At 43.8% G+C, this 113,094-nt stretch overlaps 3 protein-coding genes across 6 annotated transcripts; all 3 read right to left on the bottom strand.

Annotated features, from left to right (window-relative positions):
* Positions 1-303: 303 nt before the first annotated feature.
* On the bottom strand, positions 304-69,140 carry LOC115482084 (glucuronokinase 1-like). 3 transcript variants are annotated; one of them, XM_030221648.1, is made up of 23 exons: positions 69,058-69,140; positions 66,954-67,060; positions 63,854-63,898; positions 63,274-63,427; positions 62,995-63,066; positions 61,892-61,980; positions 51,865-52,021; positions 49,388-49,465; positions 46,943-47,034; positions 41,620-41,725; positions 36,261-36,340; positions 35,492-35,560; positions 34,516-34,576; positions 29,920-29,936; positions 26,671-26,728; positions 25,076-25,168; positions 19,783-19,843; positions 16,163-16,276; positions 15,153-15,210; positions 8,634-8,702; positions 5,024-5,087; positions 2,657-2,728; positions 304-2,569 (listed from the first exon to the last, which is right to left on the bottom strand). In XM_030221648.1, the coding sequence occupies exons 1-23, from the start codon at positions 69,112-69,114 to the stop codon at positions 2,465-2,467; spliced, it is 1,878 nt and encodes a 625-aa protein (XP_030077508.1). In that variant the 5' UTR covers positions 69,115-69,140; the 3' UTR covers positions 304-2,464. The 3 variants fall into 3 exon arrangements, with proteins under 3 accessions (XP_030077508.1, XP_030077509.1, XP_030077510.1); XM_030221649.1 differs by lacking the exon at positions 69,058-69,140 and adding an exon at positions 68,956-69,047; XM_030221650.1 differs by lacking the exons at positions 26,671-26,728; positions 29,920-29,936.
* Positions 69,141-75,899: 6,759 nt separating this feature from the next.
* Positions 75,900-88,056, bottom strand: LOC115481697. The gene is made up of 3 exons (XM_030221022.1): positions 88,004-88,056; positions 81,077-81,221; positions 75,900-76,958 (listed from the first exon to the last, which is right to left on the bottom strand). Exon 3 carries the CDS (start codon positions 76,934-76,936, stop codon positions 76,313-76,315), a length of 624 nt encoding a protein of 207 aa, XP_030076882.1. The 5' UTR covers positions 76,937-76,958; positions 81,077-81,221; positions 88,004-88,056; the 3' UTR covers positions 75,900-76,312.
* Positions 88,057-97,748: 9,692 nt separating this feature from the next.
* On the bottom strand, positions 97,749-103,542 carry LOC115481696. Of its 2 annotated transcripts, none has more exons than XM_030221021.1 (2): positions 103,412-103,542; positions 97,749-98,706 (listed from the first exon to the last, which is right to left on the bottom strand). In XM_030221021.1, the coding sequence occupies exon 2, from the start codon at positions 98,693-98,695 to the stop codon at positions 98,057-98,059; it is 639 nt and encodes a 212-aa protein (XP_030076881.1). In that variant the 5' UTR covers positions 98,696-98,706; positions 103,412-103,542; the 3' UTR covers positions 97,749-98,056. The 2 variants fall into 2 exon arrangements, with proteins under 2 accessions (XP_030076881.1, XP_030076880.1); XM_030221020.1 differs by having other exon boundaries at positions 103,405-103,539.
* Positions 103,543-113,094: the final 9,552 nt, after the last annotated feature.

Raw genomic sequence — 113,094 nt, 5'->3', positions numbered from 1 at the left:
ACAGCACTAATAAAGGCTGTGTTTTGTGTTCATTTTTCTACACTGTTCTGTACAATACAGAACAGTGAAATTATGGCCAAATTTCAGTGATGATAACCTATTCACTGATGGGTTCATCTTAACTGTTGTAATCTGCCTTAGGAAGCCCTGGTGTTATAAAGATTGGAAATCATCTTCATCTCATCTCTTCTGTACAAATGGATTATTCTGTTTTGAATATATTTCAGGGACAAGTGATTTTCATGTCAAAATAATAAAAATAAATATTGCATGCAGATCTCTTTCTTGGGGGGGGGGGGGGGGGGGGGCAAGGCGACTGCGATGCGGCATGGGCTGGGATAGAGGAGATTACTTGTGGTGGGAACGGGTTAGATTCCTGTCCCCATATAACTTTCTACCTCAGACCTCGTCAATCTGTGGTATCACCTACACCTTCCTAGTTCATCCCTTTTCCACATAAAGAGTGGACAATATGCAAAACCACTCGCATAGGTGCAAAATCTGTGTGGTTTTTACCTGCAAGCTTGGTAAAACTAGGTGGGGAGTTTGGCTTTGATCACTGCCTAGGAAAAAGTACCAACAGAAATCTGAACCTGCTTTTTGGATATAGTTTATCCAGCAAAATGTCATGCAACATTTTGAAAATCCACAACTGTGCATGTGCCATAATACTTAATACTACTCCTTATGTTTATAGCACTGCTGGACATATGCAGTACTATACAATGTTGAAAATATTCAGCTATCCCTGCCCTGGTACCTGATGCAATGGGAGATAAAGTGGCCTGCCCAAAGTCACAAGCAGTGCTAGTGACAGTAGTGAGATTTGAACCCTGGCTTCTCTGGTTCTTGGTCCATTGCTTGTCGCTGGGATCGGCAGCATGGAATCTTACTGCTCTTTCAGATTCTGCCAGAGACTTGTGACCTGGTTTGGTTGCTTTTGGAAGAGGAATACTGGACTAGATGGGCCAACGGTCTGCCCCAGTATGGCTATTCTTATTGGTCTTGTGCTTTAACCACAAGGCCTCTTCCTCTCCTTTCTTAACCTTGCTCTTTGAAATGCCTGGGTCTATCATACGTGTTGTTGAATGGTACACATAATTTTACCTGCAATGAAGACAAGCAATATTCAAAGAGTCCATTTCTGCAGGCAAAATGTTGTTTTATCCAATGGAATGACTTTGAATACGTTCTCAGAACGTGTTTATAAATCCCCACAACACAAGCAGAGCGGAACACCATTTTGGTTGAAGGAGTCAAACAAACCTCTCTCTGGCATCCAAATACTCTAGTTTCTGATGCTGTGTTGGGAAAAACACTGGTAGGGCCAAAACTCCCATGGCCCACCTTATTCCACAAAAAGATCCACATGCATGAGTCACGGGTTTGTTCTGTATGTCTGCTTTCCATCCCCCTTATAATTCAAGATCATCAGAATCAGCCACACCTACGCTATGGTACAGTAAACCATGACATTTACCGAGGTACGACTATAAAATGTAAAAGCTATTACGTTTGTAAGATCACAAAGAGCAAAGAACACTCTCACTACGACAGACTATTCCATCAAAAAAGTTATTGCCCATCAGTGAAGAGTTCTTTGCACATGTGCCATTACATTTAACAGCATCAGTTGCAAGCAGGCTTTAAGCCGCCCAGATGTTATACCACCAATGCCCATGAAACACTTGTGATCACATAGAAATCAGATATTTAAGTACCTTTGGCTTCATAATTATCAGACAATTAATTACAGTGCATACCTTGCCCCATATGCTACATGTTTCTCTTTCACGCAGGAGATGCTCATTGCTGCATATTTGGGTTCACCATGGGTTCACCTCGTCACTACTTATTACATAGGTCATTTGCATAAGGATGACACAGATGAGAATAACCTTGATAAACCCCTTAAGAGTAGCACCCTTCCCCCTTTTCATGGGGTGGATAGCAGAGGAGCAGAAGTGAGGGGTGCGTGTGGGCACTCACTGAAAAACAGACTAAAATTAGTAAGTCCTAGTTCGGAGACATTCCTTGTGTTACCTAATGATCCAATATTACAGTCCTTTGAATCAGAGGCCAACCAAATTTTGGTTTTGGTTGGTTTGGCCATTCTTTGGGTTCGGCAAAAAAAAAATGCCACTGCATTTGTGGCTGAAAACAAAACTCCCCCCACCCGGCTGCTCATCCCTTCCTTGACTACCTGTAGGTCCTCTCTGGGCCTAATTAAGGTCATGGGTAAAGCTGGGATGGCTCAAATTTCTATGGAGAAGGAGTCTTACCAAGTTCCCAAAGTTCTTCATTACAGTTCTAATACTGGCCTCACTATTACAGAAACTCATTCCGTAAGTAGCTAAATACACAGTTTCTCCCATTCCATGATCCTGCTACAAGGCATCAAATTTCACTAATTCAATTAAGAATCAATTAAAAAGGCAAATCTTTAGATCATGATTTTCTCTCTTCAAGGCTTGCACAAAAGAGTCCTGATACTCAGTGACTGAGGACAGTAAGGAACCACATGGCAAAAGACAAAGCCAGCTTCTTGGTATGCCTTCTTCAGCTCAACCTGAATATAAAACAGACATATAAATGAATATACAAGAACAAAAATTATCAGGTACTGTTAACATGGCACTGCACATAAAATCCATACCAGGTTCTTGGGATCAAGGCACAGCCCTATCACAGCACCTCCACTGCCTGGCAATTTCACAGCAGATCCGTGCTGAAAATAACAAAGCACTGGTCAGAAAAAATTTAAGTCTCTTTGGTGGAAGGAAGGGGTGTCGATGCATGTCTCAATTCATCCAACACACACACATTGAAAATTAGAACCTTGCATCAACAGAGAATCTGAGCCACCATTCAAGCATCTACTAAAGCCTAATGAGGATGCCGATTAAACATCCACAAAAAATATAAAAAAAGAAAGCCCCCCTCAACCAAACCTCATTAACTCATTCCGTTTTCATCACCTATACTTTCTCAGCTTTTCTGCCGTCCCAGTTACAGCAGTAATCATGCTTATTTTGGATGCTCATAAATCTGCATTTAGATGTCTATTATGCATAAATATCTATGTTCTGATTTTGCAAAACTGGGATATGGGCATCTAAAATTGAAAAACCCCCAAACGGAAAGGGGATCCAGTTTGGACACGTTTTTGTGCAGGACTAGGATGAGCCCAAAAAATAAATATTTATCCCTCATTTCATAAAAGGAATGAACATCTGTGTCCAAAAAGTTGGATATTGGGAGTTAGACTTGCTACCCAGAACGTTCAGGTTTCAGAGAAGTGCTCCACTGAAGGGATAAGGGGAGGTCAATGATGTCCCCCCACTCTCCCAACCCGAAAGCAAAATCTGGCAAGGGATACCAGGCTCTGTGGCAGCTTTGGAGAAATGGATTTCTATATTTCTACAATGGCTGACATAACCGTTTTATATTCCAGCACAAACGTCTATGTTGCCATTTAAAAAAACAGTCATTCTTATGCCACTAAAGAGACATTTATGTTCTCAGGGCCGGTGCTAGCGGCTCTGGCGCCCCCCCTGCAAACTTTCAGTTGGCTCCCCCCTCCCCCAGTCCAGCATCTCCTTTCTCTCTTCTCCCTCCCCCCTTTTCAGCCCAGTGCCTTAAAAGGTGAAAAGCAAATGTGGTTTTTTTTTACTCAACAGTTTTTCAATTTATTAGAAAGCTTCCCATATGTAGATATAAATTTCATGAAATAAAATTGAATATCACTAAAACTGCTGGTGGAAACAGCACCAGTAAAGGCTATATTTTGTGCTCCATTTTCTACACTGTTCTATACAATACAATAATACATGGCCAAATTTCAGTGAGGATATTCTATTTACTGATGGGTTCATCTTAACTGTTGCTGTAATCTGCCTTGGAAAGCCTGGTATTAGCTTGGAAGTAAAATTAAACTATCCTTTCATTGGGGCACATGGCATCACAGCTTCACCTCATCTCTTTTGTACAAATGGATTATTCTGTTTTGAGCATGATTCAGGGACAAGTGCTTTTCATAAGTCAAAATAATAAAAATAAATATTTTCCTTCATGCTATACAAATGTTAATAATAATAATGTAGATCTCTCATTTGTTTAAACATAACTAAATGGGCTATAAGCCCCTAATGCAGTCCATTGATTTTCTTATATTTTGTCCTTGTGATGAGTGTCTTATACTGTGCCAAAACCTGTCCCCCTCACTGCTGCCATCCCCTTCCTGCATACTACAGCCCCCCCTCTCCCACACAATACAGTCCTACTTTTAAGGGCCTGCCCACTCCTGGTGGTGTAGTGGCCCCTGCGGCTGCAGGAAACAATCCCACTTTTTCCTGCCCACTGCCGCTATTCTGTCTCTGCTTTGCTCTTGTGCGCCGTGGGCAGTGCCACCATGTTTTCAAAATGGCTGCCGAGACTGGAAGCCTTGGCAGCCATTTTGAAAACACAGTGGCGGTGCCTGTGGAGCAGAAGAGCAAAGCAGAGACAGAGTAGCAGCAGCGGGCAGGAAAGAGTGGGATTCTTTCCTGCCCCTGTAGCCACAGAGGCTACTACACCACAAGGGTGGGCCACGGCCTTCAAGGTAGGCCTTGGGAGGGCTGTAGTGTGCAGTGGCAGTGGAGCACAGCTCAATGGGTAAGCACGGCAGTTTCTGGTGTCCCTCAAATGTTGGCGCTCCCCCCTGCCATGCATACCCTGCTTACCGCGTTCCGCTGGCCCTGTACGTTCTTGTGTTGCCCTGCTGATATTTTAGACATCTACTTTTCTAAAATGGCTGTTCATGCTGCACGTCCCCAGCACATGAACATCCATTTCTCCATGCATTTTAAAACAGGCTCTACTTCTGCAGATCCTGTTCTAAGATTCTAGTGGAACATCAGAACCTCCTAACTTGGACAGCTACATTTTGCTAAATACTCAAAAATCAACCTTCTGTGTGTCATACAAGCATTGCCTCCGATATAGGGTATTACAGCAGAACACTACAACCCCATCATCACTGTACCTTCTGTGCTATTTCTACCATCTTCAAGTTTCCTGGGCCCAGGCAAGCTTCTGTAAAGATGGATCTGCAAAAAATAAAGAACACAAGTCACATATTTGAGTAAAACACAAACCACCTGAGTCTCTCTGGCAGGTTCCAAGTCCTGTAGAATCTAGGATTTCTAGCAGAAATGCAGGCACTCCCCTAGCTGGGCATAGTCATAGTAACGTAGTAGATGACAGCAGATAAAGACCTGTACAGTCCATCCAGTCTGATAAACTCATAGTATAAGGTATGATACATATACTTGATCTTGATTTGTCCTTGCCATTTTCAGGGCACAGACTGTACTGGTGTACCTGGCACTGGCCTTGTTCTCCAGTTACAGAAGCTGAATCTGTCCAGCCATGATCAGGGCACAGACCGTAGAAGGCTATGTTTTCCTCCTGTTGACAGGATCAGTGAGGCAGGTTTGGAATAGAAGAAAGCTATCAGGAAAGGCTGGGGTAGCCTAAGAGGCCAGATGTTCAAGCACCAACTGCACTGGTCTTGCTGGCCTTTTGAATTCTTTTGGGACCTTGTGAGTGGAAAGGAGTGGAAAGGAGAAGTGCTTGGTATAAACTAAAAAAGGGATCTTGAATGCCCAGCATTCCAAAGGGGTGGCACAAAATGAAAGGATCTGCAAAAACTATCTTGGGTAAAGCATGATATGGCCGGTAGCTGGGATATATCCTTAGCAGTATGGACGGGAATAACTGGGCAGACTGGCTGGACCAGTTTGTACTCTTCTGCCATCATGTAAAATAAACCAGGCTAAATCGTGCATACCAAGATGAATGCCCTCCGATAGAAGCGAGGTAACAAGACAGTAAAGTCCTTAATATACAGGGATTAGAATAGGCGTTCCAATACAACCTAGTCCAAAATACAAACTATATTTGATGCATTTCCTAAAATGTGCTTTCCCACATCTAGTCATTAGGTGCTCCCCACTTTTCCAACCATCCAATGGAAATGAACATTGGGGTAAGCAAAGCCTTAACACCCCAAAGTTTCAGAAAGAGAAGGGGTATTTACAAAACATCAAAATCAGCAAAAAATGTTTACAGTAGACTCTCTTCAGGCTGGAAAGAAATGGGAACTTAAAACACTGAAACATTTTAATTTGTTAGTTATTTACTAATCAGTCTTAGACACCATCCCTCCCAACAGGCCACAAGATGGTGTACAAACTTTACTATTGATATCGGCGTACTGTCTGATCTGTTTTAATTTTAAATCCGTTTTTATATTGTACAGCGCGTTGTTATTGTTTTTAAGGAAGTGCAGTGTTCCAAATAAAACTAACTGTAAACCATATGAAATACAAAACTATAATATGCATAATTGTTATAAGAAAATAAGATGATAGACATTTAAAAGGCAATTGTATAACAGGGTGTCTACATTTACACACCACATGAGCACAAAAATGTACAGAGTACTGTCACTTTTAGCAGGCAAACGTACTCTTATGCACATCGATGGCAGCAAATCAACTTAGAGCTATTCTGTAAGGCCACAGATTAGTGGCATACCCCGAAATTCTATATATATAGTGCCTTAAGTTGTGCGCGCTAATTTGGCTGCATGGCACCAAATTAATTTGGTGTGAGGCTAGCCCTCGGATCAGACCACACTACTACAGTGTCTCCAGTGAGCTCGGGGCTCTCTGTGCAGACACTGAAGTGTTAGGAGCCCCACTTCCCCAGGAATATTTTCCTTAAAAATAACAATCACAACCAACATTTTTGGTCATTAGTTCTTCAGAACTAGAACTAATTGTTGTATAACGTGGGATATAAATGACACAATAACTACCGTAAATACATTAACAAGCGCTGATAGTTGTACTTAACCAATTAGCGGAACTAATTAGCTTTAATTAGAATTTACGCACACAACTTTCTAGGCGTATTCAGTCAAAAAGGGGGCATGGCTATGGGCGTAGAATGGGCATGTTGTGGGCATTAAAAAAAAAAAAACAAACAACACAAAAGTATGCGCACTATTATAGAATACGCCTAACTTAGGAACAGGTATTTAAGCCTGGTTTAGGTGGCCTACATGAGTGTGCCTAAAGTTTAGTCACAAGAATGGTGCATGAGAATTCTATAAACTACACTTAACTTTAGGTGAGGTTTATAGAATCACGCTGTGTGATGCCAATTTTTAAGGCGCCATATATAAAATCCCCCCCCCCCCCCCCCCATAGGGGCAGATTCTGTATATGGCACCTAAAAGCTCCTTGTGAAATAAATTTCTGCCTAAGCGCATTCTGTAAATGACACCTATATTTAGGCGCAGTATATAGAATATGCTTAAAACTACGCACATCCATTTACATCAAGGGAAATGTGGCATAAATACTGGCGTGTAGATTTAGGCATGCACAGGGGCATATTCTATAAAAGTATGCATACATTTTGGAAGGCCCATGAAACGTCTGTTTCCCCACCCGTAACAACGCCCCTTTTTGGATGCTTGCATTACAATTTATGCACTCTGCGTTACAGAATACGTTTAGAGAGTTGTACGTGCAAATTCTAATTATTGCAAATTAGTGCTCATTATTGCTCGTTAAGACTCATTATCAATGCTGATTAGCTTAAGCCAATTAATTTGCATGCGTTTTGGCATGGATCTCTAGATGCACTTTATAGAATCTAGCAGATAGTGTGTAAATGCAAGGGGAGTGTTCCCATGGGTGGGGTTGCCACTTACATTAAATCATGCATGCCCTTGCCATACCTATGCCAGCTGCTATAGCTGAGGAACTGCAGGTGCATCTATCTAAGGTGTACCAATGCCAAGTTAGGTTAGCATTCCACATTGAAAGAAGGCAGGGATGGGGAGGATGAAGGTTTCCAATTGCATTAGAAGCTTTGGAGTCAACTTTCACCTTGGTGTTCTCTCCCCACCCCAAACACATCTGCTCCACAGGGTTTCTTCCTTACTTGAGACTAAGGTATAAAAGACCAGCAGACAAATCTTTTTCAAAGACAGAGAAGCTATAGAAGTAGAGGACATGACGGGGAAACTGCAAGTAGGTAAGTTTAAAAGCAAAATCAGGAAATACTTTTTCACAGAAATGGTGGTGGATGTCTACAACACTCTCCTGCTCGAGGTGATGGGGACAAAAACAAGTGACAGAATTCAAGACAACATAGGATAAACACAGAGGATCCCTATATGGCATGAGGATGGGATCAAAGCAAAACAAATGATGGAGGGGGGTGTAGCTTGCATAGAAGGAGGTAACCTGCATATTCTGCACAGAGCGGCAGGTACAGCTCTAGCCACATTGCTGGGCAGACTAGATGGACCATGCCGGTCATTATCTGTCATCTGTTACTCTGTTATTATACTACTCAGTATCACTTCTTGGTCTCATTTTGATGAAGATCCAAAGGACAGTCTCTTCTTGACCTTTCAGCTGAGATGAAGTATTTGTATAATGCAGAGTGGTTAATGGCCCTGTCACCCAACCTCAGTGGGCACATAATGATATAACAACCACTGTCAAAAGAGAAGGCTTTAATGTCTTACTAGAAAACAAAAAGGAATAAAATCTCTCTATGTCAGTTCATACCGTCTCAGTTCAAAATTCTTGTCCATCAGTGTGGCCAGTTCTGTCCAGTCCTGGGACTCCAAGGCCTGCCTAAGGAAACAGAACATAAGGGAATCTTAAACATAAGGATATATGTAGCCCATGCTGCTCACATGCCACATTTCTCAGGGAGAGTCTCAGGAAAAAAGACTGGCAAACGGGAAGCAAGCTCCAGTTTCAAAGCAGTTATGTTACAGTATATTTATAATTAAATCATTTTATGGAACATTACAAATGTCACATGGTACAAAATGTCCCACTGTATATAAAACGTAACTGAACATTCTAGTTCGATTTCCCCCTCTCCCAATATCTCCCCAAACCTCCCCCACCCCTATCAATCCCTTTTCCTGGAACTGTATTAATAAACAAAACATTACACCATTTAATACACTTAAAATTACATTGTCTATGAAATATAAATTAAACATAGTATTCATAGTAAGAACCAAATCATAATACAAGTAAATTCCCTTCCCCTTGACATTTATCCTCTTTCTTCTCCTTCCCCCACCCCTGTCCTTGAACATCTTTATTACACCTGTTGACTTTCTATTCCTTAACTATAATTATCCAATGGAGGGCCTGGACTCTTACAGTCCTCTCACATCTCCAAAATATTGCCAACTCTCTATTTTCTACCCTCAACTGCCCTCTCACTCAATTATCCTCTTCTAGGGTGTCCAAGATTCTATTTGTCCCAGAAAACAGGTAGGCAAGCGGTCCGCTAGTCCTAAAAGGATAGTGAACGTTGAAGCAGACATGGTGAAGATATTAAAAATCGTTACTATAGAATCATAAGAGTGCCCGACACGGCTGTGTTTCGCCCACTAGGGGCTGCTTCAGGGGCAATACGTGTACTGGTAAAACAAATAAATAACGGTTAGTATAATAAATAATAATCATAAAATCTAAATCATAAATAATAGATGATGAAATGTGAAGCATATGAATAAACAAATACCATACTTAAATCAAATCAGCATAATAAATATTAATCACAAAATATAAATCATAAATGACATACTAAATCATAAAATGCAAATCATAGGAGTAAACATAAAAAATATTCTTATCAAATGTGTGGTACCCAAATGAGAACTCAAATAATAAAACCACAAAAAACACATAGTGAGAACATAAAAGTACTACACTTAAAAACATCCAAATGTGTATAGAGACCAGGCAAGGCATATTACCTACCCTTGTGGTGTTAGACATTCATTTCATCCAAGGTATTACTGTAATAAAGGAAATAAAAAATAGTCCACTCAGTAAAAAATGTAAAGGATCAAGGCAGCAAGTAATAAAAGCAGTGCACTTTCCAGGACCTCCTATCATCGGGGGGGGGGGGGGGGGGGGGGGGGGGGGGGGGGGGGGGTTGTGCTCCAGCATCAATGAATGTATGTGGAGAGCAACTCTCTTTAAAAGCTGCTGGGTCACATGACCTGCTCCTATCCTTATTATTATTTATTACTAGTAAAAAAGGCCCGTTTCGGAAAGAAATGAAACGGGCGCTAGCCAGGTTTTTCTCGTAGTGTGTAGAAGCGCTGCCGGGCCGCCTCGTCTTCCACATTGCGCCCTCTCTCCCGCCTCCTCTTCGTCGTTCCGCCCTCTCTCCTGCTTTCGGCTACTGATTGGCTCCTTGAATGTGCTCCGCCCTCAACGTCATGACGTTTGACGCGAGGGCGGGGCCCACAGACTGTGCTACAGAGCTTCGAACCCGCCTCCTCTTCGTCGTTCCGCCCTCTCTCCTGCTTTCGGCTACTGATTGGCTCCTTGAATGTGCTCCGCCCTCAACGTCATTACGTTTGACGCGAGGGCGGGGCCCACAGACTGTGCTACAGAGCTTCGAACAAACGAACTGGCTTCATTGACGTCAGTGGTCAATGGAACGTTGAGAGTGGTTTTTATGTCCAGATGGGGCGTGGCCTAGGGCGCAGATGGGCGTGGCTGAGTGCGGGAGTCCAAATAGCCTAGGTCAGGAGCCACAGTTGGAGTGAGGTGAGCTTCAGAACGTCTGAGGGGGATTCAGAATGTCTGAGGGGGATTTTATTTATATAGATACTAACCATATTATACTAAATGTACTCACTCTGCTGCTCCCCAGTATCTCTCCACACTCGTCCATCCCTACACCCCTTCCCGTGCACTCCGCTCCATGGATAAATCCTTCTTATCTGTTCCCTTCTCCACTACTGCCAAACTCCAGACTTCGCGCCTCCTGTCTCGCTGCACCCTACGCCTGGAATAAACTTCCTGAGCCCCTACGTCTTGCCCCATCCTTGGCCACCTTTAAAGCTAGACTGAAAGCCCACCTCTTTAACATTGCTTTTGACTCGTAACCACTCGCCTCCACCTACCCTCCTCTCTTCCTTCCCGTTCACATTAATTGATTTGATTTGCTTACTTTATTTTTTGTCTATTAGATTGTAAGCTCTTTGAGCAGGGACTGTCTTTCTTCTATGTTTGTGCAGCGCTGCGTACGCCTTGTAGCGCTATAGAAATGCTAAATAGTAGTAGTAGTCCAAGCACAATAATTATGGCAACTGAGGATGTTTAGATCTGATTATCTCCTGATCATTTTTGAATGATTGTACAAGTGATCATTTTGTCCCAGTTAGACAATTATAATGCTTTGTATGTTGGTTTACATTCTAATTTAGCTTGTAAGTTACAACTTTTGCAGAATGTTGCAGCAAATTCTTAATTATTTTCAAGATTTCATCATGTAATGCCCGTTGAAAAGCTTGCACTGGCTGTCATTTCATGCACATGTTGAATTTAAGATTGCTTGTATGGTGTTTAAAATTTTACATGGTTATTGTTTTTTCATACTCATTTATTAATATATCCAGTTTTTCATAAGAGTTATCAACTTCTGTTCTACTCTATTATTTGGATTTCCAGCAGTAAAGAAAGCACGTTACAAAAGAATTTTAGATGGTTCTTTTGTACTAAAATTTGAAATTCACTTCCGAAGCAATTGGTACTTTCTGGTTATTTTTTGTTTTGTAAAGCACTGAAAAACTCATCTGTAGCGAGAAGTTTGCTAGGCTGTATAGAGAGAGGTGTGATCAGCAGAAGAAAGGAAGTGTTGATGCCCCTGTACAAGTCGTTGGTCAGGCCCCACCTGGAGTATTGTGTTCAGTTTTGGAGGCCGTACCTTGCGAAGGATGTTAAAAAAAATGGAAGCGGTGCAAAGAAAAGCTACGAGAATGGTACGGGATTTGCGTTCCAAGACGTATGAGGAGAGACTTGCTGACCTGAACATGTGTACCCTGGAGGAAAGGAGGAACCGGGGTGATATGATACAGACGTTCAAATATTTGAAAGGTATTAATCCGCAAACAAATTTTTTCAGGAGATGGGAAGGCGGTAGAACGAGAGGACATGAAATGAGGTTGAAGGAGGGCAGCCTCAGGAAAGATGTCAGGAAGTATTTTTTCACAGAGAGGGTGGTGGATGCTTGGAATGCCCTCCCACGGGGAGTCTTGTTGGGCAGACTGGATGGACCGTGCAGGTCTTTTTCTGCTGTCATCTACTATGTTACTATCTCTTTAACAAATACCTGAATATGTAACACTGTTGTCTTTTTTTGGTGTTCGTACTTCATCTTTTGTATCCTGCTTAGATTCTTTAATAATAGAAGCAGGATAGAAATGCCAAGAATACAATAATGCATAAAAATACTTTAAGGATTCTTCATATACATTCATTGATGCTGGAGCAGAAACACCCCCTCCCCCACCCCAGGTGATAGGAGGTCCTGGTAAGTGCGCTGCCTTGATCCTTACACTGTTTACTGAGTGAACTTCCTAACTTTTACTGAGTGGCCTTTTAGGTTTAAGGTCATGCACAGCTCAGAGATTTTTTTTTTCTTTATTACAGTAATACCTTGGATGAAATGAATGTCTAACACCTCAAGGGTAGGTAATGTGCCTTGCCTGGTCCCTATATACATTTGGATGCTTTTAAGTATAGTACTTTTATGTTCTCACTATGGGCTTCTTTTACTAAACTGCACTAGCGACTCCCGTGTGGCAAATACGACACAACCCATTCAAACTGAATGGGCTGCGGCGCATTTAACGCATGCACCAGGAATCGCTAGCACGGTTTAGTAAAATAGGCCCTTTATGTGTAGTTTATGTATTTATGAGTTCTCAGCGTGGTACCATACATTTAATGTTATGATTTAGTATGTTATTTATGATTTACGTTTTATTATTAAAATTTATTATGCTAATTTGATTTGTGTATGGTATTTATGTTTATTCAGACACTTCACATTTTATCTACTGTATGTCATTTATGGTTTACATTTTATGATTATTATTTATTATACTAACCATTATTTATTTATTTATTTGTCTTACCAGTACAGGGATTGGCCCTGAAGCAGCCCCTGGTGGGTGAAACACAGCCGTGTCGAGCACTCTCATTATCGATTCTATAATAAAGATTTTTAATATCTTCACCATGTCTGCTTCAACATCCAAGATTCTATTTGTTACAGTAGATTTATTGTACCTGACCATACTGAACTTCATAATGGATTTTGTACCCAGAAGAGATGAGTAAAGAGCTCTAGGAGACTAAAGCACTTGTATCCAAAATGGGCATTACAGCGCCCCTCTGCCACAGACTCCAACACTGCCATCGCCACTTTTGGGGAAATTTTCAGAACTATCTGCTTTTCTTCAAATTCAACAGATGCTTTTTACCCATCGACACTGCATCGATTGTGAAAGAGAAAGTGCTGCATGCTTTTCCTTTGGAACTTCCTATGGGTTCCAAGGATAGACTTTGCAAGGAAAATATTGAAATGCAAATTTCTGCACACAATCAAAACAATCCCACCCAACATACAATCCTGCAATCGTCTCTCTTAAATGTGGCTACCCTATGTGTGATGTGGAAGATGGCACATACGTTTAACTATCAATGGAGAGCAATTTTCAATCAGCCAATTTTAAGTAGGTAATTTGTTATTAACTTGTGCACAAGGCATTGAAAATTGAACTCTCTGGGACTTAGTTGACAAGGCACTTGTCTAATGCAGACTTTCAAGGTTAACAAACTAAATAAAATGTATGGGGGTTGATATTCAGTGGGACTTATCTAAGGCAAAGTAGGCACATACCTAGGGCCTAAATGATTAGGAGGGCCCCTGTCAAATTCTATGGCTCTCAAGGAAATTGTTTGCCCTGGTAAGGAAGGTGCTGGCAGAAAGAAAGGTGGGGGTCCAGGGACCAGAACCACTCCAACCTAGAGGTCTGTCTATTCTCTGTACTCCTATTGGCTGCGGAAGTTGGGAAGCAATGCTTATTTCCTGATGCATCTTCCCCTACAGTCAGAATCATGTGTTACCTTATTTGAGAGCAATTTAAAATGTACTTATATTAGCATGGTGCAGGCAGCCAATTGTGTGTCTGCCTAGGGTCCCCAAAAGGATTAATCCTGTCCTGTTATCTGGGAAGGAACAGTTCCTAATGGGAAAAGTCTTGTTCACCAAGACCAGACAATGCAGCTGAAAATCCAGACAGACCACCTCGGTACTAGCTAGGTAATGCTGGGGCTGTCTGGGAGCACACCTAAGATGGAGCCAGAAGTTACCTGGTTAGTGGTGATATTCAAGCTGCTAACTAGGTAATTATCCAGATAAAAGTTAGAACAGCAAAAGGGCTGTTCTATCAGGAGCATAGTCAGGATTCAGTTTTTGAGAGGGACCCAACACATTTTCTCTCTACTCTACTCCTCCCCCCCCCCCCCCCCAGCCATGTTAATAACTTTACCTTTGCTGGTGGGGATGCCCAATTCCCAACAACTAATGAGATCCATTGCCTGGAAATGCCCCAGTGCTACTTCAGCAGTGAAGAAATTGGTGGCCTCCTTTCCAGTCACTGATGCTGGCGAACTGAGCATGCGTGAGGAGTACCAATGTCAGCAGCTGGAAAGGAGGCTGCGGAAGTCTCACAAGGCCGCCACTTGAAGTCTCGACAGCCATTTTGTAGAAGTGGCGGCAGCGGGCAGGAAAGAGTGGGGTTCTTTCCTGCCCCGAAGAGGCCACTAGACCACCAGGGCGCCTTAAGGTAGGTTAGGGGGAGAGGGGCAGTATAGCCCAGCCAGCCAAGGAGGTTTAATGACAGCCCACGCAATAGCCAGCCAGCTAGGGGAAGGAGGGAAGGGTGATGCTAAAGTGATGTCAGACGCTAGTTTGCAGCTGACTGGGCCGAACAACCGGTCACAGCTCAGCTGTTTTTGGGATCGGCAGTTCAGCTGCAAGATGAATGGAAAATACTTATTTTTTTTAAATACTTTCTTAACTTGTAGTTCGTTACTAAGTAAAAAAGTACAACTTATTTGTAACGAGTTACAAGTAAAAAGAATTGGAAAAACGCTTAGTTACTACCCATCTCTGGCAGAATATGACTTCCTATATTTACAATGGAGAGAGAATTCCAAACAGTTTCTATGAATACAGCATTGAGGACTTACTTAGCTAGATCTGTAAGTTCTGAGAACGATCTCATGGCTTCCACAACTTTAGTATCACCTAAGATGCAAAAGCACACGATGGTAAATCTAGTACAAAAACGGACATCACCAGGGCCTCTCCTTTTCTTTTCACCATTATTATGAAAAATCACACTCACTCACTCTTCCAATATAAAAGAGATATGGGATGCTGCAGCCTTTCATTAAAGGAAGCATCGCCTGGGGTTGAAGCTACCTCCGAGCTCCAAAAATCTGCCAAGCCGATAGGTAGCCCACCTCCAGGTGATTCAGAGGGAAACCTCTGTGCCATGGACACTTTAGGAAAACAGTCCCTCATCAGGGTAAAGCCCCATCTTCTTGCAGTATGGACTATGCAGAATATAAATGTTTTAAATATAAATAAATAAAATTAATGCAATCCTTGCTCTAAGAACTCACTATTCTGCAGTAGTGAACAGACAGCGAGGATAACGTAAACACATTGATTATGACATCCCCAATAAAGAGAGACTTCGGATCACCTAACATTTAAGAAATTACTAAAAACTTATTTCTTTAGTAAAGCCTATCCCAAAGCCCCCAGTGCTCTTTAAACCCCTATTTCCGTTTGTGAGATTTCCCGCTCTCTTTTTTGCCTTTGTCTGCTTCCCTTTTGTTGCGCCCGATTTCCCATCCGTATTCTCTTATTTAGCTGCTTACGTTCTGTATTTGTTACTTTTTATTTTACTATTATATCCTGTTGTGTTATGTAATTTTATTGTTACTGTGTTAGCCACATGAGCCCACACATGCTGGGAAAATGTGGGCTACAAGTGAACCAAATAAATAAATAAACAAACAAACCTATCAAGAAGTTTATTTTAGCTCTCACCCCCGACTAAGGCAAAGATATGCCATGTTCTGTTGTCTTACAGGAGCAACCTTGTTAATGGTGAATGTGAAGCTACTTTATACTGTATGCCTGGCAGGCCAGCACCTAGATCTCTGCATTTGAATAATAAGCAACTTACCATTAAGCCACCTCTGCCGTACATTGCTGTGAATTGTTCCCGAGTCGCTTGGGTCTCGTAAGTACGCAAGCCAGAATGGGGGAGCAGAGTTAATATCCAGGGGTATATAGTCTCCTGCAATCGAGAGCTGGCAGGTTATTCTATGACAAGAAAAGCATTGTCTAACATTCAAAAGAAAAATCACTACGGATTCTGTCCATCTGTCAGGGTCTTCCGTTCCATCTTCTCTCATAATGCAAATGTGCAAACAGGGGCAACAGCGGCACACAGCTGATTGTGGTGGTTAGTGCCTCTCCCCCCCCCCCCCCCCACCACCCAAAAAACAAGGCACTTGTTGCAAAGATTTTACAAGTCCAAAGACAATGGAGCTAGAAGAAGGAAAGGAAGCAGAACGAGAACAGAGGAGAAAATACTCCGGAGTCAAAGATAGACTCCCAAGGTCAGTAGCCTCAACTCTTACATCAAGGATACCAACAGCAAAACACAACTGTTTTAGGGCCAATTTTCAAAAGGATTCTGCATCCGGACCCGAGTGGGTGAAACCCTTTTGATTATAGGCCCTTTGCAACTGTTTTACAATTAAACACATGGACAAATTGTACAAATTAAAATCTCTAAGCACATGTTAGAAGTAGAAATCTCCCAGTCTTCTAAAGCAATGAATTGTCACACCTCTGCCAACACCTGGGCTAGTTCCTAATAGGTTTCATTCAGCAAAACAGACAGAGATGTTTCCCCGGTACTTAGTGGGGAAAGATCAAAATGCAGTCCTTGATCCCCTGCATTCCCTCATTCCTCTCCCCTGTTGACCCCTCTCTTCCCTGCCTCTACTCTGTCTTGCATACGAATTATTATATTGTACTTTTCCTACAACGTTGTAGCCACATAGAACCTGCCTTGGTGGGATTATGTAGGATATAAATGTTCACAATAAATAAATAAATAAATTTGTGATTAGAAATGAATTTACAGAAAAACAAACGAGTTATTAGAGGCTAGAGGAAGCACTTGTGGTCCATTGGGTAGGTATATATTCAGAACCTGTCTTTTAGAGTGCAGAGCATTGTTCTTAATGATCTAAATATATAATTGTCCCCTGTGGTACCTATACAGAGGACTGGATTAGAAGGGATTTAGGGAGAGGCAGGGAAGACTGGGGTAGGGAATAAAGCAATATGAACCATGGGAGATTATACCAGTGGCGTAGCCAGAAGACAATTTTTGGGTGGGCCAGCGGGTTGGATGGGTGGGCACTACAACCCCAAACCCCCTCCCCCCACGCAGCGCACAGCACCTTTAAAGTTATCGACGCTGCCTCCACTCACCTTCTCCCACCGTGGCGCTGACTCGTCTCCTGCACTTCATGGTCTCCGTCTCCCACTGCCGCGGCAGCACTCTATCGGCGCTGCCTGCCTGACAGCTGACAGACGCGGCGCAACGACGTCCTGCTCCAGGACCTTCCCTCTGCCGCGTGCAATCCACCCTGCGTAAACAGGAAGTTGAATCAACGCGGCAGAGGGAAGGCCCCGGAGCAGGAGGACGTCGCGTCGCATCTGTCAGCTGTCAGGCAGGCAGCGCTGATAGCAAATTGAAAGCGCTGCCGTGAGGGTGGGAGACAGACACCGCGAAGTGCAGGAGAGGAGGCAGCGCTACGGCGGGGGTGGGAGAAGGTGAGGATGGGCCTGAGACGAAACTGGGTGGGCCTGGGCCCATCCAGGCCCACCCGTAGCTACGCCCCTGGATTATACGAGTACAAACCTCCTGCTAATGTGGGGATTTCTTTATGAAGTAGTAGAAAAGCTGGTGGCGGGAAGGACTTTAGGATCTGGAATAATCTATTGGAATATCAGATCATTTATTGATTTGTTGTTGTATTTTCATCTATTGTTCTATATCCTTTCATAGAATTAATTCAGGAAGTTCATGTTTCTCAAGTTTGATTTTGAGGTGGGGCTGGAGAGGCGAAGGGAATTAGGTAGGGGTGGTTTGGTTGAAGGGGTGGAAAGGGGCATTTTGGGTTATATAAATCAGCATATGATTGGTGGAGTTGAGTCGGCATCCTTTTAAATAAGTTAGGCACCATGTTTGAATTGGACTCATCAGCAGGGATCATTAGAAAGCATTTAATCAGGTAAAAGCTGCCATAAACCCAGATAAATATCTTCTAAGATATAAGTCATGTAGCCCCAGATTTTACTGGTGTATTGTTATGTTGACAGGACATACGAATCGGAGAGTACTTATCGAAGAGGCACATATATTGTCGGTGTGTCTCCCAAAGAAGCTCAAAGTGAAACGGAAGCGCCCTGTTGAGATAACATGCAAAGAAGTCATTTCCTTCCTTTTCAACTTAAATTACAATAGATGACCTTCTATTCTAAAGTCCTTATGAAGTATTGATGTCTAAAATGCAAAATAAGACAGCATTGAAGAAAGATTAAAATAAGTGCAAACTAATAAAGAATTATACATTATTTTTATAAAACTTGAAAAATTATCGGGAGGTTTTTTTTAGACCGGTGAAGAAGTTCGTATGGCAGTTTTGTGGAAATAGCCACAATAAAAACTGAGCATCTGAGGCCTTTTCCTCCAATAACTACATGACTTAATGAAGTAATGTTGGGTATGCTTGCCATCATATACATTTAGGGTTATATAAATTTGAAAAATATTTAAACTGGTTTTGAATGTTTTACCTATATTATTTAATAACAATGTTGCAACAGAAAAACAAAAAGAAAACAAAACAAAAAAGAAAAGAAAAAAACTTTCTTGTAATAATTATCATTCCTGCTTTAAAGAGAGAGTTCTCATAAATCAGAAGGCCGCCAAATTTTAGAGGAACCACTGCAGTGGCGTAGCGAGGGGGGCTGCCACCCGGGGCGGGGCGGTTCGCCATTGCACCCCCCCCCCCCGGGTGCAGCACGATGACATACCCCCCCCTCGGCGCATCGACACCCCCAACTCAGTGCCCTCCCTCTTCCGACCAACCAGCTCCCTACCTTTAAAAAAATATCGGAATCCGAAGCAAGGCGCAGCGCCTCGCGCCTGCACGTAAAAGAAATGTGCACCGTCCCATCGGGCCTTCCCTCGCTCTGTTTGTCCCGCCCTCCGCTGATGCAACTTCCTATTTCCGCAAGGGCGGGACAGACAGAGCGAGAGAAGGCCTGATGAGACGGTGCACATTTCTTTTATGTGCAGGCGCGAGGCGCTGCGCCTCGCTTCGGATTCGATATTTTTTAAAGGTAGGGAGCTGGTTGGACGGAAGAGGGTGGGCACGGGGGGGGGGGGGTGTCGATGCGCCGAGGGGGGAGGAGCTGGCAGGGAGCACCCCCCCCCCCCCCCGAGCTGACACCCGGGGCGGACCGCCCCCCCGCCCCCCCTTGCTACGCCACTGAACCACTGACAGACTCCAAGAAAATATCAAATCTCCCCCCCCCCCCCAACACCCTACCCATGCACCAGGAGTTCCCCTAGAAAACCAAATGGGTCAAGAGGAAAGACACTACCTCGGATCCTCATAATGTTTTTAGAAGAAGAGATCTCTGGGGGATAGCCAGCTAGTTATTCCTCCCCTACCCAAACAAAAAAAATCCAACCCTCCAAGGGAGAGTCCTCACCATAGCCCTGCTTCTCCATCAGCTCTTTGCTGAAGTCCATGTAGACAAGGCCCTCATACACCTTAAAAAAACAAAAGGGAAAGATTAACACACAATCATTTCAAAAGGAGTGTCTGAGGTTTATTTTTACTTATTTGGATTTATTAACCGCCTTTATGAAGAGAGTCACCCAAGGCGATGTACGGCAGGTACAGTTTAACATTAAACTTGTTAATTTGTTAACAGCACAACAATAGTAAAAACGACCAAATATAGACATAAATACAATCAATGAGGTAAACTTGGAAACAGCAAATTGAAACCTAGTAATCGGACTAACATGAAACAGTATCAGAAATACAGTATACACAACTAACAGCATTGTATAACAATCAAATAACAGAAATATAAATGCCAGTACAATATAAACAGTACCATAGTAGACAACATGGAAGAACATTCAGATAGCAGATATAATACCATGTCAGCATAATACCAATGGAGCATCTAATAAGAACACATTAGAACATTAGAAAAACATAGATACAGTGCTAACGCTCTTCCTACAATACAATGAGACATCTTACTATGTAGCCAGGGACTAAGTGCAGATATATAGACGAAGACAAGATGGGTAGTACAAAGTCAAATGGGATAAACAGATGGGTGGCTAAAGTCAAGTCAAGTTTTATGTACAAGATAGGAGGAACTGGTCTAAGTTACAGGGTGTGCATCAAGCTAGTTCAGGGGTGGAATGAATGTACAGTCAGACACCACATGTATTAAAGGCTTGGTTTAGTTACAGTCAAATGCAATTTTGTGATTTTCTTCAGGTATTGTGCTACCATTATCTTATTTCCATAATTCTTAGATAAATCCCCCCTCCAACTCCTGCTGGCAGCATAATCGTAAGCCACAATGACAGTGGCAGGAGATAGATTTGCTCTATTCAATTTCCAGTCCATTCTATTTAGTCAGGCACGTACCACTAGATGACCACCTAGGGGTGAATTCTATATATCTATAATATCCTGAAATGAAAATGTTAACAAATCTATGTAAGCCACATTGAGCCTGCAAATAGGTGGGGGAATGTGGGATACAAATGCAATAAATAAATAATAATAGTAATAATAATATATGGCGCTGAAAAAAGCGCTATTCTATAAGCTGCACTTAAAGTTAGGCGCGGTTTATAGAATAGCACTTACACCTGGGAATCCTGCCTAAATTTAGGCGTGATCATTTGCAACCTCTGAAGCGTGATGAAAATGCACTCACCTAAATTAGATGTATATTCCCCCTTATTCTAAAACAACAAGCACATAAATGTTAGGAACACCCCCATCCACCCCTGTTGCACACATGACCCTCTCACTTCTGCATCCCACTTTTTTTTAACGTGTGCCTAAATTTACACACGTAAATTCCAATTAAATCTAATTAGTGCCAATAATCGCTTGTTAAAAACCAGCTACTGGTACTAATTAGCTCATTATTCAATTAAATTACATGCACAAATTGGGCTCATGTGCAATTTTTACTGACTTTTATAGAATTAGGGGGTTAATGGCTTTTTATTTTGGCAGATGAACTAAATGAACCCTGGCCTCATGTAGTTCTCCAGCAAGAGCATATGCACAGGGCCGGTCCTAGGGTCTCTGATGCCCCCCTGCAGACTATCAGTTGGCGCCCCCCCCCCCCTCCCGTCTAGCATCTTCTTTCTCTCTTCTCCCCCCTCTACTACTACTACTACTATTTAACATTTCTAGAGCGCTACAAAGTGTACGCAGCGCTGTACAAACACAGAAGAAAGACAGTCCCTGCTCAAAGAGCTTACAATCTAATAGACAAAAAGTAAAGCATTTAAATTTAAAATATTTAAGCAGTCAAGCACAAGAGAACAGTCACAGAAGGACAGAAGATGTTGAAGGGTGGTCAGTGTGATTAGGTGTAACTCTGGTTGGAGTAGTGGGAGAAGGTGATAGAAGAATAGAAATGGGTGAGGTAAAGTAATGAGTGGGTTGATAGGGAGGTTATATAAGACATGTCACTCTAGGGGTGGGTGGGTAGAGGGGTAGGGTGGGTGGAAGCAGGAGAAGGTATTCTCTGCAGCCTATCTGTGAGATGGAAAATGCTCTCTGAAGCTGCTGCTATAAGTTGTTAGTTTTCTCTCCCTGAAAGAGATCCAAGCCACACCCACGAAGTTCAAACTGTCAGTGGGGAGGGTGAGGGGAGGAAATGGCAGTGCTTGATGAAAAAGAGAGCTCAGTTTGATAGGAGATATACTATAGGATGTCATTCTGAGGCCAGGCTAAGTCTAAAGCAGGAGAAGGTATTCTCTGCAGCCTATCTGTGAGATGGAAAATGCTCTCTGAAGCTGCTGCTATAAGTTGTTAGTTTTCTCTCCCTGAAAGAGATCCAAGCCACACCCACTCTCGTCCCCCCTCCCTCTGAGTTCCAGGGTCTCCCTCCCTGAATTTTAAAAGCCATCTTCTTACCTCGTCAGGGTTACGGCAGCAGCAGCACGCAGTGAAAAGCGTGCAGGCTCAGCCCTTCAGCCTTTCTTTCTCTGTCTCTCAGCTCTGGTCCCACCCTTGTGGAAACAGGAAATGACGGGACCAGAGCTGTGAGACAGAGAAGGGAAGGCTGAAGCGCCGAGCCTGCACACTTTTCACTGCGTGCTGCTGCCACCGTAACCCTGACGAGGTAAGAAGATGGCTTTTCAAATTCGGAGAGAGGGACCCTGGAACTGGGAGGGAGGGAGGGCGGGCAGACAGCAGCGCATGCGGCGCCCTTGAAGGTAGGCGCCCCCCTGCGGTGCTTACCCCGCTTACCGGGTTGGGCCGGCCCTGCATATGCAGCTGCTGCTCTTAGGTCCTTGATGAGAACTAAGAAAATCCTCAACAGAACAACAAAAAAGTGGAGTGGAGTAGCCACCTACTGGTTACAGCAGCGCACCGACAACAAATCAGTTCAAATCCCACTGCACTTCCTTGTGATCTCGGGCAAGTCACTGAACACTACATTGCCTCAGATACAAACTTAGATTGTGAGCCCCCCAGGGATAGGGAAATGTCTTCTGTACCCGAATGTAACTCACTTTGAGCTACAGCCGAAAAAGATGTGAGCTGAATCCAAATAAACAAAGGTAGTCAGGGGAAGGAAGTACAGAGTCTGGGGAAATAGTTAAAAACAAGGGGCTCCGATATTCAGACCATAGGAGCGCTGAGTCCGGATACTCAATGCCGGGCCATTTCCAGTGAACGATGTTGAATTTCCAGGTGTTTTTTTGGATGGTTTAAATTTAACTGAATTAACAAAAATAGAGCTAACAGAGTGTGAATAACAAAACAGTCTCTCTCAAAACAAAACACTCCTCTGTGTTCTACTATTAAGGTATTTTGATGTTAAATTGGAGGAAAAGCCTCAAACACAGGTAGAAAACTCCTTTGTTGGACTTCAACTTAAGGGAATCATCATAGGCTAAAAAACCTCCTAACTTTTATTATGTGTCTCCTGGCACTCAAATATATAAACGTGCAGGGATCACTTAACTTAGAGCTGTATGGTCACTGTGTCTCTGTGTTAACTGAGCAAGCTGATATTCAGTGCTGGCCGATTAAGTTTAAATCAGCCAAACATATACCAGCTATTTTGGCGGCCTAATCTGACCAGCAAACTTAGCTGGTGATGCGCTGAATATCGGCAGACAGCCGGTATGACGTACGACCACCTAAACTTCCGGAAAACACTAAAAACTAACCTGTTTAAAAAGGCATACCCTACCGATCCAACTTAACTGCCTGATCTCTGCAACACAACAAAACTAAAGTACGTAATGGACATAACACAACACTTCCGCTGTACGATTCCCTAATGTGGCTGTGCCACACGAACTTTACCTACCACAACATCACTTTGTATTTGTTCACACCGGAGTCAGCAAATGCCTCTCCGGTACTATGTAAGCCACATTGAGCCTACAAATAGGTGGGAAAATGTGGGATACAAACAGGGGTGTGCTGGTAAATTTTTAACAACAGGCTCTTTCTCCGGACGTAGCCAGCTCTGCAGCTGGAAGGGCCAGGGGTGGGAGGGGGGGAACAACACTTGCCTCTCTCTCCTCCCTCTCTTCGTGCGGGCATGCTAGGCATACCTTTGCTGGCAGCCAATAAATGGACTGCCACCACTCCCAACGTCTTGCTCTGAGCAGCATGCTGGAACTTCTCTCACATGCTCGAGAAGTCCCAGCCTGCTGCCCAGAGCTGGAAACAAGGAGCGGGGAGCAGCAGTAGTCTATTTACTTGGCTGGCAGGGCTCAGCATCCCCACCAGCAAAGTAAAAGATAATTCAGCAGTGGGCCCAAGCCCACATTTTGGGAGCCAGTTGTTAAAGTAGCCATGGAGGGCCCTACTTTAACAACCGGCTCCCAAAATTCTTAAAAACTTAACAACCGGCTCTTGCGAGCCTGTGAGAGCCTGCACCAGCACACCACTGGATACAAATGTAACAAATAAATAAATAAAATAAATTATATCGTGCGATATAACTGGCTATCCACTAAGTGCTAACTGGCAATATTCAGCGGGAGATAAGCAGCTATCTCCCGCTGACTATTACCGACCAAACAGTCTGTTAAGTGCCATTTAACCAGATAGGAGCAGTTTCTGCCTGGCTAAATGGTTTTAAATATTGGGTGGAACGTAATTTTCAGTCAGTGGCAGTCAGCATTTTTTTTTTAAATCGCTGGCTGGCACCTCTATGGGTACTGGCATTGAATATTGATGCAGGTGGCTGTCTGCCTGGAGTTACCTAAATGCTGCCGATCTTCAACAGTGGCACCCGGTTAGTAAACCGGTTCTGCTATCCTAAGTTAGCCAGATATTCAGCAGCGATACTGGACAACTATCAGTGGTGCCCAGGTAATAATAATAAAACTTTATTTATAACCTGCTATATGTCTAAGCGGGGAACAAACCACATACAAAATACCATAAAACATAATAAAAGGTAACGTCCAGCTCTGCCCTGACCCCACTCCCGGACCTCCACAGGATTATCCAGTTAGAGCTAGGGTTTCCCCATACTGGTAGCAGCACTATCTGGTCCCGTACCGCTGAAAATCTGGAGGATCACCCAGTTGGCAAGTGATAACAGGTAGGACAGGCTCTTACCTGGTTATCTCCTGCTAAATATCAATCCCCAAATTAAAAAAAAAAATTACATAAAAAGATAAAAGCCATTAAATGCAGATCCATATCATATAGAATTGTACAGGTCGGTTCCAGAATTTTGAAAGCCCGCTTGGTACCTGAACGACCCGATCCTGGAGTCCAGCAGTAATATAAAGCTCTTCCGTTTCCACATCCAAGATAAAGTTGGCTCGGATGGGCTTGGGTAGATCCTGCAGGATAGATGCGAATGTTAGCTGTTGTTATTATATTTTATATTGTCTGTATTTATTATTGTTTGTTTTTAATTATGTACATTTTTTTGTGGCACAGCTATATTTGCAGCTTATTACAAAAGGGCGGTAGTGGTAGCGCCGGCTTTGCGGAAGTGGTGATTTGGCTCTACCACTAGGCTCCCAGGGGAGCCCGGCCGTAGTTCCGACTCCTGCTGCATGCCAATTCCAGTGCTAGAAAATATTTTGTTTTAATTTTTTAGCACTAGCGAGTGTGGCAGGCAGTAATCGGGCAGTGCCACACACTGCCCAGTTACCGACGGAGCTTCTACTACTTCCTAAATAGGTGGTGGTATTTAACTTACCGCATGGACATTCCCTTAAAAAAAAAACAGCCTTTTACCAGCAGCGGTATAAGAGCGGTGGCATCAACACGTGGGTTTGCCGTACGCCGACACCACCACAGGGCCCCTTTTACCACCATTTGGTAAAAGGGGCCCTAAATAAATGAAGGTTTTTTTTAGCAACTGTTATTTGAACAACTATTGAGCACTGTGGTAAAAACAACCCCCACAATACAGCAAAAAAACAAAAAAATCTTTGTAACTTTCTGCCCATTTGGGGTAATTCAAGCAAATACTAAGCATGGCATTTTTATTATATATATATATATTTTCTTTTTTAAAACCACCATCACTGCAGGGTGCAAATCCAATGCAAAGCTCAGGCTGTGTTCTTCTGGAGACATACAGCTGATGTGACTGAGCAAAGAAAGAAAGAGGAAGACAGGCAGAGATTCTTATTCCATTGCCTCCACGCAGTTAAACTGGGTATGCCAAAAATGAAATTTCAACAAGTAAACCGCTGTTATCCTAGGAGCTGTGTTTCTGAAATGTTAACATGAACTAGATGAAATGCAGATTCAGGCACCTTTGGGTAGATAGGGAGCTGCAGAAGCGGCTTCTGATAACACCAGAGCAGAAGAGGTAATGTGCTATAGTTATAGTTAAAACTACAGTAAAAGGGAAAGACGAGTCACACAGGATATGGCAAGGGGGTTCAAAAAACAAACTTCCTTCTGTCAGTCTTAATTTGTATTTGAATCTCTAACCATGAGACCTTTCTCAAACATTGTAATTAAAGAATGTTTTTGTGGGTAATGTGACTGAACCAAATCTAAATGCAAGCCCGTTTGGGTTGAGGTAGATTCTACTTTTCACTGGGACATGTCACCTCCCTCCCACGCGCTGGTTCTCATAACTAATGCGGATGGCGATTATCCCCCCCCCCCCCCCCCCCCCACCTCCCTCTGATCATTTCTAAAAACCTCAAAACCACAAAGAGCTGTCAAACTTCTGAAAAGACAAGGCCAGAGCAGGTGTGACATGGTTTATTCACAAAATGGGATGTACCGATGCCACGATTGGACAAAACAGTATTTAAAAAACAAAAAACAAACCCCACCAAAAACACACACACAGATGAAAGGTGAAGAAACTTACATCCTCTGTTAAGTTATAAAACTTCATCAGACATTTCAGCGTAGCTGAGACAATCGCACTGAAACACAAGTACAATGAAATGATCAGCAATGCGCCAGCGATTCGCAGATTAAAAGCTAAGAGACATCTACACTGTTGACTCTCTCCAGTGACAAGCACAACCATCTGCTGAGAAGAGACCCAGTGGTGATCTGAAAAATCTGCAACAGACATTACATGCACACAATATTGAGGCAAGCTGCTGGCTCAGTGTCAATGCTACATGAAGTAGAGAATGACATGGTTACTGTTACCATGGATTTACCATAGTACACTGCGGTAAATCTGAGGTTAACAGCACCACCGCGAACAAGTAACGTCAGCATGCCAGTTAAGTGTTGAATATTAGTCCGAATTATAACATTAAGGACAACGAAAAGAGAATATAAAACATAAAAAAATAAAAAAAAAACAGATATGTTTTAATAAATAGGAGGATTTTTTTTAAAGACCTATGAAGAAGATTCTCAATTGATAAAGCAATACCATGTATACTGCAAGCTAAACGTAGCATTAAATTGAAGGAGGTCTTTTTCCTCCTTCAATTTAATCTTATTTCATATTTAACCAATTCAATTAATTCTTGCACGTTTGGCTTGGACATTATATAAAGTAGAAAGAAGAGAGCCTCATGATGTTTTGAAGTTAAATCCTAATTGGTGCCAATTTATTTATTGCATTTGTATCCCACATTTTCCCACCTCTTTGCAGGCTCAATGTGGCTTACAATACATCATGAATGGTGGAAATATATAAGAAAGTAGACATTTAGTATTACAGAAGGATCATGGTTAACATTATAATGGGTAAAACATGATAGTAGGATAACAAGCAGATATTATAATGAAATTTAGTCTGCAATCCTAAGAAATAATTTGAAGAACTCAAACAGTGCACTGTGATGGCCACTGGTTGATAAAAATGCTGAAGCCTGCCACCCACTGGGAAAGAGTCAAAAAGCATGGGAAGGTTTGGCTGAACTTCTGGGAGTGCTTGCAACTTACACTCTCTTGGTCGTTATCTCCAAATATAGTTGCTGAGGCAATTAATGTCAACAATTGGTTAATGGCCAATTATTCGTTAACGGCTTGTTATCCAAATAAGTTGCGTGTGCATCCCAGGATTGTGTCCAAATTTGGGGGCCCTATATAGAGTCCAGAGGATAGTGTGCACACTGTAAAAAGAGGGAACACTATTACCGGCAGGAGCCAGCACATCCATAGTGATCAGGGATGCTGAGGAGGGCTTAAAAGGAAGGACAGGCAGTTCTCATGTAACTGGTCTCTAGCTGTAATGAGTCAACTAAAGTCAATAAATAGAAATAAGCCAAAAGAAAGGAAAAGAAGTGCTGCCTTTTTTTATTGGACTAGATTATTTTGACAAGTTTTGAAGGCAAAACCTTCTGCAGGTCAAGTATGAGCAAAAGATGACAGTATCAGAAAATATATATATATACACACACACACATTTTTCATATTTCTCTTTTATATCTATCTACTGTATATGTAAAAGAGAAATATGAAAAGTATTCCAATGACAGTCTCGAAGGAAAGGTACTGTCGCTGGAATTCTTTTCATGCTCCTCTTATAAGAGCATAAGAATAGCCATACTGAGTCAGACCAATGGTCCATCTAGCTCTGTATCCTGCTTCCAACAGTGGCCAATCCAGGTCACAAGTACCTGGCAGAAACTCAAATAGTAGCAACATTCCATGCTACCAATCCCAGGGCAAGCAGTGGCTTCCCAATGTCTATCTCAGTAGCAGACTACAGACTTTTCCTCCAGGAACTTGTCCAAACCTTTTTTAAACCCAGATACGCTAACTGCTGTTACCACATCCTCTGGCAACAAGTTCCACAGTTTAACTATTCTTTAAATGAAAAAATATTTCCTCCGATTTGTTTTGAAAGTATTTCCATGTAACTTCATTGAGTGTCCCCGGACTTTGTACTTTTTGAAAGAGTGAAAAATCGATTCATTTTTACCCATTCTAAACCACTCAGGATTTTGTAGATCTCAATCATATTCCCTCTCAGCTGTCTCTTTTCCAGACTGAAGAACCCTAACCTCTTTAGCCTTTCCTCATACGGGAAAAGTTCCAACCCCTTTATTATTTTGGTCATCCTTCTTTGAAGCTTTTCTAATTCTGCCATACTTTAAGATACGGTGATCAGAATTGAACAGTCAAAGTGAAGTTGCACCATGGAGCGATACAGAGGCATTATAGTATTCCTGGTCTTATTTACCATCCCTTTTCTAATAATTCCTAGCATCCTGATTAATTTTTTGGCTGCCACCACACACTAGGCAGAAGATTGGGTGAGAACCCCTAAGGTGGACCCTAGCATCAGGTAACTATGATTCAGATTATTCTTCCCACTGTGTATCAGTCTGAAATTGTCCACATTAAATTTTACCTGCCATTTGGATACCCAATCTAATAGTTTCCTAAGGTCTCCCAGCAATTTTTCACAGTCCGCATGTATATCATATATATTCTGATACTGTCATCTTTTGCTCATACAATCTAATTCTTCAGGTTAAGTATCTTCAAAAGCTTGTCAGAAAATATATTAAGCTAGTCCAGTAGATTTTATATTTCAATTTATTAAAGTGGACTAACACAGCACCCACACTACTTTATCCAAGACAGACTACAGCTTGGAGGGATCTATGAAACAGGGGAACATATTCCCAGTTAACAAATCGCTGTCCTGGTTCTGACTGAGCTGGAAGTACATGAGGTGCAGACAGACTCTACTGGGTCAAAATAAACCTTCAGTAGGAAACAGCTAATCATCATTCCCCGGACTGCCCCAAGCAATAACGTTTCATGTATTTGGCAACAAAAATGTCTCAGGAATTCTACGGAACTGAGGTGGTTTTGCCTGGGAATCGTGGGATTCACACCTGCAGTGCAATATAGGCCATCACAAGTGGATTCACATCTGCATGCACACTCGCAAACTCTCTGCTGCATTTGATCCACTTCTTTTCTGATGTATGCACAATCCTGTTGCAAAAATGCACCAGCAGAACTGGTAGATTTGGCATTCTGTGACATGTGAAACACCTAGCCATGGGGAAGAGTAACCCGAGCCCCTCATGATATTCTCACAACTCATTTACATAAAACATCACATGCTCCTCAAATGAAACAATTATGCTAGACATGAAGAAGAGAAGAAACTGAATGGACTGGGTCTTACCTACTGCCTGCCAAGCCCTGTGTAAAAAAAAAAAAAAAGCACACATTCAGTAAACCAGAGTCATTGGCTCAGTATTCAGCAGCTCACCAATAGCGAAACATGGTCACTGTTTCATAAGAAGCCATGCTGAGGCTCATGGGCAGCATTTTTTACACCCATCAAGGGGTGGGTGGGGGGGGGGGGGGGGGGGGAGATAATGGTCATACTCCCCAGCTAAAGCCAAAAAAGCTAAGGAACCACTTCCTGCAAGTGGTCAGGCTTCACTGGAGATCTTCCATAGCACCATTATAGCAGAATAAATGGCATACAAAGACCAACAGGGCAATTCCTTAAGCACATGCCTACATTTACATGCCATCTGAGTGCATAAATGCAGTAACAAATGCCACTTATGTGCACAAGTGCCTGAATTGCTATTCTGTAAGGGCAGGTAAAAGTGGCATAGCACTGCACCTCCTTGTGATCCTGGGCAAGTCACTTAATCCTTCATTGCTCCAGGTACAAAACTTAGATTGTGAGCCTGCTAGGGACAGAGACAATACCACTTTGGCAGCACCACAGAAAGGTGGTATATCAAATCCATGACTCAAGGGGGTGTACATGTGGGAGGAGCATGGGCGGGGCTTGGGAAAGCCTTCCAATAACATGCAGTACTTACAGAATGCTGCTCTTAGGCGTGCCTATCTACGCCTGCCATTAACCTGGTGTAAAAAGGGCACACCCACATTTAGACACCCAAAGTCAGGTTTATGCTGCTATTTTATAATGGAATCTGGGTGCCTACATGCCATTACAGAATAGGTCCTCCTTGTGGTGCACTTGACCATCTGCATCTAAGCACCCTTCAAAGAATTGACCCCATATGGCCTACTCAGTCTGCCTGTCTACACCAGTGTTTCCCAAGTCCAGTCCTGAAGTACCCCTTGCCAGTCAGGTTTTCAGGATATCCACAATGAATATGCATGAATTTGATTTGCATACACTGCCATTATATGCAAATCTCTTTTATGCATTGTTGAACAAAAGCATACAAAATAGAAGTGGAAAGCTTCAAAGAACAGCAGAGCAAGCTGTTTCAACACTAAATCTCCTGGGACATGATGGGGCCCACATCAGCTAAAGGCACGGCTCCAGAAAGTCTGTGGGATAAGGGAAGACAGATGTAGCATGTTCTACATGATTAACAGTTTGTGGTATTCAGAGACTTGCACAGGAATGTTGTATGAGAGAATTAGTCAGATGCCAAAGAAGAACGATATAAAAACAGAGTGGAACAAAGAGATAGTAAGCATTTTGATTTGCTTTAAGCACTCTGATTTCTCTCTCTGTATATAGCATTCTGATTTCTTTGCTTTACATTGCTTTGTTTTAATCATTCATTCTGGCTTGTATATTGCTTATCAAGAAATGCTTCCTGCAATAGCCCATTGAGCTATTCAGTCAATTCTGAACCAAGAATAAACTTTTTATATTAAATATGAAATTCGTCTGGCCTTTTCTTCAGCATATTCATTGTGGATATCCTGAAAACCTGACTGGAAAGGGGTACTCCCGGACTGGACTTGGGAAACACTGGTCCACAACATCAGCTCTATAATCCCTTCCTCTCAGAAAGCCTCTGCGCTTGCCCCGTGCTTTCTTGAATACACATACTGTCCTTGACTCCACCCCCTCCACTGGGAGGTTGCTCTACACATCCCCCACCCTTCCTGTGACGACATATTTAGAACATAAGACCTGCCGTTCTGGATCAGTATCCTGTTTCCAACAGTACTCAATCCAGGTCACTAGTACCTGGCTGGATCCCAATGAGCAGCAAGACACAGGGGCGTAGGCAGACACACAAGTTTGGGTGGGCCTGGGCCCAAGATGAGTGGGCAGAAGAACTCTGCCCCATCCCACAGGTGGTTTTCACCTGCATGCCATATTGTCTCTCAAATATCCCCCTTCTCCTACATACCTTTTAAATAATATTTTTCCACTGGCAGCGAGCAGCAACTAATACGCACTGCTCATGTTGGCCACACAGCCTTCCCACTGATGCAATTTCCTGTTTCCGCATAGGTGGGAACACATCAGAGGGAAGACTGTGGGGCCAGTTCGAGCAGTATGTATCAGCTGCTCCTTGCTGCAGGCAAAGATCTGCTATTTACAAGGTATGCAGCAGGGACAGTTGTTGGGAGTTTTCAGCTGTTGAGACTTGGGAATCCCTGCCAGCCACATCATAGGTGTGCTGCTACTGGGTGAGCCTGAACCCAAAGTGGGTGGGCCTGGGCCCACCCGGGCCCATCCTTGGCTACGCCACTGCTCTATGCGGCCTACACCCAGGGACCAGTTCCTCCAGGAACTTCTCCAAATTATTTTAAATTCAATTACAGTAATTGCTTTCACCACATCTTCCATCAATAAATTGCAAAGCTTAATTATGCATTGAATGAAAATACATTTTCTCTGAGTTGTTTTAAATGTATTACATTAATAACTTCATAGATTGTCCCCTAAAGCATTTTCCCCAATCCAACTAGCTGATCACCCAATGACAAGAAATTGATTAGATATATCTGACAATATGAAGTGTTATGAGCAGAGCATGAGAAGTGTGAGCATGGGAAACTAGACAGACAGAGGGCTAAAGGGTCAGCCAGACTCAAAACAGCACCTGCCTTCAGTCAGTCAGCCTCAAACTGCAATACAGCACAGATGGGGTCAGAGTTACTAGAGATCCTTCCTGTCATTTGCTGGGCCCAGGACATAGCAGAAAGCCTGAGTGGGTCTGAGGAGTGAGTCTAAGGAGGAGGCAGATCTTAAAAAGACAGCAAGGGTTTTAGTGCATCCTAGTGTAAACGTAGCATGCACTAATAACAAAAAATGAGGAAAAAAAGAAATTCAACACCCCCTTCCTTAATCAAAAAATGAAACAACCTCTCCACACACCAACTACTTCCTGGTGCACGGCCTCATATCCAGGTTGACAGCCGGACTTCCCCTGACTGCTTTGCAGCTCATATGGGAGAAAACGAGGATCCCTAGAAGCAAATGGTGAAAGAGCCAGAGATCAATTGATACGCAGCTGTGCACCAGGAATGAAACTGGGCAGACTAGATGGGTGTTATGGTGCTTATCCAGAATCAGTTTGTAGGTTTCTATGGCCCAGTAGACAATGTTTTGCAAAAATCAGTTAGCTAATTACAGTGATACCTCGGTTTTCATCGATAATCCATCCAAAAACCATCGGCGAAATCCGAAACTGACGAAAATCGAGGCAATTATTTCCATATGAATAAAAAAAAAGCACAAAAACAATGGAAAGCAATGGAATTGTTTGGCTAGACACGCGGGGTAACGCTCACACAACGAGAAACACCACTACACTGAACAGAATGCATTTTTGCAAAATTAGCAGCGAGGTCACGTGGGCACGCCGACGAAATCCAAGACAAATTTCTCATGGAAAAAATCAATGAAAACCGAAACCGACGATAACCGAAGTCAACGAAAAACCGAGGTATTACTGTATTTCACACACCCAGCTAGGAATACTATTGGGGGTTATAACAAGGAGCATTTCCATCTGCTAAGTGATTGTGATCTTTGCACTGTTCCTTCTTTGCACCTCAACTGAGCCTCCTTCCAGAACTGAAGCTCTCTCCCACCTCTAAACACGTGTGCTCTCTTTTGAGATATAGCAATGTTAAAAAATAAGGGGTTCTTTTACTAAGCTGTGGCCAAAGGGGGCCTGCGCCGGCATGTGTTTTAGACTTGCGCCGAGACCCCCTTTTACCAAAAGCAAGTAAAAGGCTAGTTTTTTTTTTTTTTAAGAAATGGCCATGCAGCAAGTGAAGCACTTGCCAAAAGGCCATTTCGGGGGCAGTGGAGCAATTACCGCCACCCATTCAGGTGGCGGTAAGGGCTCCCGCGTTAACCTACACTACCCAAATTGCAAAGGACTGAAAAACAAAACAACTTACGCAGCCGGCTTCTCGCCGGCTTCTCTTACATAAGCGCACAACTATGGAATGGGCTCCCAAAAGCTGTGAAAACAATCCACGACCACTTGAACTTCAGGAAATCACTAAAAACCAACCTCTTCAAAAAGGCCTATCCCAACGACCCCACGTAACCCTCTTCACCTACCGACACAGCATGACTTTGATCGCACAGGACAACACGCAATCTTCATCTATTCCGACCCTCCACTTATACCTCATACAATCACTATACAACTTTGTATTTGTTATCCACCGACTGGGCAAACGCCTTTGACGGTACTATGTAAGCTACATTGAGCCTGCAAATAGGTGGGGAAATGTGGGGTACAAATGCAATAAATAAATAGACCTGGCGGTAACCGGGCAGCATGCTGCAGTGCCGGATTACCGCCAGGTAAACACTGGCGCTACAAAAATAAAAATATTTTTGTAGTGCCGGAAATGGCAGGCACTGGGGGTGGGACCTACCGCCGGGCTGCTACGGTAGCCCTGCGGTACTTCTGGTTTAGCAAGCAGTAAGCCGCATTGGGCTTATCACCGTTAAGTAAAAGACCCCCTAAATAAATAAATACAAGTGATGAGCCAATAATAGAAAGCTAGAACGTACCACCTGCCTGGGGATATTCACGTTGTACTTCAAGGTGAAGTTCTGCTTGGAAAGTGCTATTCTGAAGAAAGAAAAGGGAAAAGGTTTATTTGTTTTTCCAAGAGTACATTCTGCTAAGCTTTTTCTCATGAAATGATTTTCTGGCACTAAGCCTTGCAACTGGGAGCCCTACGCTGTGCAAAACCAGGGCTAACAAGACAACTGTGAGATGCCATCTCTTCATTTACCTGTGCTACTGGAGCTCATAGACACTGCAAATAGGATTTGGGTTTTTGACAAATTATTTGCCTTTCCAAACCAGAGTTCAAAGTGAGTTTTATAATGAGGTAGACTGGGTAGTTCCCTGCCCTAGAATGTGTACAATTTAAGCTTTAATCTGAGGCAATGGAGGGTTAAGTGACTTTCCCAAAGTCACAAGAAGTATCTGTGGGAAAGGGACTTGAACCCTAGTTTCCCTGGTTCGCAGCCCGGTTAACTATTTAGATCCTCCTGCACTCCATGGGACAGGGTCTGGGGTGCCTGTATGTGAGAACTGAATGGGCAGGGTCATTGAGGCCCATGAAAAAGACCCAGTTTGGGGGAACAGTGGAGAGAAAAGATGGGGGGAGGGGGTGGGGGAAGGTAAGATGGTGCTTAAAAACTTCCAACGCAGCAGTGTGTTTTGTATTACTTTAACCGTGAAATCCCCGTCTCTGCCCTTCTGCCTCTCACTCTATACAGTGTTCTCTTTTCCAAAAGAGCAGGACTGGATTGTTCCACTAAGCAGGATATATTTTACAATTATTACAGCAATGAAGAAGCTCTGGAAGAGAGACAGATGCACTTTACAGCAAAATGCTGTGAGTGATGTCTCTTATGGTACAAGATGTCATCTCACCGATTCTAAAACTTCTCTGCTTTTGCCTCACATCCCTACCTAATTGTTTCCCCACAGGCACAAATTTAAACCAGAAGAAAGGTATTAGCTTTTCCTCACCCTTTCTCAGAGCAGAAATGATAGAATTTCTTGCACGTGGCCTGTAGCAACCTCAAACCTCCCAAGTACCTGAAAAAAAAAACATACAATTCATATCTTTGGCTAATTCTTTAATGCTCAAAACTATAGATGTAACAGAATTCACTCAGGAGCTTAGCGGAGATTGGATGGCAGAGGCGGGGCTGGTGGTTGGGAGGCGGGGTTAGTGCTGGGCAGACTTATACGGTCTGTGCCCTGAAAAAGACAGATGCAAATCAAGGTAAGGTATACACAAAAAGTAGCACATATGAGTTATCTTGTTGGGCAGACTGGATGGACCGTGCAGGTCTTTTTCTGCCGTCATCTACTATGTTACTATGTTATGTTACTATGTATAGAGGGAAAGAATCCAAGGATCAAGAAATGATCAGCATTGTAAAACACCCTCTTCTAAACTCTGTCTATATATATATTTTACTTTCTTGGATTCAGATAGTGTCCCTGTTTCCACCACTTCCACTAGAAGATTGTTCTATGCATTCACCATCCTTTCTGTAAAGAGATATTCCCTCAAATCACTCCCGAGTCTACCCCTCAGTCACTCTTATCCTACGATTCATGCAAACTCCCAGGTGGCTCAGAGAACAGAGACAGGATGCTGGTAGGACCCAAAAGAACAGCCCTGATAAACAGGTACTCCCGACACACAAAATGCATTTAATTCCATTTCATAACCTCCAGCCACCTCAAAAATAAAATGACTGATTCTAGAGACAATAGTGAGACGAACCCTTCCTTTCTGCTGATGTAATACAAATCCAGCAAGCTGCCAAATTCTGTGGGATCATTGAGAGGATGGGGAATCAATACCTAGGGAAGAAAAAGGCAAGATCAATAAAAGATTATTAGCAATCAGTACAAATAAGAAGATATTTCACCAAATCACCAGGCTCCAGTCACTCAATTCTGTTGATGTTCTTGGTCAGAGGATAGGGATACAATCTTGGATGTGTAGACTTTTGAGTCAATAGGAAACATAGAACTATGGACAGTGACCAATTTCACCAAATGCTGTCCTTAAGCATCATCTATGCCATCTCTACCTGCCTCAATCCTCCCTCCCCAATCTCTCAGTTTTTCCCATTCATCACCCACATCAGACCACAGGAATGCTGCTCCAGCAATATTGTCTCTGGCTTTGTTCCTGGCTGGTTAAATGGGAGATGGGACTTAATATATCACCTTTCTGTGGTTACAATCAAAGCGGTTTACATATTATATACAGGTAACTGGGGAACTGGTAGGTTAAGTGACTTGTCTAGAGTCACAAGGAGCTGCAGTGGGAATCAAGCCCCAGCTCCCCAGGTTCTTAGGCCACTACTCCACTCCAAATGGTTTTAAATATTGGCCGGCCCATATCTAGGGCAGGATTAAAGGTTTGCAGAGTGGTACTGCCTCAGCCTTCCCAACTTCTGCAGCTCTGTAAATAAATGAAGGCCCAGCTACACATCTCCAAAAGACACTTGAGAGATGTGTTGGGAAAAAAAGGGTGGAAAAATCTCCAGTCTAGTGAGCAGAATAAGTGCAACATCACAGCCAACAAAAACTAATTTAATGGCAGTATGTGAAAACCAGAATGGGTCTCTCACTGGTCAATGGAGCTATAGAAGAACCGCTCTTCAGAGATGCAGCTGTCTTGACTGTTGCTTATTTAAGTCTTCACAGGGCCGCATACATCCAGTAGTATTACAGAAATGCTTAGCAGTGGTAGCTGGCCACTGGAATGTTTCTTCTTAAGATATACCAGACTTTTTGATCCGACATTTACTGAATGCAGCCAAGTTGGTGGCTTGAAAAGATCCAGGAATACCCTTATTTTCAAAAGGCGGGCTAACCTGTATTACATTTACAGAATGGAGAAGTTGACTGCTGTGAGGCGCAACACTGTTGTGGAGATGGCAGAAATTTGGAGGCTCTGTATGTAATTTGAATTTTTCTGAGTGAGGGGAGCCTTTCTTAAGGTTTCTTATTGGAGATCTCTTTTGTTACTTGCAGCTATATCTCTACCCCCTTTCTTTTCACTTTCCCCTTCCTCCTTTATTTTTATTTATTTTGCTTTCACATAAAGAAGAAATATTGTCAAAATATGGAGGTTTAATTTGATGCTCTTTGTACTACTTTGGTTTGTTGTTGCGTTTCTTTTTTGCATGCTTTTATATTGTAAGTGCATTCTGCAGCTTAATAAAGACCTCTTGTTTAAAAAAAAAAAAAAAACAAGAGAGAATCACCTCTGGCCAGGATATAATCTATCACGAAAGATTAACTCTATAGCAGGCCTGCTTTCCTTTTAGCAAGAGTGGCACAGTTTTGTATATCAGGAAAGAAACAAGGCCCCAGCCAGCTTCAAGCACAGAATCAGCAGCACCACAGCTCATGAGACCAAAATCACAGAGCCAGGAGGAAACACAGGTAACCAAGCATAAGAGAACATACCGGCTCCTTCCCCATCCCTCTTCCTCCACCACACACACACACACACAAAATGCTAGATATTTGAAGAATCAAATACTAAATTAAAATCGCAACCTGAAAGAACAGCCTCACTCTATACCACTCGAAGATCAGCAGGATCCCCACCACTAGGGAACAATGAAGCCGAAGCTTCTGGCCGACTGCTGTGCCATTTACAGCTCGATGAGGATTTATGGAGGGATTACACATCCTCTCTGCTGCTTTGAAGGTCTGCAACCATGATAAAGCTCATGGCTTGAAAACATACTGGAAAGGTCCAGTGAATGAGGATGCAAGTAATTTCAGGCCATCCTTTACCTACAAGCAGGGCCGCCGAGAGACTGGGCCAGGCTCGGGACAAGGCCGCTCCCACTGCCACCCCCCCAGGTTGTCGCCGCCCCCCCTGAGGGGGGCCTGGTGCCACAGTCCCACCCGCCTCCGCCACCGGGCCGGGCCCCTTCCACCCGAACCCCCGCCAGCAGAAGTGCTGTCTTCTGACTCCGGCGTGCGCGGCCCACACAGACGCGCTCCTCTCAGCTGATCTTCGCTGTACTCTGCAGAGCTTCTGTGCGTTTGACGTCAGACGCACAGAAGCCCTGCAGAGTACAGCGAAGATCAGCTGAGAGGAGCGTGTCTGTGTGGGCCGCGCACGCCGGAGTCAGAAGACAGCACTTCTGCTGGTGGGGGTTCAGGTGGAAGGGGCCCGGTGTTGGTGGCGGGTGGGACTGCGGCACCAGGCCCCCCTTGGAGGCCCAGGCCCCGGGAATTTTGTCCCCCCTGTCCCCCCCTCTCGGCGGCCCTGCCTACAAGACAACCTGCTGCTCAGCATCCAATTCAAAATGCCCTGGGTGAGATGGCGATCTGCTATGAAATGTTCACAATTTCACCTGAGATTTCTATTTTTTTTTTTTGTTCAGGATACAAATTCATACTGATGGCTCTTACACCACCTGCTGGACAAAGAAATTTAGAGTGTGATACTGAAAATGATTTAACTGGCCAGGAGAGGCTCCTGCATGGTTAAATCACGTTGACTGACCCCAAAGCAGATATTCAGAAGCACTTAACCAGAGAGTACCACTGAAATGTGCTCTGACTACTGACACTCTCTGGCTAGTGCAGGAACAGACCTGGAAATTATCTAGACAGCACCGATATTCAGTGTTGGTGCCTGGATAAATATCTGAGCAAGCAAGACCATGGAATTAGCAGCCCTAACTTTGCTGGATCGTTGTACCTGCGCTAAATATTGACTGGCACCTGGATAACCAGATTAGGCTCAGCATTGAGGTACTGGGTCAAAATAGCCCGGTCAAAAAAAAAAACCTAACAAAAAAGCCCCAACATAACAGCCCCTGAAAAAATGACCTGTCCACATTATGGCCCCCCGACATATTAGCCCCTAACAAAATGGCCTGACATATTAGCCCCCCCCCCCCCCCCCAACAAAATGTCTCGATCGGGCAATGATCACTTACCATACGACCAAAATGTATATCAAGTCCAGTATCTGTTTCCAACCATGGCCAATCCAGGTCAAATGTACCAAGCAGGATCCTGAAAGTAGACAGATTCTATGCTGCCTACCCCCAGGGATAAGCAGTGGATATCCCAAAGTCCACCTTATGGATTTTTCCTCAAAGAACTTATTCAAACCTTTTAAAATTCAGCTATGCTAACTGCTTTTATCTCATCTTCTGTCAACAAATTTCAAAGCCTAATTGTGTGTTTAGTGAAAATGTTCTACTTAGCAAATTTATGGCGTGTCCATTAATCTTTGTACTTTTTGAAAGAGTAAGCAACTGATTTGGATATATCTGTTCCACTCATGATTTTATAGACTGCTGTCATATCATAAGGAAATCCCAGACAGGACACAAAAGGAAAAGGTCTAGGCCATGTTCTTAGGCCAGTCCGGGTTTCAGGACACCCCTAATGAATATACATGTGATACTTACATGCACTTCCCCCCGAAGTAAGAAATCATTGGTCCATGGCATAAGAAAATGAATTCACAGGAAATTCAGAAGGTCAAGATACATACCACTGCTGACTTTCCTCAGTACCTCTCTCAGTTTATTAGAGCCACAATTCAGATGTTGAATATGTTAGTCATTAGAACTCAACAGACTCACTCCAGCGACATTCACTCTATAAGACTCTATGTAAAGCTGAAGAAAGCAAAATTGACAATGTAACCCTGCATCTATCAAATGATGACTTATTGCTGGGAGGAAAAGACCTCAAATGTCCTTTTGCTAGGTAGCAAGCTAACAAGCTTAATGCCAGCGCATCTTGGACTCTTGGCATATCATTGGTCAAAAACCTTCTCTGCTCCTCCTGCAATCGTTCAAGTTTTCTTATTTTTATAATTTTTCGTTATCAATTTTCAAAAATTCTCGTTTTCAATACCAGCACCCAAAATGAAAATTTTTGAAAATTGATAATGAAAAATTAAAAAAATAAGAAAACTTGAACGATTGCAGGAGGAGCAGAGAAGGTTTTTGACCAATGATATGCCAAGAGTCCAAGATGCGCTGGCATTAAGCTTGTTAGCTTGCCGCCTAGCAAAGGACATTTGAGGTCTTTTCCTCCCAGCAATAAGTCATCATTTGATAGATGCAGGGTTACATTGTCAATTTTGCTTTCTTCAGCTTTACAGAGAGAATATGTTAGTCAAACATTATTACATGGATTAATTCACAAATTATTCTAAAACATTTGGACTGAATTCATTATGGCTGGGAATTATACATCAGCCATTATGACTGAGTTACAGTTTGGGAATTAATATTCTAGTGTGAACTATTGTTATCGTGCTCTCTCACTTTGGAGCTGGTTTTCCAGAATACATTACCTGCAAGCCATGGTAGAAAGCTTGGCCTATCATCTAGTCAGTGTTCTCAAAATGGTTCTAGGTCAGTTCCCACCTAGACAGTTCCCACTCACCAATTCCCATCTGGAAAATTGCCACCTAGGACTATTACCACCTAACCAATTCCCATCGCTCCAGGGAGGACAATTCCCCCCTTAATAATCATGAAGCATCACAGTCTGAAATTTAGCTCCTTCCCTTTCTCCTTCCAGATCATTTGGGGGGAAGGGGGCAATGCCCCCGCACACCCCCAAACATTACCTTTACCATGCTACACCCCAAAAAATTTTAAAGAAGCCAAAACCCAAATTAATAGAGAGCATAAATACATATAAAAAAACATGCACAAAATATTACCAACGCAATGAGATTTCTCATTAAAAAATCCAGCACATAAGAAAAAAACAAAACAAAAAATAGAACACCAACACAAGACAACGAACACTACATGCCAGTAAGAAATAGCCGGAGGGTGGGGGGTGGGGGTGGGGAGAAGAACAGTCCTAGGTGGGAATTGTCCACCTTGGGGAAAGTCCTAGAAGGGAATTGTCTAGGTGGGAACTGGTGAGTGGGCACTGTCCAGGTGGCCACTAGCCTGCTACAAAAATACAGGTACTGGTTTGAACAGAACAGTGCATATTTTACTTACAGACTACAACTTGCCAGCCACATTTCACAGCTCAGCATAGCCTAGCCTCCCCTTGAAAGTGGACAGCAGGGCCTCATCTCACTTAAGTCCCAGAGATCTCTCATGTTTTCTTACCAGGTGTTTGCTCTCACATATGGTGGCCTCAGCCCAGAAGTTAGCTATTGTCATGGCAATGGTTTTGCCATAGTATCCGTCTGATGGATTCCCAATAATTCCAATTCTAGAACAAATCCAAACATTAGTTCTATTTGGGAGGCTAATGAAAAATGGGTTTATTCAAAAAATATTCACAGGCTGAATGTGTTTTAAGTATCACAAATAACAGGCATCACCTTCCAACAATATAAATAAGAGGAAAGAATTTTCCAAATGTTTGGAGAGAAGACCTCAGTTAGCCCTGAAAAGCAACGCCAACTTGGAACACATCAATAGTCATAAAAACTCCAAACAAAAATTCTCCCTTTTATTCCAAAAAATTGCAGTATTTTTTTTTTTCAATTTTCAAACTTTTTTTTTTTTAATAGTATTCAGCTGCAGATTCCTTTTTTCTTCAAAAGACAGCATTGGCAATTTCTGTACACTCAGCCTCTTTACATGCTTTCAGAAGACCATCTCAGATTCCCGACAGAGGCCCTGTTTTGCGTATGGCTGCATCAGGGGAATCAATCACAGTGCTCCAACCCAGAGTCAAGAACTTCCACCATACTGCCAAACTCAGTGTTCAAAAGAGTTTGGCAGTATGATGCAAGTTCTTGACTCTGGGTTGGAGCAATATGATCGATTACTCTGAAAGTGTGTAAAGACTAACGCTGGGTGTACAGAAACTGCCAATGCTGTCTTTTGAAGAAGAGAGGAATCTGCAGTTGACTACTACCGTGCAGCTTTTTCATACAAGCTAAGTGCATTTGTTTATACGAGTATTAAAAAAAAAGTTTGAAAATTGAAAAACATAGTCTTTTGATATAATGCAATTTTTTGGAATAAAAGGGAGAACTTTTTGTTTGGAGTTTTTATGACCATTGATGTGTTCCCTAGGCAAGCTTATCAAGTCGGCTTTGCTGTATAGGGCTAACTGAGGTCTTTTCTCCAATTTTTTGGGAATATTCTCTCTTCTTATTTATACTGTTGGAACGTGATATCTTACTTTTAATGCAAAATGGGACCATACCAAGAAAGGGGCTTACACATTTGAAACCTTGTTAGTTAGAATAATTTAGATACTCAAGAGTGGAAACAACATCTTGCAGCATGTCAGTATAAGAGTGCATGTAGCCACTTTTGGGAGGCACAGCCTAGCAACACATTTCTGAACTGAAAATACGAGAAAAGCTTTCCAGTGGAAAGAGCAGGCAGTCAAAGTTATTATCATTGAAAGGTACAGCTGTAGATTACAAGAAGTAAAAGTTTTCTAAAAGCACTTTGGAAATCATTCTGCAGACATAGAAGGACAGCAACTGCTTAAGTACAAATGACTAAGTCCAGAATTAAACAATCCCACAGACCGATTTGTGAACTCAGACACTGAATTTCCCATGCCAGCAGCCTCGGCGTTGATCTGCCAGTTATAGAAGGCTGCTCAGCTCCTAAATCCTGAGATGTCAGTGACTGGACAGCTGAAGCCCGATGTCTGCATTCAACCTTGACCCGCTGATAAAACAAGAATGTTCCCAGCGTTTCAGTATTCCCAAACAGAAGGCATGGCTGCTGTATATTCTTTTGAAATTCCTACAAAAGTAAGTTCTATCACTGATTAAGTGGGTAGACATATTGTGAAGAGGAGAACGAGGGGGTGGATAAAATGGAAGTGGAAGAAGAAGAAGTGAAGAGGGTCCAGAGGAAAGGGAGACAGAACAGAGCCTTGCCGGTGCTACTTCCGCAGATGGAGAAAAGAAAAGGGTTTCTTCCCACTGAAAAATGGAGGCTGGAAAAGAACTACAATACCCATCAGTCCCGGGGGAAACCCTGGTATAGAAACCATCCTCCCCAGCAGCCTCCAGGGGAGAACCATGACAAGGCAAGGCAGGTGTCCCCTGGGGTTAATCAGGAGGAGGAGGAACAGCTGAGAAAAGGGTGGGATGAGGAACCCATGGAGTGGCAAAAGGCAAGAGGGAGAGAGAAGGGGGAGAGCCTGGAGGAACCCATGGACATAGCAGCATGGGCTCAATCATTGGGGAAAAAGCTGAGGAAGCAGGTGACTTCTTGGTATGGTAGCTGGACTGAAAGGGGGAAGAAAAGGGTCATGCGGGAGGAGGGTCAGTGATAGTGAAAGTGTGACCCAGAAAGGGTGGGGCCCTTGTATCTCCCCACAGAGTTCAGGCTGTTTTGAACTGTGTGCTGCTGAACTACTTAGAGTGAAAAGTGTGTTGTTTTGGGAGGTATTATTGTTTTTGCCTGTGTGCACTACTCAAAGAGAAAGGAAGATGGGTTTTTTTTAACTATTTGCCATTGCACCTGGGGAAAACGTGTAGCAGTGGTTTTTGCTTTTTTTGAGCTGTAGCCGGCAGACGCTCCCAAGTGGGGGAAGCGCTAGGCTGTAGGACTGTTTAAGGGGAACGAACTGAGTTCTGGAAACAGTGGGGTTTATGTTTCTTTTTACCCTGCTGTGCTGATTCCATTGAAGAGGAAAAACAGTGGGGGCTGTGTTTTTGTTCCTGTTTTATTTTGCACTGCTGGACAGTGAGCACCAAGGAAATAAAAGTTTGCTGGTTTTTCTTTTGGAATTATTGGCTACCCGAGTCGTGCCCTGTGGATTACAGTGGGTTTTGGGGCCGGGCATGAAGCTTGGTCCATAGCCGGAGTCTCCAAAGGAAGAGACGGGATCCTGAGAACCCCTGGAAGAGGGACGGATCTTTCACAATATCCACCTCCATACTCCCGGCGGGAACAGAGAGGAGAGGGGGTTATTTACACATAAAACAAACCATCACTAATGCAGAAAAAAAATCTCTCAGCTCAGGCATACACTACACAAGACAAATGTTCTAGCAGCACAACTGGAGATTATGTCATAAAGCTTTTTCCTGCCCGTTTTATACACTTTCACGTGCCCACAGTAAAAGTGGGCACGTGAAAGTGTGTGCTTACTATTACCTAACTTGCAAACACACAGCAGCAATGTACCTGCTTGTTTTATAAAATGCATGTACAAATACAGAGTACACACCAAATAATAGAGTGGTCGACTAGGTCGAAGGCCGCAGAGACATCAAGGGACAACAGAAGAACAATATTTCCCTCTATCTAAGAAGGTGTGGAGTTCACTAAGTAGGAAAGTGACGGTAGTTTCAGAGCTGTGACTGGAACGAAAGCCAGTTTGTCTGGGGTGTAAGATTAAGAGACCATCGGAAAAAGATAGGAGTTGATCAAAGGCAATTTTCTCAGTGATCTTGGAGGCAATACAAAGGTTGGAAACAGGCCTATAATGAGTAGAGACGATAGGGTCACTAGATGGGTCTTTCAGTAATGGCTTAATGACAGCTTTTTTTCCAAGAGGGGCAGGATAGATCTGGATGTGAGGCTAAGCGTTACAAGCTGAAGGAGAGGAGTGAGGCCATAGCAGGGAATTTTCAACCAGCTTGAGGGGACAGCATCTTCTGAACAGGTTGTCAGGCACATGTGACTGAACAAGATCCAGAAAGTTGAAAGGGAAGGTAATTGGAAAGAATTCCAAGTGGAGCAAAGGGTGGGGGAAATAGAGTGCATTGATGTACAAGGAAATATAGAAGGGTTGGTGTTATCTATTGCAAACAGTAGCTGGGAAACTATCTACAAAAAAATTACATCAGCAAAGAAGTGTACCAGGTTTTAGGGAGCTATAATGGACAAATGTGTCAAAATCCAAAATACGGACACTGTGGGGGGGGGGGGGGGGGGGGGGGGGGGGGGGGAGGGGAGAGGGAGACCTGTATTCTCTACAGACACATTATCCCCAGGAATCTACAAAAGTCGCTCAAATTTGTACATCAAATTTTGAGTATGATCCTGTGATGTGTGCTCAAAGTAATCACTTGACATGCCAATTAACAACAATTATTGGTATTATTTGGGTTTGTGTGTGCTTCTGCCTGTGTGCTATGCTAAAATGTTGCTTGCTAAAATGATCTTGCATGCAATCTGTAAGGGATACTGCCATAATTTAGTCATGAGGTTATAGAATTTTGAGGGTCCATGCCCAAAATTGGTTATGGGAATCAGCACTAAGCGCTATTCTATAAGGTGTATTTGGCGCAGAGTGTCTTATCTTTCTGGCACCTGACTTTTGGCACAAAAAACAAAGGAGTAGGGAAGGGACGTAGGCCAATCAAATAAATGATATGATCCAGAAGTGGGTTACAAGAAATTTATTGAGCAGATAAAAGCACATACAGACTCGACACAGAACCAACCATATTTCAGCAACAAAATATACTGACTCCTGAAGCAGGAAATCTAAAAAAAAATACAAACGGACAACCCCCCCCCCCCCCACCCCCGAAAATAAGAATAAGGACAATAATAGCGTATGTTTTGTTTATATATATATATATATATATATATATATATGTATATATATATATATATATATATATACAGACTCCTGGAGCAGGTAATTTTGTTGCCGAAACACAGTTCTATGTCTTGTTCTTAAAACCATAGCATTATATATGATACAGATATCTAATATCAGATATACTGATTTCTGAAGCAGGCAATTTTGTTGCCAAAACATTGTTCTGTGTAAGTCTGTTTGTGCTTTTCATATCTGTTCGATAAATTTGTTGTAGCCCACCTCTGGATCACATCATTTATTTAGTTGGCCTACATCCCTTCCCTACTCCTTTGTTTTCTGTGACCTAACCTTTGGCACCATTTACTGAACCCAGACCTATATGACTGTGTACACTCCCCGACAAGACTGGAACCAGGGCAAACACAGATGTGCAAAAGGTTAAATTCCACAACCAGGTCATCTGGGCTGGAAAGTCTAAGCTTCATGGAATATAATTTGTGAAATAAAATTTGAGAAAGTGTCACTACAGAAGCACTACAAAAAATATATTTTTTGTAGGTTCATTTGTCATTCAAAATAAAATCAATAATCTATTTTTTTTTCTTTTCTTGCCCTGGTTTCCATTTTATTCCTCTTCTGACATTAGTGCTTAATTAGGGCTGCTGGATGACTTCATGGTTTCAGGATATGTTATCCAGCTCTGGTTTAACCCTTAGCATGCAAGGGCTTGAAGTTCCCATTTTTCTAAGGGAAAACTAGAACTGCGAGTCCCTGCAGGCAGTCGGGTGTAAAGCCAGGCCTGGAGCATTCTCTCTCAAAAGATAAAAGGTGGAGTCCATTGATGACCCTAGTTTAAATTATTAGAAGAGCTTCACCATATTAGCTCCTCTCACCATTATAAATAAATATTCAAGGAGCTAGCGATTGGATGAATGAGTTTTCTCCCACCTTGCATACGATCGACAAGTGATTGCTTTCACAGTATTTCCTGTCTTCTTGGCAGAGTAGAATGTCAGCCATTTTGTGTAATCTGAGAGGCCCTAATAGAAAAAGTTTTAATAAAAACACAAAGTTAGAAACTAAAATGGCTTAATCCACCTACAGTGCTAGCAGCAACACCTGATACCGATGAAGAAAAACACACAATGAGGGCTGTTTAATCCCAACAGATTGATTTTCATCTGCAGTGGTTCCTTAGCCTCTCAGGTCATCAAAAGTTTGGTGCACTGCCATGTTTAAGCCCTGAGCTAAAAGGTAGGTTCACGTGTCCTTGGTCGATTCCCTTTCCCTCTCCAGGTCTTCTGCTGCTATAACATACAATTTTCTTTCTACCCTTACTGGAAGGAGGGCTGTTATATTTCCTAGGAGTTTACGTGTAAAGCACTCAAAAAAAAAAAGTCTGAGAAATTCAGGTTTCTAGGGTTGCAATGATCCCACCTCCCCCAACCAAGTCAACAAACAGGTTCACTCAATCCTAACTTTTCCCCATCACATGGTACCTGGCTCTGTGGGTGATGTAGGTGTTTGAGCACCCCCAATATTGAGAAAATTCCTTGTATATGTCCAGGGAGGGGTTATTTCCACTGGGCTTAGCAACCCCAATAATTTTGAAAAGTTGGCTCCTGTGACCCATCCATCGCATGTGTGGATTTCTAGATCTGATCTTCTTAGGAAGTTGAAAATCGGTGCAAGGTTAACAACTATGAAGCTATACTGAAAAATGTTTGGGGAAGGGGGGTAGATATTCAAAGGGGTTTAAGCAGGCAGGAGAGGCTCCTGCCCCCTTAAACCCTGATCAACATGCCAGGAGAGGATATTCACTGGCATTTAAACGGCAGTGCCATTGAATACCTCCTCTGACTACCATGGTTCTATCCAGTTAGTGCCACAGGCAGAGTCAGGGTGGAGCCAGAAAATATGTGAGTATCAGCTACTTTCCATGCCGGTGTCCACATACCTAACCGGCCAAACAGCACTGAATACTGGCTGGCACCCATATAACTTCCAAGTCCGCGGATGACCTGTATATTCAAAGCCACACATGGCCAACACTGAATATCACACGACCCATTTTCAGGTCATTGTTTTTGGACTTTTTTGGTTCATTTTACACATTTGTGGCCATCTCTGGCAAATCATGACTAAAATCGCCAGCAACAAAAAAAATGAGATTTTAGAGCAAACAATTTATAATACAATAGTCCAAACTCATCACTTTATGTGACGTTCAAACATGTGACTGCTTCTGGACCCATGGCGTGAAAATCAGCCAGTCTCAACACTTTGGCTTTATGACTTTATACCAGAGATGGTCATATTTTTTTTTCAATAAAAAATGTTTCATTATATGGGCGTCTCTAGCGTTTAATGCATGCTTATTTTTAGTCCACTTAGCGCACACTAAGCTTAAGGTATACTATGTGCAGTAAATACAGAAAATGAAGGCAGATAAAGACCAGCCCCCCCCCCCCCCCCCCCCAATATTCAGCCAGCGGCAGGCAGTACTGTTAATATCCGCCGCCAGCATCAAAACCAGATATTCAATGCTAGGCCATATCTAGCTCCCGGCATTGAATATCCCTTTTTTTTTTTTTTTAAAGCCAGCTAGCATGTGCCCTATTAACTCAATATTAGAGCCAACTGGTCATTCGTTAATGCATAAAAATAGAACAGCTATATTTATGTGGTCCTATTTATGCACTAGCACTAGCTCTGAATATCGGGAGCTAACCGGACTGCGCCCACAAAACGTCCCCAATATACACGGCTTATACTTTGGCGCTAACCGGTTATTTTCAGAGAAGAAAACCAGTTAAGTGCCTCTGAAAATGACTGGATAGCCACCGATAAGCAAAGTTAACTGGTCGGCAGCGGCTGTTCCTGGCCAGTTAACTCGCTTTGAATATCGGCCAATATACGGCTTATCCAGTTTGTCCATCCATACTGATTATTAAGCTCTACAATCCCTTCCTCTTCGCTAGAGGTCCCCTGCGCTTGTCCATGCTCTCTTCAATTCAGAATGCTTTAATCCAATGCTCCCTGTGAAGCAACACCCAGCCAGCTGGATCTCCAGGACCGCCACTACGCACATCCCCAGTGACAATTAATTCTATCCCCAGAGCAGGATTACTGTTTGCTGCAGCAAGATGTTGACTGGGGATCCTGGGACTGGCACATGATTCAAACTGGGATTACACAACCCAAACCAAAGGACAGGTTTAGGTTTATTCAGCTCCCCTTAGCAAGCTGAAGAATCTAAACCAGCCGGTTTTCTGATTTCCCTGTGCCCCTCCCCCAATCACAGGTACCCCGAGACAGCACTGCACCTTGTGCTTGCACTAGAGCCGGCCTAGGCAACTTTGTCAAATATACTTACCCCTCTCCCCTTCTTACCACTTGTCCAATTAGCTGGAAACCTGTGGGTAGTTTCATCCCATAGACGGGAACTTTAGCCACGTTTATAAGCCACTCCTTAAAACCACAAAAAACAATGAATTTAAACAAATTAAGGGTTTTGATCATGATAAGCCATATTTCTCAACACACATCTCCCATGTAAGAGAGATTCGGAAAAGATGAAACAACCAAGCCACACAAACCCAGACCAGAATTTTGGTATGTTCTCTATGCATGAAGTATTTGCTGGGAAAAAGCATTTGACCCGAGACCACAAAAAAATAAAACCTTTACCCTATCAGGCTCCATGTCTACTCCAAGAGCAAATCCATTTTTTTTCAATTTAATTTAACTCAGCACTTATAGACCACATATATCCAACAATCAAAAGGCCTCTTATCAAATCACACTAGCGGTTCATGCAGGGCAATGTCGATGAAGTGAATGGGCTTTGTTGGCACTGCCACACCAGGGACCGCTAGCGCAGTTTGATAAAAGAGGCCCTTAGTGGTATATAAATGTGCAAACCTAAAAGGTATAACAAAATATATATAAACAGAATCATAAAAATTCACACAAAAAAAACTGTGTACATTAAAACAAAATAAAACAAACAAAAAATCAATCAAGGTCAAGCCACTGGCCAAGTGTTTATAATGCCTGAAAGCTAATGGGTTAAATGAAAAACTCTATAAAGCATTAGAATATCTGCCTTCTACAGATTAGAGCCAGTGTGAGGGTTATTAGGTGCTCGGCATATCTTGAGACTTTCACCCTAGTTACTTATCTTTCAGGCCTCTAAATCTTCTCCCCATTGAGATTATAACAAACAATAATCATAATTATCTCTAAACTCCTTCTTGCAGACCAATCCTGGTCAATACATAATTGCACATCACACTTTTAAATGTTAAAACAATTTGTTTTGTGTGTATGTATGTATTTGTATTTCTAGATAGGTGTATATATGTATGTATATATGTGTGTGTTTATAACACACACACATACATTAAAGGCTGTTTCCAAAAGTCATTTGCTTGGGTAAATGAGTTATTTGAAAACTGTCCATTCTCAAGTAAGAAAGTTTGGGTGATACTTCCTATGTATGCCTGATCTTGATTTGTCCTTAACAGAAAGTAGCGTGATCAACACGACACTTCCAAGAAGCCAAGGAGAAGAATAATTAAAAGTAGTTCTTTAATAACGGATAAGACTCGATACGGCACCGTGTTTCGGCGAACGACGACTGCCTGAAGAAGAAACCGAATAAAGCGATTTTCCTGTTAGGTACGTATGATATCTGTTTTTCCTCACAGTTTCAAAGTTCGTTGTTTTACCCACATGCCTGGTACACTTACCAATCATTAGTCTTTCTAAAGGCTTGATTCGGTTTGTACTTCAGTTCTTTTACCGACATTGACAACACACAGACTCCTGAGGCAGGCGCTGTTCGCCGAAACAATGCCGTGTCGAGTCTTATCGTTTATGAAAGAACTATTTTTAATTTGTCTCCTTGGCTTTTTGGAAGTGTCGTGTTCATCACGCTACTTTCTGTTCTTGACTTTTCCCCTTGTAGCAGATCCAGTTTCTCCACTTTGATGGTTGCTTCTTGTCTTGATTTGACCTTGCCATTTTCAAGGCACAGACCGTAGACGTCTGCCCAGCACTGTCCTTGTTCTAAACTTCTGAAGTTGTCATCGAAGCCCTGAAAAGCTCCACTCCAACCCATCCAAATCTATTCAGCCACGATCAGGGCATAGACTGTAGAAGTCTGCCCAGCACTGGTGATGCTTCCCAATTACCAGTGTTGCTACCTACCCCACTTTCACCCTCAAATCTCTGCAGATGTGAAAGTGGCATGTTATTTCCCTCTCCAACCTAAATATGGCTCCAGGCTTTCCAACTGTGTGTTGATTCCTTTGCATATTTCCAGGCAGGTAACGGCTGAATAATTTTCAGAAGACCAATTTACCTGGGCAAATGGCTTCTGCAAATGGCCCTCCCAAGCATGGCAGAAAAGGCTGGAGGTGGGGGAGGGTGGCAATTCTTTTTAGGGAATTGAAGAGTCTACACACTCAAAGCATTGCAGATAATAGGCTGAATTATAACTGCATTTTGTATATACCATCTTGTTCTTTTTAACAATGTCCTAATGTAGCAGATTGAATGTGAAAGTTTCAGCTTTAATAAGTTTGGCATGAGCTAAAAAAAGACCAGGTTAAATCTAGAATAAGCAATGCAGGTTATACTGTACTATACAATTTGTCCTTCAAACGAATAATGAAATGGAAAAAGCCACCTTGGCGTGCAGTTCCTGCAAATATTTTGGTGCTCATTGTCAAAGCACATAGACCTACAAAGTTTCATAGGTTACTACGTAACTTTGTAAGTCTATGTGCTTTGAAACTGAGTCCTTTGGAGACTGTTCTCTCTAACATCTCATTGTGAAACTGAATAAATCATCCTCACCATACCATGAACTTTCCCAGAACTCTGTCTTCTGTGTTCTCATAGAGACTTAAGAACTCCGAGAGGCAGTTGAGCGTTTTCCTCTGAAAGCAATAAAACACCACACTGGCCAGTCTGGAATCGGTTGTACCTGGAGCAGGTTTCTCAAGAAAGTTTGTGATCCTGATGGGAGGGGGGGAAACGTATTACATTTCTGAGCAAGGACATAAAAGAGGCTCATTTTTGAAACAGAAAAATGTCCAAAAGGCGGCACAAAGCGGCAGATGGATATTTTTTTTTTGTTCAAAATGCCCAATTGCTTTTTTCGAAATCCATTGTTAACACATTTTTCTATGCAGTGCATCCATATCACAAGGGGGCGTGTCGGGAGTGGGATTTGGGCGTTCTCAAAACTTGGGACATTTTTCTGACAAAATGGAACAAAGTAAAAACATTCAGTGCTGAAAGTTAGATGTTTTGATCTATATCTGTTTCAATCATGACTAAGTCACAAAAAGGTGCCCTAAATGACCAGATGACCTCCCTTACTCCCCCAGTGGTCACTGACCTCTCCCACCCCCCCCCCCCCCCAAAGATGTGAAAGAAACAGTACATACCAGCCTCTATGACAGCTTCAGATTTTATGGCCAATCCTATTAGATCAGCAAGCAGGTTCCTGGAGTAGCCTAGTGGTCAGTGTAGTGCACTGTAGAAAAGGGGACCCAGACCCATATCTCACTCATGGTGGAAAGTGTGAGCCCTCCAAAACCCACCTAAAATCTACTGTACCCACAAGAACTATACATGCCCTCTCCACATTGCACAACACTATTGTAACTCCAACAAAACGTAAACCACTTTGAACTGAAATTTGTTTTTGGATAATAGTGGGATACAAGAATGCATGCATGAATATATATAATTCAACCCAAATAAAGGAGTTTGACTCTTGTATGTACTGATAGTATGGAGGTGTCCCTTTAAATTGGTGAAAAACAAATAGATTCACCCTTAAGACTATTAAATCTTAACAAAACGAACCTCAAATCTCCCAGCAAGGAACTCTGCAAAAATATTGTCAATCCCTTGTATAAATGGGAGTAGAATACTATCATAGGTTCTGTTTAAGAGAGAATGGAGAAAAAACCCCCAACGTAAAAACTCATCAACTAGATGAGAAAACCGTATGGGATGAAAAAACTCTCTCTCTCTCTTAAACTTTGTATATAACTACTATATTTAAACGAACACCAATATACCCAAACTATCCCAAAAAAACTGACATCAGCCAGTAAAGGACTCCCTACCTACCTAAGTTCCATACAGGGGGAAAAACTAGAGGTTAAATAGTTATGCAGCTTCAAATATATATAATGATTTTCAGCAGTATTTTTCAGCAGTATTGAGGAAAATCCTCTTTCAAATGTCAAAGATATACTCATGCAAGAGAAAAAATACTTAGCTTAGATCGAGTGAAGCAACTTCAAGAAAACCCTCAATCGAAAGGACCCCCCACATAGGAACTCCGGAGCCCTGAGTAAACGCTGCGGCGAAAAAAAACCGCCACCCCTTCAACAAGAGCGCCTTGTTTCGCCACCCTCGTGGCTGCCTCAGGAAGGGCGCTAAATGTCCATCTGGAAAACTCAATTCACTCTGCGAACTGAACTATCAGTGAAGTAAATCCCAAAGATGGCACAGGAGCTAAAACTCCGAGTAAAATGCAACTTTTATTTTAAAAAACGTAACGGAACGTCATGACGTCATAACGTAAAAACGTCACGACGCCAAAACGTATCCTATCCTGATGTCAAAACAGCCAAGGAAACCACGCCTCCCCAAAGGTATCTCATTAATAGTAAGCATTCCATTCGATGTTCCTATTTAACCCTTGAGGAGCAACTGTTTTAAGTGTGTAGATCCAACGCTGTTCCCTACGCCATAGTATTGTTTTTAAATCCCCCCCTCTCATACCCATATGTACTTGATCAATAATCATACATTGTAGCTGATTAAACTGATGTTGAGCTTGTTCACAATGGCGGGTCATAGGTGCTTCCAATTTAGAATTGGTAATACAGTGTCTATGTTCAATGACCCTAGTTTTGAATTGGCGAGTGGTGTATCCTACATAGAGCAGATTACACGGACACCTAAAAAGGTAAACCACATTTTTTGATTCACATGAAGTTCTATGTTTTAATTTGTATATCTTGCCACTGGTAGATTTAAATTCTGTGCTTTCAACTGTAACAGAACAAATTGAACAATGTCCACATTTCTTATGATATCCCTCTGTTTGCCTAGTTTCGGACCATACATCTGCCATGCTCAATTGATCTTGTAAATTTTGATTTCGAACATAAGTTAATCTAAGATGATGATCCTGGAATGCTTCCTGAGTAAGCATAATATTCCAATGTTTCCTAAGGATAGCTGAAATTTGAGAAGATCTATTTGTAAACTTCAAGACACAAGGGATCACCCTATCCGTATTTTCAGCTCTACTTTGATGTTGATCTTGAATTAAAAGATCTCTATGTTGATACAGAGCTCTTTTGTAAGATTGTTTTACAAGCTTGTCCGGATATCCCCTGTCTTTAAACTTGCATTGAAGTTCCCCTGCTGATTGTTTAAATGTTTGAGTAGTATCACAAATTCTGCGGTACCGCAAAAATTGCGAATAGGGTAAACTACGTTTAAGATGGTGAGGATGCATACTGTCATACTTCAATACAGAGTTCCTGTCCGTAGGTTTCACAAAGACTTCCGTCTTTAGAACCCCCCCATCTTTCTTAACAAGAACATCCAAAAAGTTAATGCTCTGTAAATGGAAGTTACATTCAAATTTGATAGTAGCGTGGCATTCATTGAGATTAGAAACAAAATCTTTCAATTGTTGTTCAGAACCCTGCCACACTAAAAACACATCATCGATGTACCGGCCCCAATATTGCACCAGAGCAAATCCTGTGTTAGTATAAATGTACTGTTCTTCAAACTGTCCCATAAAGATATTTGCAACCGAAGGAGCAAAAGACGCTCCCATGGCTATCCCAGATATTTGTAGATACAGCTCCTCATTGAAGATGAAGTGATTATTATACAGAGCTAACTGAGTGAGATGAATGAGAAAGTCTGTAGGTACCACATGAGGACGAAAACGTTCATCAAGGGCCTTCTTTACTGCTTCAAGAGTTTCCCTTTGAGGTATCGAGGTGTATAGAGAACACACATCAAGGGTTACCAACAGACTAGTATGGTTAACAGCCAAACCCCTCAAGATCTGTAGAAAATGAGAAGTATCTCTGATATACGCTGGAATTTTCTGTACCAGAGGCCGCAAGAAAAAATCCACATATTTGCAAGCTCTTTCCAATAAAGAGTTCCTGGAGGAAACAATAGGTCTACCAGGGGGTGCTTGTAATCTTTTATGAATCTTAGGGACTGTATAAAGAATGGGGATGACCGGATGTACTGGACACAGAAATTGGCTTTCTCTCTTGGTAAGAAAGCCTTGTTGAACAGCTTCTTTAGTTGCTTCCTGTATATTCTTAATTAAACCATAGGTAGGATCCTCAGTGAGTTTACAGTAGATATTTCCATCCGCTAGTTGTTGCTGAATTTCTGCCATGTAATCAGATTTATCAAGGACCACTATGGCACCTCCTTTATCTGCTTTGCGTATCACAATTGTCTTTTCAGATTTCAATTTCTGTAGCGCTTGAAATTCTTGACCTGACATATTGGCTCTACCCCAGAACTGAGTTTCCTCTAGTTGTTGTACACACTTAAAACAGTTGCTCCTCAAGGGTTAAATAGGAACATCGAATGGAATGCTTACTATTAATGAGATACCTTTGGGGAGGCGTGGTTTCCTTGGCTGTTTTGACATCAGGATAGGATACGTTTTGGCGTCGTGACGTTTTTACGTTATGACGTCATGACGTTCCGTTACGTTTTTTAAAATAAAAGTTGCATTTTACTCGGAGTTTTAGCTCCTGTGCCATCTTTGGGATTTACTTCACTGATAGTTCAGTTCGCAGAGTGAATTGAGTTTTCCAGATGGACATTTAGCGCCCTTCCTGAGGCAGCCACGAGGGTGGCGAAACAAGGCGCTCTTGTTGAAGGGGTGGCGGTTTTTTTTCGCCGCAGCGTTTACTCAGGGCTCCGGAGTTCCTATGTGGGGGGTCCTTTCGATTGAGGGTTTTCTTGAAGTTGCTTCACTCGATCTAAGCTAAGTATTTTTTCTCTTGCATGAGTATATCTTTGACATTTGAAAGAGGATTTTCCTCAATACTGCTGAAAAATACTGCTGAAAATCATTATATATATTTGAAGCTGCATAACTATTTAACCTCTAGTTTTTCCCCCTGTATGGAACTTAGGTAGGTAGGGAGTCCTTTACTGGCTGATGTCAGTTTTTTTGGGATAGTTTGGGTATATTGGTGTTCGTTTAAATATAGTAGTTATATACAAAGTTTAAGAGAGAAAGAGAGTTTTTTCATCCCATACGGTTTTCTCATCTAGTTGATGAGTTTTTACGTTGGGGGTTTTTTCTCCATTCTCTCTTAAACAGAACCTATGATAGTATTCTACTCCCATTTATACAAGGGATTGACAATATTTTTGCAGAGTTCCTTGCTGGGAGATTTGAGGTTCGTTTTGTTAAGATTTAATAGTCTTAAGGGTGAATCTATTTGTTTTTCACCAATTTAAAGGGACACCTCCATACTATCAGTACATACAAGAGTCAAACTCCTTTATTTGGGTTGATATATATTATATTGGGTTTGCCTTCTCCTACACTAGTTAGAGTTTTGAATATATATAATGCCATAAGGGCTATTGTAGTGGTGTATAATTGGGTACAGTAGGTTTTTGGTGGGTTTTGGAGGGCTCACCATACAATATAAGGGGGTAATGGTGAGATGTGTACCTGGGACCTTTTATGTGAAATCCACTGCAGCGCCCTCTGGGGTGCCCTACTGTTTTGCTGGGATTTCTGTGTGGCCATTATATTAAGAATGCTGCCCCCCCCCCCCCCCCCCCCAATATGTCCCAATGGCTTGTTTATGTGCACTTTTCCCTTGGACCTTTTTTTTTGTTTTTTCAAAAATGGTCACAAAATAAAAATGCATAGAGCACAAAATGTCTAGGAAATGGCCATTTTCAAAACAAAAACAGATGTTTCCTGGTTCAAAAATCACTATGTTTGCCACTTGATTTTTGGACTGGTCAGCAAAACATCCCAAATCAGTTTTAGACATCATACAGAAAACTAGTAAATAAGGCCGGTTTCAGAGACAAATGAAACGGGCGCTAGCAAGGTTTTCCTGGGAGTGTGTTTGCTTGAGAGAGTGTGTGTGAGAGTGACTGTGTGAGTGAGAGACAGAGTGAATGTGCGAGTATGTGTGTGTGTCACAGAGAGAGTGTGTCTGTGAGGCAGAGAGTGTGTGTGTGCGCGAGTGTGTATGTGAGACACAGTGACTGTGAGAGAGAATGTGTTGCACACAGATACACTGTGTGTGAGAGAGAGTGTGCGAGAGTATGTGTGCAATACACAGACTCTCTGTGAGTCCAAGAGAGTGCATTTTAGCAAGTGTGTGCGACCGAGAGTGTGTGTGAGACCGACTGTGTGACACATAGAGAGTGAATGTGATTCAGTGTGAGACATAGTGTGAGAGACTGTGAGAGAGAGAAAGACACTGACTGTGAGAGTGTGTGACAGAAAGAGTGGGTGTGTGACAGACACCTCCCCCCTCCCTCTGTGGTCTCAGGACCCCCTCACCCCTCTGAGGTCTGAGGACCCCTCCCCCTTCCCCCCGCCTGTGGTTTCAGGACTCCCTGCCTCTCCTCCCCCCCCCCGTGTGGTTTGCAGCACCGTGCGAGTATGTGTGTGTGACAGAGAGTGTGTCTGTGAGACAGATAGTGTGTGTGAGGCAGAGAGTGTGTGCGATTCTGCTGTCTCCCCCTGCCCCCCTGCAGCCACCCAGCGTTTCTGCTGTCTCTCCTGCCCCCCCCAGGCACCTAGCGAATCTGTTCTCTTCCCTGCCCCCCCTACAGCCACCTATCGATTCTGCTGTTTCCCTTGCCCCCCCCTTCAGCCACCCAGCGATTCTGGTCTGTCCCCTGGCCCCCCCCCAGCAATTCTGCTGTCTCCCCTGCCACCCTTGCAGCCACCCAGCGATTGTGCTGTGCCCCTGCCCCCCATCTTCCTCCTCTGCATCTACCCAGCGATTGTGCTCTCTCCCCTGCCCCCCCTTTAGCCACCTATTGGTTTTCCTCATCTCTCTATTTAAAACGCACCTCCAGCGTTCTTTTGAAGCCTCCAAAAGTTCCAACGTTTGTGTAGTGGTGTAGATCGATGTCTGCCCCGCCCTCACGTCAAACGTGATGACGTCGAGGGCGTAGCAACGCGAATGGTTGAGTGCCGTTGCTCTGCCCTCGACGTCATCACATTTGACGCGAGAGCGGGGCAAACACTCATGGGCGAATTTTGATCTACACCACCATGGATTTAGAACGTTGGGACTTGTGGAGGCTTCATTAGAACGTTGGAGGTGCGTTTTATATAGAGAGATACCACACAAAATATTATAGAGGATGTTTACTACACTGCATTAAGTAGCTAGCACGGGTTGCACTGCCAGAGGGTACACCTTAGCAACAGATTTGCATACCAAGCAAATGGTATGTGAAAATCAATCTCATGCATATTCATTGTGGATATCCTGAAAACCTGACTGGCTGGGGTTCTCCCAGGACAGTTTTGGGAACCCCTGGCTTAGAGTTCGCACTGGGGCCTGTGTTACATACCCCAGTAGATAGGAGGTATACTCCCTGCATTTACCGCTCAGGCTTTGCGCTTACCCTTCAGGTTTTGCAGTTAAGATGCAGGGTTATTGGAATGAGATTTTCCAGATTTTGGGCATAGTTGTTGGCAGTAGCATCATGCTGAATCCAACGGGTGTTCTTATAGGTAATGTGGCTTTATTGGGGGATCCCAGGGAAGGGGAGAAAAATGTTCATTAATAAAGCTATCATAGTTGAGAAAAAAGTGTATTCTTAACTGTTGGTTACATCCTTTGCCACCTACTTTTGGTACCTCGAGCAACAAATTACACTCAGTTGTACTGATGAAATACAACAAGCTAAACATACTCGCAACAGATGAAAATAGTTTTTGAAAATTTGGGAAAGTTTTGTTCAGAAGCTTTCTCCAAAAGTTCAAAGTTTTTTCTTAAACACTTTGAGAGACGACTGTACCTCAACAGCCCATACTGGTTCCATCACAAGGACAAGGTTGAGTTCCATTGGGATGAGGGGGGGGGGGGGGGAAGAGGTGAAGCAGCTGTGGGAAGGGCATATGCATAGTTTTGCCATATTGTTTAATTTCCCATGTGGCTAAGAGAACCAAGGTCACGTGGCTTGGTTGAATTAAACTCCTCATGGGGGAGGTATAGCTCTAGCAAGGCGGTAAGATTGGGGGGGGGGGGGGTAGGAGATGTGGGTTCAAGAATTTGTTACAACTATGTGAACATATGTTCTATGTACTGGATTTATTGGAAAGTTTGATGTGGTTTTGTTGGTATAATATTTCACATAAGATACAGGAAGTGAAAAAACTTATTGTACTTTAGTACACAGGAGGAGTAGCCTAGTGGTTAGTGCAGTGGACTTTGATCCTGGGGAACTGAATTCGATTCCCACTGCAGCTCCTTGTGACTCTGGGCAAGTCACTTAACCCTCCATTGCCCCTGGTACAAATAAGTACCTGAATATACTATGTAAACCGCTTTGAATGTAGTTGCAAAAACCACAGAAAGGCGGTATATCAAGTCCCATTTCCCTATTTGAGATTCTACATGCAATGTTGCTACTATTGGAGATTCTAGATAGAATGTTGCTACTATTGAGATTCTGTTGCTACTATCTGAGATTCTACATCGAATGTTGCTATTCCACTAGCAGCATTCCATGTAGAAGCCTGCCCTTGCAGATCAGCAATGCAGCCGCACAGGCTTCTGTTTCTGTGAGTCTGACGTCCTGGGGAACTGAGTTCAATTCCCACATCAGCTCCTTGTGACTCTGGGCAAGTCTGGGTGTGTATGAACAACTTGAAAAGCTAAAGGTGGACAAAGCCATGGGACCGGATGGGATCCACCCTAGGATATTGAGGGAGCTCAGAGACGTTCTGGCGGGTCCTCTTAAAGATTTGTTTAATATATCCTTGCAGACAGGAGAGGTTCCAAGGGATTGGAGAACGGCGGATGTGGTCACAAAAGTGGGGATAGGGAAGAAGCTGGAAACTACAGGCCGGTAAGTCTCACTTCGGTTATTGGAAAAGTAATGGAAGCGATGCTGAAGGAAAGGATAGTGAATTTCCTGGAAGCCAATAAGTTGCAAGATCCCAGACAACATGGTTTTACCAAAGGGAAATCGTGCCAAACGAATCTCATTGAATTCTTTGATTGGGTGACAGGAGAATTGAATCAGGGACGAGCTATGGACATAATCTACTTAGATTTCAGCAAAGCTTTTGACATGGTTCCCCACGGGAGGCTCGTAAATAAACTGGATGGGCTGAAGATAGGACCCGAAGTGGTGAACTGGTTGATGGACAGACGCCAGAGGGTGGTGGTGAATGGAATTCGCTCGGAGGAGGGAAAGGTGAGTAGTGGAGTGCCTCAAGGATCGGTGCTGGGGCCGATTCTGTTCAATATATTTGTGAGTGACATTGCCGAAGGGTTAGAAGGTAAAGTTTGCCTATTTGCGGATGATACTAAGATCTGTAACAGAGTGGACACCCCGGAGGGAGTGGAAAACATGAAAAAGGACCTACAGAAGCTAGAAGAATGGTCTAAGGTTTGGCAATTAAAATTCAATGCAAAGAAATGCAAAGTGATGCACTTAGGGAATAGAAATCCACGGGAGACGTATGTGTTAGGCGGGAAGAGTCTGATAAGTACGGACGGGGAGAGGGATCCTGGGGTGATAGTATCTGAGGATTTGAAGGTGACGAAACAGTGTGATAAGGCGGTGGCCATAGCTAGAAGGTTGTTAGGCTGCATAGAGAGAGGTGTGACCAGCAGAAGAAAGGGGGTGTTGATGCCCCTGTATAAATCGTTGGTGAGGCCCCACCTAGAGTATTGTGTTCAGTTTTGGAGGCTGTATCTTGCTAAGGATGCGGTGCAAAGAAAAGCTACGAGAATGGTATGGGATTTGCGTTACAAGACGTATGAGGAGAGACTTGCTGACCTGAACATGTATACTCTGGAGGAAAGGAGAAACAGGGGTGATATGATACAGACGTTCAAATATTTGAAAGGTATTAATCCGCAAATGAACCTTTTCCGGAGATGCGAAGGCGGTAGAATGAGAGGACATGAAATGAGATTGAAGGGGGGGCACAGACTCAAGAAAAACGTCAGGAAGTATTTTTTCACAGAGAGAGTAGTGGATGCTTGGAATGCCCTCCCGCGGGAGGTGGTGGAAATGAAAACGGTAACGGAATTCAAACATGCGTGGGATAAACATAAAGGAATCCTGTTCAGAAGGAACGGATCCTAAGGAGCTTAGCCGAGATTGGGTGGCAGAGCCGGTGGCGGGAGGTGGGGATGGTGCTGGGCAGACTTATACGGTCTGTGCCAGAGCCGGTGGTGGGAGGCGGGACTGGTGGTTGGGAGGCGGGGATAGTGCTGGGCAGACTTATACGGTCTGTGCCCTGAAAAGGACAGGTACAAATCAAGGTAAGGTATACACAAAAAGTTGCACATGTGAGTTTATCTTGTTGGGCAGACTGGATGGACCGTGCAGGTCTTTTTCTGCCGTCATCTACTATGTTACTTAACCCTCCATTGCCCCTGGTACAAAATAAGTACCTGAATATATTGTAAACCGCTTTGAATGTAGTTGCAAAAAACCCCAGAAAGGCGGTATATCAAGTCCCATTTCCCTTTCCCTATGATGCTCAGTGAACAACATATAGGCATGCTGGGCTCCTGTAAGGAGGCACAGTTCTCCACAAAGAATGCCATTTGCTTGTTTCCATACCTGTGGCTCTCTGAACACACTTCTACGATCCCTCTAGATGATGTGCTTTCCATTTCTTCCATCTCATAGTAAATAGCCAGCTCGCCCTTCTAGAACAATTTAAAAAAACAAACATTGTATTAGAAATAAATATCAAGGAGGGAAAGCCCAGCAATGCTGTTATACTGACACCTAGTGGTCGGTCAGTGAGCTGCAATGAGAGAAGCCACAGAGCAGTTATTGTTTCCTCGCTCAGTTAAAGAAGCATTTATATGGAATACAGACAAAACCCAGGCATAGAAAGGGAAAATACTGACAGTAAGGAGAAGAGAAAACAAGTAGGAAAGATTCTAGTCCCAGAAGGAGGTGCCAGTGTACTTTCATGGTGGGCACGTCTCCCCTGCAGGGCACTCTTCCATTCATGCCTATATGTTTGCAGCACAGGGATCCAGGGGACAACAGCTGTTGCTTCATGCTGTTTTACCCCAATCCCCCCCAAACATCCACAGCAACAGGATTCCCTTTCCTCGTTTCCTTGTCTCTTTTTCTGAACCATCGTTGGCATACCATTCTTCTCACTGCAACGGCACACTGCCTGCAAGGCCTCAGTTATGCAACATATGCTGTGTACATTACGCATGCACAGAGAGGTCATGGACAGGACCAGGGCAACACTGAATACCACAGTGTGATCAAAAGATTTCTCTGTAACAAGATGCTTTTCAGGTGTCCACAAACAGGATGTAACAAAATCAGGAAAATACAATGAAAATAAAAAGAAAATAAAAAATAAATAATATCCAGTAGCCCGAACAGAAACAATATAAATACATCTGAACTGAATAAAATCATATTAGCACAGCACAACCTTATCTGCAACCACCAAAATCCCCTATGTGAACAATCAGACCTTCACGTTTTGCCTGGGTATTCATACAAAGTGAAAATAATAAGGAGTGTGGGTGTGGGTGTCACTCACTAAAATCAGCACACATTAAACAGCCTAAAACCAGACAATACAAAATAAAAATTGAACAAAGGCAAACAAAACAAATAAAAAGGGAACAAATTGAAATTAAAAAACAACAAAAAAAAAAACATTCTGCCTGCACACGCTTTCTTACCTTTAACTGAAAGAACTTGATAACCTGGGCTATATCAAAGTTCTGGTCAGCGCAAAGCATGTCACCTGCGATCTGAAGGAAACAGAAAAAGGGGAAACAGGAGTGTGAACGTGGGACACTACGGGAGTCAGTTACTAAACAGTTTACCTACATAAACACTAGTGTCATGCATTATCTGCCATGGAGCCATATCCTCAGCTCCTGGACCCAATCGATTGAGTTTCAATGTTTTTTTCATAATCTCCCAAAGTAATAAGGCAGAGGCTGCACTGTACGTACCACCATGACATCATCATTTAACTTCCTGCTAGAGATGACCAGGTCGAGGTCTGTCACAGCGCCAAGCCTCGTCTCATACGTGGTGGTGCCATCATTAATAATATTCTCCACCGGAAAATCATTAGCGGTTGCCCAGCGCTCATAGTGTTTGTATCTAAAGCCGCATGCACATAAAAATTCCACAATTAATTTCGCAAATTACTATCTACATAGGACTTTTAAAAGATTTTCCTTTCCTATCATCAAAATCTTAGGTCAACAGTCTAGCCTCACTTTTAAGTGTGGAGCCCCCACACAATGGAATGCACTCCTTGAAAGGCTATCTCCAGTTAAGGAAGCAGGTGAAAGTTTGGCTCTTCAACCAGGCTTTTAATGGAAGAAGTAACTAACTTGCTAGTCACACACACACAAGGAGTGACACCAGCTGCACATCCTTTGTATTGTTATTTGAATATTTTTACCGCTGTAATTGTCTATTGCCTATGTTTGACTTATTCCTGCTGTACACTGCCTTGAGTGAATTCCTTCAAAAAGGCAGTAAATAAATCAGAAGGTCTTTAGTGAACACAGTAGGGCTTACTTGTCTGCATTGGTGACCAGGAACACCTCACTGAAAAGCTGCCGCCTAAGAAAAACAAGAAAAAAAAAAAAAGACTTGAAAAGGAATGCATAGGAGTGTTTCTATTCTAAAATCAATAGGGAGTTAGATCAGGCCTTGACAAATTCTCTTATAATCTAGGAGCCGGTTCAATACAACGCCATTACAGGTTATCAGGAAAAATCCTCTGTCAGGTACATCAAAAATCCAAAAGGAAATTACAAAAAAGAAAAGGAAATGAAGACCTACGTAACTGAATTCCAGATGCTCAATATTCAGGGAGGGGGTGGAAAAGGAAAAGAATAAATAGTAAACAAAAGAATAAGGGCTCAAGAGCCACATAAATAACAACAGATCAACTGAGAAATATTCAACGGAACCTCCAAACAGCCTCATAAGTACAAATTTCTTCAATGGCTCAGGACCCACACAGGTAAAAACATTCTCATTAAGTGGATAATAAACTTAGCTTGAAATTTAATAAAGAAAGATGCCCCAATGAGTGAATGCTGATGCAAATTCAAGAAAGCTCTATACTTCAGCTGGGCGGAGCTGGAAGAAAATGTGGAAACACCCTAACCTTTGCACTATGATGAAAAAATTTTGTTAAAATCCATTCTCTATTGGGTTCTAAGACAAATGCACCAAAAGTGTTGCTCGAGTAATCCTTTAAGAGAATAACTCTAACATCCCAATCAGTACTAAACTGATCACGACAGGGCCAGCCCAACCATTAGGCAAGAGTAGGCAGACACCTAGTGTGGCAGGTTCTTGGGGGCAGTGGCGTAGCTAGGTGGGGCGCCAGCTCCCCCAAACAGACTGCTGACAGCACCTATTTTTCAGGCAGTCTGTCATACCTACATAGTGCACATGCGCCTCTCCGCTCCCCTTGGCATCACAACCTGGCTACACTTCTGCTTGGGAGCCCAAGAAAACAACAAGGCAGCCAATCTGCAGGCGCCAATATGGAAATAGAAGCGTGGACCAAATGAAGTGATACAATAAAATACATAATAGACTGCACATCTGGTGTGCTCTTCTTTTTCCGTGCCAGCTTCGTGGGGGCATCAAAGAGCAGCTGCAGTCAAAGCAAAACCATAGGTTCCGACAACCACACCAACTCAAAAAACCATCAGCACATACTTCAACCTGCACTTTTATAGGACGTTACTACTACTTATAATTTCTATAGCGCTAATGGACGTACGCAGTGCTGTACACTTGAACATGAAGAGACAGTCCCTGCTCGACAGAGCTTACAATCTAATTAGGACAAACAGAGCAAATAAGGGATAAGGACAAAGAGTAGCAAGATTCTATGAAGAATCCTAAAGAGTAGCAAGATTCCAAAATTCCAAAGACTACTACTTATTTCTATAGCGCTACTAGACGTACGCAGCGCTGTACACTTGAACATGAAGAGACAGTCCCTGCTCGACAGAGCTTACAATCTAATTAGGACAGACAAACAGGACAAACAAGAGATAAGGGAATATTAAAGTGAGGATGATAAAATAAGGGTTCTGAACAAGTGAACAAGGGTTAGGAGTTAAAAGCTGCATCAAAAAGGTGGGCTTTTAGCTTAGATTTGAAGACGGCCAGAGATGGAGCTTGACGTACCGGCTCAGGAAGTCTATTCCAGGCATATGGTGCAGCAAGATAAAAGGAACGGAGTCTGGAGTTAGCAATGGAGGAGAAGGGTGCAGATAAGAGAGATTTACCCAGTGAACGGAGTTCCCGGGGAGGAATGTAGGGAGAGATGAGAGTGGAGAGGTACTGAGGAGCTGCAGAGGTGTGTTAATCATGATTGTTGATATAATTATCAAAATCTTGGGGTGGGGGGTGGGGAAGGACTGTAGGCTGAAGGTTCGCCTAGGGAACCCACTACCCTTGAACTGGCTCTGGTCCACAGTCAAGTCACCCTGTCACTTCTATAAACAGGAACACAGGACAAACTGAGATGGAAAAGTATCCATCGGATATTGCATACTTTTAGGAAATATTTCGTTTAACATATCCATAGGTAAAATATAAGGAGACTTAGAAAATTTAGAAACCACATACTCAGCTTCCTGGTAGAGTTCTCCAAAGTCTCTACCTTATTCCTCAAAGCCACACTGAACGTGACCAAAGATTTTGTAAGACTGTTTCACATTCTCACAACCACTCACCCTGCTGCTGCATAATATCATCCTGCAAAGCCAGTGTCATCGACGTCCCTCTTGAAAATTCACACAGTTGCTCTACATAGTCATTAATACTAGCTCCATATAGGAGACCAAGGACCAAACGTGGCCCAAGGTGACCCTAGGAGGAGCTGGCAAAGGAAGCATGACAAAAGTGACAGCAGCAGGTCTAAAAGGTTGAGCTCCCTCAAACAGGAAGCCCTACCTACTCATCTAAAGGCTCAGCTCTAGCAGTGGCACCCACAACATTCCCAGCCACACTGTCCCGAGACACAACTGGCTCGGAGTTCGACAATATACATCTATCAGAAGCAGACACTACAGAGGCCTGAGAACCCTCTACAATCTTCTGTGTCATGGACAAAACAACCAATGAAGGACTACTCTCCTAACATGGTGACACTTTTTGCAGCCACGTCATATACCTGCACGGGGGGGGGGGGGGGGGGGGGGGAATTACGGCTGGTTATTGCTTCTTGCAGAACCTGTGGGGGTAGTGGTGTAATCCTATCCCCAGGAAACATCAGACAGTGCTGAAGACACCAAGAATGCATCAGCCACTTTTAATACACTAGACTAGACAGTTCCCCACGGTCCATTTTCTGGAGATGTAATATCTAAGATGCCTTCCACATCAGGCCTGATTTTGAGACCTTACCCTCCTTAGCAAAACCAAGGCCACACACAATGGAGCTCCAAGAGATCCACTTCTTTCCCCCCCGGCTGTTTCTTTTGAGGGCTTATACTACTGCTGCTCAATAAATTTTTTTCAAAGAGAAACACTAGCAAAATCATAATAGATCTCTATATGTTTCTTTGTTGATAGCTCTATATCATACAGATGGGCTGAAGTGTGGCGTTACACATCTCAAATTCATTTTCCTCCACGTACTTACGTATTGACAGCTTTCCACCAGAAATCTAGAATTTTCTTCCCTCCAACTCCAGGTAAGAGAGCTTTAGGGACGCCTTCTAAAGAGGTATACAGCCCAGTCAAATCATTCTGAAAGTTAACACAGCTGTATGAGCTAGTAGGTGCATTCTGAACACAGAAAGATAAGCATTCGTCTATTATACTGTAAACAAAATATTCCAGAGTCTCTTATTTTCTAGGCCTTAAGCTACTCTACTTTTTTTTTTTTTTTTTAGACATTTTTCTTACAGTCACCCCTGCTGTTTTTCTTTTATACTCTCCAAGAGATAAACATCTATTTATTCTACATTCAGCTCTGCGATAAACCAATGTGGTGGTAGCCATGTACGAATGCTGAACTCTTCTACAGAATCTTTGATACTCTCAAATCCAAAACACGCACTGTAGAGACTCCCTTCTTGCTATTGTGGAGTGATGTTTGAAAGAACCACCACTGGAAGGAGGAAAGACTTCAAAAAAACATCCGGGTGTTGGGACTCACTTTTCAGCCAAAATCCTTCAAGCACTCGCCAGGCTGATACTCATCATTGTCCAAAACCTCCTCCAAACCCCCTGCGTTTGTGTGTTCTTTTCAAATCTCAATTTTTTATTTATAGTTTTTTTTTAGGGGTCCTTTTACTATGCCGTGTAAGCGTCTACGCGCACTCAATGCGCGCCAAAATGGAGTTACCGTCCAGCTAGCTACCGCGTGGCTCTTGTCTGGAAAATATTCCAGACGCGTGGCGCGCGTCTGGAAAATATTTTTCATTTTCGGCCGCGCATAGCAGACGTGTGCCACGTGGCATTTGATGCACATAGGTCATTACCACATGAGTCTTTACCGTTAGGTCAATGGCTAGCGGTAAGGTCTCAGACCCAAAATGGATGTGAGGCAATTTTCATTTTGCTGAATGTCCATTTTTGGCAAAAATTTTAAAAAAGGCCTTTTTTTTTTACAGGCGCATGCCCAAAACCCGCGCCTATGCTACCGCATGCCATTTTTTTCAGCGCGCCTTTGTAAAAGGACCCCACGATGTCTGCTTCTTAGTGTTCAAACAGAAAATAAATCAACTTGTGTACTCAAAATTAAAGAAAATCACTTAGATTTCAAAACTTGCCAGGCTGTTGAACACACAGTGCCGATACTCCCGATGGGGACCCGTTTCGCCCACCGGCGTTTCTTGGTGTCCATTTAAACCTCATAGCAGCATTGCCCCAGGTACAAATAAGTACCTGTATATACTATGAATGTAGTTGCAAAAACCACAGAAAGGTGGTATATCAAGTCCCAATTCCCTTATTCCATAAAGGAACATAAATGCCTATATAATCAGGTAACACACACCTACAATTCAGGTGTGGGCACTTATACTAACCAAAGACCTGGTGTAAGGTGGATGTCCAAATGCCAATGTGTGCATCCCTTTGCAAATACATGCTATACACTTACGTAAGAGCAAGTCCAGCACACATACACTTGCATGTCAAACATTTACACATGTAAATAGTGTGTTGCCCCAGCGAAAATAGAGAAACTCCAAAAATGCAACCAGAAAAATATGTGCACATGTATTGCAAGCTGTAACAAGATATAAAAGACTTTATTTCACTACATTCTGAAGGTAAGGTGTGTAATTATCTTCTCAAGTTCAGCTTGAAAACAGGTCACACAGAACTGAGAGACTGAGCAGACCTTGGGGACTGGGTGGGAGTAATCTTCCTCCCCTTCCCTTTCCTTCGGAGTACATTTCTCTCCAACATACCCTCCTCAGGCTACATTCCTCCCTTCCCTGCTCTCGGGAAAGATAACCCCTAGGGTTCTTGGACGTGTCTCTCCTCTAGATGTCCCCTCAAGCATTAATTCCTGTACAAAACGTCTGAGAGGGACTGCGTGACACAGCAAAAAGAAATAAAAACACAGAAATATTTAACAAAAACAATCGGTAATTAACATACAAGTGGGGATGCAAATACCCTCCTCCCACTCTGTGCATCTCCCCGGGCTGGACTGAACTCTTCTCTCACTACCCAGCCCCCGAATCGTGGCGCTCCTCACTGATATACTACACCGGGCTCGGGTCTCTAACCTTAATCTGATCCTCTAACACGGTACCGTGGCCGGCTACCAGCAGCAAGCAGATCATGGCTCCGGATGTTCCGTGCTCTAAGGGGGCGGGCGGAGGGGGAGGAGCTGGACAGCCGCTGTCCCAACTCTTAAAGGACACGCCCAGAAACTGTCCGGCATCAGCAAACACGGGCCACTGTATCTTCTGACATTTATAATCAAAGATCCCAAATGTGAGGGTGCTTGAACATCCCCCCCCCCCCCCATTTTTTTTTTTTAGTAAACTGCTTGACCATATCGGAACTTTCATTAGGCTTAGCAGCAGCCCCAATAATTTTAAGAAGTTGGTTTCCATAACTACAATCAGCTAAAACTGTGACTTATAAATTATGGTGCAATTGCAAAGAAACATAACATTATTAAATAAGGTAGGACAAAAATGTGATATATAGTGGAGGATTAGCCTAATGGTTAGCTCTGTAGCTTGAGAACCCAGCCATACAGGTTCGATTCCCACTGCAGCTCTTTGTGACTCTGGTCAAGTTACTTAACCCTCAATTTCCCCAGGTAAAAAATAAAGTACCTATATGTGAACTGTTTTGATTATAACAACTGAAAGGCAGCAGAAGCCGCATTGAGCCTGCCATGAGTGGGAAAGCGCAGGGTACAAATGTAACCAAAAAAAAATCCCATTCCCCTTTCCTATAAATTTCAATAAAGGAAAGCCAAGAAAATAGGCTGTTTTGAGCCTCTGGTTAGCTTAATGTCTCTATTACTGATTTTTATGTACCTATTTTTGGACACCACTTTGTTACTTGTTCTTATTATGAGGTTAAATAGCTTAAATTAACAGTTCACATCTTTTTGTTTGCTATGTTTCACTTTTAGTATATTAACTGTGAATAATGTGCATGAATCCAAAGAGAATCCACGTGTGTGGGGAACTCAAAAGATCCCAAAGGAGTGTCTCGAGAGAAGGAAAAAGTGGGAACTAAAACCACAGGATCCAGAGACTGAAAAACACAATATCTTGAGTTTAAAACAAGGTTTATTGAAAATCAAAAGTGACTCAACACAAGGTTGTGTTTCAGCTGGAGGGCCTGCATCAGGAGTCTGTGTGCAAGACAGAAAACATCAATGGATAAAATAGTAACAACTGTAGTGAGGCCGGAAATGGTCTTTAATAAGAACGTTGGTCCATAAAATAATTTACGGTGAAGCCCCAGATACATGACAGACCTCATACACCTGCCAGCCAGAAACACAATAAGATCAGCAGAACATACCTAAATCTTCACTACCCAAGCTGCAAAGGACTCAAATACAAATCAACGTATGCATCCAGCTTCTCCTATTTAAGCGCTCAACTATGGAACACACTGCCAAAAATAGTAAAAGCGTACGACCACCTAAATTTCCGGAAAGAACTAAAAACAAACCTGTTCAGAAAGGCATACCCCACCGACCCAACATAAGAACTTAAGTACCTGCAACACAACAAAACCAAAGATCGTAATGGACACACCCCAACTCTCTCTCTTATGTCCCCCCAGTGTATCTACCATACATGAACCTTATTCTACCACTAGTACACCTTGTATTTTGTTCATACCGGAACTGGCGAACGCCGTTACGGTACTACGTAAGTCACATTGAGCCTGCAAATAGGTGGGAAAATGTGGGATACAAATGTAACAAATAAATAAATAAACTTCGATGCTGGGACTAAAAGCCTTATAATGTGCATGGAACATTAAACAAAAAAGGAGAAAAAGCAAATTTCATTGTGGTTTTTGGTTTGGGAGGGAGCCTTTTTGTCATGTTTTTCGTTCATTTCAAAATGAATACACAGATCTACTGGCTCTTCAGCCTGGAGAAGAAATGACTGGGAGGACATGATAAAGGGGTGATAAAATCATGAGTGGTGCAGAACAAGTTAACTGGAAACAAATACTTACCTTTTCAGACAATACTAGGACTAGGGGGCATGCAGAATTTTAAAAAAATACTAAGGGGGGGGGGTGCGCTGGCATTTTTAGCGCATGTTAAAAATAGGCCTGCGCTAAATGCTAAAGACGTCAATGCATTCATTCCTATGGGCATCTTTAGCGTTTAGCGCATATCTATACCAGTGCGTCTAAGTAAAAGCCCCCCCGAAGTGTCTTTTTAGTCAAACACACAGTCAAGCTGTGGAATTTGTTGCTGGAGGATGTGTTCAAGACTGTTAGTATTGCTGGTTTCAAAAGGTTCATCCACTTAACTGAGAAATAATTGTAATTCCAACAAAAGGCCTTTGAAGCTTTGCAGATTTCGAAAGAGAGAGCTGGTCAGTGCTAAAGAAGGTTTGATTTAATATGATACCAAAGTGAAAGTTGGAAGATATGAGAAACTGAAAGTGTGGTATACATTGTGACAAAGCTAGCACTCGGGGCCCCACAGAGAAGCAGCTAATCCCTGAACTATGGTTCCCAGAAGCCCTTGCAAGCAGGAGAGAGGAGGGTAGCCCCAAAAGGGTGGAATGGATTTCCAACCCCAACAGGGGCAGTGGTTCAGTGCTAGGGGAGCCAGTTACTTCCTTCCCCACTAGAGGGGGAAGGGGAGGTGAAGCTCAGGCCCTTAGCTGCATCCCCGGTATATAATTCCCTCCAGCTGTGAGAGGGGGAGAGATTTCCTGAGGGAGAGGAAACTGATTGAGAAGCTGCCATGGAGTAGGTGGAGGACGGAAAGGGCCTGCCACTGGAGTTTCCGGGGGGGGGGGGGGGGGGGAGCAAGCTGCCATGGAGTGTGGTACAGGGTCCTCCTGGGTGCCCTGAAGAGGACAGGGGCATTAAGTAGTGGTTTCCTTTGAAGAGACTTTGTGAAAGGGTTGAATTATTGGGATGCATAGAACAGCAGGCTGAACTTTGACTGAGCCCTTCTGAGGGAGAGGGGAGGTAGTGCAAAGGACGGGGGCCTGAACTGTTAAGGAACTGAATGTTGGCTGGAGTTTTGAACCCAGCCTGAACCCTGTTTGTGAACTGCATTTTAATTTTGAGAGTGGAACTGAATTGAGAATAAAGCACTTTGGTCTTAAGTCCATATGGCAGTCTGGTTCTTTGCTGGAAACCTGTGAGCCTAACAGGGCTGCCAGCCCCAACCCAGAGTGGAGGAAGAGGGCCCCTTTATTTTCATTGTTTACCTCTACCCTATAAATGTCTATCAATGGGGCATGTTTATGAAAGTTCATTAAACAGTTGGCTTGGGATTTAGCATATGCCAACCATTAGCACAAGCCTGAACAGTTACCATGCTAAAATCCTACAGACTCCTTGCTGTGTTGTGGGGTGGGAACTGAGCAGGTTATGGGTGCAGGTATGAAGTGCATCTACACTATTGGCATGCACTTAGCATGGTCCCTAAACCCAGATTAGGTCATTCAGCATACCAATTCACCCCTCTGGTCAACATTCTCTAATCCCTCCTCCCCCTTGTCAACAACCCAAACCCATACCCTGATTCTGATTAGTATGTAGGAAAGTTGCTCACCCTCTTCCCATCAACATCCTCAGCACACCTCCCAGTCCCCCCCCCCCCCCCCAACCCAGCACTTACCAGAAGTGTCCCTGATGAGTCAAAGGCAGGGCAGGAATGATCCCCAAATGCTCCTGTTGCCATCTTGGTCCAAAATGGAGGCTCCGAACCCTAGCTATGGTCTTGTAGTACTACCACTAGGGGGCAAACTGTGGGATCAATGTGGCTAGAGCTGCTGCATAGGCTGTGCTCACAGTTCCTGGCAAGAGGGAGCCACAGCCGTAGCAAAATGGTGACATCTCATGGCCAGATTTAGGGCCCACGACTGCTGGGCTCCACAGGGAATTCTGGTGAGTGGTCTCAAGCTGCAACTGTCATGGCAAAGGACTAAAGTAAGTTGGAAGGGGATAAAAATAGTGGAAAAATGCTTTAGGTAGTTGCAAGTGAAGGCTTAAGGCACCAAATGAGCTGGAAGCTCAAAGGAGGAAATTTCCAAAAGGTGAATGACTATTAATCAATGTGAAAACAGGACAGGAAAGAATAAACGCAGATGAGAAGAACAGAAAGAGTTTAACTTTCCAATTGTCAAGGGAGGCTTATGGTAGGCATAAGTGCCAACTCTGTGGGTGCTTTGTGTTATCATTTAGAAAATCTGGCTCCTATGTAGGAATCAAAAACTGGATGAACTTGGTTTTGTTGGATCCGCTGCAAAACAATAAATAAATGAATGTAGACTTGATCCTTAAAACGCAGGAAAACTAGAGTCGCCATTCAGCCGTTTTGTCAACCTCAGGAACTCAAATGGTTAGTTTCATATTATAAGGGTGGCTCAAGTTTCAGGCCTTGTTTACCTAATTTCATCTAAAAGAAAACAGATGAATTTTTAGTAAACAACAGCAGGGCACGTTCACGATCACATTCCACAGAGAAAATGATTACAGTGAAAAACTGAATGGTCAGGCTCAATCGCCATCCATTTTTGTAAAATAAATTTCTTTAATCAGAAAAATGGCACAATACACTCACATTCCAGAAGATCTGTGACTGGTTGTTCAAGATATAAAGATAAAACGTGCATATGTTACCCAAACCTGAATATGAACATTATGTAAGCCCTGACTTCTTCCAGACATTGGCAAGTTATCATAGTAGGAGAGGGAATATGGGTTCACAGCTCTGCTCTCTAATCACTGCCTTCCACCCTGACAACAGAAGCCCAGCTCTTTCAGTAATGAGAAGTCTTTCCCAAATGAAAACAGGGCCAGCGAGGGGGGGGGGGGCAAGATTCCCCTGGGCCCAGCCTCCAAGGGGAGCCCGGTGCCAGCAGCCCAGGTGACATCCAGCGTCCTTCCCTCCCTCCCAACCCCCCCCCCCTCTACTTACCTGGAGTTATAGAATGACATTGAAGGGCGATGAAAATGACAAAAGGGATGGGACTACCTTATAAGGAGAGGTTAAGAAGGCTAGGACTCTTTAGCCTGGAGAAACGGCGGCTGAGGGGTGATATGATAGAGGTGTACAAAATAATGAGTGTGGTACAGCGGACAGATGTGAAGCTTTTGTTTACGCTTTCTAACAATAATAGAACCAGGGGACACAAGATGAAATTAGAAAGTGGTAGGTTTAAAACAAATTGGAGAAAGGTTTTCTTTACTCAGCGCGTGGTTAGACTCTGAAACTCATTGCCGAAGAAGGTAGTGACGGCAGCTGACCTTGCTGAGTTTAAAGGGGGTCTGGCCAGATTCCTGAAGGAAAAGTCCATTGATCGCTATTAAATTTGGGGGGTTTTGCCAGGTTCTTGGGGCCTGGATTGGCCGCTGTCGGAGACGTAGTTCTGGGCTTGATGGACCTTTGGTCTTTTCCCAGCGTGGCAGTGCTTATGTTATGTACTTATGTTATGTTAATCAGGAGAGACTGCTCTGCCAGCCATGGGTCCTTCTTCCTGCCTCGTCCCGCCTATGTGGAAACAGGAAGTTACGTCGCTGCTGTCTACCATTCACTGACTCCAGACAAGCACAGGACTGGGGAGGGGATGCAGCGGCAGCAGCAGGGGGAGCAGGGGTGGCAGCAGTCTCCTTATTTGTCCTGGGACCGGCTTTGTCTCTCGGCGGCCCTGGTGACAATCCCTATCTGGCCGTAAGACCCCTGTCTGATTGCAATAAGTGCATCTTATGAGGTACTTATGTTCTTATAAGACATCCTGAGGTTTCTTAGAACTGGATTAGTAGACGACTGATGAGGAGACAGGCACAATAGGATGGCAAAGGAAAAACCAAGCTGTTTTACCCTGCACCTGAGTGGTTAACCAAGGCTATCCATGGCAGTGAACCTCAATCACAAAACAAGACTATTACAAAGTTATAGGTTAAGGTTTTGTTCCACTTTAAATTACAAGAAAGACTCTCTATTGCAAAAAAAAAAAAAAATGAAATGAGCTAACAGAAGAATCTTTGTCCTACAGGAGACATGAGGATGAAGTTCTATAAGGTCACCAAAAGGTAGGTGCTAAAATGCTATGTACTGAGTGTGAATTCTATTTTGGTAATTACACAGGTAATTGCTGTTACAGATTACTACTGTAAGTCTGAATTTTAGCACCTTCCTTAGTCAGGAGTAATAGTGCTTTGGATGCCCAGTGCAGAAGTGCTGGGGGATGACTCTGATCCGCTTATGCTCCTCCCACATCCACACACACACACACCCCTAGCAGCTGCACGCTAAAGAAATTACATGCAAAGGTTATAAAATACCAGCTAAGAACAGTTATGCACATAATTGCAAAGCAGTGCAAATTAGCACCAAATAACTCCAGTTATTGGTTAATGCCAATTAGCTCCTAATTTAACAATTAAGTTATGTGCGTAACTGCCCTTATTCTATAACCTGCATGTGCAATTTTGTGCACTAAGGGTTAGATTCTATATATCACGCCGAAATCCAAGATTATTCTATAACAACGCACGTAACTTAATTGGCTTAACAAGCTAATCAGCATTTTTAACAGCACTTAACCAGCAATTATGAGCACCAATTGGCAATAATTAGAATTTATGCAAATAACTCGCTAAGCATATTCTGTAATGCACAGCGCCTAAATTCTAATGCGTGGGGTCAAAGGGGGGCGTGGTTATAGGCGGGGAAATGGGCGTTTCATGGGCATTCCAAAATTTACATGTACTGTTATTAAAAAATGGCCCTCTGCGCCTAAACCTACGCACCGATATCTACGCGCCCTTGGTGTAAATGGATGCACATAGTTCTAGCACTGCGATATCAGCTAAGCGTTTTCTATATATCGCGCCTAAATCTAGGCACCGCTTATAGAATACGTTTAGGTGGAAATTTATTCCATGCAGATTTTTCAGGAACCACATATAGAATCTAGCCCTAAATACAAACATGTGCACATAAGATTATAGAATTAGGGTGCAAACACAAGAGTTATAAGAAAAATCTCCGTAGACAGTGAAAAGTCATTCTGTGAGGCTGAAACATTCAAGCTGGATCCTTGCCTCTGCTCTGTAAGCTCCAGGCTCCATCTGCGCTCATTTACCGTGGGAGGCTGTTACAAGATGGTTTCTGGAGCCGAGGGAGAGCGACCTGTGCGGAGCCCCTGCTTCTCACAGCACCGTGGAAGTCTTTGACATGGGCAAACATGAAATTCAAGTGACCAGAGGTGCCTTAGCAATCTGATAACACCAAGCTTTATAATACCTGGTGACTTGGTGAACAGAAGCATGCAATTGGCTGATTTGTGACTATGAAATCTATTTGCATACATGCTTGGCCATAAAAGGACATATGTTTTTACTGCACTGCCAGCAAGCCTGGATTTGATGGGGGAGATTCATTTTTCTCTTGCAGATGGCACAGGCAGCAGACGTTTGGTTACTTGGCTTCTGAAGAAGCGTCTTCAATTCTGCCTGGATGGTGGCATCTGCTATATGCTCAGCATCAATCACTTCAATTCTTTTTGGGTCCCAAACACAGTCCTCCTCCAGGCCACTAGGAACTGCTTTCATGCCACAATTTGGGGGTACCCAGGCAGTATCGTAGCCCTGTGCATGCCAGGTTTTCTGCATGGGATGATTATCCTGGTCAATTTTCTTGACCTTGCCTACATTCACTCTGAGTTTCAAAACAACTTTGTCACTTAAAGCGGTGTTGAGTGGGTACCGCTGGGCCTTCTTCTTATCCCTGCTGATATAGACCCCAGGGCCTAGCATGCCACCCCTGGACTGCTGGAATCCGTTCTGTATGATCACTCTGGCAATCTGAACGTTGGTTCCATGGTACATGGTGTATTCCCTTCCAGACTGAGGCTCCTGGTTGGCGTCAAGGTGGCGACTGTCCTCATAATGAGCCTCCCAGCCCCAGAAATCAAGTGACATTCTAATCACACAGGAGTCAACCCTGAAAGAAAACACACAGTATTTAGGTGAACCGTAAGCACAAAGTACATAAAATGAAATGCTGAGCAAATGTGCAATCCTGATTACGCTCTAAGTATTTTAAACTTGTTGTACCTCTCTGGCAGAGCATGTCAGTCAAAAAACATGAAGAGACATAGGGCCACTCAATTGTGATATAAGACTTTCTCAGTGGGGAGTGGATATAAAGAGAGATGGGTCAATATTCAAAAGTACTGATCCAGGTAGCAGGTGCTGCTTTCTGGGATAAGGATAAATGTTTGGGTAATGCATTTGATATATTGCCTTTCTGTGGTACAACCAAAGTGGCTAGCCCATGTCTGTCTCAATAGCAGACTATGGACTTTTCCTCCAGGAACTTGTCCAAACCTTTTTTAAACACAGATATGCTAACCACTGTTACTACATCCTCCGGCAAAGAGTTCAGAGCTGAAATATTTGTTGAGTGAAAAAATATTTCCTCCTATTTGTTTTAAAACTGTTTCCATATAACTTCATTGATGTCCCCTAGTCTTTGTACTTTTTGAAAGACTAAAAAATCAATTCACTTCTATTCGTTCTACACCAATCAGGATTTTGTAGACCTCAATCATATCTCCCCTCAGCTGTCTCTTTTTCAGGCTGAAGAGCCCCAACTTCTTTAGCCTTTCCTCATAGGAGAGGAATTCCATCCCCTTTATCATTTTGGTTGCTCTTCTTTGAACCTTTTTTTTAATTCTGCTATAACAGCAACCAGAACTGAATGCAATACTCAAGGTGAGGTCCCACCATGGAGTAATATAGTGGCATTATAGTATTCTTGGTCTTATTTACCATCCCTTTCCTAATAATTCCTAGCATCCTGTTTGCTTTTTTGGCTGCCACCACACACTAGGCAGAAGATTGGGTGAGAACCCCTAAGGTGGACCCTAGCACCAGGTAACTATGATTTGGATTATTCTTCCCAATATGCATCACTTCACATTTGTCCACATTAAATTTCATCTGTCATTTGGATGCCCAGTCTTCCAATTTCCTAAGGTCTTCCTGCAATTTTTCACAGTTCGCATGCGTTTTAACAACCTTGAATAGTTTTGTGTCATCTGCAAATTTAAGCACCTCACTCGTGATGTCATGGAACTGTGGTCTTTTTGGCAATCTTGCATAAGGAAATGGGAATGTGATAATATCCCTCTACCTTATCCATTCCTTCCCCTGCCATTCCCCCAAGTTAACTGTGAGCTGTTTACCAAGAAAAACCTTTGCAGAACACTGGCATAGGCTGGGTGCTTTATGAAGCTCTTTCGCAGTATAACAAGGTGCTACATTAAGTATTGGGGACCCTATCTTAATAATACCACTCTGTGTCTTTGAGCTCTTGCCAACCAGCCTAAGATACTGTACCTTTGTATGTGTTTTCTAAGACCTCAGGTCTCTGTTTTACGTCCTGCAACAGTTCTGCAGTGGAGGAATATGCAGCAGATCAGGTTAGCTCCTTTCAAGGAAGGAAGAGTCTAGCTTTCCAGTGTGCTGGTAAGTTGGGCTCCTTCAAGCCACTGGAAAAATCATACAGGAGAACCATTGGGATCTGCTTTGGGGGTAGGGGCAGCCAGGAAATGTTGCCATGCTGTTTCCCCATGTTGTTTATGAGAATTTTTCATTTTATGTGGTTTTCTTTGCCCATGTTTTTGTTACAGGAGCAATGCCATTCTCTGATAATACTGTGCACTATTTTGCAAAGAATGCACACTATTTGGAAAAAGTGAATCATTTTTTATTGTCTTGATTTTAATACTGTACTATTATTTTACTAGGTTTGTTCTGTTTACTATGGTTTGTCTGATATTGGCATTTTGTATGTGAGATTGTTCTCGGCCTAGAATGACGAAGACAGTGCAGAATACAAATTTTGTGAAATAAATACATGCATACATACCTCAGATACAAACTTTAGATGTTGGGCCCTGTTTACTAAACCACACTATAGGCATGCTAGCATTTTTGGTGTGCGCTAATGATTAGCACAAACGCTAGAGACACCCAGAGGAATATATTGGTGTCTCTAGCGTTTAGCGCGTGCTAACTTTTACAACACGCTAAAACCTTAGCGCACCTTAGTAAACAGGCCGGGAACAGGCTAATATCTACTGGAGAGGAGGAGCAGCCTAATGGTTAGTGCAGTATGCTAAGGAATTGGGGAACTGGGTTCAATTCTCACTGCGGCTCCTTGTGACTCTGGGCAAATTACTTGACCCTCCATTAGTCCAGGTACAAAAATTTGGGCTTGTGAACCTCACTAGGGCCAGAGAAAGTACCTGTATATAATAAATGTAAACTGCTTTGATTGTACCACAGAAAGGTGAAATATCAAATCCCATGACTCTGATGGTACCTTAAAGTAACTCACCCTAAGCTATCACTGAAAAGGCATGAACTGTGGGTACTGGCCCAACTTCATATTTTAAAAAAATTGGGGGCCCTGTTTACTAAGGTGCGGTAGTGTTTTTAGCACAGGCTAAAAATTAGTGTGCACTAAGCGTGTAGACACCCATAGGAATATTATGGGCATCTACACAGTTAGCGAGTGCTAAAAACGCTAACATGGTTCTAGCGCTAGTAAACTGGGCCCTTGGTCTTTTCCCCTTCTTTTCGTCAATTGTTTTTTTTTCTCCTCCATTTCAAATAAATGAAACAAAAATATAAAAAGACATTTGTATATTTTTATTTATTTTCAGCACTTGATATACCGTAAGTGATCCCTGAGGCGACTATAGGGTTACCATATGTCTGGATTTCCCTGGACATGTCCTCTTTTTGAGGACATGTCCAGGGCGTCTGGCAGGTTTTGCCCGCCCGTTTGTCTGGATTTCTGGACAAACGGGCGAGCAGGCGAGCGGCGCCGTGGGTCTCCCCTCCCCTTACTTACTATCTGCCCTGGTGGTCTAGTGACCTCTTCGGGGCAGGAAAGAGCCCCCTCTTTCCTGCCCGGAGCGCTGCCTGCTCTTGCCCTGCTGCATCCTTCTCAGTCTCGGCTCGGGATTCAAAATGGCTGCTGAGAATTGAAGCGGCCTCGCGAGACTTCAACTCTCGGGAGTCATTTTGAATCCCTAGCCGAGACCGAGAAGGATGCAAGGCAAGGCAGCGCTCCGGGCAGGAAAGTGGGGGCTCTTTCCTGCCCCGAAGAGGTCACTAGACCACCAGGGCAGTAGATAGTAAGGTTAGGGGAGGTGAATATGTGACAAGGGGGAGGGGAGGTGACGGGGGGGGGGGGGCAGGGGAGGGGAATATGTGACAAGGGGCGGGGTGAGAGCGAGAAAGGGCAGGGCGAGGATCTGAAAGAGACATGGTGTGGGCGGGGCAGGGGGCCTGACATGTGTCCTCTTTTTCAGAGGACAAAATATGGTAACCCTAGGCGACTATGCGCGTCACAATTTCTATTACAGGTCTTTTGTACACACCTTTACTAAAAGGAATACTTAGTTATATGGTCGAAAGAATATCATATAGCTCTTTATTAAGCCCCCACCATAAAAATAATAATAGCAGCAGGATACGGAAGCAGTTAAAATAGCAAAGGTTAAAGGGAATAATTTAAATATAGCTCTTCCAGTGAACTCCCCCCCTTCACCTTTTGGCTCGCTGGAACTGGAAGTTGGAACGTGCTTCCTTTTATCGTAGCTGATCTCGCTGGTCCTCCCTCCCTTCCCCTTTTTTTCCATTATGAATTTCTTATCAGGGCCTCTAATCATAATAACAATCAAGACCACAAATGATTTAAGGAAGCTCCTTGTTCAGTTTAATTCCCGAAGGCAGCTAACGTGCAGGGGGTGAATTAGGCAGTAAGATTTTCAGGGACGGTGTAAAAGCCAGATCCTCGGGATAATGTCCGTATCCAAACGACTGCCGAAAAAAAATGAACTTTTAAAAGGTTTGTGATCGAATCCGGGAAGATCCCGAGGATCCCGCTGTATCCGGTTTTTACACCGTGCCAGATTTTCATACACACGCTGAGAGCCGGAGACGTTCCGGAAGTGAGGAATGCTCCACGTTACACGCTGTTTTGAAACAAACCTGAGTTTCTAACATTTCACTCCTACATTTGAGCACTTTTTTAAAACTTACCTTCTTCAGCACGGCTATACCGGTCTGCCTCTCCCCGATTCCGTCGGGCCAGCAAAACATTCCCGTTTCGCTTTCTGTTCTAGTCAGTGCAATTCTACTTAGGAGAAAGTAACCCGCCCGTCTGTAAAGTGGAGTTTAGCGACATCTAGAGAGGAAGAACAGTCTCAACTATTGGGCTGTCCGACTAGTTTTTAAGACGACGATGGTGCACTGGATGAACTGACAGACTGACAGTTTTGGTCGTATTTAAAAGTCAGCAGATTTTATTTATAATACTGTCAGTACTCCTTTCATAACCAGGGCTGGGGCAAGGGAAGTAGATGCCTTAGCCTAGGCAAATCGTCAGGATTGCACCCCCATTGGGGACCTGAACCCATCATAAACACCCCAACACCACTCTCTCACAATAATCTGGGCAAATAAGTACATAAGTAATGCCATACTGGGAAAAGACCAAGGGTCCATCGAGCCCCGCATCTTGTCCACGACAGCGGCCAATCCAGGCCAAGGGCACCTGGCAAGCTTCCCAAACGTACAAACATTCTATACATGTTATTCCTGGGATTTTGGATTTTTCCAAGTCCGTTTAGTAGCGGTTTATGGACTTGTCCTTTAGGAAACCGTCCAACCCCTTTTTAAACTCTGCTAAGCTAACCGCCTTCACCACATTTTCCGGCAATGAATTCCAGAGTTTAATTACACGTTGGGTGAAGAAAAATTTTCTCCGATTTGTTTTAAATTTACTACACTGTAGTTTAATCGCATGCCCCCTAATCCTAGTATTTTTGGAAAGCGTGAACAGACGCTTCACATCCACCTGTTCCACTCCACTCATTATTTTATATACCTCTATCATGTCTTCCCTCAGCCGTCTCTTCTCCAAGCTGAATAGCCCTAGCCTCCTTAGTCTTTCTTCATAGGGAAGTCGTCCCATCCCCGCTATCATTTTAGTCGCCGTTCGCTGCACCTTTTCCAATTCTACTATATCTTTCTTGAGATGCGGCGACCAGAATTGAACACAATACTCAAGGTGCGGTCGCACCATGGAGCGATACAACGGCATTATAACATCCTCACACCTGTTTTCCATACCTTTCCTAATAATACCCAACATTCTATTCGCTTTCCTAGCCGCAGCAGCACACTGAGCAGAAGGTTTCAGCGTGTTATCAACGACGACACCCAGATCCCTTTCTTGGTCCGTAACTCCTAACGTGGAACCTTGCATGACATAGCTATAATTCGGGTTCTTTTTTCCCACATGCATCACCTTGCACTTGCTCACATTAAACGTCATCTGCCATTTAGCCGCCCAGTCTCCCAGTCTCGTAAGGTTCTCTTGTAATTTTTCACAATCCTGTCGCGAGTTAACGACTTTGAATAACTTTGTGTCATCAGCAAATTTAATTACCTCGCTAGTTACTCCCATCTCTAAATCATTTATAAATATATTAAAAAGCAGCGGTCCTAGCACAGACCCCTGAGGAACCCCACTAACTACCCTTCTTCATTGTGAATACTGCCCGTTTAACCCCACTCTCTGTTTCCTATCCTTCAACCAGTTTTTAATCCACAATAGGACATTTCCTCCTATCCCATGACCCTCCAATTTCCTCTGTAGCCTTTCATGAGGTACCTTGTCAAACGCCTTTTGAAAATCCAGATACACAATATCAACCGGCTCCCCTTTGTCCACATGTTTGTTTACTCCTTCAAAGAACTGAAGTAAATTGGTCAGGCAAGATTTCCCCACACAAAAGCCGTGCTGACTCGGTCTCAGTAATCCATTTTCCCCGGCACCGACGTCAGACTCACCGGTCTATAATTTCCCGGATCTCCCCTGGAGCCTTTTTAAAAAATGGGCGTTACATTGGCCACCCTCCACTCTTCCGGTACCACGCTCGATTTTAAGGATAAGTTGCATATCACTAGCAGTAGCTCCGCAAGCTCATTTTTCAGTTCTATCAGTACTCTAGGATGAATACCATCCGGTCCAGGAGATTTGCTACTCTTCAGTTTGCCGAACTGCCCCATTAAGTCCTCCAGGTTTACCGTGAAGTCAGTAAGTTTCTCCGACTCGTCCGCTTGAAATACCATTTCCGACACTGGTATCCCACCCAAATCTTCCTCGGTGAAGACCGAAGCAAAGAATTCATTCAGTCTCTCCGCTACGTCTTTGTCTTCCTTGATCGCCCCTTTTACCCCTCGGTCATCCAGCGGCCCAACCGATTCTTTTGCCGGCTTCCTGCTTTTAATATACCGAAAAAAATTTTTACTATGTTTTTTTGCCTCTAATGCTATCTTTTTTTCGTAATCCCTCTTGGCCTTCTTTATCTGCACCTTGCATTTGCTTTGACACTCCTTATGCTGCTTCTTGTTATTTTCAGACGGTTCCTTCTTCCATTTTCTGAAGGCGTTACTTTTAGCCCTAATAGCTTCCTTCACCTCACTTTTCAACCAGGCCGGCTGTCTTTTGGAGTTCCGTCTTTCTTTTCTAATTCGCGGAATATGTATGGCCTGGGCCTCCAGGATGGTATTTTTGAACAGCGTCCACGCCTGTTGTACAGTTTTTACTCTCTCAGTTGCCCCCCTAAGTTTTTTTTTTACCGTTCTTCTCATTTTATCATAGTCTCCTTTTTTAAAGTTAAACGCTAACGTATTTGACTTTCTGTGTACAGTTACTTCAAGGTCGATATCAAAACTGATCATATTATGGTCACTGTTATCAAGTGGCCCCAGTACCTTAACGTCCCTCACCAGATCATGCGCGCCACTAAGGACCAAGTCTAGAATTTTTCCTTCTCTCGTCGGCTCCTGCACCAGTTGCTCCATAAAGCTGTCCTTGATTTCATCAAGGAATTGTATCTCTGTAGCGTGTCCCGATGTTACATTTACCCAGTCTATATTTGGATAATTGAAGTCACCCATTATTATCACATTGCCCATTTTGTTCGCGTCTCTGATTTCTTTTATCATTTCTGTGTCTACCTGCTCATCCTGGCGAGGCGGACGGTAGTACACTCCTATCACCGTTTTTTTCCCTTTTATACATGGAATTTCAACTCACAATGATTCAAAGGTGTGATTTGTGTCCTGCTGAATTTGTAATCTATCTGAGTCAAGGCTCTCGTTAATATACAATGCTACCCCTCCACCAGTTCGGTCCACCCTATCACTACGATATACTTTGTACCCCGGTATGACAGTGTCCCACTGGTTATCCTCCTTCCACCAGGTCTCAGTAATGCCTATTATATCCAATTTTTCATTTAGTGCAATATATTCCAACTCTCCCATCTTATTTCTTAGACTCCTAGCATTTGCATATAGACATTTCAGAATATGTTTGTTGTTCTTATTTGCATGATGCTTAGTACCTGACACTATTGATTTGACATCTTTTGTCTGATCTTTAGTTGTATTTAAGGGCACCTGGTCTACCACGGTCTGTTGTGCAACCTCACTTTCCAGAAACCCTATCTTCCCTGTTTGTGAGGTATCTTTGCAAGATACCTTTTCCCGAACCATGCGCTTTTGAGCAACTGTCGGCCTTCCCCCCATTTCTAGTTTAAAAGCTGCTCTATCTCCTTTTTAAATTCATACCCTATCCTCCTTTGCTTCCTTGCACATCCCCTTTGGAAAGGAAAAGGACTGTTCCAAGAAGTACAATTCAGGTGCAATACATTTTTTAATGAAAGCACGGCCTATCAATCTATGTGGATACCCTGACCCCATTTCCCACTCTCCTTCCCAACACTAGTATTTACCCTCTGCAAATGCTTCTCCCTACCACTGCCCAGCACCTCCTCCCCCCCTCCCAACACACACACTCAACAGTGTCCCCTCTTCCAGGCCAAACGACTAAGTCACTGTTCCCTTTTAGCATGGAGCCCCTTCTCCTACTTGTGGTCCAAGGCTTTCCAATGTCTTGTCCCTTAGAAGCCCAGGGAGGAAGAGGGGAGCTTTTTTTGATGGTAGACAACAGCACAAACTAATCTGTGCCTATGCAGCTCCTGCGCTGAACATAAACCTCCAGTGAGTGTTAGTGTCACTGCTCCACCAGGGGAAGGGATGGAGGTGAGGACTGTATCTGAATTCAAGAGGGAAAGGGAGAAACACAGAGCATCTGTAAGGGAGAGAAAGGGATACTAGAGAGAACAGTAGTTGGTATGGATGGGCAGATTGGATAGGCCACTCTCATCTCTCCCTACATTCCTCACTGGGAACTCCGTTCACTGGGTAAATCTCTCTTATCTGCACCCTTCTCCTCCACTGCTAACTCCAGACTCTGTTCCTTTTATCTTGCTGCACCATATGCCTGGAATAGACTTCCTGAGCCGGTACGTCAAGCTCCATCTCTGGCCGTCTTCAAATCTAAGTTAAAGCCCACCTTTTTGATGCAGCTTTTAACTCCTAACCCTTATTCACTTGTTCAGAGCCCTTATTTTATCATCCTCACTTTAATATTCCCTTATCTCTTGTTTGTCCTGTTTGTCTGTCCTAATTAGATTGTAAGCTCTGTCGAGCAGGGACTGTCTCTTCATGTTCAAGTGTACAGCGCTGCATACGTCTAGTAGCGCTTTAGAAATGACAAGTAGTACTAGTAGTAGTGCTTTATCTACCATCATTTTCTCTGTTTCTGTGTTCTGTGCAATTGGGTTTGCTGCAATCAGCAGCTGAAGAGGAACTAAGAAACACAGCTCTGGTGGGTGAAGGGTCCCTGGTGCCAGCACTGCAGAACTCCATCAATGACGGGTTGAGTTTCCACTGTGCTGCACATCTTCTGAGTACCAAGAGCATCATTTGTTAATGGAACATCATCTGTGGTTTCTTCAGGGGTAGGAGACGAGGAACCACCAGGTCTGCCAGTGCCCTCATAGCCCAGCTCCCATGGCAATTGGTTCCCCCACCCCCTTTGTTTTTTTAGAATTACACTCCCTTCAACAGGTCAAGGTTTGATAAACACCTGCTGCAGCATTCAGGAAATGCATGTAGGAAGCAGAGCTGGGTTGCCACTGCCAAAGCACAAGGAAGAGAACAAGCAGTGCTATGCTGGAAGCTATTGCCAGCAGAAAGGCTTGGAACCGGCTCTGATCGAAGAACAGGAGGGCTTTAGTGGGGAGAAAGATGGGGGTGTGGGACAGGATAGAGAGAAGGAGATCCTAGGTGCTGTGGGACGGCAGGGAGGAAATACAGAAGTGATATGCTACTGGGCGAAAAATGCTGAGCGGCGATGGTGGTGGAAAGGAGAGGGACCAAAAAGGGAGGGGATGATGGACATTGGGATTAAGACAGGGGATACAGTGGTGCTTGGTAGAGTTTGGAGGCAACGAGTGGAGGGGTGGAGATTTCTGTGTAGGGAAGGGGGAATGTTGGGCAAGTGGGGTCAAGGGGAAGGTGTAGACAGAGAGATGAGATGCATATAGCACTGTGGGCTAGCCAGGTGAAAAGAGGGTGTGCGCTGGTGTTGAGTAGAAGGTGGGAACAATACACTAGAGCCCAAATGATGATATCAACTGCAGAGCATGAGAACTAGATGTGTGTAAAAATTCTGGTACTGCTGATTGATAGAGGCGGAAGCATGCGGCCTGTGCCAGTCAACAGGAGAGAGAGAAGGGGAGTTGGATGTTACTGGATGGGGAATGAAAAAGACGATACAGAACAGGGGGAGACATCGAAAAGAGAAGGGAGTGGATGTTGCTGAGTGGCGAGGGGGCAAAAAAGAGAGAAGATTCTACTGGTCAGATGAGGGTAGAAATAGAAGAGGGGAGGGGATTTGCCAGGACTCAGGTGATCACTGCTCTGCCACTGACACAGAGCAGTGTAGGAGTTCTATCGGAGCCACCATAGAAATCTGAAGGAGGCAGAATATAGCGTGCTGGGACCACTGTCAGTAGGACAGGAAAAAGAGGGGGATAGATACTCCTGGGTGAGGATGCTGCTGGACAGAAGCAAGCCTGAATTTAGGCACAGGTAGGGTAGCAAACCTCCTTTGCTGTCAAAATTTGTATAGGTGCCAGAGTGTTGCCACCACTGCTGTGTCACTTGTTCTGAAAAGCATCCAGCCCTGTAGCAGCAATACCAGTGAGAACATTCAGCATAGGACATGTGTACCTTCATATGTGCTGGCAGTGCAGCAGCATCTCACCTCTCGCATGGGTTCCAATGGTAAAAGGAAGCCTGTACTGCGGGGCCTTTCAGTGCATGAGGGCTCTCAGGCCACACACTGAATTTCTTCACTGGGTTTGCTGCTCTGGGGCCGAATACTTTCTGGGCAAGAGGTGGGGCAAGGGCCATGTGGAGAGGAGAAGATTTGGGTAGCTGTAGGGTTGACCAACCTTTTGTGAGCATATGAGACTAGAACCAAACCATCATGGATTCTGCTGCAAAGCACTCTGGGCGAGCGGACTGTCTTCCGGTGTCTTCCTGCCTCTAGGACAGAGGGCATGAGGAATAAGTGGCACCCGCTTCCAATCCCTCACTTCACTGCCACAGTGCATCTTGTCTCTCCATGGGTTGCAGGAGTGGCAGAGGACTCTGGAGCAGCTGTGGACAGCTCCAGACCTCCCATTAAATTTTCCATGGTAAAGGTAGGGGCTGCTTTTGTGCATCGCTTTGAATGCACATTTGAATGCTTAATAGTTAAATAGATTAGCATAGGATTCCCATTGTCTGCTCCCCCACATGGTAAAAAGCCAGCAGAACCCCACTGTGCATCTCCTGCTGAATAACGTGCTCGCTAAACCTGCTGAAGCTGTTTTAAAAAGCACGTTGCTGGCCCCATAGGCTTTGTGCATCGGGCCCTCAGTGCACATTAAATCACACTTGCTTCCTTTGCATCCAAAATACAATGCAATTACCACATGCATAGTTCCATGCAGATTACAAGACAGCTAGTCAGTTACAAGGAATAACAACAAATAGTACCTCATTTGACTAACTCCTAGGAAACCGCTTTGATTGTAATCACAGAAAGGTAGTATATCAAATCCCTTCCCCTCTCCCCCCACCCCTTGCCTTGGGTAGGGAAGGGGAAGTGGTACAATAACAAGCTACTGCCTACAGCCTATTTCGGGATCTTGCCTCACTCTTCCGAGAGTTCTCTAATAATAGTTGGATAGATGAGATGTCTCCTGTGGGCATTATATTGATTTTAAAGTCGTACCTAAAGATAGCTAAAAATAATGTTTTGGCTCTGTTAAGCTTTGTTACAGTAAGTGTGTATTGTTTCTAAGTACTGCAAAACACTGGTAGAGACTAGTTTTCAGTTCAGACATATCACTGGGGGGACAGCACCTCCTGTACTCAGGACCCATACACACTGGGTCCCAGGGCAGACTAAAAGTGGAGCCAGCCAGTACAAAATGCACTGAAGCTCTGTCGCAGTGTTATCACTTGGTTTCACCACGGGAGCCCATTTTGGTGCTGGGGGTCACAGGCAATCACCCAATCCCCACCCCCACAAAATTCAGTGGATCAGTCTTTCTTTAGTATCCCTCTGAAAAATAACTTTGGCCCAGCAAAATGCATCTGAAGTGAATGCCCCTCATCGCCCAAGCCCCTCCCATGGTTACACCCCCTTTTCAGATGCAACCTTACAATTATTTGCAACTTTATAGAATACTATAATAATATAGAGGCTAAGAATGGATCCTCAGAAGCTTAGCCGAAATTGGGTGGCAGAGCAGGTGGGGGGAAGAGGGGTTGGTGGTTGGGAGGCGAGGATAGTGGAGGGCAGACTTATACGGTCTGTGCCAGAGCCGGTGATGGGAGGCGGGACTGGTGGTTGGGAGGCGAGAAGTACTGCTGCGCAGACTTGTACGGTCTGTGCCCTGAATAAGGCAGGTACAAATCAAGGTAAGGTTTACACATATGTTTGTCTTGTTGGGCAGACTGGATGGACCGTGCAGGTCTTTTTCTGCCGTCATCTACTATGTTACTATGTATGTTACTAAGATGATGTGCGCATAAATTCAAATTGTTGCCAATTAGCGGCAACAACTGATTGTTAGGGCTCAATTATTGGCGCTACCTGGCTCATTATTTAATTAAAGTGCACACAAAAATTGGGTGCATGCCCAAATTTGAGCACGCAATTTGGAGTACCATTTATAGAATTTGGGGATACGTGTAAAGAGGGCACAGACCTCCTGTTTCTGAAAGAAACAGGAGGTCTGTGTCTGTATATGGCAATCCAGTTTAGGGTAGGCTCAGGGTTGGTCTTAGGTAGGGGCCACAAAGGCCTCATGCTCACAGGGGTCCCGTGGCCCTCCCAAAACCTACCTTAATGCAAAGTACACTGGTAGGCTAGTGGTCTCTTCAGGACAGGAAAGAACCCCCGTCTTTCCAGCCCAGTGCCGCGTTCTTCGAAATGGCTGCTGAGACTTCTGAGGTGAGGTGGGGAGGGCATGGCACCCTGCGACTTGGGAGGGAGAGAGGGGAGAGTCCTTTGAGGTTCGGGGTCTCCCCCCCCCCCCCCCCCCCCCCGTACACATACATTAAAAAAAAAATGAACATCTTGTCAGAAGGGGTGGGACAAGCTGGGGGCAGGCTAGCCCAAGGGGTGGGGCTAGGCAATGACCTGGGGGCCCCACAGAACTGGTCTGCCCAGGGCCCCGCAATTGCTAAAACCAGTCTTGGTAACTTCAGCAGCTGGTACCGAAGACAGTGCTGGGCAGACTTTTACGGTTTTGTCCCGCAAAAGACAAGACATATTTGGATAGGCTGGAGTGAGCTTTGACGGCAACTCCAGTAGGAGGAACATAAGGACAGAACCGGGCAGACTTCTACAGTCTGTGTCCCAGAAACACCAAAGAAAGACTCATGATAAAGTATATAATTTCACATTGTTAATCATGAATTGATAATGAGTGTGACTGTTGAGAAGACTGGATGGACCATTCAGGTCTTCATCTGCCGTCACTTACTATGTTACTATCCTGCTTATTTTCAAAAGAGAAAGACGCCCATATTTCGACCCAAATTGGGACATGGACGTCTTTCTCCCGTGGGCGCCCAAATCGGTATAATCGAAAGCCGATTTTGGTCGTCTTCAACTGCAATCTGTCGCGGAAACGGGCAAAGTTGACGGGGGCGTGTCGGAGGCGTGGTGAAGGCGGGACTGGGGCGTGGTTATCGGCCGAGGAGAGATGGGCGTCCTCGGCCGATAATCGGAAAAAGAAAGGCATTTTTAGCGCGAATTTGGGTCACTTTTGTTGGACCCTGTTTTTTCACGAACAAGCCCCAAAACGTTGCCCTAAATGACCAGATGACCACCGAAGGGAATCGGGGATGACCACCCCTGACTCCCCCAGTGGTCACTAACCCCCTCCCACCAAAAAGAACCCCACTTTATAAAGTTCTTTTTCCAGCCTCTATGCCAGCCTCAAATGCCGTACCCACCTCCATGACAGCAGAATGTGTTCTATCCTGTAACAGCCTTTCCCTGGTTCTGATGTGGCTCTCGGGTGAGTGCGACACCTTTTCTGCTATGCACACTGCAGAGTCACATCAGCAATGCATTGTGGTGGGTGTAGGGTAGTGGGCTCCGTGATTCCACTAGCTTGTGTTCAATGTTCACGATGTTGGGAGTTGGTAGGCTCTACTCCCATAGTGCTTTTCCCCCTGCTTACTGGGTCAGAGTGTGCCCTGTTGTGTTTCCTGTAGTCCATGCGGTAGTGGCCATTTTTGTAAGCCAGTTTTAGCTCTCTTTCATGTGTTACCCACGTTACTGAAAGTGGGCATTGTACACCATTCTGCCAGCTCTGACTTACTGCTAATCTCAGTACCAGGGAGACTCTTTGCCAGTGGGGCACAACCTCTGATCTGCAGTTAACTGTGAGTAAACGTGCTTATTCAAATAAAGGACGTTTTCAGTGAGATTAGTCTTCAGGTGTGGACTGGTGTGCCAAGGTTATACAGCAGCAACAAGTCCTGTCCCTGGAGCACTTTTAGTGGGTACTGCAGTGCACTTCAGTCAGGCAGACCCAGGCCTACCCCCCCACCTGTAACACTTGTAATGGTAAATGGGAGGCCTCTAAAACCCACTGTACTTGCCCCCTTCACCCCTAAGAGCTATGGTACTGTTGTACAGTTGTCCCTCCCATGACCAAATGGCTTGGATTAGTACGTTTCTGAGCTGGGCGTTTTTAGTTTCCATTATCGCAAAAAAAAAAAAAAACCCGCACATCTTAGAAAGGACCAAATTCATGGCATTTGGTCCGTACAAAACCCGTATTTTTGAAATGAAGGATAGACACCCATCTATTTCGAAAATACGGTTCAAACCACCCCTTCACTTACCCGTTCACGGACATAGACGCCCATGGAGATGGGCGTTCGCGTTCGATTATGCCCCTCCATGTAGTACTCTCTAAGCAAATAGCGTGCACTTTTAATTGACAAATAAAAAACACAAAGGAAGAAGTGTGATAAATGTGCCTTTTGTAGAATAGCATTTGACATGGCTCCAGCGCCTACCTTTTGGGCGCCGTACTTACGCCTGCTAAAAGCAGGTATAACTACCAATGCTCAACGTAGGTGTACTTTGGGTGAATTCCGTAAATCTAAGTCCAACTTTTTGAAATGCCCACTTTTCAGATACATGCGATTGAAGTTAGGCATCGTGGTTTATAGAATAGCGCACAGTGAGATGTGCACACAAATATTTAAGACTTCCAATTAACATCATTAATTGGTAATTAGTCAATTTATTTGCATGTGCACTTCTGATGCGCACAAAGTTTATCTTTTTGCAGGCTCAATGTGGCTTACATGTTACCATTAACGGCGTTAATTATGGTACAATTGCCGCCTGATCATGTTTATAATAAATGATACTACATGAGGGAACCAAATACAGATATTCATAGAATTGCCAGCAGATGCAAGTTAATATGATTAAAGAAAATCTTTACCTACAAAATAAGATTGAAATTCTGGAAAATTATCAACGTTCAAATACCCTTAGGCTTATAAATTTTCCAAAGCAACTTTCAATCTCACCTCTTATTACTTTTAAAAAATATTTAATGGAGGTTCTGAAAATTCCTGAACAGTCGCATCCTCCTATATCAAAAATTTACTATATGTTGCCTTTCCTGAAGAAACATTTAGATCATGGACATAGAGCAGATGAGCCTGTGGAGACTTTAGATATGAACTTAACACAAATGGTAGAAGAAGATAAAGTGGGATTGTCAACAGCAACACTTAAAGTTGGGCACTATACAAAGAATCCAGGGGGGACAGTCCATCCCTAATTTCTAGCTATGTCAGAATAGGCTTCTGTTAGGCTATAGACATGAGCCTTCATCTACAATTACCTGGGGGAGGAGAGTTTCCCTTATTTTTATTATAACCTAGTTCAGCCACTGCAGGAACAGCCCTCTGTCAGGGCCCACAAACTGCAACTCTTTATGGAATCCATCTAGCATGGACGCTAAATCTGGCCACTAGGTGTCACTGTTCAGCAATGGCTGAAACTCCTTCTTCCTCCACCCCACCCCCCTCACCCAAGAAGCTGAACCTGGAAATCACACACAGGTCTTCTGTGTGCAAGCATGTGGAAGACTGGCCTATGGTGCACCATTTAAAGGTCCGATGCTCAAAACTCCAGTAGTGTATGAAATAGCGCTGGAACAGCATAGCCAAGCAACTTCCTGATGCTCAGCACTAATGATATGCAAATATAGGCAGGCTGTTGGCGCTGAGCATTAGGAAGTTGTTTGGAAGTTAAGGGGGCGGATTGCGCCTGGGGCATGCACACAAGAGCTGCGCAGTAAGCAAAGCTCTTTTGCTCATGCCCAGTCTGGGGTGCAGAAACATCAGAGGGGGAAGGAGGAAGAAGAGCCTGCCGGTTGCCTCTCTGTCACTGCCTGCGTCAGGAGCTCCATGTGGGGTTGAGCATGCGTGCAAGGGCAGATACATGTTTTGCATCTGATGAAATGTTTTCTAAGGAAGATTTGGGGGCAGGAAGAAGGAAGCCTCCCGATTTACTGAAATTTATTGGGGTAAGGAAGCAGTTCGCAGAAAGAAAAACAAACATATGGGACAACACCTCCCCCCCTTTTTGTCTCCCCTGCAAACCCAAGCACGAATCCTCTCTTCAAAAACCTTAACGCCAGCTCCAAGCTAACGTTAGGTTTTCTGCAGTAAGGACACCCTTCTTCAGGGTACGGTTCTCTAAGCATCACAGGGAATAGAAAATGACCTCATTTAAATAACATTAAAATACTATTTGTGCTGATCTGGGCTGAGCTCATTATTTGCCCAGGTAGGGCCCTCTAAGCATTGAGCGCCAGCAAATGTGAGAGCTAGTCCACGTTTGCTTCTGAGCATCAGGGCCTTAATGCCTGACCATTCAGAGCTTGTGTCTCATAGGGAGAAGGATTGCCATAGGGGTTATGTGAAAGACGACTAACCATACCCAAAATCCAGTAGCAATTTATTTATTTATCTTGTTACATTTTTAACTGACTTTCCTAGGTTTAAAAAGCAATGTGCAAAGCAGTTGCTGGATTTAATGTTCATTGTATATTTAGTAGCGAATGTGAATGATATTTAATGCCTTTAGCAAACAGAAAAACAATGTTCTCTTTTATACTATTAAAGTCTCAACAAAAAATGTAACACCTTAATTTGGAAAGAAAAATATATTAAATGATATCAATTAATCATACAGTGGGGGAAATAAGTATTTGATCCCTTGCTGATTTTGTAAGTTTGCCCACTGACAAAGACATGAGCCTCTCTTCCTTCCCATTCACATTAATTGATTTGATTTGCTTACTTTTTTTTTTGTTGTCTATTAGATTGTAAGCTCTTTGAGCAGGGACTGTCTTTCTTCTATGTTTGTGCAGCGCTGCGTATGCCTTGTAGCGCTATAGAAATGCTAAATAGTAGTAGTAGTAGTAGTAACAGTGAGAGATAGCACATCACAAATTAAATCCGGAAAATCACATTGTGGAAAGTATATGAATTTATTTGCATTCTGCAGAGGGAAATAAGTATTTGATCCCCCACCAACCAGTAAGAGATCTGGCCCCTACAGACCAGGTAGATGCTCCAAATCAACTCGTTACCTGCATGACAGACAGCTGTCGGCAATGGTCACCTGTATGAAAGACACCTGTCCACAGACTCAGTGAATCAGTCAGACTCTAACCTCTACAAAATGGCCAAGAGCAAGGAGCTGTCTAAGGATGTCAGGGACAAGATCATACACCTGCACAAGGCTGGAATGGGCTACAAAACCATCAGTAAGACGCTGGGCGAGAAGGAGACAACTGTTGGTGCCATAGTAAGAAAATGGAAGAAGTACAAAATGACTGTCAATCGACAAAGATCTGGGGCTCCACGCAAAATCTCACCTCGTGGGGTATCCTTGATCATGAGGAAGGTTAGAAATCAGCCTACAACTACAAGGGGGGAACTTGTCAATGATCTCAAGGCAGCTGGGACCACTGTCACCACGAAAACCATTGGTAACACATTACGACATAACGGATTGCAATCCTGCAGTGCCCGCAAGGTCCCCCTGCTCCGGAAGGCACATGTGACGGCCCGTCTGAAGTTTGCCAGTGAACACCTGGATGATGCCGAGAGTGATTGGGAGAAGGTGCTGTGGTCAGATGAGACAAAAATTGAGCTCTTTGGCATGAACTCAACTCGCCGTGTTTGGAGGAAGAGAAATGCTGCCTATGACCCAAAGAACACCGTCCCCACTGTCAAGCATGGAGGTGGAAATGTTATGTTTTGGGGGTGTTTCTCTGCTAAGGGCACAGGACTACTTCACCGCATCAATGGGAGAATGGATGGGGCCATGTACCGTACAATTCTGAGTGACAACCTCCTTCCCTCCGCCAGGGCCTTAAAAATGGGTCGTGGCTGGGTCTTCCAGCACGACAATGACCCAAAACATACAGCCAAGGCAACAAAGGAGTGGCTCAGGAAGAAGCACATTAGGGTCATGGAGTGGCCTAGCCAGTCACCAGACCTTAATCCCATTGAAAACTTATGGAGGGAGCTGAAGCTGCGAGTTGCCAAGCGACAGCCCAGAACTCTTAATGATTTAGAGATGATCTGCAAAGAGGAGTGGACCAAAATTCCTCCTGACATGTGTGCAAACCTCATCATCAACTACAGAAGACGTCTGACCGCTGTGCTTGCCAACAAGGGTTTTGCCACCAAGTATTAGGTCTTGTTTGCCAGAGGGATTAAATACTTATTTCCCTCTGCAGAATGCAAATAAATTCATATACTTTCCACAATGTGATTTTCCGGATTTAATTTGTGATGTGCTATCTCTCACTGTTACCAATAACCTACCCTTCAATTATGGGCTGCTCATGTCTTTGTCAGTGGGCAAACTTACAAAATCAGCAAGGGATCAAATACTTATTTCCCCCACTGTATATATGAATGAGAAGAGAGAAATTGCATAAAGAAATGGGAAAAATCAAATAGAGAAACAAACAGAAACTGTCTTATACTCGCAGGGATGTGCACAAGCAGTAAACATTGAGTTCATTTTTAATGTTTCCCAATTTTCAGGTGGTTTTTTTTTTTTGGTTAGTTTCAGTCATTCGTTTTAATAGGAATTTTTTTATGTGTGCTAAATTGATTTAGGGGCCCTTTTACTAAAGGGTTGGCACGTGGTAATGGGCTTGCCACCAGGGGTGTAGCCAGACAGAGCCCGAGGTTGGGGGCACATTTTCAGTGCCGCCCCACCTCACCGCCACGCCTTGCCAACAAATACCTTTGCTGGAGGGGGTCCCCAACCCCCGCCAGCTGAAACCTTATTCAGTGCCGGTCTCCGGCGCAGCCGCGTTCGCTGCCCTGCTCTTCTTTCTTGCGAGTGTCAGCGTGCACAGGACAGGAGGAGCAAGAAGAAGAGCAAGGCAGCAAATGCGGCTGTGGCGGAGACCGGCGCTGAAGAGGGCTTTGGCTGGCGGGGGTTGGGGACCCCCCAGCCAAACCAAAGGCCCAAACGAAATTTGCAGCCCCCCCCACCCCCTGTAGCTACGCCCCTGCTTGCCACGCACCAATCCAGAACTACTTTCAGGCTACTGCAGGAGCCTGGCAGTAGTTCCCACCCCCAGTGTACACCATTTCCCGTGCTACAAAAATATTGAAACCAGGGTAAATCCCAGTGCGCAAGCTGGGCGCAGATCTGCAGTATTCTATTAACATTGTGCACATCTTAAGGGACCGCCCCTTACCCACCTATGTCCCTCCCATGCAGATCCACATGGAAACACTTAGGCGCTATTCTATATATGGGGATGTAAGTGTGTTTTTGTACCAGGGGCTTACCCAGACCTTGACTGGAGGGGGAGCCATAGCCCAAAGTGTGTGGTAGGGGGCACATTTTGAACCATCTCCCTGCCACCGGTCACATGATGGTACCTTGGCTGGCTGAAGTGTTTGTCCCATGCTGGTCTCGCATTGCCTGCCCTGCTCTGTTCTCAGTCGCACCATGCACGCTCGTTTTACTGAAACTGAGCATGCGCGACACTTAGAAAAGCAGAGTAGGCAATGAGGTAAGACCAGCATGGAGACAAACGCTTCAGCTGGAGGGGGTTGGGGACCTCCACCAGCCAAACCGGGGCTCCACAGCCAATTTGGGGCCCAGGCCCCCCTATCTATTTCACTGTTTCGTACGGATCTGCCTTTTCTGTCCTGTTTTGGCGCCTTGCATCCATTAGAACACTTTTTCATGCCGAAAACCTGGTGCGGAAGTAGTATCTAACTAAGGCACCATGTATAGAATCTGGCGGTTAGCGTGCGATGGTGTGTATGCAAATTATAAAATAATGGGAATTGAACCATAACTTAATAGCTTAATTAGCTGCTAATTTGTATTAATGGCCAAGTTTTGGCTCTAATTGGCACTAATTATCAGTTGTATGTTCAAATGCCATTAGTTGGTATTCCATAAATTGCTTGCTCAAAATCCAAGGAGGCATGAACCTGAGAGGGGCATGTGGGTTATAGAATATTAGCATTTTACGCACTTCACTGCCTACAGTTAAACATGTAAAAATCAAATACAGTCAGTCCCAAAATGTGAAAGTATCAGTTATCTAGTGAATTACACAACCCTGTATAACATTTTTGAAAAGGGAACCAGGGAGAATTCAGTATATATAGGCTGTGACCACAGCCCAGCTTAATTTCAGTGACTTTAGCCGGAATCGGCACACTTGAAAACTCTATATTTGATGCTGGATTGTGGGCGGCAGGAGGGAGGTCAGGATTTGCCATGGCACCCCTGAGAGTTCACCGCTGTGCACAGTTTTGGGAACCGCTGAGCTAGCCTAAGTGCTTATAACTAGTTAGGAGTGTAAGTGAGGACTTTTGCTAGTATTCTATATGGACAATTGCACTTGCAATTACAGTTATAGAATTTGCACTTAACATGCATCATCCCCGCGCCTAACTTTAGGCGATCTATAGAGAATTTACAAGTGTTCTTTCACACGTGCCAGTAAGTGCTCCTATGCAGTTGCTTTGAGTGGCGCAGATGTGGAGCTGTGTATAAAATACATGGATGCTCACATAGGACTAGATGCATGACATGAGGGGAAAAGCAGCCACAGGGCAGGCAATGCGTAGGAGAACAGCGCTGGAGGAAGGCTTCTGCTGGTGGGCTTGGGACCCCCGCCAGCCAAGGTATATGGCGTTGGGGAGGGCAGGGAGGTGGGGCAAAATGTACCCCCCCCCCCCTCCCCACACACACACTTTGGGCTCCGGCCCCAATTTTTGTGGTCTGGCTACGTGGCAGTCCGGGAGGTGGCAGAGGTGGTCCTGGGAGGGGCCCAGCAGCAGTGGCCCTGCACCAGCTCTCGGTGACCCTGCTCCTGTTATAGAATTACCCCCCAAAGTTTCAAAAGTTTTCTTCAGTTTTGCACCGAAATCAATTCTCTCAGTTTTCCTCTCATTTGAAGCTGGGGCCCTGGGTGACCCTTGTGGAGCCCGTTACTGCCTTTTCTTACACACATGCTTATCCAGGAATGGGCAAACTTTCTTCTTGCATTGCCAGCAGCTTATGATGATATGGTGCCCTTTGTTCTCCTTCCCACAAATCTTGCAGCTTCCTTTGCTGTTCTTGTTCTTCTCTCTTGGATGTAACTTGTTCTGCTGTTTAATTAATTTTCCCAGTTCAGTCTTGGCTTGAGAATCAGAGCAGTGGGCAAGTCCCACTACAGTGATTCTTTTGGGATCCCAAACACAATCTTCTTCCATTCGACCACCAACAGGAGGCAACCAGGCTGTGTCATAGCCACTTTGGTGCCAGGTTATTTGGAGGGCAAGACCAGCACCATCAATCTTTTTGACTTTTCCAACCCTAACTTTCAGGATGAACACAACTCTGTCAATATCACTGCAGGCAGCAGGGTACCCCATGGCTTTATTCTTATCTCTGCTGCAATACACGCCTGGTCCTAAAGTGCCACCGCTAGATGGTCGGAAGCCACCGGCGATGATGGTTTTAGCATTGCTTTTATGGGTGCCATGAAACATTTTGTATCCATGGCCTCTCTTTGGCTCTTGACCGGATTTCAACCTCTTGGTGTCATCGAAAACTGTTTGCCATCCAGAAAATCTGAGCTCCATTTCACCACCTACTACAAGGAACATCAAAAATGAGACATGATAAATAAATACCCGGGAGCGTTTTGTCCCAGCATTTTCAATTACAACAGAGGTTAATTAGAACCCAACTGGGCTCACTGTATAGAAACGTTTTGATAGATTGCATAACTATGTTCCAATTTATTAGCATAGTAATTCAGCAGAAGATAGCAAGTCACAATAAAGTATCATGGGGGGTGGGGGGTCAATAGAAAAAAAACATGAAAAAACAAGTCATGGTCATAGTATTTATTAAAATAAATAAATATACCAAAAGGGAGACAAACTGGAAATATATCAAACTACTAATCCAAAAGCCAGTTTGCAAATGAGCAGTTTATCTTACAGTCCTGGTGTGAGAATATATACTAAATCAAAGTGGACCTCAAAGCCTCCTAGAGAGATAATTCTATACAGAATTCATGCTCCCAAATTGGTGCTTCTCAACTTACCCCTACTGTAGTTGAGAAGTACCTATTTAGACAGGAGCACAAATTCTGTATAGAATTATCTCACTAGGAGGCTCTGAGGTCCACTTTGATTTAGTATATATTCTCAGACCAGGACTGTAAGATAAACTGCTCATTTTCAAACTGGCTTTTGGATTAGTAGTTTGATTTTATTTATTTACGACATTTATATCCAGCATTAGCCAGAGTATATTCTGGTTCAATATGGCTGACATAACAAACATTACTGAGAAATACATTTTAGAAAGTTAACAGAAATTAAGATACATCATGTGAACCACTACAGAAGCTAAGTATGAATTTCTATTACATGAAGAGAGATTAATTATCTTTAGAATAGGGTACCTCTTGGAAGTAAAATGATAGAAAAGATATACTAATGATGGCGTTAGGTTGAGTTGATCAGGCTTCAGTTAATCTGGAACCAAAATAATGTTGTAGGAGGGTATGATTTGGTAGAGATCACTGTTCATTTTAAATTTGACTGTTGTCATGAAAGGCTGATCTAAAGAAATATGTTTTCAGAAGGCTTCTGAATGACAGGTAATTATCTGTATATTTTATTACTTTGGGAACAGAGTTCCAAATTTTGGTTCCTTGCTATGAGAAACTGGCATTATGGATTGATTTGTAACTCACATTTTTACAGTTAGGAAAATGTAAGATAAGATATTCTCTGGATGACATAATGGAATTGGGTAATGGTAATTTGATGAGATTGTACTTGTAGGATGAAGCCAAGCCATATAGAATTTGGTGAAGGAGCACGCATAATTTAAATGATATTGTTCCTTTTATTGGCAACCAATGTACAGCCTACAGAAGAGGTGTTGCTTTGGCAAAGTGGGTGATCTACATATTACACATGCAGCTGTGTATGAAGTTGGAAGGTGGCAGGCTCAGAAGAAATACTACTTTTCTGGAGAAGGTGGTGGATGCCTTGAACAGTGTACTAGTGGAGGGAGTGGAAGAACATTCTCAAAGTGATATAGTTTAGGAACGCAGGAGACAGATGGTAGGAACAGAGTTGAGAAGTTGGGTAAAAGAAATAAGAAAGGGTGCCCAAGTGTTGGATTAATTTGGGAATTTATATCTTCATCTACACAGGAAGGATAGAGGACTGAAATCTGAGTTGGAAAAGAGTAGATGTCATCAGCTACAACAGGCTAGGTGAAAACAAGATGGCAGACTGCATGGATGAATTGGTCCTTAACTTCTACTATTCCCCGTGTTAATAAATAGGAACTTAGCTAAGACACCAAAAGAAATGTGGCCATGTGATCTTTAATGCCTGCAGAACATTCAGGACTTTGGTACGAAGTCTCACCTGGAAGAAAATACCCTAAAGAGCGTGTTACTCTCAATGTTACACTGATAGGGCCTCATCTGGTAACATGTTTTCCCACTTTGGACTTATTCTGTTACTGCTGAATTAAGATTCACAGCCAGCTGAGCATGAGAAAGTAAATTGATGGCTGTGTCATCTCAAACTATCCATGTTATTTTATTTTTTTCATACCACATTTCTAGAAAGTCCAAAATTCTTCTTATTATGGAAAAACTAGTAAAATAGCCAGGACAAGAACACTTTAGCTACATCAGAATATTGGATTATTTGGTGTTTCACCAGGGTCGGTTGTGGGAGGGGGTGCAGTCTGGTAGCTAATAGGATAATCACTGAATTAGGAATTTCATAAGTACCAGTTCTTCTCTGTCTTTGACCCTATCTGACCGAGGATGAGTTACTATAGCTCCTTGGATCTTAGTGTTTTACATTGTTCATTCTTCTTTCATTCTTTTGGAAGCTGTTAGGCAATCTAGACCCTTGAAATGTGCAACTATGTGGCTGTGTCGCTCTCTTATTCAATGTGTCTTGACTAGGTTGTATGTAGCTGAGCAGGAATTGTTTCATGTGTTTGGGTACATGCTATGTACATCTAGTAGTCCTGTAGAAATGATAAGTAGTAATGAAGTGTGTTGAAATTCTGTCTGGATCAGGGATGGGCAACTACAGTCCTCCAGGGCCACAACCCAGTTAGGTTTTCAAGATTTCCACACTGAATATGCAAGAGATTGATTTGTAGGTACTGTTTCCATTGTATGCAAATAGATCTTGAAAACCTGACTGGGTTGTGGCTCACAAGAGTCATGGTTGTCCACCCCTGGTCTGGATGCGTGGTGCTAAATAAATGAAACACACATCCAAATGCAGAGTTCAGGATAATAAATTGGCGTCTCGATTTAAGCAGATGTAGGGAAACTCAGTGGCATAGCTACGGGGGGGCCACGGGGGCCTGGGCCCTCCCAAATTGGCTCTGGGGCCCCTGGTTTGGCTGGTGGGGGTTCCCTAACCCTCACCAGCTAAGGCATTTGTCCCGCGCTGGTCTTACATTGCCTGGTGCCCTGTACTGTTTTCAGCGCCGTGCACGCTTGTTTTAATGAAACTGAGCATGCATGGCGCTGAAAACAGGACAGGGCACCAGGTAATGTAAGACCGGCGCGGAACAAACACTTTAGCTGGTGGGGGTTGGGGACCCTCGTCAGCCAAGGTACATTCCAACGGCGGTGGAGGAAGCAGCGGTGGTGGCAGGGGGGCAGAAGTGGTGGCGGAAGGGTGGCAACGAGGAGGCGGGCTAAAATGTACCCCCCCCCCCCCCCCACCGTAGGCTCTGCCCCCCCTTCCTGTCGAGGTCTGGCTACACCCCTGTAAACTAAAACTAGACTAATATATGCATTTTATTGATGGAAGAACAAACACTGAGTATGCGTATTATATTAGTAATGGAAGACTACATTTATGAAGCTGGAAACTTAATTTTATGTTACTGAGAGAAGGAAAGATTTGTATAAGATTGTAGGAGTAGCCTAGTGGTTAATGCAGTGGATCTTTGATCCTGGGGAACTGAGTTCGATTCCCACTGCAGCTCCTTGTGACTGGGCAAGTCACTTAACCCTCCATTGCCCCTGGTACAAAATAAGTACCTGAATATATGTAAACCACTTTGAATGTAGTTGCAAAAACCTCAGAAAGGTGGTATATCAAGTCCCATTTCCCTTTCCCTATTTGAGATTCTACATGGAATGTTGCTACTATTGGAGATTCTAGATGGATTGTTGCTACTATTGAGATTCTGTTGCTACTATTGGAGATTCTAGATGGAATGTTGCTACTATTGGAGATTCTAGATGGATTGTTGCTACTATTGAGATTCTGTTGCTACTATTTGAGATTCTACATGAAGTGTTGCTATTCCACTAGCAACATGCCATGTAAAAGCATCAGCAATGCAGCCATGCAGGCTTCTGTTTCTGTGAGTCTGACGTCCGACTTAAAGAAACAGAAGCCTGTGTGGCCTCATTGCTGATCTGCAAGGGCAGGCTTCTATATGGTATGTTGCTAGTGGAGGAGTAGCCTAGTGGTTAGTGCAGTGGACTTTGATCCTGGGGAACTAAGCAGTGTTGCCAGGTGGGCGGTTTTACCGCCCAATTGGGCGGTTTTCCGCGACCCGCCGCGGGCAATTTTTGCCCGCGGCGGGTTGCGGTTTTTTGGGCTCCTTTTAGGTTGTTTGGGCGGTTTTAAAAGCGTTTTTTTTCGGCCGCGGGGGGCGGGGTTAGTGACGTTTTGGGCGGGGTTCATGATGTTTTGGGCGGGGCCGGTGACGGGGGAGGCGGGGTTGATGACAGCGGGGATGATGACGCGGGGGTGGGGGTGTCAGGGGCGGGGTTTGAATTTGGGCGGGTTTTGGGCTGGATTTGGGCTCGATTGGGTGGGAAAAAATTTTTCCACCTGGCAACCCTGGAACTAAGTTCAATTCCCACTGCAGCTCCTTGTGACTCTGGGCAAGTCACTTAACCCTCCATTGCCCCTGGTACAAAATAAGTACCTGAATATATGTAAACCACTTTGAATGTAGTTGGGAAAAGTGGTATATCAAGTCCCATTTCCCTTTTGTTACTGTGCTGACCTAAACTTACTTATATATGTTGCTTAACTTGCTCGTGCCCTGCCTTAAACTGTAGATAGTGCGGGACAGAAACATTTTAGTTAAATAAATACCTACTTTGTCTCCTCGCTCTTTAACCTGGAATGCAATTTATCGACAGAGCATTCATGACCTGTAGCAAACAAGGGACCTAAAAAGGCCCGCGAAGCAACGACCCCTCTCATACTACATAGCCTCCTGTCACTGCTGCTCTTATCACAAAAACTCGATATCTTACCAAAAACCTTGGTTCTTTCTCTGAAATTCTGGAGATCTGGGCTGGGGTGTAGTGAAACTTCTGTCCGAGTTAGGACTAGGAGTCACTCGCTCTGCTTTCACTTTCGTTCTATTTGAATTTGGACTTCCCGGAATGAAGCAACAGCAGCCGCCGCCAGGTCCCGTGATCAGCCAGGGAGATTTCTCCACGTTTGTTGCATTGCAAAGGACATTGTGCCTGGAAATCCCTGCTCTGTCGTTATGTTTCCTGTCAACATAAGTTCAAGGCGAGCGCGCCTGCAAAACCTGTCAGCACATGAATGACCCGTCTCTGGAAGGAGGCAGCAGATTTTGGGGGGAGCGCCTGTAAATAATTAGATAATCCTCCTTATTCGGTTAGAATGATATATTTTACCTAAGCATCGGATTCTTCTAGCTATATTAAAACAGGCTCCTTGGCCAGCATCCTACCCCGAGATTTTGATAGATTCATTAATCATGGATGATCGTTCAGCCCAGCACCACCTTTCCTGAAGCCTCCTATAAACATGAATAATTGGACATCATACTTTTGAATTCTAAATATTAAGCGTTTCCTTGTGTCACTCTCAAAACCCCATTATTTTGCTCCCACTACAGCTGCTCATTGTACCTCTGGACTAACTGTGGAGTAGAAGAGAATAACATGGGGACAGGGACAAACTTTGTCCACGTGACATTCTCTAAAAGTTTCAGGGGGTCTTTTACTTAGGTGTGCTGGCGTTTTTAGCGCGTTACAAATAGGCGGGTGCTAAACGCTAAAGATGTCAATGTATTCCTTTGGGAGTCTTTAGCGTTTAGCGAGCGCCTCTTTTTAACGCGCGCTAAAAACGCCAGCGTGCCTCAGTAAAAGACCCCCCGAGACTTAAACAGGTTGTTCCAACTAGATGGAACAGCAGCTATAAAATGCTAGTATCAATATGTAAAATCTTAGACAACTGGCAACTGAATTCAATGATAAAAAACTGCAGAAGCTGCTTTTGGATTTAAATGAAGTGTTGTTATATGACATCAAGCGTGTCTTGTCTGCCTTTGATGCAGGGCTGCCGAGAGGGGGGGGACAAAATTCCCCAGGCCCGGGCCTCCAAGGGGGGCCCGGCGCCGCAGTCCCCTCCACCTGCAACCCCTCCGTCCACCCTTCGGGCCTTCCCTCCCTGTGTCCCGCCCTCGTCTAACGTAACTTGCGCGAGGGCGGGACACACGGAGGGAAGGCCCGAAGGGAGGCGATCTGCAGACTACCAGTGCTGCGCTTCTTTCACACAGAGCGAGGTCGAGGTGAGGCGCTATGATTTGAATTCAGGGGGGCCCGGCCTGGTGGTGGACAGAGGGGGGCGACGATGATGACCTCGGGGGGGGGGGGAGGCGGGGGCCCGGCCCAGTCTCTCAGCAGCCCTGCTTTGATGTGGCAACAAGAGTCTTGTCTACTGATCAGACTCTACCATCTGAAACGTCCTTCCATTACTTGCCCAGTTGCTCAGGTATTATACTGTTACTACAACAGATTAGAGAATAACACGAGGATGGGGACGGGGACAGAGCTTGTGGGGACGGGGCAGGGACAGATCCCATGGGGACGGGGTGGGGATGGGCTCAGAGCCCATGGGGATGGGGACAGAGCTCACAAGGACGGGGACAAACTTTGTCCCTAAGTCATTTTCTACTTTGAAGCCTGTTAATGAACTGGACTGTTACTTATGTTTGAGTGATGCAGACGATATTTTGAATTTTTGGAAAAACAAGCAAACATGCTGGCCACAACTAGCAAAATTTGCATGGGGGATGCTGTACATTCTGTTACCAGCACATCTTCTAAGAAGACATCTTCTATTGAAGGAAAGATTGTGGAAGACAGGAGAGCTAGACAGTGCTTCGTAGGGCATATTTCTCCTCACTAGGGCATACAGAACGGGTTATATTTTGTAACCCTGGACATTTTAACAGGGTGGATTAGGATTCCTTGGGGTAGTAGAAATCAGCTATTGTTGGGGTGGGAAGGGTAGAGGATGGTGGTGAGAAGGGTTATTATAGCTGCTCACTGTTATTATTGCTTTCTATTTGTAATTTATACACAATAGTTGCACAGCATATTGTTCCTTTTTATACTTTAATAAAAAGATTTAAATATAAAAATCATAATTGTTTGAGGCTTCTGAAGATTAATGTCTCCATGAGGATGGAGCAGGGATGGGGTGGGGATGGAGACAGGGCCTGCGGGAACGGGGCAGGGACGGAGATAGAACCTGCGGGGATGGGGTGGGGATGGAGACAGAACCCATGAGGATGGGGCAGGGACGGGGACAAACTTTGCCCCCATGTCATTCTTTACAACAGATTCATCCATTGTTGCTGGCATCAAGGACCATTTCCAACACTTAACTGACAGTTATTTACCTGTTCATCCACTCCAAACTGTTGGCTCTCTTGTACAACCATATCTGAAAGACTATCCAATTATCTTCCCAGATGATGTAAGAAATGGGTATGAGAGATGATCTCGAGGGACCAAGTTAACTCTGGGAGGGGCAACTCACCTCAAAGGAGGGCTTGCTCTGGGTGGGATTCTGTGGCCTTCCAGAAGCTTGGGGCAGAAGTGTGAGGAAGGAGGGGGGAGGGGGAAGGAAGGGTGAGCATTGGAAGCTGAACGGGCATGCTGCATTGGCTCCTTGTAATTTTAAATGCAAGCCTGCTTAATTCCTGGGCTTTAGGGTTCAATAGGCTGGGCCCAGTGCTATTTATTGGAGCCTCTTCCACGTTGCAGGGCTCTTTGGAGGCGGCTTTCCCTCCCTCCCACCCCTATTTACATTTTTTTTTATTTGTTTTTTTTCTTGGGCATTTGATGTTACGTTGTTGCGGATTCTGTTTCTGTGTCACAGCTGGCGGATACCCAAGCTACGGGGTATTGGCTCCTAAGGGATGAGCCAGGAGCATAAACATTACTGTGAGATCAAGTTTCTAAGTGGGGTCAGGTGACGATGTAAATTCTGCATGGAGGTCCATGTGATCTCTTTTAGCCCTAGATGCTGAGGTGGTACGGTAGTTGAGTGCTGCTTAGCTGTCAGGGCGAGCAGAAGGGGCGATGTCATCTTTACTTGTAGCTCGGTTAAAACACTGTTGATATTTACATGTTGAAATATTATTAAAGGGAGCTGTGGCCTAATTGTATTATCAATCTATGATAACGTTGTTGTTATTTAGTACCAATTAATGAGGGGGGGGGGGGTATGGTTATCAGTTTAGGTCAGGCAGTACCCTCTCCAGGGATAAAGCACAGGCAACCGAATCTTTAAGAAGGTTGTACCAAAACCAGATCAAAATGGAAGTCTCTAGTCTATCAACATCAACAACTCAAGATCCTCCACAATCCACATTCCCAGAAAGCATCACATCTATGAATAACCCCCCTCCAGAAGAATGAAAATGGATGTTAGCAGTTTTATGAGCAACGTTTATGGATCAATGCCTCCTTTGAAGGCTATTGTTAATTAATTGGACAGTTATTTATGTTTGAGTGATGCAGACGGCAATTTTTTTGCATGGGGGCTCCTGTGCATTCCTGCTACCAGCACATCTTCTGAAAGGACATTTTCTATTGTGGGAAGGACTGTGGAAGACAGGAGAGCTAGACTGAATCCTGACATTGTTGATGACTTATTATTCATCCACTGACTAAAAAATCTTAACAGTGCTCCATAAGACATTTTTCTCCTCTGCTAAGGCATACAGAGTGGGTTGTATTTTGTCCCCTTGGACTTTTTAACAAGGTGGGGTTCCTTGGGGTAGTAGAAGACAGATATTGTTGGGGTTGGAAGCAGGGCCGGTCTTAGGCAGAGGCGACCAAGGCGACCGCATAGGGCCCCGCGCCTAAGGGGGCCCCGCACGGCATGCCTAAGGGGGCCCCGTGCTCAACTCTGCCTCGCTCGTAACTCCGCTTTGACCTCCGCCGCTGCTCGCCTTAGTCACCTGAGATGATCCCCATTCCCACGGCTCGGCCGCTCTGCTCCCGTCACCACCGGTGCGGCGCCCACTCCCGGCTTGGGCCCGCTGAGCCCGCCGTCAGCTCCCGAGTCCCCGGACCCCGGCGACTAACTGAGCGATGCCAGCAAGCCAGCCCAGGCAGCGACGGCCCCGACGGCGACGACAGACAGTTGCAGCGCGACGGCTCACCTCCAGGCTCCAGCTTCCCGCTCAATGTCCCGCCTTCTGATGTATTTCCTGTTTCTGGACGCAAGGGCAGGAGTCACTGAGCAAGAAAAGCTGGAGCCTGGTCGGAGTTGGTGAGGACGTGAGGTGAGCCATCGTTGCTGACGCCAACAGTTGTGCACTTATGCCAAATCGAAATCGGATTCCATGCAGGCAGGAGATCAGGAGAAGTGTCTCTCTCATCTAACGACGCTTGCGGACGGTGCAAGGGTTGGAAATGTCTGCCTCCCTGAGAGGAATTTGGCCCAACAACATTAGTTGCTGGAGAAGCTGAGCAAGTAAGATCTTCTGGCTTGGAAGAGGCTGTTTCTAACATATCTGGGTTATTTTCACATAGATCTGTAGATATTTCTCCTGATAAAAATTTGGATGGCAATAGCAGATTTAGCTAAAACACTGCTTCCAGTAATTAATGATATGACACCTCGAATTAATCATTTGGAAGCTAGACTGCAATCACAGGAAGAAAAGATTACTAAGCTAAAATCTGAGAAGGGAAATCATGAAGTAGCAAAATCTGATATAAAGTAGGTACGATCAGTTCAAACTATTTTAGTAACTGATGTGGCTACTTGCCTCTCTGGTTTGATGGGTTACAGAGTAACAGGGGAATTTGAAAGTACTGGATCTTTTCTTAATATTTTTCCTTTATTCTCCTTTGTTATGAGAATTGGAACTACTAATTGTAGTGGACTTGAACTGAATAATTTCTGGGGAGGGGAGGTTTCATGATAGCATTGTGCTTATTATTTCAATCAGCTTTTTGTACAAGTTTAGCGTCATTTGTCTTTATTTTAAATTTTATAAATAAAAAAATGTTCTAAAAATGGAATAATCTTATCAATGGGGTGGAGCTAGGGTGGGGGCGGAGCTAGGGTGGGGGGCGGAGCTAGGGTGGGCAGGGCTAGGATGGGGCCCCACCACATTGGTCTGCATAGGGCCCCGCATTTGCTAAGACCGGCCCTGGTTGGAAGGGTAGAGAGTGGCAGGGAGGGGGGTTTATTTCAGTTGCTCATTATTATTGTTTTCTATTTGTGGTTTATAAACAACAGTTGTATAGAATATTGTTCCTTTTTATGCTTTAATAAAAAAGATTTAAATATGAAATCATAAGTGTTTGAGGCTTGTGTAAATGGGGACAGCGCCTGCAGGGACAGGGCGATGAAGGAGACAGGAACAGAGCCCACGGGGGTGGGGACGGGGACAAACTTTGTCCCCATGTCATTTTCTACTGTGGAGTTGAGGTGGGTAGGGGGTGGAGCTAGAACGCAGAGTAGGTGGGTCTGGGGCAGAGTGAATAGGGTTGGAGGTGTGTGCTAATTTCTCACTATTAAAAAGTGCTACTCCTTGGTATCTCTGTATTGAAGTGATATGTGTTTTTGAACCATCATATTTGGAAACATTTTAGAATGTTAAGGGGCATATTTACTAAATTGTGGTAAGTTTTTGCTGTTACTGCACATTAACCCCCCCCCCCCCCCCCCCCCCCCCCGTTTACTAAGTTGCGTGGCAATGCCAACACAGCTCATTCAAAATGAATGGGCTGTGTCGGCATTAGCACACAGCAGCCACTAGTGTGGCTTAGTAAATAGGGGAGTTATGCATGTGGCTATGGCCAGCATCTGCCTTGCATTTACTTCACTTTGCAAGTCCGTGTAACATGTCTTGGCAGCTAATATGGGTGTAGCTGTGCTACCTGCCAAGGAATTGAAAGTGGGCCCTGGTGCAAAAACTACAGGAGTCTCACAGTGGCACAGTTGGTCTTCCTCCCCACCCCTTGATTGCCATGCCCTGAAAGTCACCACCCCAGATCCAGGCCTTTCCCCTGGAAGAGTAGCCTAGTGGTTAGTGCAGTGGGATGAGAAGCTGGAAAACTGCAGCTCCTTGTGACTCTGGGCAAGTCACTTCATTGCGTGGTCATGGGTGTAGAATGGGCAAGTTGTGGGCATTTCTAAAATCTATGCGCCTTGTTATAGAATACACCCAGTCACCATTTACACCAAGGTTTACCTGGCGTAACCGCCCGTGACTAAATTTAGTCGCAAGAATGGACGCTTGGTGTATTCTCGTAACCACGTGGAACTTTACGCTTATTCTATAAAGTATGCTTAAATTTAGTTGTGCATTATAGAATACGCCTAGGTGTATTTCGTTTCAGCGCCAATTTTTTTGTAGGCGTGATATATGGGATCTAGTCCTTTGTGGGTAAGTGTACACTTGTTCACAGAAGTGCTAGTCTTCTGTACATTTACCTGTGCAAATGGTATTTAAATGCAGATTTCCTAGTTTACAGAATTGCCATTTTACTGTGTGACACAACGGCATGTGGAGGGCGATCGCTCATGCCTTGCTCCATTAGACTATCAGGGAGAAAAAAATGTCTTTGCTTTGTTTCCTGTGTTGTTTACATTTATTTATTTATTTATTATTTTTATTTTATTTTTTTTTTACAAAAGTTTCATTTCAAGGCAATTTTGTGAAGAGGTGGCTGCAATCACTGCTTTAATAACAATAAAAACAAAGGCTTGTGGTAAATCACCTCAACACTCCAATCACACTCCCAATCACAACTCAAACCTCTTTAACAGCATCATCCATCCCATCCTGCCCACCTCTGATTTCTCCTGGCACCACTTCCCAGGTGTCAGCATCATCCCCTCCCCCTACCAACCCTCACTGAAGAAGCAGCTGATCCTCTTCACTTCCTGGCATTTATTGTGGGTATCATTGGTGTTACAGTGTTGGGGTAGAAGTGATCCCCCTTCACCCTAACCCTGTTGCTGCCTGGGTTCAAAATGACAACACTACTGTTAGAGATCAGAGTCACCATTTTGAATGTGGGCAGCAACGGGGCTGTGCAGGAAGAAAGAATGCTCCTGCCCCAACACTGTAATACCAACAATTTACCCAGTAAGTGCTGGGAGATGGATCCGGGTGGGAGGAGGGGGAAGGTCCAGCTGCTTTTTTGCTGGGGGTGGGTGGGGGTCAGGGGTGATGCTGACACCTGGGGAGTGAGGGGAGGGGTGATGCTGACATTTAAGGGGATTGAAGGGTGGAGGTGATTCGTTGCCTGATGCAGGTGCCAGGGGAGATCAGAGGTGGTTGGGAGTGGGTCAAGTGATACTCTTTGGGGGGCTTGGGTTTTGATCCAGAGAGACATTTGGATTGTAATTGGGAGCTTTGGGTGGTTTTCCAGCTCCATAGTGCACACTATTAACAACACTGGGGGGAAAAAAACATAAATTTCTTCCCCTGTTGTTTCAGATTAAAAATATATGAAACAGCATATAAAAATAAAAGTACAGAACACATAAATAAACATAGTTTAATGGGACAGAGTCAGCATGGGTTCAGCCAAGGGAAGTCTTGCCTTGCTAATTTACAGAATTTCTTTGAATAAACGTGGATAAAGGTGAGTCAGTTGATGTAGTGTATCTAGATTTTCAGAAAGCTTTTGACAAAGTTCTTCATGAGAGACTCCTGAGAAAATTAAAGAGTCTTGGGATAGGAGACAATGTTCTGGTGTGAATTAGGAATTGGTTATTGGACAGAAAAAAGAGGATATTGTTAAATGGTTATTTCTCTCAATGGAGGAGGGTGAATAGTGGAGTGCCACAGGGATCAGTACTGGGACCAGTGCTTTTTAACATATTTATAAATGATATGGAAATTGGAATTACAAGTGAGGTGATTACATTTGCAGATGACACAAACCTATTCAAGGTTGTTAAAACACATGCGAACTGTGAAAAATTGCAGGACGACCTTAGGAAAACTGGAAGACTGGGCATCCAAATGGCAGATGAAATTTAATGTGGACAAATACAAAGTGATGCACATTGGAAAGAATAATCCGAATCATAGTTACCTGATGCTAGGGTCCACCTTGGGGGTGAGCACCCAGGAAAAAGATCTAGGTGTCATTGTAGATAATGCGTTGAAATCTTCTGCCCAGTGTGCAATGGCGGTGGCCAAAGCAAACAGGATGCTAGAAATTATTAGCAAAGAAATGGTAAAAAGGAATGGAGTGGAAGAGTGGCCTAGTGGTTAGGGTGGTGGACTTTGGTCCTGAGGAACTGAGTTTGATTCCCACTTCAGGCACAGGCAGCTCCTTGTGACTCTGGGCAAGTCACTTAACCCTCCATTGCCCCATGTAAGCCGCATTGAGCCTGCCATGAGTGGGAAAGCGCAGGGTACAAATGTAACAAAAGTAAAATAGATACTATTGGAGATTCTACATGGAATGTTGCTATTATTGGAGATTCCACATGGAATGTTGCTATTCCACTAGCAACATTCCATGTAGAAGGCTGCGCAAGCTTCTGTTTCTGTTTCTGTGAGTCTAACGTCCTGCACATATGTGCAGGACGTCAGACTCACAGAAGCAGAAGCCTGCGCGGCCACATTGGTGATCTGCAAGGGCCGACTTCTACATGGAATGTTGCTAGTGGAATAGCAACATTCCATGTAGAATCTCAAATAGTAGCAACAGTGGAGGAGTGGCCTAGTGGTTAGGGTGGTGGACTTTGGTCCTGAGGAACTGAGTTTGATTCCCACTTCAGGCACAGGCAGCTCCTTGTGACTCTGGGCAAGTCACTTAACCCTCCATTGCCCCATGTAAGCCGCATTGAGCCTGCCATGAGTGGGAAAGCGCGGGGTACAAATGTAACAAAAAAAAAAATAAGACCAAAAATACTATAATGCTTTTGTATTGCCCCATGGTGCAACATCACCTTGAGTATTGCATTCAGTTCTGGTCGCCATATCTGAAAAAAGATGAAGTGGAATTGGAAAAAGTTTAAGAAGAGTGACCAGAATGTTAAAGGGGATGGAACTCCTCTCATGTGGGGAAGGGCTGAGAAGGTTAGGGCTCTTCAGCTTGAGAGGGGACGAATGAGTGGGGATATGATTGAGGTCTGAGTGGTGTGGAACAAGTAGAAGTGAGTGAATCCATTTTTTTACTCATTACAAAAGTACAAAGACTAGGGGACACTCAAGGAAATTACATGGAAATACGTTTAAAACAAATAGGAGGAAATATTTTTTTCACTCAACAAATAGTTAAGCTCTGGAACTCTTTGCCGGAGGATGTAGTAACAGATGTTAGTGAATCTGGGTTTTAAAAAGGTTTGGACAAGTTCCTGGAGGAAAAATCCATAGACTGCTATTGAGACAGACACGGGGAAGCTACTGCTTTCCCTGGGATTTGTAGCATGGAATGTTATCACTATTAAGGTTTCTGCCAGATACTTGTATCCTGGCTTGGCCACTGTTGGGAACAAGATACTGGGCTAGATGGACCATTGGTCTGACCCAGTATGGCTACTCTTATGTTCTTATGGGAAATGTTTAAATTTCCTTTGCCATTTCAAATGAATGCACATCCCCTTCCACCACTATCAGACATATATGGTTTTTCATTACAATATAGAAATAGGAGCATCATAAAGTAAATAGTTTCATACTTCCAGAG

The sequence above is a fragment of the Microcaecilia unicolor genome, chromosome 12 (assembly GCF_901765095.1).
Source record: "Microcaecilia unicolor chromosome 12, aMicUni1.1, whole genome shotgun sequence".
Taxonomy (NCBI): Eukaryota; Metazoa; Chordata; class Amphibia; order Gymnophiona; family Siphonopidae; genus Microcaecilia; species Microcaecilia unicolor.
The sequence above is the reverse complement of the archived record's forward strand: the minus strand, read 5'-3'. Positions and strand labels throughout refer to the sequence as shown.

Excerpts from the sequence above, each read along its gene's own strand:
- LOC115481697 (XM_030221022.1), bottom strand. The coding sequence starts at position 76,936 with ATGTCACTTGATTTCTGGGGCTGGGAGGCTCATTATGAGGACAGTCGC.
- LOC115482084 (XM_030221648.1), bottom strand. The coding sequence starts at position 69,114 with ATGATCTGCTTGCTGCTGGTAGCCGGCCACGGTACCGTGTTAGAGGAT. Across the intron at positions 63,428-63,853 it reads CTGGTCACCAATGCAGACAA|ATACAAACACTATGAGCGCT; the intron begins GTAAGCCCTACT and ends ATGCGGCTTTAG. Across the intron at positions 19,844-25,075 it reads TCCAGGATCGGGTCGTTCAG|GTGTATGAGGGCCTTGTCTA; the intron begins GTACCAAGCGGG and ends TGTTTTTTTAAG.
- LOC115481696 (XM_030221021.1), bottom strand. The coding sequence starts at position 98,695 with ATGGAGCTCAGATTTTCTGGATGGCAAACAGTTTTCGATGACACCAAG.